The following is a 144,179-nucleotide window of genomic DNA, read 5'->3' on the forward strand; positions in this document are numbered from 1 at the left end:
AAGTCCAATTACACTTGGTGTTTTCTCTAGGAATGGTTTTATCTATTGGTGTCAAGCCTAGTTCAAAACCCAATTAAACTAGAAAAATGTTTGTGAATTATTTATTGCATCACAATTTTTTTCTGTAGCTGTCGAGTATATAAGTGAAATCAATAGACCCCCTCTAACATACTGCTTGGAAAGGGCAGTGAGACTTGGAAAAACAAAACATGCTACAAAACTGAAAAAGTTTATGCATCAAGGAACATTTTGAATGAATCTGTTAAACACATTTCAGAGGTATTCATGTATACTTGGGTGCAGTCTCCCACTTCTTCCATTTTTTCACAAAATGTGTATTTTGCCTCATCTATAACTCACTTTGGATCAGATAAAACAAACTAATGTGTGAGGTACTTATCAGAAATATTGACAAATCTGGCAATTCACCTAAATGAATGGATTAAGAAAGACTAAAGGATAGGTTCAAAATGACTTTCAGCTCCATCTACTGCATTTTCACCACGATCTGACACAAGACCCTTTTAGATGTTGATATCTGTTCAAAGGACCTCCTTAAAATGAAAGACATCATCATATAATCTCAAATAATATCTTAATAGTTTAACAGAGTTAACACCATGGTTGAGACATAAAAGATATGCACAGTTCAGAGACAAAAGTTGCTATTCTGCTCACTACAATTATACCGAGGAGTTATCTGAGTTACCGTAGCCTTTCTGTCAACTCAAGCCAGTCTAGCCATTCTCCGTTGACCTCTCTCTTCAACAAGGTTTTCCCATCTACAGAACTGCCGCTCACTAGGTGTTTTTTGTTTTTGGTACCATCCTGATTAAACTCTAGAGACTGTTGTGTGTAGGGTTTCAACAGGGTTTCTGGCAGACTGAGGGCCATTTTTTTTTTTTTTTTTGTGAAAAAAGCTTTAGTAATAGAGAATTATAAGTGAATCTCAAGAAACATATTAAAATAATAAAAAGTAATATCATGACCCCTTTCAAAATAAACTTACCATGAGAAATATTCAGTCTCCCCTCAACTTTTCACACTTTTGAAATGGCAATTGTTTTAAAGATACAAAAACAACATAATTGCTGCTGATGCACTGAATCAAAACGGCTAAACAGATTATTATTATTTAAAATCTCACCTTGTTTTCTCTTCTGTGCTATAATACCATTTGGTCCTCTGCGAAGCAGCTGCTAATGGAAATGCTCAGTTTGGCCTTCCCGAGAAAGGGCCTCTCCCATGGGGAGTCTGCCAGCTCTAGTCCCAGCGGTCCAGCGTTAGTGAACTGTGCCGGGTTGCCATGTTTGACGCTCAGTGGTTAACCACAACCTGTCTCCTCGCCAATGACAGACTTCACACCCAGCAGTCAGTGGTTTGTGAAGGAGGCACGAATAATGCCGTTGGTGACGAGCCCTCTGCGAGTGCCTGCACCATGTGTCAAGATGGCACGTAAAGACTAGAAATCACTGAAGATTTTCACTGCCACAAAAACCGCTCCAACAACACGAGAACTATATCTTCATTCAAAGAGGGAAGCAACCAAAAATATTCAACAGCACTTCATTGTAAGCCTAAAAGAGTAATGAAAAAAAAAAGCGCACGTCAAAAATCCGTAATACTACAAATTCTACAATTATCCTACATTAACACCTTAGGCACAGGGATTTCACGGCAACAATACAAGGAATCATTTTGACAATTCCTTGCGCAAGCTCCTCCTGTCCAAATCTCAAACTTCGATTATTGTCAAGAACTGCATGCCGGGAGCACACGGGACCTATGGATTTCACGAGCCTCTTCAATGGAAAGATGTCTGTCGAGAGAGGGGGGAAAAGCCTTGTTCGAGGCGTTAGGCTCATAATGGCTGGCTACTGGAGCGGACAGAGAGCCCCTGCCATGTCCTCTCGTCCTGTCGGAGCGCGTTAAGTCAACCGCTCCACAGGACTGATGGTGTTTATGATGGCTAAACAGGCCTGTCGGAGCCTCTCTTTCTTTCCCTAGCAACTATACCAGGCCATGCAGCGCTACTGTAATATGCTACCTGTCAGGATGATATATTTGGATATATTCCAACGCTATATTCGCATAGTTTTAGGGTACAGCCTCACTCCATATCACTATCTGACAGTTATGCTGGCATCACATGCTGATACAGTGCATCCGGAAAGTGTTCACATTTTGTTATGTTACAGCCTTATTCCAAAATGGATTATATTCATTATTTTCCTCAAAATTCTACAAACAATACCCCATAATAACAATTTACCATCCCTACAGTGAAGCATGGTGGTGGCAGCATCATGCTTTGGGATGTTTTTCAGCGGCAGGAACTGGGAGACTAGTCAGGATTGAGGGAAAGATGAATGCAGCAATGTACAGAGACATCCTTGATAAAAAACCTTCTCCAGAGCACTCTGGACTTCAGACTGGTGCGAAGGTTCATCTTCCAACAGGACAACGACCCTAAGCACACAGCCAAGATAACAAAGGAGTGGCTACGGGACAACTCTGTGAATGTTCTTGAGTGGCCCAGCCAGAGCCCAGACTTGAACCCGATTGAACATCTCAGGAGAGATCTGAAAATGGCTGTGCACCGACACTCCCCATCCAACCTGATGGAGCTTGAGAGGTCCTGCTAAGAAGAATGTGAGAAACTGCCCAAAAATAGGTGTGCCAAGCTTGTAGCATCATACACTAAAATAATTGAGGCTGTATTAGTGCCAAAGGTGCTTCAACAAAGTATTGAGCAAAGGCTGTGAATACATGTTATTATTTTTCTTTTTTTTTTTATATACATTTGCAAAGATTTCAAACAAACTTCTTTCATGTTGTCATTATGAGGTATTGTTTGTAGAATTTTGAGGAAAATAATGAATTTAATCCATTTTGGAAAAAGGCTGTAACATAACAAAATGTGGAAAAAGTGAAGCGCTGTGAATACTTTCCGGATGCATTGTATCTGCCTGACAAGATGTGCTACCTAGGTTTTTCACATTTCATGATGTTGTAATGCATACTGACATTTTCTACCCATGTTTTAACTGTATTACATGTCACTGTATTTACTGCTGGTAGCACAGATTGTCAGAATAAAATAAAATTTTAAGCAAGCTTTTAATAAAATTAGTTCTTTAAAGTATGTTAAACTTGTACGGAATATTTAAGCACTTGTGGCATGATGTTGAAAGTGAATGGGGCCAATGTTTGGAGAATTTAAAGTGATAGTTCAAAAATGAAAATTCTCATTTACTCACATTTCTGATGTCTATGACTTTCTTCTGCAGAACACAAATTAAATTTTTTAGAAGAAAATCTCATCTCTATAGCACCATTCAATGCAAGTGTGGGTAATAGATCAATATTGAAGTCCTTTTTTTACTACGAATCTCCACTTTAACTTCTACATTATTATTTTGGTAATTCTCATTCTTGCGCATATCATCACCTACTGGTAAAAGGTGGAGATTTATATTAAAAAAGGATTTGAATATTGATCCACTTCTCACCCACACTTATATCGCTTTTGAAGACATGGATTTAACCACTACAGTCATCTTTACTTCTGTGCTGCTTTAATATGCTTTTTTAGCACTTCAAAGTTCTGGCCATCATTCACTTGCATTGTATGGACCAACAGAGCTGAGATTCTTCTAAACATCTTGGATGGCATAAGGGTGAGAAAATGAGAGAATATCCATTTGAGTGAACTTCCTCAAAAGGCAGAAAGCAAAGCTTATAATTTATAGAAGTACTTATATTAATTGTTCTGTTATAACTTGTGTATTATTTTAGATGTCAAGTTTGAATCGTTTTTATGGTTGTTTTAGTGTTCGTAGCCAGTGTTACACCACAGTGACAATGAAGTTTTAAAACTGGATATGTTACACAAAAAGGTTATCAAGTCATTGTATCACAATAAACACATATCAACATGCCTAGTGGCTATACTTTAAAACAGTATTTTAATGTTTATCGATTCACCCCATTCACTTTTATTGCAAGTGCTTTACTCGAACCCAGAATTATTTTTTATTTTTTTTAAAGAAAAGGACCAGTCGAAATTATTTTAGTAATCAACATTAAGCCAAAAATGATGTAGACTGAGCTTTAACTTGTATTGAATGCAGAATATTACTTTAAATACCTCTAATTCCATACAGATAAAACTGACAATGTGAAGGGAGTTAACAATATCTTATGTTATTGTCTTCTGAATATGTTCAGTTAGGCAACATATAAAATGTTCATTGTTATAAGGATATGGCACCAAATGTTGCTTCACATCCCCACAGAGCTACACAAACACAGTTTTGGTTTCCTAGGCGAATATTGTGAGTCACTTTTATTAAAAGCATCATTACTACAGTTGGCAGCAATTTACAGTTCATCATACATGATGGATCAGAAAAAAAAAAAAAAAAAAAAAAGACGCACAAAAACAACCCAAAAACATTTACAACATTTATGTCTGTAAACTTCAAGGCTAGTTAGAATTGAGGTAATGCTGTTCAGCTTTGTGGCTAAAGTAACAAAAGCCTATTCAAATAGATAAGGTACCTGATTTTATTCTTATACCAGTGCATTAACATGGATACAATGAGACAATTTTGACTGCAGAAATTTATTTCATGTAATTTTTTTCCACACTTTCCGATGTTTAGTCGAGTAAAATTTAACATTCAAAAGCTGCCTTCGTTATTGCTCTCCACAGGTCAAGAGGTCCCCTCACCCATTTGGATTGTCAGTGTGAGAGACTGGGAACAGTCTGAGTGTAGGCTATGATATGTGAGAACTTCACCTGCTCCTCTCAGCAGAACAGTACAACAAAAACCATGATCCTTTCTCACCAGCGGAGAGTGTCTTAATGCCGTTAAATTGTACATCACTGAATATTACGAGATGCTACTCATCGTTACATTATCAACAGTAGAGAGAAAGAAAAAAACAATAATATTATAATAAAAGAGAGAGCAGCATAGCACTATTGGAACGATTAATTCCTTTTATATTTCAGGACATTTCCATCTCATCTAGAAGGCACCACACAGTGCCAAAGACTTAAAGAAAAGGGAAAAACAAAACAAAAAACCTGACATCCGCACAACTCTACTTCTCTTTGCTTCATCCCTGGCTATGCTAATGGTTACAGAGACAGCTTATTTGCTTTTCTCTTACATTACCAGTCAACGAAAACCAAACAACCAAATTCAAAAGTGTTTTGGATATTGAGTTGGCATGTAAACAACTGGACTAACCATTCTGCAAGAGTTTCAGACTGGGTTTCCTCAGCCCTGGGTAAATGTTAGAAGGCCTTAAGTTTTTAGTCACTTTTGTCCTCCTCATCAGCAGGATCATCCATATCATCATCATCATCATCATTGTCATCATCTTCATCCATTCCACCCTCAATGGAGTCCATTTCATCAGCTGGTCCTGCCAGGTCATCATCTAGTACTGATGAATCAGCTGTCTTGTTCTGGCTCTCCTCTGAGTCACTGTCTTCAAGTGTGTTGTCAGCAGTTTCAACATCAGCTGTGAAGGCATTCTGGTCCTGATCTGTGTTGGGCCCTTTACTGGACTCCTTGTCCTCGCCGGTGGCCCCTAAGGCCCCTGACACGGTGCTCTGGAGGTCAGCCAAAGAAGCTTGAGGGAAGCCTGGGAGGCCCAAGCCACCAAGGCTGGGCGGTAAGAACATGGATGGGTAGAAGAGACCTGGGGCCATGGTGGACAGCAGGAAAGGGTTGAAGGCCAGTGCGTTGGTAGACATACCAGCGGTGGCGGCAGCCACAGCAGCAGCGAGCGCAGCAGTATCTCCTGTAGCCTCAGTAGACTTAGTTTCAGCTGGTTTCTCTGATTCCTTGTCCTTCTCCTCTCCCTCCTCCTTGGTCTCAACATCTTTCTTGGGCTTAGTTTTCTCCTCAGGATCAGCCTGTTCTGTCCCCGAGGCACCATTGGTGGCTGTGGCATCTGCGGCTAGGTTTCCTCCAAACAGCCCACCCAGGCTAAACATGTTGGGTAGGCCACCCATGCCTGGAAGCATGAGAGGCAGCATAGCTGCAGCATGCTTTGCATCTGCTCCTCCTCCTAGAGCAGGGGGAAAGCCCATGAGACCTGCGGCCAGCTGGAGGCTCTGAAGATTCTGCAGGCCCTGAAGACTGGTCAGATCCATACCTCCAAACAACCCATTCATCAATAAAGGATTAACACCGGAGGTGGAGGCCACGGCTGCAGCTGCCTGTGCTGCTGCTGTTGCCTTGGCGATCTCAGATTTCGGTCGCCGGCCTCTGCGGCGCACGCCCTCCTCTCTGACAACTGGCCCAGTTAAGAGACGGTCAAACATGGACTCGGGAAGAAAGCCCTGAAAACATAAAAAGGGTAAGAATATGCATTTTTTTACACAACAAAACTAACAATTTTGCACTTAAATTATACAATCAACATCACTGTAGGCCTTACTGATTGTTTCACAATATCTGTCCAATCTGGAGCAATGGCAAATTCGGGATTTTCAACCAGCCAGCGTGGTAAATCCTTCATTGGAGGGGCCATGGCTCCTCCCATCTGTTGTCAAATAAGTGACAAATATTAGAGGAAAGTGTAAAGAATATTTTGGGAGAAATAACCTAGATTATTTCATTAACTATTCTAATACTTGCCTTTCTTCCGTTCCTAATGTTTACAACAGGGACCCTCTCCTCCCCGGTCAGAGTGTTTATGTCGATTTTGTTGGGATTGCGACAGCGGTGTCTTTTCTGTTTGGGCTTTCCAAACTGTGAAAGTAGGAGGTCCTCATTCTTCTGAAAAATAAGAATAGAGAAGTGGTAAGAGAAACTGCACATTTACATCCAAATTAAAAAAAATCCATTGGAAACAGGGTTGCACATAGACACTCACTGGTACATATCCAGGCATATCCATAGTGTAGGTGGGGTGCTGTCTGAGCCATTCCCGAAGGTCCTTTGTGCTGGATCCATCTTCCCCTTTAAGATGGGTTCCCTCTTCTAGGCCATCACCAGGGGCCTTCTGTGTCGGAGATGAAATGTGTCTGTGTGCTTGTCCTGGCATATGTGCCCCATCCATAAAAGCTTTGGTCCCATCGGAATCTTCCTGTAGTTGCAAAGAAAGCAAAAATTAGAAAAAAAGAATGGTACGATGCATTCAACAGATGTGTAGTAAATAGATATGCCACGTGGACACAGTTTCACACACATCCTCTAAAGTAGAAAAAAAAAAGGTATGATACGTACAGCATTGAGCTGTGCTCTCTTTTTTCCCATGAAGAGCAGCTCCAAGCCCTCTACATTTTTCCTGCGGCCTCTCTTTCTCCGGTTGGGAAGTTCAGCATCAAGTAGAGAGCCATTGGCCCTTGGTCTGGAGGAAGAACCTGCTTGCAGCAGCTCCATTTGTGCCTTCAGGGCTGTGGACGAGACCATGGATCCAGGGAAGGCAGAGGAGGAGGACATACCATGCAGGGCCTTGGTCAAGTCCATGGCCTGAGCCTGACCTTCAGCAGCATGGGATTCTCGTAACTGGGCTACCATCTCCATCAGGTTCCTGCGCTTGGCAGCACGCTCCGCCTCAATCTCAACCTTCCTCCTCCTGCGTCTGCGCTGCCGAGGTACTGAAAGACTCAAGTCATCCTGCTGATCAAGAAGAAAAATCAGAGGGTACTTCTCAGACAGCTCTTGAAGTAAATGGAACTAATTACCATATTTTCCAGAAATCAAGTCAAACCTGAATATAAGTTGCACCGGTTCCAAATTGTGTTGCAAGAAAAAAAAATAACAAAAGTCACACTGTTAGCCTGACATAGGTTGCGTAAGACAGGCATTAGGACCCGGGAGCAGCAAACTTCCCTACAGCCACTCACAAGCATGAAACATATGGTATAAAGAAGACAATGTTATGGGCAGGACTTGCCTTGTTGACCTGTGGTGACATGGTGAGGTCCTCACTGCCACTATAGCTTGTCTGACCCACCATTGAGATATCACCAAGACTCTGCCTCTGCAGGGGGCTGTCCGTTGTCATGGAGCCGTAGCCAGGCAACAAGCCTGGGAAGTCAAAGAACTGCCTCCTGTTAGAAGGCCACTTGCCCTTCGTGACCGCTTCACAGATGTTGTCCATTCGATTGATCATTACCCTGTCCTGAAGTACAAACACAGAAAGAGGAGCACAAGAGTGTGAGTGTGTGTGCACACGTGTATACATACATAATGAACTAGAGGGTATTCAAAGGGCATCTCATTTTCTACATATTTCTCAGCTCAGGTTTCCACTGCTTGCTTTTAATGCAATTCTGCTGTTGATTGAGAAATAAACTCTAAATGTGAAACCGCACATAACTATGAATCAGATTATATTTCCCATTCAAAGCTTTGAGTTTGCCTTCATCAAGTTATCTTTAGTCAATTTTGTGGCAAACTACATACTGTAACTACATGCAAATTCAACAGTGATGTTAGATGAGTGTAAGAGGTAGATATGTTTATATATGATTACATTTGATATATTTTAGAATGGAAAAATAAATGTATTTGTTGAATACAAATAATATAGACTAAAATTAAAGACAGAATTAAGCTTGATTCTTTAACCTTAGGCCAGAAAGAGAAGAGAGAGTGTTCACTGAACATCTGAGGTGCTGAAGGCTCCACATCATCGATGCTGAAGCAGTCTCTAGTCTCATCACGAGCAGTGCTCAAAGAAGCATTACTCTCCTCATCGAAATTCTTCCTCTCAGATGCTGCTCCAGCTGCAAATAACAACAACAATAATAAAAACACTTTTAATAAAAGTTTATTTCCTTTTCTCCCCATTTTGGAATGCCCAATTCCTACTACTTACTAGGTCCTCGTGGTGACACGGTTACTCACCTCAATCCGGGTGGCGGGGGACAAGTCTCAGTTGCCTCCGCTTCAGAGACAGTCAATATGTGCATCTTATCACACGTCTTGCTATGCATGACACAGCAGAGTCTCACAACATGTGGAGGCTCATGCTACTCTCCGCAATCCATGCTGAATTTACCAAGCACCCCACTGAGAGTGAGAACCACTTAATCGTGACCACGAGGAGGTTACCCCATGTGACTCTACCCTCCCTAGCAACCGGGCTAATTTGGTTTCTTAGGAGCCCTTGCTGGAGTCACTCAGCCCACCCTGGATTCGAACTCGCAACTCCAGGGGTGGTAGTCAGCATCAATACTCGCTGAGCTACCCAAGCCCCCCTTTTTAGTGGTTTCTGAAACTCCTGGTAAAATCAATTTAAGCATATGTGATGGCTTCAGAATCGTACAAAATTAAGTAATCTTTTCCTTAGAGAAAAGAAAAACAGCACCATGGTCTACAACTGGTTTGATCTATAGATAGAAAACATGCTGAAAGCATTTATCAAAAAACAGACATAATATATGCAGTACAGACTATTATTTACCTTCAGCTTGTGAAGACTTTTCTGATTTGTCATCCTCATCCATATTATCTTCCTCATCTTCAGAGGATTTGCCAGTAAATAGATTAGTCTCCTCCTCTTGAGTATTTTTAGCCTCAAGAGTAGGAAGTGTGTCTGTGGGCTCCTGATCCATGGGCTTTACCTCCTCGGCCAAGCCAGCCTCAGGACTACCCTGCTCTTCCTTGGTGGTCTTTACCTCCATTTTACCTTCTTTCTCCTCCACATCCATCTTCTCTTTGGGCTCTTGCTTAAGACCTAGATGTTTAGCCAACGCCTCTTTTTTCTTCACTTCCTCTTTAGGAGACATTACTTCAGCTTTCTCCTCTTTGACCTCTACAGTGTTGTTACTGTTCTCCGCCTTGGGCACCACATTATCGGTCTGCTCTTCCTTCACCTCATCATCTTTGACCAAGGCCAGATGGGTGAGGGAATCAAAGGTGATGGGCAGTTCTGCACCCTTGCCTTGTGTGAACTTCCGATGGGCTTCCAAGAAGCTTAGCTCGGGGTCGTTGAGGATGTGGTAGTCTGTGCGGCTGACGCCGTGCTTTGCGGCACCTTGCAGGAGGTCTCGGTCATGACGTCCAGGCTCCCACCAGGCCGGGAGGTCAGGGCTGGGTTGGCACAGACTCAACCTCTCCTCCAAAAGAGGGTGTGGCAACACCTGCTCCCTGATCCGCCGCAGTAGCTCAATGCGATAGAGTGTCCGTGAGGCCCGCTCCTCTGTAATGGGGTCAATGATAAGGGTGGGGTCTGGCAGCTCTATAAGTAGAAAGGAAGAGTTATTTAGACAGATATATATATATAAAATAAAATCAACAGCAACATTTTTTAGATATTACAAAACATGAACATGAAGACATAAAAGGAGAAGCAAATGCAGCTATTAAAGGGTAGGGGTTGTGGGCACACTGAAAAAAAAAGAAACTTTGGGACCAAGGCAAATAAAATCTGAACCACATGAGGGAAAATTGTTGAGAAGCAGGGGATGAAGTCTAATTTGACTAATTCTCATTATTAGTTCTATTGTGCCTTTAAAAATCTACTCATAGGACACATTACATCGCTATTTTCAAAGGGAGGTGTTTACCGTTCTCTGTTTTGAGCTGCATCCGGCACACCCGCTTGCACATGGCCACGAAAGAGAAGTAGTATTTTTCCAGGCTCTCATCAGTCTTCTTATCTAGACGGGCAATAGCACGGAACTGTGACCAGTCAAAGCACTGTTTGTGGATGTCACAAACCACACCGAATGTGGACACCACACGGTAGAAATCGGCCTCTTCACGTCTTGTCCATCTGGAAAACAGATGGTGGAAAACATAGATGAGGTGTTGCATGACCAAATAATTATGGAATAACTTTCCCTGCTATATGAAAAGATCTTAAGATCTAATGTATAACATTCTCAATTGCACAGCAATGTTTAAAAGGTTGTCAGTAAAATTGTCCTCATATGGACGAATAGAGGCACTTTTAGACCGTCACAAACTTGACATAAAAAAGACTTCCTCTTGAGTAGGCTCACCTCTGGCGACGTTCTTTGAAGTAGGCAGCTCCATCAGCCAGCAGGGCAGCGCCGTCAGGGATGAAAGGTGAACCCTTAGACATGAAAGGTCCTCCTTCAGCCAGAAAAGCCATCGCCCCATCTGGAGCATAAGGCCCTCCCTCTGTTACCATGGAGAGGATGTCATCACGTGGGCGTCGACGACGACGGTCAGGTTTGGTCACAGCTTCTTGCCTTAACTGCTCACGTTTATGAGTACGCTGATAGGCTGTGATGAGGCGCCGCAATCGGGCAGTCAGAGCTGAAGCTGGTGGCCAGCAAAGATTGCCTGCCTTCCCATTTTCACCAGCCTTAGGAGCTGAACGAACAGAAGTAAATGATGAGCACAGACGAGTAAATATTAAAAGTATGATATGACGACAACTTTGAGCAATGGAAATGGAGTAATACCTTCTCCACTCTCACCATCAATGCCATCATCTTTATCATCCAGAGGAGAGTTTGTAAAATCCTTAAGATGTGGCAAAACAATGTTAGACAATACATCTATGCACAATATTGATTCTAGATTTTTAAGCCTAACATATTTCTGAACTCACATCCAAATCATCTTTGAAAGGCATTCGAAGAGGCTTGTACTCTGGGTCTTCATCCTCTCTATTGTGGGAGGGGGGAAAAAAGTAGGCCTTTAGAGTGGGACATGAAACAAAGAAAGAACTGGAAAGATGGGTGAGGGACAAAGAAAGAGGGAGAGAGCCAGAGAGAAAAAGCAGGAGTCCCTCTTGCTGGGGCTGTGATTTTGGGCCAAACGTACCCCTCGCCACCATCTGCCATCATGTCCGCTCCCCTCTGCTCAGCAGCGATGGCCTTGGCATCAGGCATGCCTACCCTCTCCAGGAAACACAGGGTGGGGTCAGCTCGCATAGAGTTATACTTCTCATAGCCTAGCAGAAGAAAAGAGCAGCAGTGAACATAAAATATGCACAATTATAGACTGGGCTGTGGGGCTATTATTTCCCTGGTGATGTCAAAAGTACAAACAAGTTGAGCTTATTATGGGTGTCAAATATAGTTTAAAATGAAGAGTATAGGGTCCATGGAAAACATTGTGTGAGGTCCTATAAACTTATATCAGGCTTAAAACAACAGCTAACATATACTGCAGTAACCTCTTATATTTCTAAGTCAAATCCTTTCAAAAACATTCAAAAGATGGAGAAACAAAAAGACAGAGCCAGAGAAAAATGCCCGTTGAAACTGCCCAAGCAGAACAGATTTGAGCCTGCGGATCCCGACAGTGCACAACAGGGGAGGCGATTGGCAGGCTGGACCCACTTCAGCTGAGCTGCTGATCAGACGGTGCTCGAGCACCCCCCTCCCCTGCTAGAACATCACATTTCAATTAGGATTTATGCGGTGACACATTGTTCCTAACTGCCGCCGCGCCCCGAGCCAAACTGTAATCATGATGGGGTTTATAGACCATCATTCTTTCCTCTGCAATCCAGGCCTGCCACCTTTCCTCTCCCTGCTTCCTCCCCAGACCTCCCTACTGAATTGGGATTATGATTAAGAACAGGCGTGCGTGTGTGTGGGAGTGTGTGGAGGCCAGCTGAGTTAACGAGGTAGCACAGCGCACCAGGAGTGACTGGAGAGAGAAGGTCTGTATACACATTCAGGAAAAAAAAAATCACTCAGTGAGATCCAAAAGCCTCGTGCAAAGATTAATATTGGTTGTGAAAGTCAGCAGTCATTATTAAATAAAAAGGGGCTATTTAGTACTTGATACAATTAAAAGTTAGCAGCTGAAAAATCACTCTCTCTTTATACTGCTTTTGTCCCATTTTCCCCCTAAAGATAAATTGGGACAGCTGCACAGCTTTACGAAAGAAAACACAATCACGTCCCAAACCAGGAATTTAGCAGGTTCTCCCAGAATGCTTCTTAACACTACGGGCCAAAGTTAGTAAAATGTGCAGAGAGGTGCCTGTTGCCTATGATGGATTACATAGCTGTAAGGCTCATCTCTGCTCTTTCCCCATTCATTTTACCCACCATCCTCGATCTAGTGCAGGATCAGCCATTTTGAAAATATAACCAGTCAATCTCTAGGAAATTTTACAATAGGTCACCATTAACAATTATAGTCACCTGTCAACACGACAGCACCAATCAGAGCAGCAGCAGCAGTTCTGGAAGAATGTGAATATAGAACAGAGGCGGAGCTTACCATGCTTAAAGACCCCAATGAGGAGGGACTTGTCTGCTTCAAGGTCCCACCAATCAGTAGGGACCTCAGCGTGAAAAGGTTGTGGGAGCCAGATATCCAACCTACTGTAAACGCAATACAAACAAACACCGGGAAACTGATTAAAACCAGGAGATGGACACAACAGCACATAATCTAATGAGTGCGGCATTAATGTCTATCTGCAGACATCTGGTAGGAAATGCAACCATAGCAATTTTTTTCACATTTAGGGCCATTTCTCACCTTGTTTATTCAAGGGCAACATGATTATGGCCAGAGATATGTGCTACTTGCTTATCTCAACCCAGTGCACTTGCATGCACACACAAGACCCCTCACAGTAATTAAAACTTTAGTCAAAAACTTGAGCATCAATATGATGATCACGTTTGCACATTATAAATGCATGCACATCTGGGTGGTTGGGGAGAAGAAAGATAACAGCAGGCAGGATTCTGTGGAAGGGATGGAGAGAGATTCCAACCTTGAATCGGTTCCCTCCAGGATTCTGTCTGCCTGGTCTCCAATGACTTCTTGTCGCAGATAGTATAGCATCCGGACCCGCAGCAGCACTCTGTCAGAGATAGAGTGAGAGCAAAAGAGGATAAAAAGGGCAAGAGAGAGAAGATGAGTTGGGTGTTAATAGAGTCACACACAGATTGAAAGGAATAGGGACAAAGGGAAGGAGAAAAGGCACAAAACAAAAGAGTAAGTTTGGCCAGCTCTAAGCTTTGCCAGGAGCAGTAGCAGCAGCAGCAGCAGCTCTTTGGCATGTGCCACGACTCATCCATCATGCTGCCAGGGCTGATTAGCCACACTGTGCGGCAGCCTCCACGCCTGACAGATGGCTGCACATAATCACCTCTGCGTGTGCCGCCTTTCACCCGCTTCCAACAGGTCTGCCAGGCACCTGGCCTGGCACTGCGCCGCTGCGCTTGGTGAGCCGCCCGTACCCACCCTTGCAGCCCCCCTCCCCTCCACACATAAAAACTCCACTATCTTCATCCTTCCGTTTTAATTTCCTTCCTAACTCTGTTAGGGAAGTTGGGGAGGTGCTACTGGGACGCCTCCAAATGTACAGAGACAGAGGTTTGCAGTGCAGCGAGCAGATGGTTGGCGGTCTAAGCACTTCGCATTTATCGTCTCTTAACATTTCCTCAGCTATTGCTCTTTTCCCTTTCTTTAGATACACAGCAAAGCCAGCAGTGTAAAGCTTGTTTTCATTCACCCCTCCCATCACTGTCTGGACACAACAATGCTGGCCTTGCAACAGAAATTATTTATCAAATGAAACCAGAGGCGCCTCGAAAAACAAAAGATGCAAGCCGACAGCACAAGGGGGCATAATGGACATGTGGGGGGGAGAGACAAAATCATCATGCATGGCCTGATTAGTAAAATTATGAATTATTGAGAGATCTCGAAATCTTTAATTTCAGCGATGTAAACATTCTTCATTGCCTGTCATTCATTATCTCATTCATGTGGCAGAAGACTTTGCCAGAGAGATGGGACTCTTTCTTTTGCCAGAATCTCTACAGCTGGCCATATTTTAACTGACATTCATTAGTCAAAGCTAAACTACTGAGGAGCCAAGCAACTTAATGAAACATCTGCACCAGAAAGTAACAGCGGTTGCTCACAGTTGCACATGTTCATCTAAATTCAAAAGTTTGCTTCAGTTACTTTCAAGTTGAACAGCTCTTCAAATATCTTCAAAATCACCTGCTTCTGAGAATAGCAAACTTGGAATAGGAGTCAAAAAGAACACCAAAACAATTTAGCGAATGGCCAACTGAACTGTCAGTGTTGGGTTTTAAACTAGGGTTCCCACACTGTTTGACCAACATATTTCCATGCATGGTCTTTTCGATCAGGAAGCAATTGTTTAACTTAATGCATTTAACAAGTTCATCATTTAAATTGATAAAGAACCTAAACAGAAAGACTAATCTTGTCATGTTGGCTTAAGCAAGTTTTACTCTACACAAACACACACAAAAAGCAATATATAGCCTACACAAACACACACAAAAGCAATATATAGCCAAATAAATCTCTTACAGTAAACTACAAAACGTCACAATAGAAATGTACTTTTTCTGGCCTGGAAAATGCTATTTTTAAGTCTCCTGATATTTCCATGACCATGAGACCCCTGTAATCAGATCCACATTATGTTGATGGAACTTTTCAGAAAGGAGGGAAGGGCAGTCTAAAATTGTATGTACTTGTTGCAGTGGTGTTTCAGGTGCCTCTTGTAACTGTCCTCTTGAAGGAGAATGTCAGGATTACAGTCAGCAAGCCAATCAGCCTGTGGCACGTGAGGCTGAGGAGCCTGTGGCTTCCCCTTTTTCCCTTTCCGGCCTCTGGGCACTGGTGTAGATAGTCCTAAAACCATAGAAAAGCCATTTGTTAAGCCCATGAAGAGGTTGCTCCAAAATATAAAAGGCACATAACAAATATACAGCCACTGAGGAAAGATGAATGATGCAAACTCAACACGGCCGAGTGTAATTTCAAGGTTATAGTGTCCTACCAGTGTGGTTGGTCAGTGTGCGACTTTGTCCGTCCTCAGTAGGTGTGATGAGGTCCCAGATAAAGCTCTTGATGTTCTCATCTCCACGGTAGTGGAGCAGGCAGTACGCCAGGAGTGCGCGGCAGATGGTCTCTACGTCTCGCTCCCTCAGCGGGCGTTTAAAGCGTCCGTGGGACAGGATGTCACCCCAGCGGCCCCAGCTATGCACAGCAGAGTAGAAATGTTAGCCAAGGCTCCAAGCAAAACATGCAACAACCTTAGTCCTCAAGTACCCTTCAGTTATTTCAAGAAATTAAGCTCTTTTGAACCCAGATTCAATATTCAGTTCTGTTAGATTTTGTAGGGAAGCAGAGGAAATGTCAATTGCATGACATTGAGATAAACTAATAAAAAAACGTGTATGTGTTGTCAGAAAAAACAAAATAATCATAATAAATGTAAGGATCCTTTAAACACAGCACTACTCTATCACTGCTATTTTTCTCAAACTGAAGGAGATACTACTGACTTGCTGGCATGGAGCATGACCAAAGGTTTGATTTATTTGTTACTTGATGGGAGTATTCAAGCTCTCTATCAGTACAGTCCTGCAGGGCTTTTTGGAAAGAGAGGGGGAGGTCTGCTCTGATTTCAGAGCCCTACACTGCTTTTCCAAAAATAAAAAATAAAACATCAGAAGAGACAAAGCCCTCAGACTTGATGGATCTAATTTGCCATTTAGCCCAGGGGTCTAGACGTGTCTGAATGAAAAGTCACTGGTCAGACATGGTGTGTGCAGCCAGCCATGATTAGTGCCGAGTGCACAAGCCTGGCGCTTAATTAACTGTGTGCGAGTTAGATAGTGCCGCGTCTGCCACTGCCCTGGGACAAGCAAGCATGACAAACTCGACCACTGCACTGGTGGGCTATGAGCTACCAGATATTCTCTTCCAAATAGAAAACAAGACAAGGGGTATTTGGATGACAATGAAACAAAGCAGGAAGCTGAAAATTCTGTCTCATGGCACTGGGGTGGACTTTCTGCCAAGGCTGGTTTCCATGGTGAGCTACAATTGAGGGAAATGGAGAAGCTCTCTCTATGGTTTTGAAGGACATGACATGAAGTCTGATGGATAGAGGTGGGAAAACGTGTGGAAGTGGGACAGAATACATTATCAGCAATAGTTTGAGCTTGTAAATGTTATGGAGATTTTTCTCAGCCGTGGCAACACGTTGCCATATATGGTCATGTATAATTAGTTGCCGTTTAGCAGATGATTTTTCCTCAAAAACGACTTGGACCACAAATTATAGCCCTAAAGGTATGCTTAAGTGTGCAATGGCGATATACAATTGTGATATATGCATTTTTGATAACCTTAAAATGTACTAGGCTATGTAAATAAAATTTATATATTCCTACTGTGATATTTCCAAACTGCACTCACCCATACACCAGCAGGTTCTTCTCCACTCTGAAGCACTCACTGCGGGGGTACCCTTGAGTTCGGTCCTGAGGCCTTCTTGGTTTCTGAATGGGCTTGTCCTCCGAGTCACTCTCAAGCTCAGAGTACTCCATCAATTCGTCCTCCTTCATAGAGCTGTAGTGACGTGTCTGCTTCCTAACCCGTGGAGTGTCAATCACCAGATTATTCTGATAAGAGATATGATCTGGGGTTAGAAAGCTCTCTCCAAAGCTCTAAAGACAGCAGAGAGGGGTTCTGCATTTTCAAAACTTATTTCTATGCTATGGTAACACAATGATATATGTTTCCACTACACAGCAAGATAAGACCTCTGCTTAAGGGCACATGCAAAAAACAATATTGTGATAGAACACTTCTGTTATGTAAACCTAACATGATGTTTCACTTCAAGAGAGAACAGAACAGTGGTGATTATGGAAAATGCTTCCCCATAGCCAAGTTTAACCAATTTAGCCTTTGCTCGATTACAGCAGCATTCCATGCGCTATTAGCCTTGTGAAATAAGCGTCATTAATTATGCTCAGATAGCATATTTATGAGTGACACCACTAAGTGTAGTGGAAACAACCCAGACCTGGATTCTAACCATCTTTAGTTATCAATTCTCAGACATATGAATATGATGCCTGTCGAGAGCTGCTAATGCATGACAGTCATTAAATGGAACAATAAATAATCGTCAGTAATTAATCCCTCACACATCTCTACACATAAGAGACGTGCTACGTATTATAGTGCCTTCCATTAAAACTACCCCCCAGCTCCTTTCCTCCATTAAGTTGCAGCTTACCCTGCTACTGATCACATCCATGTCCAGCTCTGCTTTCTTTGCCCATTTTTGCCAGAAATCTGGGTCCTCCAGAGAAATGTCTGTTCTGTTCCCAGAGGACACAAAACTTGCCTGGTAGGGGAATAATAAAAATGGTGAAATCAGAGACATTTTACTCTTTAGTTAGCCCTATTTTAAGAGCAAGATAAGGTTGTAAGCTTATACACTCACCTAAAGGATTATTAGGAACACCATACTAATACTGTGTCTGACCCCCTTTCGCCTTCAGAACTGCCTTAATTCTACGTGGCATTGATTCAACAAGGTGCTGAAAGCATTATTTAGAAATGTTGGCCCATATTGATAGGATAGCATCTTGCAGTTGATGGAGATTTGTGGGATGCACATCCAGGGCACAAAGCTCCCGTTCCACCACATCCCAAAGATGCTCTATTGGGTTGAGATCTGGTGACTGTGGGGGCCATTTTAGTACAGTGAACTCATTGTCATGTTCAAGAAACCAATTTGAAATGATTCGAGCTTTGTGACATGGTGCATTATCCTGCTGGAAGTAGGATGGGTACATGGTGGCCATAAAGGGATGGATATGGTCAGAAACAATGCTCAGGTAGGCTGTGGCATTTAAACGATGCCCAATTGGCACTAAGGGGCCTAAAGTGTGCCAAGAAAACATCCCCCACACCATTACACCACCACCACCAGCCTGCACAGTGGTAACAAGGCATGATGGATCCATGTTCTCATTCTGTTTACGCCTAATTCTGACTCTACCATCTGAATGTCTCAACAGAAATCGAGACTCATCAGACCAGGCAACATTTTTCCAGTCTTCAACTGTCCAATTTTGGTGAGCTCTTGCAAATTGTAGCCTCTTTTTCCTATTTGTAGTGGAGATGAGTGGTACCCGGTGGGGTCTTCTGCTGTTGTAGCCCATCCGCCTCAAGGTTGTGCGTGTTGTGACTTCACAAATGCTTTGCTGCATACCTCGGTTGTAACGAGTGGTTATTTCAGGCAAAGTTGCTCTTCTATCAGCTTGAATCAGTCGGCCCAGTCTCCTCTGACCTCTAGCATCAACAAGGCATTTTTGCCCACAGGACTGCCGCATACTGGATGTTTTTCCCTTTTCACACCATTCTTTGTAAACCCTAGAAATGGTTGTGCGTGAAAATCCCAGTAACTGAGCAGATTGTGAAATACTCAGACCGGCCCGTCTGGCACCAACAACCATGCCACGCTCAAAATTGCTTAAATCACCTTTCTTTCCCATTCTGACATTCAGTTTGGAGTTCAGGAGATTGTCTTGACCAGCACCACACCCCTAAATGCATTGAAGCAACTGCCATGTGATTGGTTGATTAGATAATTGCATTAATGAGAAATTGAACAGGTGTTCCTAATAATCCTTTAGGTGAGTGTATACAGATAATGACTAGTCTAGTTTCAAACCTCTTTTCGCACTATTTTGTCATCAACAAAGTGAAAATGCGTAAATTTTTTTTTTTGCTGAAATATGCGTCTTCTGGCGGTTTCAATTCAAATGGCCTTTTATCGATAAAAATGGTGTGCATGATGACGTCATGCCTAGAAAACACTTTGTCGCATAAGTTAAAGGCAATTAAATTTTGCAATTAAAAGGGAGAAGTTGCCCTTCTGATAGGACTGTAATATTGGTCCTGATGATTAGCCTATCGGAGGTTGCCACCGGTTCCGACCCGAAAGCGAATCATCATGGCCCTGTTCAAGCTGGCAGCCTGCACCTAGTAGTGGGGAAACTTTCGGTCTTAGTATGAAGATCATCCATCGAGGTGCATATGCTGAGTGCACAGCTACTAAAGAAAAACTGATGCAGTGTAATATCAGGGTTTACATATGATACATTCCTGATATTCAATAGGCTGTTTTGAACAATCATCTAAAGTATTGCCATCACAACTGCATTATGTACCGCATATTTGTCCAGCAAATTTTTAACTGAATGAATGCAATTTACATTTATAGTCTTGAAAGTGTAGAACATTCTGAGAACAACATTCAGCCGACTTTTCTAAATCTACAGAACAATGCTAATTGGGTAATGCTAATTTAAGTTTGTGTAAAGAAAAGGCATATATAGGTCTAAAAATATTATTTTTGTAATATGGTAATAATTTAATTTAATGCTTTATTCATTTGGTAGGCTAATTTAATTTAATACAGGAAATTTTGCCAGCATTTTTTAAAAAGCTAAACAATTTATGATATGAGATATTTGTGTTGGCACTTCTGGAAGTGTCATGTTTGCAGCATCGGAACTGTGCTATGCTGTTAAGATCAATCCATAATCAATCATGATCAAGCCAACATGACAAGATTAGACTTTCTGTTTAGGGTCTTAATGCATTTAACAAGTACACCAAATCAAATTGTCTTTAAATGATGTCGTCATGATAAACACAGGCTAACGATTGGGGTACATTCGGTCATGAGACACTCTCAATTTTTGTGTTAATGGCAATTTTCTCGACAAAGTGTTTCCAAACCAGTTTTTCATGACATTTGAAGTATCAACATAGTTTATGCGCTAGAGTTAATCTGAAAAATATTATGATGACACTTGTGAAATTTTAGCAATAATTAGCTTTCTTTCGATGCGCCAAAACATTTTCCACAAAAAAATCTTGGATTGAAATGTAGTTACTGATGTAGTGATTTCAGGAAATATAATGCACCCACAGCCAAAAAATTATCTTAAATGTAATCACCTTTGCAAATGTTGACCCTTTACCCTCTGATTCAATAGTAATGGTTTGTGTGCGTCTTTGCAAAATCTGGTCAATGTCTTCTTCACAGAACTTGGATCCCTCATCCTCCTCATCCATTAGAGCTCCATAGGCTCCTTTCCGCAAGAGGTCCTCAATCTCCTTTTTAGAGAGCTGCTGAACCTGAAAAATAGTAATGAATTAGCTATCCTAAAAGAGATTTCATTAAATGTACTCTTATATTCTTGGGTATTTCATGGAGTGAACAAATTAAGGCAGACTCTAAAAAGGAAAATAAGTCTCTCAGTGCACAGGAATTAGAGGTCCATACACTGACTGCCAAAATGTGGAAAATATGTTTGGTTAATGAACCATCTGGAATATAGTTTTACTGAAACTCCACAAAATGATGATGCAGTTCATACCCCGTTGGCAGCGTTCTCCCTCCCGCTCATGGACTGAAGCACGGCCTTGTCCAATCCCAGCTTCAGACTGGCCTTGTCAAACATCTCCCTTTCGTAGGAGTTTCTGGTGATCAGGCGGTAAATCTTCACAGCCTTGCTCTGTCCGATCCTGTGGCATCGAGCTTGTGCCTGAAGGCAACACCGCAAAATGGTCACACACACACACAGACTTTCAGGACTTGCATACACACACATCATAGAAAAAGGCTGTGGTTGCATAATGTGATAGCTGCATTCCAACCAGTAACTCAGCTGGAAGTGCTCTATTATAATAAGCTTTATAAAATAAAATGGCTTGCGACAAAGGTCTGGTACATTTCATGTGTATTACAATGTCCACCATGGTGAGGAATCCATGCTTACCTGCAAGTCATTCTGAGGGTTCCAGTCAGAGTCAAATATGATGCAGGTATCAGCTGCAGTCAAGTTAATACCCAGTCCTCCAGCCCTGGTGCACAGCAGGAACACAAAGCGGTCTGAGTCTGGTCGTGAGAAGCGGTCAATAGCTGCCTGGCGGAGGTTTCCTCTAACTCTGCCATCTATACGCTCATATGGATACCTAGAGAGCAGAAAATTAGGACAGGTTAAAATTATTAAAATTGATAGTTCAACCAAAAGTTAAAATTCCATGATTATTTACAAATTTCAAACCAGTATGAAATTAATTCTTCCAAAAAACAGAAAAGTAGATGTTAGTTAATGGAGGCTTGCATTGTGCCTTTCCCCGCAACATTTTTCCCATACAATAACAGTCAATGGTGACTGAAGCTAATAAACAACATGAGTGTGAGTACATGATATAAATTTCAGTTTTGGTTAACTATCCCTTCAAGTACTTGCCAAATTACTCCGTTAATTTCCCATTTCTACACCAACATTTTAGATAGCATTTAAATCTTCAAATTGTGTTGCTCTCCAATTTGTTGGCAGTGCTGTAGGATTAGACATCCTACCGTCTCTGAATGAGGTAGTCCTCCAGGATGTCCAGACAGCGCACCATCTGGGAAAAGATGAGCACACGGTGACCCCCAGCCTTCAGTTTGGGGAGCAGCTTGTCGATCAGCACCAGTTTTCCTGCAGCCTGAATCATGGACTGGAGGTGGAATTCTGGGTGGTCTGTGGGATGGCTCTCCCTAAACTCATCCATAATCTTCTCCTCAGCACCTACAGGAACAGAACAGTAAAATGTCTGTTTGGCTGTGGCTAAAGAAACTGTTGAATACATTGTTGCAAGCTTTTACCTTTCAAATGAAATAGTCAAAACACAGGTTATCAAAACAAACCCTTTCACCCTGCTACCAAATTAAAAAAAAATCTATTTTTACATTTTGAACCACACCTTATCTTGTGTTCCTTATGGGTTAATCAGTTTTACTTTTACTCACCATTAATAAGGTAAGGGTGATTGCAACACTTTCTCAGCTCCATCATGGTGTTCAGCAGGTTGGGAGCATTGGCTCCTCCACCACTTCCTCCACTCTTGGATAGGAAGGCAAAGTTTTTCTCCAAGATAGCACGGTAGTATTTCTTCTGCACATTGGTCAGCTCCACCTCGATGATGGTCTCCTCTTTCGGTGCAAGATTCTTTTCCACATCCTCCTTTAGTCGCCGCAGCATCATGGGTTTGAGAATGCCTTGCAGCTTTTGCACCTGAAACCAGCATTTGAGATACATCAGAGACCATCTATCCAGCCATCTCTGAAGGGCTTTAAACAGAGTGTGGTGACTTAACAACTGTTAATATTCTATACCTGTTCCTCTGTCTTCAGATCTCCAAACTCCAGCATGAAGGTGACCTCTGAAGGAAACCTATCTGGCTCCAGGAAGTTGAGGAGACTGAAAAGCTCCTCCACTGTGTTCTGTAGTGGGGTCCCAGTGAGCAGGACTTTATGTTCCTATGGGATATAAAGAATTAAGTGTCATTTTAGAGTAAGAGCCAATCTACAGGGTTCCCACATACTTGCTAATGAATTTCCATGCCCTTTCCAGTCATCTGTGATTACTGGATGAGAGTTTTTAAAACATTCAAATTTAGACTGATTTGCGAATTAATTATTCAGGCCAAATGTATTAATTGGTTCAACAGATTTAGAGCCAAAGGGTGAATTTACACCAGGCTCGTTTGAAGCATTTGTTTTAGAATCTGGTGTGTTTTCTCCCTTAGTTCGGTTTGTTTAGGCAATTGTGAACAAAACAATCGGTCTGAGACCTCCCGACATGCCATATATTTCACAACTCATATCCATCCGACTGATGGGTATTTGCAGCGTAATCTCTGACTGGAAAGCACATTCTGTGCAATGCGGCAACCCTTTGCATAGCCAAAACAATACAATTTGCTATATCAATGAATGATTTAAATCTCAGAACAGCACAAAAATTAACCAATGCAGGGACCGCTCGATCCGATCCGTGTGAAAGAAAACCGAACCAAGAAGAAAATGAACATTGTACAGCACGGTACAGAACAAATCAAACGAGCTACAGATCTGTAAATGCCCATAGACTCAAACTGAACAATTCACTATGATTTGTGTTCAAGTTTTATTCTACACAGGATCAATATCTAGCAGGTTAATTAAAAGAAATATTAAGTGAAAATATATATATATATATATATATATATATATATATATATATATATACACATATACACTATACAAATTAACAACTTTTACTTTGTTTTCCTGGCCTACAAATGTCACAATTGGCTAAATACAATTAAAACAACCTCCATATTTCCAGGTTTTCGATGAATGTGGGAACCCAGCATTTAGTAAAGCTCCTTATAGTACTTCTAGTATTTCATGTACTTATGTCAGCACAATAGTAAGAGACAAAAAGATCAAAGACAGGCAAACAAGTGATTTGGAGCAAAATTATGGGTTTCTTAGTGGATGTGGAGGCACCAACCATGTCCATCATTTTTAGCCCCTCAAGAAGCTTGCAGTTCCTATTCTTGAGCCTATGAGCCTCATCAATGATTACACAGCGCCATGGCACAGTCCGCAGCTCGGGGCAATCTGTCAAGATCATCTCAAACGTGGTGATGATTGCATGGAATTTGTAGGCTCCCTTTATTACCCGGTTCTGCAGAAAGAGAGATTTAGTTTATGATGAAGCACCCTTGAGAACACAGCTTTATGCACAGTCCTGTAGAAACTGGACATCTTGTAAAAAATGACCTCTAATAACTCCCTGAAGAATCGAGGTAATATGATCCATATCCATGCAGTGATAAAAAAAAATGTGTACCTGTGAGTCTCTGTAGTACATCTCGTAAGCCTGAATGGTCTTTCGGCTGGCCTGGCTACCATGATAGACCACTATGTTGAGTTCGGTCCATGTCCTGAACTCCCTCTCCCAGTTGGGAATGGTGGAAAGAGGCGCAATCACCAGGAAAGGACCTTGAATTCCCTTCAGATATATCTCATAGAGCAATGTAATGGACTGGATTGTTTTGCCAAGACCCATTTCATCGGCTAAAATACAGTTTCGTCTAAGAGCAGAAAAAAAGAGTGCAAGTTAATTGTAAGTGTTCGTGCACTGCTAAACATGCATTTTCAAGTAGAAACTGCAATCATTTTACAAACTCCCTGCATTCAAATGGCATTAAAAATGCGGCACCATAATTTTGACTTCAGCCTGTGTATGAGTGAGCAGTGAAGCTGGATGATTGAGTAATCGTATACATACATGTTGTACCAGTTGAAAAGCATCCAGTTGACTCCCTCCAGCTGGTATTCCCTGAGTGAATTGCTGTTTTTATATTCTCTGGAACTCTCCGATTTCTGCCAGTCAGTAGCGGGAGGCCGTTCCTGTTTCAAATAAAACAATTCCTGTTAGTGGTTCCCATGCAACCACAAGAACATGGCCCTCTCCCCTCACTCTCACAGCACTCAAAATAGAAAATAAAGAGCTAGAGGAGTGCCAGCTCATACCACACGCTTCAGCTCTGGATCACGCAACATCACTCTCTTAAACTCCTCAATCTTCCCTTCATCGATGTCTGCTTTTAGCTCCCACGTACTGTCCTCATAGGGCAAGGAGCACCACTTCACCAGGTACAAAGATACAGGCTGCAAGAACAAGCATCAACAGAAGAGTCATCCAAAAGAGGGTTCTAACATTGGGGGGGTTCTATCTGATAACTTAAGTAGCAACCCATCTTCAGAGAGCTATAAATCAATCCATGTATTGAGAGACAGATGGTTGAGAATGAGTGAACCGGATGGATGAGAGAAAAGGCATACCTCTCCATTTTCATCAGTGCTTTCAGACACATCCAGAACCCTGTCCACCTCCACATAATCTGGGTTGAAGGGCTCATCATCCATCTGACAATGAGAGTGCGATTGATTGGTTAGACGGAACACTGCAGAATGGTGGTTTCTCTACCAAATGAGACAACTCCATCAAACCTCTAAATCAGAATCTACCTGGTGGAACATTTTCTCAGCTTTTCTGATGCGGTTGGCATAAATCTCTCTGGGAAAAACCCCACCTGGATTTAGTTTGATTGAAAAGCCCTTTTGAATGTAGCGTGGAGTAGTGTGGCTCACCAGAAATGAAAGTCTTCAACAGCACACATTTCAACCCAACAGCTTGAATTACTTTAATTTGTAAACTGAGCTAGGCAGCATGTGCAGTGTCTCGCTGGGAGATTGCGTGCAACAGAGATAAGGGTTTGAAGTGAGGCATTTTATTGCCTTAGCGTGGATGAGACTGTTCAAAAAGCCATCATAATACCAGCACAACAACCCCCCACCCCCACCATTATCAGTGAGGGCCATAAAATGTGTGTGTGTGGGGGAAATAAAACAAAATGGTGGATGACAAGTAAAATGGAGGATTGATGCTAACCTCACTTAGGAAGTTACTGAGGGCATGCTTGGCTTTAAACCTCTTGACCTTCTGCTGTATTCTCTTGTCTTTCTCCAGCTCTTCAATATCTGCCCAGCGACAGTGCAGGTACGAACTGAGGAAAGAGAAAAATCCCTGGGTGATCTCAAAGAGAAACTATTGTGCATAAATGAGCACTTAAACCCAAAGATAAACAGGACTGAGCCTGTTAATATAGGAGCATGGTAAGGATTTTTGTTTTGGTCATATGCAAAAGGAACCTGACTGTAATGATGCCCTAATTTTGCAGCGTAAATCCAGCAAATGTTTCAATTTCTATTCAATGTATATTTATAACAGTACCCTGTGTATTGTATTATCCTTGCATTAAAAAAATAACTAGTCAAAACTACTGTGATAGAGTTTAAAAATACAGCTGATGAGGGAAAGACAGTAAATTTGGCATCTAGTGACTGCATTAATCCATCTCTATTTTTTTCCTCTTTTGGAAAATTGTGGAAACATAAGTGTACATTCTCTTTTGTTGAAATGCAAAAATAATATTTCTCTACAGAAGGAAATGTGAAAAGGTGTCCATAAATTATTTTCAAAGGTGTATTGACAGGCCATGATTCAAGTGTATTAAACTTTCCTGAATCTTTGAGAAGCAGCTTATGGCATAATAATTTAATAGGAGCACTGTACACTAACAGTTGCTTGTTTGCACTTTTTGGCTATTAGGTCCTATTAATGTTTAACTTCTAAGATTACATGATTGTGCACACAGTACCAACAGTGCTGCTCCAACATAGTGTGTTTGTCTGAAAGGACTGAAAGGAATATCGATCATTCTGTAATTTTCAACATTATGCAAGAGCCAAATTAGACAGGCTTTGTAGATCGTTTTGAACACTCACAAGCCTTTGAATTTGACATAAAACTCCTCAACCTCCACCTCTTCACCCGACTCCAGCTGTAAAACAAAAGCAAATCAGGAACATTATTTGGTGTTTGAAATTAGAATTTTCATAACATGTTTGAAGCATACAAATCACTATTATGCGAAAATTCCACCCAGCCATCACACGTATAACCCATTTCCTGTGACAAACAAGTTGTGAAGCTTTGCATTCTGGCATTGATTTCTGTTCTCTAACTCTAATGCCCCAGGACAAAAGAGCAATCCTCCTCCTATTCTCTTTCTCCAGCAAGTAGTGCGTTGCACGGCTGAGTCATGAATCACTTCATCTCCTCTACCACACACAGCCTCATTCACAGGGATCTGACCCGGGGCCTGGCTTCCTGCCAAACCACAGCGCTACGGCAGACGCCAAACCTACCATTTCCTCGGGCGGGAGCCCATTTGCAGCTGTGCTACTAAGAGCAGTGCACGGTGTATTATTTTTGGCCAGCAAGCTTGGGGAGCTTTGTTTTGTGGAGCTGTTTCAAAGGAGTAACATTGCACGCTACTGCTGCCACTGCCTGCGTGTAAGGTGCTAGGATTAATCACGCTGAGAGACAGTTTATTCTTACATGGCTTCATCTCAAGACCTCGCACAGGCTTTGCTCTGAACCGGCCATGGCTCAGCAGCGCTGTCAGCCTTTGCCAGATTAATACCACTACTGTCAGCCGAAGACAACTGTTAGGTGTAATCTGCCCTTATCCAGTAGAGAGCAGCTGTTAAAGCTCATGTGAGAGGCTTTGCGCAGCTCACCTCTTTCTTTCCCATGCGCATCCCCATGATCTTCTCCACCACAGGGCCCTCCGCATCTGGCAACTCCTACAATACACGGAAATGAAAGACACACTCAATGTGAGAACATCCATCATGCATATTAAAAAACAGCATGTTACATCAACAAGTTTCCAACTCTGTCACGTTGACTCCTAATTACCCAAGCAACAAACATAATCATAAATGCTAATTCAACACAAAAACACACATCTGTAAGTTTAGATGGCACCGACCTGCTGCTCAGAAGTGGTTGGAGATTTTGGACCTGGGGAGTCATCTCCATCTTCATCAGAAATTCTGAACTCCAGATCCTCAGTGTAGCGTTTCCTTTTTACCTGCCGGCTAGAGCGTCTCTTCTGTAGTCAGCACAGACATACAAAATTATACATTTTCAGAATACTAAAATCACAACACAAAATGTTTTTCAAAAGTTGCAAGTTTCCAAAATGTAAGAGTTCTGAGACATTAACAAACCAGCCAGAACATAATGGTTCTAAAGACTGCAAAGATTTCAACAGGATCAACAATTTCAACAGGACTAACAAAAAAATAATAATAATTACACCTCACCTAATCCCTAGGGAGAATGATTAGCAACAGAGATTTTTTTTTTACCTGAACGCTATCATCCTCTTCCTCCTCTGGTGAATGTGGCGGTGTTTTCTCAACATCGGAGTTGACCGAGGGCTCTCTCTTGCGCTTTGCCTCTTTCTTGATGCTGTTACCGGACTCTGAGTCAGATTTCTTAGCACTGTGGGTGAGCAGGGATGTTTGGTTAGTAACAGTTTCAACCAACAAACCACAGATTATACTGATTAGTGTTTTTTTTTTTTTTTGTAATAAAGAACTAACTGAATAGCAGGTGCCAACTGCCATACATGTAGTTGGACATAAGTCCATTAATCTATGCTATTATAGGTATCTGGCTACCATTTCTTTCAAGTTTTTCACTATAAATCACCTTCACACTTTTTAAAATTTTCTGCAGTGAGACAAATAATTTAAAAAAGACTATTAATTTGAGGTCATAAATGATTGTTTAATAAATTACAAAAATGTTGTCTACATTAGTTTTAGATGGAGTTACTTGTCATATCAACTAATAATGCAAGTCCTGTACAAAAGAATAACGGACCAAGTACAGAAACAATGATATGGTGCGTTAACTCCACAGGCATAAGACAGTGCACAGTTTCCTGTAGCCCTCACATGGACAAAGGGAATGGAAACAAAAAAGGGCTTTTGGGGCTGTCCCACTTGTGTTCAGTTTCAGACACAACAGCAGAGGGAATGAGAGTAAGTGAAGAGAGGAAATGAGTTAACTCCACTTCCAGTTCAGTGTCGTCCTCTCTCCCTGCCACATATTACACAATGCAGGGAGGCTTTTGCGCGCTCTCGCTCTGGGGGCCCTCTCTCATTTTCATTTGCACGCCAAGAGTAATCAAATCGCCCTGGTAACCGGCGGTCACATGACCCGCACCTGTTCCTCTGGCTGGACGCCACTGGCTAAAGCCATCTGCTTGCCTCAGTCAGAGTCTCTCTCTACAACACTCCACAAGCACCTGCAGCCACAACGCTCTGTGGCTTTGGGTTTCATACAGTCACTACTCAGCAAACACAGCCAGAAATAAGGAAAAAAAGAAAGGCATAAAGGAACGAGGAAGCCATGAGGAAAGGAAAAACACTCAGTTGCATGGTGGGTTTGGGGGCTGCAGGCTTCCTTTCCATGGCTGATCTTATGAATCATAGAAGGCAAAGAGCTGTTACAGAACCCAGGCAACACACAGAAGCTCCAGAATTATAGTCTAATCGGAAGGGCTGGAAATAGAGGGGCTAATTGGCATTAGTAGGGGGAGGACACAGGCCCTGCTGCAGGTTTTGTGAGACACACAGCTCCAGTGCTGACACTCAGGAGGAGAAAGGGCCAGAGGGTTAATGGGACACCTGCCGTTGCCAGTGAGATGACTCATCTTCAGCTGGACCCCCCTCCAATGGTGCTCGTTCTAATAGCATCTGCACTCACACAAACATACACACAAAATGTTAACCCTCAACAGCTTATTTGCAGTAATGCACAGGTGCAAACGTAAACACGCATACATAAACAATGACATAGAACCACAGAGAACAAACATGCTATAACAAGTTTGCAAAGGTAAACACAAAATGGATGTCTGTATTCTTCAAAAGCAACCAGGCCAATTAAAAGGCACCAAACAATATAAGGTGTCATATATAGGCCTGTCGTGATTTTATGGTTATTTGATCTAATTGGGATTTGAAATTATTTTGCGCATCAAATTACAATTTTACTATGCAAATAAGGAATGTCATTTAACATTAGCATAATGGCAAATGTTCTTGGTCATTAAAAATTGTGGAAGATAATAGAATGAAACGTGTTTTGTTACACAGAATCTTATAGATCTTAATGCAAAATAAGGGTTAGTGCCTCGAAATATTGTGTGAAAGTGATGGATTTTGCACAGAAATATTTTACTATTGCATACTTTATATTATAATAGATATTCAGGTTGGCTGCATTCCAAAAATTACTGTGTGAAAAGTACTATGACTTAAGTTGACTAAAAAGGGAGACAAAGTACTAGAAAATATTTTGATAATCAATTATTTTTCATGTCATTCTACCCATGCAATAAAGTTTTTAAAGCCATAAAAGGACATCATTACCATTTTATTATATGATTCAAAGTTCAATATAAATGACTTCTTAATGGGTATAATATATATATATATATATATATATATATATATATATATATATATATATATATATATATATATATATATATATATATAAATAAAAGGACAGGACATTAAAACAAAGACATGAACACACAATTATACAAACAGAGTGCTACTGAGGGCAATCAAAGTGGGTGTGTGTTCAAAATTGCACTAAACTCTGCATGAAATTTTTGAGAGAGGAAATGCCTGTCTTACCGAGAGTGCTGGACTGTGAGGGAGAATGTGTGGAAAGAGGATGTGTGTGGCTGAGTTGATAAATGTGAGAGAATGAACAGAAACTGTACGTGGAATGAGAGGAAGGGCTAAAAGGAGAGATTCTACGCAAGTATGGAGAGTGATAATGGGTGGAAAAGGACAGTGTAAACATGCAAGAGTTTGTGAAAGTGTTAGGGGCCAATCAATGTGAAACCTTGGCATGCGTGTAGAGAGCAGAAATCACAACCTTTGCATGTGCCTGAAGGAAGAAGCTGAAGGTTAGCAATGGAATCACACATTGGGCTCCTACAGCAAGGTCATCCAAGCTGTAGAGCCATTTAATTACTCGCCATCACTGACAAGGCAGTTTCATTTTCTTATACTGCTACCCAGAGCTGTAGATGCATACATGCAACAACCAGATACAAAATCAAAAATTTTGAATTTCAGACCCCCATATTTTTCGGGTTGATCCTCTTGAAAAACAACAGATCTCAAGGTGGCTAATTTGTCCAGGTACTATTCAACCAACTTGCCCCCCCCCCCAAAGTAAAGGGTTTTTCACGTGTATACTGTGTGGGTTGGCTATTCGTTTTAAATGTGCGAGGCTTTGATGGAAGTGGGCAGCACCAGCGATGTGTGTCTGCACTTTTGCTTGTCCCCCAGCGTTCTGCACACTTCATCTTCAATCTATTAACCGTACAATCTCATTCTCACTCTCTCTCTCTCTCTCTCTCTCTGATCACCAAAGCAGCAAACACAAGGCTTCACAGGAACTGAACCCTCCTAACCCCTGGTGGGACAGTCCTGCCAGTCTTGGAAGGACAAAATAAACGGAGGATATTTAGCCATTTCTTTCTTTGAATTGGATGTTTAGCCCTTTCTTTCTGTTGTGCAAACCACCTCTCTGCACTTTGTCTTTTAACTTTATTTTTCTTTGCTGAAGCCTGGAGGGGTGACTAGACGGAGTTGTTGTTTGAGGACAAATAAGCAAGCAGTCTGGTGTAAAGGTGCTGAAGTGAGACTTGCGAGCAAGGCATGCTGGTCCCACGAGCGAAGAGCATTAAGTACACAAAATGCAACACTTCCTATGCAACCACACAACTGTTGTGGTTTTCGTATCTGAGTGCACAGGATGTAGTGAAGATAATCTACTAGTGAGAGAGAATGTGACTTCTTCGACATTAGACACAAATTAAAATTGAAGGGCCGGGAGATCTACCAACCAGGTTAGGTGGTTTTGCCGTTAGAAAACACCACCACTGACTAAAATGGGGGATTTGCTAGAGTTGCTTGAGAACCTGCCAATAAAATGAAGATGAGAGGTGTATATTTGCAATGCAAAACAGTACTCTTGTGGGGGAAAGAGCCACATGCGATGCACCACTGAGAAGGGATCTTTCTGAAGCGTTTGATGGTGGTGTGTATATGGAAAACAAACCTGAGCACACAGATACTTACATTTTACCCTGGGTGTGTCCTAAGAATTACTATTTATAGTTGTACTTTGTCATAAGGACACGGACAACAGGCAGGGGCCAAGACTTGAAGTCCAATTTTGCTTATTCCATTCTGTTTTCTTGATTGAAATGAGTAACTAACTAAACAAGGAAAGTGTTAAAAGAGAGATGATAGGAAAAAGTAGTTGGAAAATACAGATGGGGAAGGGAAATTACAGTAAGTATTTTGCAGACACTTATCCAAAGCGACTTTGAGTGCACTCAATGTATACATTTGATCAGTTTGTGTGTGGGATTCGAACCCAAGAACTGGCGTTGCTAGTGCCATGCTCAACCAGTTTAGCTTTAAATAAATAAAACTGTAAAATATGTAATGTTCTATGTGGATTAAAAGCTGTAGCTCACTTTTTGAGAAATGGGGCCACACTTTTAAAAACTATCCACAGGGCTCACCAACCCTACACATCCAACATTGTAGCAGATTTGGTCAAATTCAGGTTGGAATGATTAATGAGACCGCATTGTGGACTAACTAACATTAGGTGCCATTTTGAATAGAGTCATCCTCCTCCGCTTTTCCTCTCATACACATACTTCATCCCTCCCCCTTCCGATGACCTACTGCTCTGGCACAGTGCTGCAGATGCACTGCTGAGTGCTTGATTTGGCCCAGCCCTTTTCCTCTGGATAAAAGGGAACCGGCGGTGGAGTGGCGGGGCTTTGGATGGGCGGGGGGAGGAGGTTAAGGGGGAGGCTGACAAATTCCTTAGTCGGCTCATGTTACTACCTCAGCAAGAGGAAAAATGGTCATGCAACATTGCTGCTTTGCATATTTAAGTTGAATGCAATTTTTCATTTTCAGGGGGATGGCAGAGGGAAAAAAGGAATAGGGGGCATCATTCAAACATGATAATTCAGCAAAATAATTATGATATACATCCAGGAGAGATAAAAATACTGAGGAAAAATTATATTATACTGTTTTAGGCAGTGACTGGTAGACACATGAACTACCTCTCCGTCCTGACTGACTCCTTTCATAGTACAAAAGTCCAGCAAAGTTGAGAATGCATGCTATAGCTTCAATGTTCGGAATGATGTGAAACTATTAACTAGTCTCCAGAATTAACCTGTTAATACGCAATTTCCCCACACTCGGGAGTGACATCACTCTGCTTATATTTACAATATAATTTACCATTTATATCAAATTATAAATCTTTTCAAAAGGTCTAAGGGTTCAACATTGATATCCGATCTCTGTTTCACGATAGCAATGCTTTAGAAACAGCAATTTAGTTATTTGTGCCAGGAGTACAAATGAAAAAATGCAATATGAAAATGGGACTTCATACCTTTATGAAAATGAAAGATGAATCCAGTTCGCCACACTTGGGTCAATTGTCCATGTCAAGTGTTCATTGAAAAACATCCAATTGCACTTTGTCCATAAAAGTGATCAATCTGGGAAATATTGATATATTCTCCATTGTTTACATGAGATTGCACCTGAAAGAATTACCCTTCATCAACGTTCTTCAACAAACTATGCAATCTGAGCAGCATTCATGTTGTAAAACTGTATATTATCGTATATATTAGAGTTTTGTAAACAAAATGAGTGTGTCTCCAAAGTCTTATTTTTAAAAAAGCGGCATAGTTTTATTCATAAATGCCAAGCAGTGCAGTCAGATTGTGTGTTGTCTTGAAAGGCAGAGCCTTAATTTTACTCTGTACACCGACAGCTATTTTACACAGATAAAAGCTTGCAGGAACCTCAGTTTTTGTTAGATCATCTTTCAAATTTGAAACGTAACTTCTTTAGACTTGTGGCTTTGAGATCATTGTATTTCTGGGTTGTCTTGGCACTTATATTATTGTTTTTTTAGATTATAAAAACATGTTCAGCACAAAATATTTCCATTACTATAAACTTCAGCTTCTCTAACTACAACAAATTACAACATATATTAATTCTGAAACTTGGGAAATAAAGCCCAAAGTGTCTTCTTTCAAAAGATACTACAACTGTGTCCATTCTCCAAAGGGTCCAGTAAATACATCCGTATAAGTTCAGGTATGCCATTTTCATGGTTTGTGCTCAAAAAGGGGGTGCGTATCAACAGGTTAAGTAACTGGGTGAGGCTTGATCAGGTCCACTGAAGTCTGTGGTTTAGTGCCTGTAGCTCGATGCAAAAAGCTGAAGCAAGTACACATAGCCTTTGTAAAATATCAAAGCCCTTAAGTGTGAAGGTTATAAAGCAGAACACAACCTCAAACACTTCTAAATTGACTGAACTCAGATATGGTAACATCAAAATTAGATGGGACAAGTTCTAGAAAACAACTGCTACAAAATGTTTCTACAGTTAAATGAACCGGATGATACCATGAGGGGTCTGTGACTCCTTCCACGTGTATGCTGGTCAAAACATACAGGATAGATATCATTCATAACCCTTTATGCATTAGAAAGGTCATGCGAATAAAGGGATTTATTTGCACAATTCAGATCAAACAACACCCAGAATGCAGTTAGGAAATGTCCATATGATTTAATGGGAGGATAAATGCTAAAAATGCTCAAGCTACTGTACTGCGATTTAGGTCAACCCAAATTAGCGGTACAGTCACGTACCTGGACTTTTTGGAAGTCTTAGACTTCAGGGTGGTGGCCTTCACTTTTTTCTCCTTAGGTTCCTTGGGTTCTTTGGGTGTCTTGGGAGCCTTAGGTGTTTTGGGAATCTTGGGCTCTTTCGGTTCCTTGGGCTCCTTATCCTTTGGCTTCTTCTTGCTCTTCTTTTCAACGGCAGACTGATCCATGGGAGTCACAAGAGAGTCTCTCTCATTCACCAGAGCTGCTGTTCCACCAGCCTCACTACTGATGTCATTAGCCTCCTGGCCTTCACTCACCTTTACTTTTTTCTTTTTCTTTTTTTTTGGCTTGATCTCACTCTCTGTCTGCTGTATGTCACAGTTGGCTGGTTGCAGGTTTGGGCCTGAGGCAGGTGTATTAATAGATGACATCATCTCCAGAGAAGGGTCTGATGGGGAATGCTGACAACAGAGGAGGAGTATGTCAGTACCAAGAATTAACATCAATAAAAAATGACTACACAATATAAAAAGTAATTTAAAAAAAAATAAAAAAAAATCACATGAGGATTCAAGAGAAATCTCTACCATTCACAGCCACAACTAACTGATGCTTGTGGCATCACTGCTTCATTAAACTGGATGTTTGGAGTGGATCATTCTTAATAGCAAAAATGTTCTTTCCCCAGACAAGCTAGACTAAGTGGGGGGAAAGAGTGAATAAAAGCATCTACACACTTTAATGTACTGCTGCCCCTGCTGCTGTTGGCCACTGAGGCATGCTATGTTACTTAGTCAGATTCCCTTGCTCCCATTAGTGCCAGTGCTAGTTGTAGCTCAGCAGAATTAATGTTACAATGGTTCTGCATCTCTGCTTGCAGTTGCAGTGGTATCTCAACTCTCCTCTCCATTCATGGCAAAGACAGACTGACAGGAAACATGCTGGCAGCTGTGCCAAGTGTCCAGCTTCCCAAAGTCCCAGCAGCAGATGGGACTGAGGAATTATGACACTAATAAATTATATCTATACTTTGTAAATGCGGATGCCTCAGTTTTATACATCAGAAGAAAAAAAGAAAAGATTTGGCACAGTAAAAGACTTTTCCATCTCCTCAAAATAGAAAGGACATTGTGTATTCTCTGTGAACCATGTGTTAATTTTACTACAGCGTTTCATTTCATATAACATGCACTTTGGTTTAAAACAAGACTTTGTAACCACATCATTGTGGTGATGAAATGCAAATTTCCTGTAAACAGACTATGAGAAAAATGAGTGCACCATGCATGCCAAACAGTGGCAAGGTCACAGAAAATAAGCAACATCCAGTCCAATGGTGGTCATTAGAGCAGCTAGAACAGCGAGGGTTCTACTGCCGCTTTAACGGATAAATGTCTCTCCTCTTGCCAAGTCTTTCCAATAATCAATTGCATGAATGACAATAGGCCTACCACACGTGCTCTCTGCATTTCTAATTTGACAGCAGCAGTCCAGAATACAATATGTCCAATATAGGATTTCATCTCTCGGAGGAGGAGACTGACGTGTCAGTTAATCTAGCAGGCAAAGTGCTCACTCTGTGAGCTAAATACTCCCTGAAGGAGCACTGTGCCTCTGCTCGGCAAAGCAGACTTTCGCAGGGCAGTTAACACCCAATTCATCTGATGAAAAGCTGGCTCGCAGACACAGAGCCTAACCCTAGCTAAACTTTATCTTCAAAATTCATTGCTTTTGAACTTCAAACTGCTTCTAGCTGAGGGCAAATCTAAATTAGCTTCAAATGTATGGTGCTGAAACACCTATATTCTATAAGCTACTAACTAGTAGCTAACTACTCAAAAAAATAAAATAAAAAACTCCCACAGAATAAAAATTAGGGCTGCACAATTTGGATAAATTTAGTTGCGATTATTCTGAAAAATATTTTGATTTGAACTGCTATAAGAAACAAAAGCAAAAACCTTTTGACCCAAATTTGGTAATGTTTTGCCAAGGTCTACTGTCAATAAGACATAGGCTAATCTTTCAGGTTTCACACTTGAGTTCCTTTAATAAGAACATAATGGGGGGCACCATCTTCTTAGGATTCTCATTGTACCTGTTTTTGTCCACTTTATCAACTATATTCATTACTATTTCATAATTACTTTTTGGAACCCGATGAACTTATATTGCAATATTAGAATGGTGTACTGATTATTTTTATTACAATAATTTTACAATATTAAAGGGCCTTTTCAGACCTTTGTAGAGCTCTATATATATATATATATATATATATATATATATATATATATATATATACATACACACACACACACACACACACACACTCACCTAAAGGATTATTAGGAACACCATACTAATACTGTGTTTGACCCCCTTTCGCCTTCAGAACTGCCTTAATTCTACGTGGCATTGATTCAACAAGGTGCTGAAAGCATTCTTTAGAAATGTTGGCCCATATTGATAGGATAGCATCTTGCAGTTGATGGAGATTTGTGGGATGCACATCCAGGGCACGAAGCTCCCGTTCCACCACATCCCAAAGATGCTCTATTGGGTTGAGATCTGGTGACTGTAGAGGCCATTTTATTACAGTGAACTCATTGTCATGTTCAAGAAACCAATTTGAAATGATTCGAGCTTTGTGACATGGTGCATTATCCTGCTGGAAGTAGCCATCAGAGGATGGGTACATGGTGGCCATAAAGGGATGGACATGGTCAGAAACAATGCTCAGGTAGGCCGTGGCATTTAAACGATGCCCAATTGGCACTAAGGGGCCTAAAGTGTGCCAAGAAAACATCCCCCACACCATTACACCACCACCACCAGCCTGCACAGTGGTAACAAGGCATGATGGATCCATGTTCTCATTCTGTTTACGCCAAATTCTGACTCTACCATCTGAATGTCTCAACAGAAATCGAGACTCATCAGACCAGGCAACATTTTTCCAGTCTTCAACTGTCCAATTTTGGTGAGCTCTTGCAAATTGTAGCCTCTTTTTCCTATTTGTAGTGGAGATGAGTGGTACCCGGTGGGGTCTTCTGCTGTTGTAGCCCATCCGCCTCAAGGTTGTGCGTGTTGTGGCTTCACAAATGCTTTGCTGCATACCTCGGTTGTAACGAGTGGTTATTTCAGGCAAAGTTGCTCTTTTATCAGCTTGAATCAGTCGGCCCATTCTTCTCTGACCTCTGGCATCAACAAGGCATTTTTGCCCACAGGACTGCCGCATACTGGATGTTTTTCCCTTTTCACACCATTCTTTGTAAACCCTAGAAATGGTTGTGCGTGAAAATCCCAGTAACTGAGCAGATTGTGAAATACTCAGACCGGCCCGTCTGGCACCAACAACCATGCCACGCTCAAAATTGCTTAAATCACCTTTCTTTCCCATTCTGACATTCAGTTTGGAGTTCAGGAGATTGTCTTGACCAGGACCACACCCCTAAATGCATTGAAGCAACTGCCATGTGATTGGTTGATTAGATAATTGCATTAATGAGAAATTGAACAGGTGTTCCTAATAATCCTTTAGGTGAGTGTGAGTATATATATATAGCAAACAAAAGTACATATTACTTCTTAAGACATGGATTTAACTACTGGAGTCATATGGCTCACTTCTATGTTTCCTTCATGTGATTTTTGGAGTTACAAATGTCTGATCACAATTTACTTGCATTGTATTAAACAAGAGAGTTGAGATATTCTTAAAAACAAATCTTACACATCTGGGATGGCATGGGGGTGAGTAAATTAACTATCCCTTTTATATATTTCTATAATAATACCTGGATGTTGCACTGGACATTGCTATGTGGTTCAGTTAAACCAACAAGTTCTAAACAGTCAAGAATAAATCTGCAGAAAAAAAATGCAGGAAGTGTTTTTATGTGGAGCTGATACACAACAGGATGTATAATGGTGTTCCTCAATTTAACATCATCTCCTCTGTCCAAATACCTCTAGTGCCAATAGGTGTATTATTAATTTTTTTTGTACATTAACTTGTAGCAGACAAACATGTTTGGAATTATATAAATATGAAGATTGTGAATCTGCAGTGCTTTATGATGTGCTCAGCACATGCAAGGAAATGGAACTGAACTTAGCACATCTGTTATTTACTATGAGATCTAGATGAAGTTGTGGAGCACCTAACCATTCTGAAAACACTTTAATAGTGCACTTTCACAATACTGACAGGACAGAGTCAGTGCAAACACAATTTAAATCACAGCACTTTACGGTTTAATATTCGCACATGGACATATTATGATTTCAATTTTATTTGGATTGTGCAGTCCTAATAGAAATACTTCAACAGAGAACACCATAATTTAACAAAGACTTCCCTACCTAGGATTTAAAGAAGTTTGATATGTTAAGTCTGAAATAACCTATAACAACTTAGTGCTCAGCACAATGACAAAACTGTAGACCAAATGGCCAAAAAGAGAGACAAGAACATTTAAGTTTGGCATTTTAAACATTGTGTGTTGCAACTTCCTTTTACAACATTTTGTTTCCTGGCCATAGTCTGAATATTTAAGCAGTTTTGCACTGCTTGTGTGTCTATCAGACTCAGACTGAGAGAGCGAGAGAGAGAAAGCTGCTGATGATGGCAAGAAGCCGCTGTCAGCAGAGTGTCTCAAGAGGCTAGCAGCTTGCACCAACTGCTAAATGGGATATAAAGGAATCATAAACATGGCTGTCCACTCTTCACACACAGCGTGACTGGATTTAAGCCATGACGAAACATCTCTCATTCTATTTTAGTTCTCAAAGGCTAGTATGAAGCTGTGAACACTTGTGCTTGGTACCAGTTTGACTACAGCTGCTGGAGCCACAATTAAGTCTGTTCCCTCAAACGATGCACTGCTTTACTTTAAGGTCGCACACAGATTTATTCCTCATCCAACCTCTGAATATTCCATGACTGATACCATTCTCTCATTTCAATGTTAGAGGAAAATATCTCCTTTGCCTTGTCAGAGAAAGGAGCACTTTCATGAATGCCATATATGCCCCTGTCTAAATATTTAACAACAGCTCCAGCAGGATTCAGCAATGAGATAATATAACTCCATTTCAATAATTACATGCTGATGCAGCTGGTCTGAAAGTGATGGTTAAATCACAGCATAACACATGTATTAGGATCAAATGTCTTTAGGCAACTTATGAACCATAACTAAGACGTGATATGTCTTATTAGCCCACAGTGACAAGATAGACATGCACTGAAGCAGAGCACACAACTAAAGCACGTTTCTTCTAGGTCACAGGTGAGGTGAATCAATTAATACTTACTTCTTAAAGGTCAACCACAAAACTTTTTTATCAGGAGACAATCAAATAGGCACAATAGCGGACATGTGCCATAGTTGTGGATGGTGGTATAAGAGTGATAAAGAAACAAATGCCACCAAAAAAGCTATGAGCTGGATGTGCATGCTGGAATAACAGCAGTCATTGTGTGGGAATGGGTTACCAGAGAAAGAGGCTTTCAGAGCAAAACAAGCTAATGACATCAGCAGCACGTGACACATGCAGCTATTGAGATCTGCTAACCTCCCTTCCCCACTGGCTCTCTTCTCCACCCTCCCAACAGGACACATCCTGCTGTACGCCATTAACTCACGCATGAGTCCTTCGAGACAGGCAAAGCAAACAGATTCGAGAGACAGAAAAGATGCAGACAGAGAGAGAGAGAGAGAGAGAGAGAGAGAAGGAAGGAGTGCAGACGGGGGAGGAGAGTGATGCTTAGTGCAAGCAGGAAGGGAGCATTTCCCCTTGAGAGAGGGAAGGGGGAGGGTTGGGGGTTAGGAGATTAGCACTGTGGCGCCTGTGTCTTGGGGAGGGCCAGGATATGCAGCAAGCAGGAAACAAACAGCTGTAAAAATCAATTTCCCATACACTTGTGTACCCACAGGGACAGAGGCAGTTGGCAAGAGAAATCCACAAACATGGCTTTGCCACCCACTAGCATGAAGCAGACTTTCAAAACCAAGGTGAAAACACAGGATAATAACGATGGAAGGTTTGCTCCTTTTCCACAACTCACCTGCATGTGAGGCACTTTCTGCATGGAAGGAAGTGACTGATGAGGAGGTGCCCACGCCTGCTGAGATGGAGGAGAGCTCTGGTGGAGTGCAGTCAGGTGTGTCTGTGATGGGGGAATTGTGGGAGGGGTGTGCACCTGCTGCAGCTGTTGCTGCTGGTAAGGCAATGGGGGTGTCTGCAGCTGCTTTCGCGGAGCTTGTTGGGAAAGCAGCCTCTGGTCCTGTGGGCCTTCTCCGTGGCTTGAACCTGGTCCTACAGGAGGTCTTCCTTGGACACCAGTGGCCCTGTGATTGGGTGACAAAGCAGCATAAATCTGGGTGGGTGGCGGATGTGGGTGTGAGGGATGTGATTGCAGCTGCTGCTGATGGGGATGCTGCTGTGCTGTATTCATTGTTCCAGAGCCTCTCTGGGGGTGAACCATCGGGCCTTGAGATTGATGTGGCACACCAGGGTAGCTACCCACATCAGTTCCCAAACCAGTGCTTGGTGGGCGGCCCTGCTGGGGTGGGGGGGTGCCTGCAGGGGTAGCCAGGTTCCTCATGGGTGACATAGAAGGAGGGGAGCTGTATGATCCCTGAGGTGGTAGATGCTGTTGCTGCAGCTTCTGCTGGGCTGTATGCATAGGCTGTGTGTTGATTTGGTTCACATGAATGGGCTGCTGGTGCATTGGTCCCTGTTGAGCCCCTGGTGCTTGATAGCACAGGGGCCCCGTTGGAGCAGGGTAGCGCTGCACCTGGGTCACAGGCGTATTAGGGTTACTGTTGCTGCTGGTGGTCAGGCTCAAGTTGGGACCCATCCCTGATGTGTTGGCTAATCCCTGATTAAGATTGCCGAATGGAGGATAGGGAGGGTACTGCCCTGAGCTGTTTACAGTGTTGGAAGGGACTGGCTGGTTGTGCATGTTAAATCCCAAGTTTTGGTGGGGTCTCCCACTCATGACTTGTTGCTGCTGCTGTTGTCGTGAAGGACTTCGTGGGAACTGAGAGTTGTGGCTGGCCACAGACTCTGAATGGACTGGGCCCTGGCCAGGCCTGTGGAGAAACTGCTGATTAGGTTGCTGATGCTGCTGAGGTGGTTGTGTTGGGTGGCGCATGGGGGGTCCAGACAGGCTGGGATTCTGTGTCATCCCCACGTGACCCATGAAATGATTCGCTTCCTGAGGGAGGCCTTGTGGAAAATGGTTCATTCTTGGAGGTGTTTGGGTCTGGTTGTGGCCTTGCATGGCATAATCACCATGACCAATATAAGGGCCCATTTGGTGGGCAGCAGGGCCATGCTGATGAGAAGAGGGTTGTGGAGGTTGCTGTTGGAAAGGTGGTCTAGCTTGTTCAGGCACCTGCATCGCTTGAGGGCCCCACGCATTTCCACTATCTGGGAATGATTGACTACGTCCATCTCCTTGTGCACCCTGGTAGACGTGATGCCCTCCTGCCCCACCTGCACCCGGTGGAGCACCATATCGTGAGTGAGGGGAAGACATGCCATTAACTGGTCCGTTTCCCATCACCCGGCCCCCCTGTTGGTCCATTGGATGCATCTTGGGCTGCTCATACTGACTAAAGTGGTCAAAATGGTGTCCGAGCTTGGCCTGTCCAGGGACAGCAGGCGAGGAGAGGTGAAGAGAAGAGGAGAGCTGCCCATAGCCTTGGTGCTCATGGGGCATCTGTTGACTCATTGGATTTGCCTGTCCTTGGGGGTAGCCACAGTCCCCAAGACCTTCCAGCTCATCAGAGAACAGATTCCCATCATCACCAAAGATGCTCATCATGCCTGGGTCAGCCATGGCCGCAGTGCTCCTCTTTTGCAGCCAAGCTTCAGAAGCAGGGCAGGGAATGTGTGCTCACACAGAGGTGGATGTCCTCAAAGCTGCTTATCTGCTAACTAATCTGCAGCATGTCACTCCATATTTCCTTAATTCTCTGAGAAAGCAGCGTCAGGCAAAGTCAGGTTACAGCACCTGGTGAGGAAGAGAAAGAGAGGGGGAGCATTAACACAAATAGCTCTAGGTGAGAGCAAGCTTCCACCATTTTGTTCACTTAAACCATGCTTTATTAAATTTTCAGCCAGTGAATCAAAGCAGTTGAAAGATACAAGAGCTGTTCAGGGTGGTGAGACAGAGGTTTTTTTTGCAGTTAAATCAGTTGTAACTGACTCTTTGCCAACCTTTGATCCCAGCCCCCACCCCGTCCTTCTGCTTCCAAACAAAAGCGGCAACACACACAGGCACAAAGCCTAAATTCATTAATTCTTTACAATTCGTTGATGGTGGGGAAAGAACAAAAGGTTTTGGAGTGAGACAGCAGAAGCAGTGGTAGTTAAACAACAGCAGCTGCCAGACCAGGCAGGCAGATGTAGGAACACAAGCAGGCAGCCCAACTGCTGAAGCTGTCTTAAAAACCTGCCTGGTGGCTATCTGCCTTCAATTTTTAGGATGTTTGTGCTGCCTGAGTATTTGGAGGAGTGAGTGCGTATTCATGTGAGTGTTTGCGTCCTTAACCTACTCTTCCCCTGTTCAGAGTATCAGATGAGCAGGGGGTATTATTTAGATGAGAGATAAACTAGGCAGGGGTGGGGGGGGGGGGGGGAAGACAGCCTATTATAGGACTGGATGTCCTAGTCAACCACAACAACCTGTGTGTGTGTGTGTGTGTGGTGGGCATGTATGAGCGGTGGGTGGGAGAGGAATGAGTCACATCAACTTCAACAAATCTACAAGAAAATTCTCTCTCCCATGGCCATTGCTCCTCCCCTACTGTTCCACGTTCAGTCTCACTCACCCAACCCCCAATTTTCCTCTCTCTTTAGGCCTCTCCACATGGCTGCTAAAATTATCAAAGAGGATCAAAGAGCCACAATGAAAAACAAGCTTCAGCATGCTGTCTTTTAACTAGCTTTATAAAGTTGTTTGGCACAAAGGAAACAAAATACAAAAGAACACGAGCAAAACTAGTTAACTTCACATTCGTAATAAGCCAGGTCGTGCAATGTGGCAGGTGTCGTCAAGACTTCCTGTAAGGCAATATCACATTATACAGTCACCCTGCTACAAACCACACACAGCAAATAAACGTTTCACACTTGCACAACTTCACTAAAACCAGCAGACCAAAACAAACCAGTGACTTGCCCATCAACCTATGATATGGTCTGGTTCCAAGCATTTAAACAATGACTTATGGCGAGTTTACAATACAAGATTTTAAGCCGATTTTTTGCTTGCGACAGTTTTGTGGAGATCGCCGACAAAAGCTTGAAATCATAGGCAAATCGGAGCTCACTCCCGTGAGTGACGATCGATATGTATGAACTTTCAAAGACGCGATTTGAGAGAAGCGCCGATGTGTCACCGAGCTCACATAAGGCCTGCGTTTAATTGTTTGTTTATTAACTTTTAACACCATGTCAGCAACAAGGCTATTCACATGGCAAGCAATACATATATACAACTTACAAAGCTATAAGACATTTGACATTATTAAAAGAAAAAATTTCTAAAATACATTCAGGTGATACTTTTCTAAATATTTCCATTAAGTCTCTGAATTAAATCGTTGTCTGACAGTTTCAAAGGTATTACAGTTCAGTAGGACGTGTTTGATAGGAGGACCTTCACCAATCAACAAAAACCCATGTGAGTCTTGAATGACCCAGACGGCACCTAGTTAACATGACTTAATCACGCCTGGACTCGAAGAGAATCTTTTTATACTGGTGTTTCTTTCATATAGCATATTACTGTTGCATCTGTGTTTAATCAATACATGCTTCTGTTGAAGCCAGTCAGTCAGTCTACGGGGGCTGTGGAAAAACAATTCTGTTACAAATCGCGATTCTTAAGCAAAACAATTTTAATATAGTCTCTGTCTAAATAAATATATTTTTTAAATAAAAAAAAAAATACATTGTATCCATTTATCATTGCAGCATTAAGATAAACAAGAAGCTATATTTGTGCAGTTTCACACCAACAAGTTCTCTCTGAGAAGTTTTGTCCCTTTAATTCTTTACATTTAGTCCTTTAATGCATCGCTGCTACAGCCATCAAATTGCCGTTTGTTCACTGTCGGACATCAAAATCCTCTGCTGTCGTCAATTTTCCTATTATTCATAATACAAAAGTTTATTTCAGAAGTGTTGTGGAGATTATCAGAAGTCACTCTGCAGATTATACTGTTGGATGGTGCAAACTACATGTCGCACCCCTGCAATATTTATAATCTAATAGCTAGGGTATTCATGTGCAATGCAGGTTATTTTGCACACTTACCTGCCACTGTCGACAAGAAATGCCACTAGACATAAAGACCCATGCTAGAGGAAACAACACGTTTTTATTTTGTAGAACAGATGAAAGAATTACCAGCAATACACGTGTTTGATTTGCTCAGAATCTTAGTTTAATTCGGGCACAAATGGTCATGTGTTTGATACAGCTGGTCTGCACACAGTCGTGTTTGTGCTCTTGACTTTAGTGTATGCACTTAACTCATTGTTTCCACATCTGTCTTTGGGGAGCACAACTGCTCTGCCTTGATTTAAACTGCACTCAGAATCGATTCAGAATCGTTTGAGGATGAATCGCTGAAATAATTTTTTCCAACAGCTCTAGTGTATATTATATTCTAAAATAACAAAATTAGATTGATCAGATAAAATTATTAGGGCTGTCAATCGATTATTTTTTTAATCGAATTACATGGTGTCTCGCGTTTACAAATATTTGCTGAGAAAGCCCCTCATAACAATAATTCAATATATAATGATGAAATAATGATAGTTATCTTGAAAAATTATATATATAAAATTAAAACATATTCAGTGCTTTTATAAGAATTTACAAGAATGTAATGCATATTAAAATGCATTACATTCTTGTGGCAGAATAGTTAATCATTAATAAGACAATACAAAAAGCGGCTTTAGAATACAATGTATTGTTTACTACCATATTATTGATCATAATCCAATCATTGGCATACAGTTCACAAATATTCATTTCACAAGTGAATTTGTCAATCAGTTTGAGATTTATCATGAGGGCTTGTGTAGCATCTAAGGTGCGTCGCATCATAAAATCTTTAGGTCACTGTGTCATGTTAAATATAGTTTAATACTCAATCTTTAAACACATCTTGAGATCCCTTAGTTTGGATTTGCGCTCCATCCATTGTTTTGAATGCAAGAATGTTTGTGTTGTTCTGTCTGCTGATGGGTTGATTTCTTCACTGTATAAACTGTGTGTTGCTCACAAAGCCAAAGTTTTCACTTACTGCCCTCTGGAGTAAACAGGTGGTACTACAAGCTTGCATTTCTCAGGAAGGAATCTTCCTTATTACGGTCCAGGGGCGATTCATTGCGTAAATTTAACGCGTTATTTTTTATCACATTAATCGCACTGAATTAACGTGTTAAATTGTCAACCCTGAAAATTATATATGTATACATTTATTTGCTGAATTTAAATGGACAATGCAGCATTATACATGGGTTCCTTTGCACTAACTATTCCAGACAACGCACGGACTGGTCGCTTGGTAGTTTTAAATTGGAAGATTTGCATATCCCTACTTTTAACTGCAAGTTATATATTACAGAGTGAAACAATTATTATTTTCAACACAATTGTTCTTCAATAGATATTTCTTTCTGAGAAAAAGGATTTAGTTTATTTGTATCTTTTAAGACGTTTTTATATCAACACATCAAATCACAATACTTACAAAATCGGCTAGGAAATATCGTTGTAATATCGAATCGGGAGGTCTGTGGCAATACCCAGCCCTACTGTCTACCCATGAATCCTGAATGAAACCATGCTCAATAGTTCGGTTCACTTATATGCAATTAGAACAGCACCAGAATTTCAATCAGCCAATTAAACTACTGTGAAGTCGCCTACATAATATCAAAATAAAAGCCTGAAGGTTTTATAGTTAAGTTAAAGGTGCACGATTGAATACATTACTGTCGTATTTAAAAATCTAAAAAGGCAACGACAAATTATTACTATCATTATTTATTTACAAATTCACAATATTTAAGTTGAATGGGTTACAAAAAATAACAATTAACAAAAAAAAAAAGAGATCTGAAACCTTTAGTCCAGATTCAAGTTTAAAATGTTTAGCAAAGAAACCAAATTATTTTCTACTTAAGACTAATTTTGCTGTTACATTATCCAGTATAAGATTTAAAGTTTTTCTTAATAGACTGTACATTAATATTGAAATAATGTGTAGTTAGAGGTTTGTGTTTCTTTAAATATTAAGAGTAACCCCCAATTAGTATTACAAAATGAGGTAAAGATATTTATATAAATACTTCTACAAGCACATACAAATTAATACTTATACAAGCAGGAGAACTTCACAGAACCTCTTCGCTGTGTCATCTCAACATGCAGAGACACCCTGACAAGACAAGAGCACAAATCTGAAGCTCAGGTAAAAAGTAAAAAACAAAAAATGGAGAATTCTATATGAAATGTTGCATTTATGCTTAGGTAAAATTTCAGTAGCATCTTGGTGAAAGTGCGCTGTTTATTTTCATACTGTCATATGACTTTTTTGCAGTTTCTCATCATGAAGTAACACTGACATAGTGATTGATGTGTATCGTCAAGGAATCAGAGACCATTCACTCAAAATCTGAACACAAGTATTCACAGGAGACGTATGGTAATAACAGGTGGAAAGAGGAATATGTCTCGGCGGACCATGTGATCAGATCTCCGAAAACGCATCTTAATACAAAACAGGGCCAATTAAGTACAGTCTTGTAGTTTTGTAAAAAAAAAAATTATACTCAAAGTAATGTAATGTGATTCTCCAATACTGATCGCAAAAGGCTATTTAATAGTTATGTTAAATTAAAAATTTTAATATTCGTTGAATTTTTGGATGTGTGCCAAGCACTGACGATGACTTCAGATCGATTGCATTCTTGCCCTACAAAAGGCTAGACATAGCACAACAAATACAATTTAACAGAAAGCAGACACTATTTAAAAAGTTCTTTTTAACTAGACACATCTAAAAAAAAAAAAAAAAAAAAAAACAGCGCTCCTGCATGAGACGCTGAATAAACAAAAACAAAGCATTTACATAGAAAAAAATATGAATGGTTGCAAAAGCATTCGGTGTGAACAGCCCCTTACAGTAGGTGGAGGTCTTTGGTCGTTGTGTCTTGCTCTCTTATCAGCATTTCTCAGATTAAGCAAGGAGGCTTTTTTTATTTATTTATTTTACTTTTTTATTTTGTTAGCAGAAGAGTTCAACTTGGAAATGTATTACACGAGATCCTCGCGTTCTGTTCCATTCTGTTGCGTTCCATCTGTTTGAACGGCCGCTGGCCTGAGCTCATAGTCTGAGCCGTTTCACCACCAAGTTCAGCCGAATACCACTGCTATTTGGGAATATTGCTACCCTACATAAAACTGCAATAAAAAAAACAATGTGGTATATCTGTTATGAACCTTGTGTCTGAGGCAGTGTACTGTGGCACCAGTCCAAGTGCAACACCATGTAACTAAACTGAGAATATGGGCAGTTTAGTTACATGGTGTAACTAAACCATGTAACTAAACTTTTTTAAACAGCCAGGAATGTTCTTTGCAATAATATAACAAAGTGCTGTCTGGTTTATGTATTCAATGTGCCATCTTGTGGACTAAGGAAACAACATCAATTAAAAAATAAAATAATCTTTAATATTCAAATTTAACAAATATTTAAGGTCAAAATATAATTTGGTTTCTCAGCCCAATGGACAGCACTAGTGTTTAATAAGTAAATATATAGTATCCATGCGTAGCGGCTCTGTTGACACTTACATAGTACGCACATGCTGGTGTTGTGTTCCCACAGAGCAGAGAGTAATATGCAAGCGCACCACACAAACAATATCTCAGATGTAGATTCTCAATTGTTCGGTTTGCTTGTAACATGAATTGAGAATGGCAATGGAGGAGCATTTCACTAGATTTTGAATAAGCAAATTAAACTACGGTCAACCAGCCCACATACAAACATTCACAGTGCTTCATAGAGTGCTCTGTCAAAATAAAAGCCAGAATGTTTTAAAGTTAAATGTGCACAACTGAAATATTACTATTAGTTAGCTGCGTTCCAAAAAATTAGTGTGATTGAAAAGTGGACTTATATCTCACAAGTGAAGAAAAAAAAAAAAAAAGAAAAATCCTGAATGTTGAGTTCAGATACAATAAAACAAAAATGGCTTATTTTCTAATGCAGACTTGCACTGGAATCACTGTTCATTTAGCTGCTATTTTATCCATTAAATTATTATTATTATTTTTTTAAATAAGCAATACATTTATAGAGAATTAGTGTAGTTAAAGGTTTGTATGGCTTTACATTTAAAACAGTACCACCAATTAATATATTGAGTGAGTGAGGCATACATACTCTAAACTGATTACAAAAAACAAAAACATTGGTATCGCTTCGGGATGAACAAACACTGAGATTTCAGGTATCAGAAGAGGAAAAATTGGTATCGGTGGATCCCTAATTTACATTGAATCTGGCTGGTTTGTTTCATGGCTTGCAACTCTTATGAAGGATTTTATGAAATAAAGAAAACAAAAGGGGAAAAAATACTTAAGTGTGTGCAGACACTGTTGCGCTCTATAGAAAAAACACAAACAAGATCCTGTAGTGGTGGGCTTGCACTGAAGAAAAATCTTCCAAACTTTTAACATCAGCCCAGGTCCTGAAAGTACAGAACCACAGCAAATTTCATAGGAGGAAGGAAAGATGCCTGCTGTGGGTGACAGGACCAGCTTTAATCTCCTCACAGCTCTTGTTAAGAGCAGGAAGTGGATTCTCTAAACCATACCAATAAATCAATCCCTATTCACCAGAAGCAGCACTAGTACTTTGCTGCTCTAGCTGCACCAACATCAGCGTTGGGGGAGGGAAATCCTACTGAGCCATGCCAAAAGCTGCAAACCCTTTGATCAGATTTGGCATCTAAGCAGGCAGACTGACCGTTCACCCAATTCCCTTTGGAGAGTGACAGGTGTGGCAGAGTGCCAAAGTGGCTCCTTCTGGAGAGCTACACCCCTGAGGAGGTGCACAAGCCTAAGTCTATGAGCAAGAGCGCCGTGACCTACACACTTACTCACAGAGAGTGGGTGGCCAGGCTTGCCCCTGACCAGAGGGCAGAACATGAAGTCAAGAATACTGGGGCCAATGAGACCCAGGGACATGTATCATGTCACTTACAATGTCTTTTTTCCTGTACTGAGAATTTTTAACCGGCTTAAAATAAGTTACGTTTCAAATTTGAAGGTGATCTAACAAAAAATACGATTCCTGCAAGCTTTTTTTATCTGTAAAATCGCTGGAAGCGTACAAAGTAAAATTAAGGCTCCACCTTTCAAGACAACACAATCTGACTGCACTGCTTGGCTATCATAAATAAACCTACGCCGCATTTTTAAAAATAGACTTGAGACAGGCTCATTTTGTTTACGAGACTCTAATATATACGATAATATACAGTTTTACAACATGAAAGCTGCGCAGATTGCATAGTTTGTTGAAGAACGATGACGAAGAGTAATTCTTTCAGTCGAGATCTCATGTAAACAATGGAGAATATATCAATATTTCTCAGATTGATCACTTTTATGGACAAAAAATGCTATTGAATGTTTTTTCAATGAACACTTGACATGGACAATTGACACAGTGTGGTGAACTGGATTCATCTGGTGATCGCATTCATAAAGGTATGAAGTCCTGTTTTGATATTGCATGTTTTTATTTGTACTCCTGGCACAAATAACTAAATTGCTGTTTCTGGAGCATTGCTATCGTGAAACAGAGATCGGATATCAATGTTGAACCCTAGACCTTTGAAAAACGTATAATTTGTTAACATTAATTAAATTTCTAGACGGTACATTATATATGAATTGTAAGTAGAGTGACGTCACCACCGCATGCGGGGGAATTGCGTATCAACAGGTTAAATTAGTTCATATGACTCGTGCATTTTATTCAAAGCCACTTGATGTGCAATAGCTCTGTGAATCACAAAAGGCTGTGTATTAGAAATACATGTATATAGCCAGCGCGTTAGTGAATGGCACTGCTCTGTTTACACACTCGCGTCTATATTTACCTGCACACGTCTGGCAACATTTGAGCGCTACTCACCGACAACATCTCAGATGTGGATGCTCAATAGTTCGGTTCGCTTATATGCATTTATAATAATGGCACCGGAGGTGCATTTTACCAGAACTTGAATAAGAAGCGAATTAAACTACTGCGAACTTGCCTACAAACAGACACATACAGAATATACTGGAGAGTTTAGAATGTCAAAATAAAAGCATGAGGGTTTAAAAACAATGCACAACTTAAATATATTACTGATGTATTTAAAATTCAATAATAATAATATTAATAACAATTTATTAAGAAAAGTCAATATTAACAATTTATTATCATCATTAGTATTTGTTTACAATTAATAACAATATTTAAGTAAGAAAGGGTTCCAAAAAATAACTGAATGAAGTGGATGTCTTACAACTACACTGAAAAAACAAACAAAAAAAAATATTTGTTTCTTTTCTACTAAAGACTTGAAGACTGGAATTACTGTTAATTATCCAGTATACTAGTTAACAATAAAGTTTTTCTTATTAAGATATACATTTATGTTGAAATAATGTGTAGTTTGAGGTTTGAGTTTCTTTACATATAAAGAGCACACCCAATTAGTTCCACACAATAATGTAAAAACATTCTAAACTAATTATGCAAAAAAACAACTGGTATCAGATCTTATCGGCAGATACTGAAATTTCCGGTATCGGATGAGAAAAAGTGGTAACTATGCATTCCTAATGTAAATGGGGCCTAAGAGTCTGATAAAAGGAAAACAAATTTCCTCTACAGAAGTACAGTCCCAAATCAGTAAAGTGGTTCTCTCATGAATATTAAATTGAGGTCAAAAGAAATAAGGTATTAAGTTAGTTTGATTTCCCACAGCACCCTGAAGTACAAAAATCATTGAATTCAGAAGTTTCTAGAATATTAATTACAAACATGAAATGCAATATTAATTGCAATAATGTAATAAACAAAATTTATTTCTGATTCTGTAAAGAACGATTCTGAATCCTGCACATTACGTATTCTGAATGCTTAGACACAACCAACAGTGTAGATGTCTTTGATTTGTTTGCTTCACACCAATCAATTCTGTTAGAAAAGAAAATATTTAAAACAAGCTTGCAACATTTAGACTGAAAAATTAAGAACTGTTAAACTGTCATGAAATGTTTTTAAATTATACACCATAACTCAGGAGGAAACAATAAGGTGGGTGAGTAAATATATTGGCAACATTACAACATCCACATTTTAGGTGACCAATGATTCATAGCCAGTGATATACAGGGTAAAAGGCCCAGAGCATGTGAAAAGTGTGTTTTAATATGAGACCACAGTGCTGCTTAATAAAAGTTATCACCACAATTCTAAATCCCCTCATTAGCTATGTTTACATGCAACCTAATAATCCATTAATAATCCAACTAATAGCTCAATAGGACAGGGAAAACATGTAAACACCTCAGTCCATCCAAACTAAATTTCCATCCGATTGAAAGGGGTGGTGTGGACCTAAAAATAATCTGTTAAATACAAGAATATTAGCCTTGTAAACCTTTAAATTTGACTACTTTCTTAATCAGATTAAAAAATACCTTGCACACATGTGCGGTGCACAAATTACAAACTGATTGAAAATTACATAATATTTGCCACAGGAACCCATTTTATACAAAGCAATGGCAACGTGTATCATTAAAGGGATTTTTCAGTGTGTATTGTATTGCTTTTTTGCTAAATACAAAAGAAGATTTTTAGAAGAATATCTCAGCTCTGCTGGTCCATTCAAGTGAATGATGGCCAGAACTTTAAAGCTACAAGGCAGCATAAAAGTAATCCAAAAAAACACCTGTGATTTAATCAATGTCTTCTGAAGCGATATGATAGGTGTGGGTGAAAAACAGATCAATATTTAAGTCCTATTTTACTATAAAATCACTGCTCTCTGATTTAACATCAGGTGCTCTGATTCTGGAGCAAACCCCTAAATCAGGTTTTAGCTTTCTATTGGTTACTGGAAACATTTTAGGCAACTATACAGCTTGCCTACAAGCACTGTTCACAAAGGTGTCATTTATGTCATAATTCATGGGGGTACTTGTTTAAAATACAATTTCAAACATAAGCAAATAGCAACAGGAGTTTACTTGCTCCTGTTATTACACTGATTTACCCAGAACAGGAAAAAAGTTGAAACAAATGAGACAGCAGTTCGGGAGACGCAAGTGTTGTTTTTATTTGCTAATTATTTTTTGTCTCCCTCTTCCCAATGCCTTTTTCTCCTCTGAAGCCAGGGGTGTCCCAACTTTTTCTACTGGGGGCCAGATGCAAAAATAAATAAGGTGTGGTGTGCTGCATCATTAAAAAAAAAAAAAAAAGGCAACATACAACTTGATTGCCACTATTGCATCATATTTATATTATATGCTTAATAGTATGCCAGTTTTAATCACATTATATATTTTTTTTTATATTTAATACAATCTGAGATAGTCCTTAAAATTCTTCTTTAAGAGTAACATTATTATTTATATTTATATAAGAGTATATTTTTATATGTTTAGAAAAGAAATGCCAGTTGGCAATTATTGGCTCCTTTATGGAAAAGTTCATTTCTGACAGTGCTGTATTGTAACATTATTCTACAATTATACTGGGTAAGAGCTTGTTACTTTCAATACCCTTTGATTTTGTGTTTTAACTTTATAAAGTCCATTCAGTGTCACTCCAAAGCACATTTTCATAATAATCAGAATATTTTCCTGCTATGTCATATTTTCTGTTCTGTTGCTACTTGTTACAAATACAGTTTTTTTTATTTTATTTTGATAAAAATAAGTGTGCTCTTGGATGATGCGCAAGTGCAAGCCAAGCGCATGCAATACTCTCTTATGTCCTCACTCTCAAATGGTGCTGGGAAGTGGGGTTGTGCCTATAGATGATGATAGACAATGGTCAGAGTGATCGCCAATAGCTGATGCTTTTGACAACATCAAGACAGTATTTGGCTCATGATCCCCATTAATGTATTAAATTATTATTAGGCTATTATTATTATTAAATTAATTTTACAAATAATTTGCCCTGTGGCACGCAGACATGTGAAACACACTTTATTATATTATTAAGAACAGATGACAGAAAAGCAGTCTATGCACATGTACGACACACTGTTTGTACGGAGGTGTGCCGTCTCATGGAACACATGCATGTAAAAGGTTCTGTTTTCTTAATTTTTTTTTCCCCAAGAACACTATCGTCAATATGAGTGCTGCAAATGATCTCAGACATCTCAGCTCAGGAGGTGCTTTCAGTTCAGTTCACTTTATTTCCACAGAGAAGTTCATTGTGACCACAACTCTGCAGCCTATACATCTGTGAATAAAACATAACATAATACAAAAAAGGTGGTTACTTATATATAAAAAAAATTTGATCACCTAGTTATTTTAATTTCTTTTTCGTTTGGCATGCAATTTGAATAAAGTTATATTGTTTTTTAAATAAACATTTAATTTTCAATGCAAAACCACTAAAGCAAGGATAGTCACCGATATTTTCCCAGACATGAAATACCAGACCGGTAGAGAATGCACAAATGAATTAGGTTCTTTGCCAAAGAGAGGTTGCCCTTCACAACTGTTGTAAAGCCATAATTAAAAAAGTTGAACACACATTTAATTGCACTTAAATTTTCTTTTCAAGTTTCATTTGAATTTTTAGTTAAAAATAAATAAAAAATAAAGTTCAAAGTTTGAAATCAAGGTGTCTTGCATTGTGTAGGCTTAACTTAATGAAAATTAAAAATTACCACCTAGCGGTAATACCAGTGTTAGTCGGTTTAAATGTGATCATATCGGCAATCTCAAAGGCTGACGTTAGGACAATCTGAATATGGAGATCACCCAACCCCCCTGGGAAGTTTGTAAATAATTTTTCATGTTTCAATGAAACATCAGAACAAACCAAATCACTACAATTAAATAAACTTCCCAGCGCTAGTGTCTCTGTACGTGCTCAAATTCTATTCATCCGTTCGAGCTGCACAACGACAGCTCTTCTAATTTGCATAATGCATGGTGATGATACATTTTATCAAGAACGAGTACATGAGCAAAGTACATAACCTGATAGCAATTCTTTCGCAAATGCATCATTCTTTTTGTGTGGCGCTTCTGTTCATTCCAAACTCCTGATCTCTTCCAATGGATGAAGCTGGAGGTAACTAAAGAGAACACACTAGTGGAGACAATGCGTTGTGAAATGTGGCTGCAGGTGACACACTCAGTGTTCAGAATATTAATTTAATAAAATTTCTCAATATCGGGCCAAAATCAGAGCAGTCAGTGGAGCGTAGTTTGTACACCCCTTTATTAAGCGCTCTCTAAATTATATTAGCTGTTGCACATCGCTGGTTTCTTGCTCTTTGGGATAGTCCGCATACGAGATAGATTAAGCAGCAACCTGGCTATTTGTATCGCTTTATAATTAGCTGTGGTGTGGAGATAAGCTGACATCGGCACTCCCACAGAAGCAGATATATCATGTAGCCATCATGGACCAGCAACCTCTAGTTGCGGTTATACTTAAAATAAAAATTAATAGGCTTGAGATATATATATATATATATATAAATACATAAATAAATAAATAAAAAGCAGCAATTGTACTCATGATTTGTGTGACAATTATTAAACCACACACTTTTTGTAGCGCCTCGTGTACATTTCACCAGGAAACTGCAGCGAATCGTAGTAAGCGGCATGTATAAGTCAGTTTGTGAAAATTTATATAAAGTAACGGTCATTCTATTTGACCAGGTTGATTTAAAATAATTATTGTATGTTTAAAACTTTTTTTAAATTATATATATATATATATTTTAATATCTCCTACCCCCAACCACTCAATTACTCTCCTCCAGCTATGTTATGATATCAAAACACTTTTACTTTAAGGTATGATTTAAAAAAAAAAAAAAACATTTACACGCCTATTCCCATGTCTTTAGCTTGCTTGGTATCTCACCTGATAGTGCGTTGGACTTTGGGCTTAACGGCTACGGTTCAGGGCCAGCCTAAGACGCATGAAAGTGAAAGTGGCATATAAGCTACACAAAATAATGTGGTTGCTTCAGTTAATGCGTTTTCTTTGTTTTTCTAAATTGCATTTTAAAACACTCAGTTAGGGTTAGGTGTTGGTTAAGAGTAAGGATGTCTGGTTTTGCTAAACTCGCATTTATCTTTTCGGACAGTATTGGTTAGGTTTAGGTTAAAGTTTTAGCTTAGGGAGGTTTTTTTTATTTTATTTTAAAAACCACCATCTAAAATTCAGCTTAAAACCTTGTCTGATTACAACCTAATTTTGCTCCGTTATGGCACCCCGCTGGTCATTTCACTTGAAAACTGCAGCCAAATGTGTAATGAAGTATGTCATTTCAGTTTTGCAAAACGTTGCAATAATTACATAAATTTCATGAGACTGGGCTGATTTTAATATAATCAGTTGAAGTTTTTAATTTAATAGTATTGAGTATTACTAGGAAACCGATGGAGTGTGTACTCCAGGTAGGAAAGGAGGTATTGCCCCAAGTGAAGGAGTTCAAGTACCTCGGGGTCTTGTTCACGAGTGAGGGGACAATGGAGCGGGAGGTTGGCCGGAGAATGGGGGCAGCGGGGGCGGTATTGCACTCGCTCTATAGCACCGTTGTCACGAAAAGAGAGCTGAGCCGAAAGGCAAAGCTCTCGATCTACCGGTCAATTTTTGTTCCTACCCTCACCTATGGTCATGAAGGCTGGGTCATGACCGAAAGAACTAAGTCACGAGCACAAGCGGCCGAAATGGGCTTCCTCAGAAGGGTAGCGGGCTTCTCCCTTAGAGATAGGGTGAGGAGCTCAGTCATCCGTGAGGAGCTCGGAGTAGAGCCGCTGCTCCTTTGCGTCGAAAGGAGTCAGTTGAGGTGGTTTGGGCATCTGGTAAGGATGCCCCCTGGCCGCCTCCCTTGGGAGGTGTTTCAGGCACGTCCAGCTAGGAGGAGGCCTTGGGGAAGACCCAGGATTAGGTGGAGAGATTACATCTCCACACTGGCCTGGGAACGCCTCGGGGTCCCCCAGTCAGAGCTGGTTAATGTGTCTCGGGATAGGGAAGTTTGGGGACCCCTGCTGGAGCAGCTGACCCCGCGACCCGACTTCAGATAAGCGGTTGAAGATGGATGGATGGAGTATTGAGTGTTCTGATAGAGAACCAATATTTATTTTCTGTTATTTATTTATTGTGCTTTAAAGAGATTTCTTTGATAAAAAGTTCTAAAGAAAGTAACTGAAAAATGTTGATACTCTACTAAACTGAGTGTTTGAATAGAGAACTGTTCATTTAATTTTATGGATATTTGTTTTGTAAAGGGCCACTTGGAAAATAAATGTCAGTATTTATCATGACAATACCACCATACAAATGATGTACCTTTGAGAACTTTGCAAATTTAGTCAAAATAAAAACTGAAATATCACATTAATGCAAGTATTCAGACCCTTAACTCAGTAATTATTATAGCCTCAAGTCTTTTTGGGTGTGATTCGACAAGTCTATACAGTCTATAAATGTAATTAATGTTAACAAATTATACATCTTTTCAAAGGTCTAAGGGTAAATTTACAATAGCAATGCTCCAGAAACAGCAATTTAGCTTTTTGTGCAAGGAGTACAAATGAAAACATGCCATATCAAAACAGGACTTCATATCTTTATGAAAATGCGATCGCCAGATGAATCCAGTTCACCACACTTGAGTCAATTGTCAATGGCAACAGTTCATTGAAAAACATCCAATAGCACTTTGTCCATAAGTGATAAATCAAAGAAATAGATATATTCTCTCCATTGTTTAAATGAGATCTCGACTGAAAGAATTACCCTTCGTTGTCGTTCTTCAACAAACTATGCAATCTGAGCAGCATTCATGTTGTAAAACTGTATATTATCGTATATATTAGAGTCTCGTAAACAAAACTAGCCTGTCTCCAAAGTCTTATTTTAAAAAATGCGGCATATTTTTATTCATAATAGCCAAGCAGTGCAGTCAGATTTTGAGAAACAAAACGCGTTTTGAAAGGCAGAGCCTAAATTTTACTATGTACACTTCCAGCGATTTTACAGAGAAAAGAACAAAAAGGCTTGCAGGAACCTCAGTTTTTGTTAGATCATCTTAAACACAACATCTTTAGACTTGTGACTTTGAGAACATTGTATTTCTGGGTTGTCTTGGCACTTATATTATTGTTTTTTTAGATTATAAATACATGTTCAGCACAAAATATTTCCATTACTATAAACTTCATCTTCTCTAACTTTAGAAAAATAACATATTAATTCTGAAACTTAAGAAATAAAGCCCAAAGTATCTTTCAAAAGATACTACAACTGTGTCCATTCTCCAAAGGGTCCAGTAAACACAACCATTTAAGTTCAGGTATGTCATTTTCATGGTTTGTGCTAAAAAAAGGGGGTGCGTATCAACAGGCTCTATGAGGGCCTGGCTAGCTCAGCAAGTAAAGAGGCTGTCTATCACATCTGTAGTCACAAGTTTGAATCCAGTCAGGCTTCCTTAGCCTGTTTGCAAGGGTGGGTAGAGTCAGGTTGGGTTAACCTCCTAGTGGTCGCTATAATGTGGCACGTGGCGAGTTGTGCGTGGATGCCGTAGAGAATAGCGTGAAGCCTCCACAAATGCTAGGTCTCTGCGGTAATGCGCTCAACAAGCCACGTGACAAGATGCGCAGATTGGCGGCCTCAGAAGTGGAGGAAACTGAGATTCGTTCTCCACCACCCGGATCGGTCACTATGCCACCACAAAGACTTGGAGCACATTGGGAAAGGGCATTCCAAATTGGGGAGAAAATGGGAGAGAGAAAAAAAAAACAGCATCTCTGTATTTTGCTGCATTCAGATTTCCTTCAACCCTGACCAGTCCCCCAGTCCTTGATGCTGAAAAAAAAAAACTCACAGCATGATGCTGCCACCACGCTTCACCATTGGGACGGTATTGCACATGACGCATGGTATTGAGGTCAAACAGTTCAATCTTCACTTCATCACACCAGAAAATCTAGTTTCTCACAGTCTGAGTCCTTTAGGTGATTTTTTGCAAATTCCAAGTGGCTTTCATGTGTCTTGTACTGAGAAGAGGCTTCCATCCGGCACCTCTGACATAAAGCCCAGATCGATGAATTGTTACAGTGATGGTTGTCCTTCTGCAAGTTCCTCCCATCTCCACATATGATCTCTGGAGCTCAACCAGAGTGACCATCAGGTTCTTTTTCACCTCTCTTACAAAAGGCCCTTCTGCCCAATTGCTCAGTTTGGCCACTATGGAGGCCACTGTACTCTTGGGAAATTCGTATGCAGCTGACATTTTTTTGTAGCCTTTCCCAGATCTGTGCTCTGAGCTCTTCAGGTAGTTCCTTTGACCTCATGGCATGGTTTTTGCTCCGATATGAATTTTCAGCTATGAGGCTTTACATAGACAGGTGAGCCAAATGGCTGTTTTTAGTCACCAAATCACAGAATTGCTCTATTTAGATTGCCGTTCAGAAACAAGATAGAAAGCCGAAGACAGCTGAAAACCCATGAATCTGAGGTTTAATAAACCGTATATATAGCTAAGACAAGTTTGCATTCCATTTGTCTCAAATGTTCACACCCCTTTCATAATTTATAAAAAGATAATTGCATATAGTATGCATATAATAGTGTTATCTTCTTGAGCATCAATGAATGTTTGGATTTTGTTTAAGAGTCGTGTACAAGTCCCTCAATTGTCCTAAGTGTCAAAAGCTTGATATATAAATAATTGTAATAGTTTTAAAATATTGCCTTAGTCTTTCTTTACGGTTACAGCATGGGTCAGAAACAGACACTACAAGAGTGCAAACTGAATTAAATCCCAGATGCAGTTTATTGTGCTACTCCAATCCCAATCAGTAACTACCAGAAGAAAATAAAACTGGTACACAATGTGTGACTTAAATATAAAGATGCTGGAAATTCACATGGGACTCTCATTTTGAAATGTCTGCACTGCCAGTTGTGAATCTTATTCAAACTGCTAACCTGAGCTCCTGAGTTAAAACACTCAGTTCTTTCAGGTGATTCATGAAAAAGACCAGATTCAAACGAATAATTTGTTCACGACTCTCTCGCGCTGAGTTTGTTGTTGTGTGTGATGCAGCGAACTCATCACAACAGAATGGTGAAAAGAGGCACGAGACACATTGGTGGTGCGCTATAATGACGTATTCAATAACTCACTAGATGATATGTCACTAATCCACATAACCAGACTGACACTAATGGCGACTAGACTTTAAATAATTGTCGCAATTAATTCATTTTGGTCGCATTTGCGGACATTTTAGCCGCAGTCTGGAGCCCTGCACTATGTCATGGCAATTAATGACATTCAGCCCTTTAACACAATAGGAGCATGAGATGGATTTCATGTGTGGGAATATCAATGACTATTATATAGAAATCAACAACTGAAAACCTATCTCCTTCTGTGTTCCATGGAAGAAAGTCATATGGCTTTAGAATGACATATGGATGAGTAAATGAATTTTTTTTGGGCAATATATTAATTTAAATTGAACGTTGATGAACTATGTGAGAGAGGAAATGGAAGGATTTTTCTAACCCCAGGACCCAGTTGTTTTGCTATCCAGGATCAGGTAATCCATTTTGTGTGTCGGTTTTTCAAAGCAACATTGGATTGGATCACTCTGATCCAGATAAAAACAGGAATAAATCTGGATTATTAGTGCTCTTAAATGGGACAACATATCACAATGTAGGCTACTAAAGAACAACAGGTAGAATAGTCAGCATGGAGTCACTTTAAAGTGTTTTTATTTGAAGAGACCAAAAACATTACAAATATCCCCTTCCATTTTCAATTTCTTTTAAACAGTCAGTAATCTGAATCTGATCAGCTTAGTGACACTCTACAATTGGTCTGGGGGCATTTCAGACTCTATTTTATAACTTTCCTCCAAACAGTTCTTTGGGCTGCCATGAACTCGCAGCAAGAGAAATAATAGTAACACTAACAAAAATGTAAAAAAAAATAAAAAATCACTCAGAACACTATGACTGATGCAAAATACATGCAATGCAAATGTAAACAAATATTTGTATCGATTTGCTAAGTTTAAAAAAGGTAAATATACACTGCGTGCACAATTATTAGGCAAACTGTATTCCTCAGGATTCATTTTATTGCTGAACAAACACAATGCTGTCAATCCAAAATGTTACCCGAATGTTTAACTAAGGAAAAGTTAGTTTTGGGAATATATACAGTATCTCACAAAAGTGAGTACAACCCTCACATTTTTTTTCAATATTTGATTATATCTTTTCATGTGACAACACTGAAGAAATGACACTTCGCTACAATGTAGTGAGTGTACAGCTTGTATAACAGTGTAAATTTGCTGTCCCCTCAAAATAACAACACACAGCCATTAATGTCTAAACCGCTGGCAACAAAAGTGACAACACCCCCAAGTAAAAATGTCCAAATTGCTTGAAGTATTTTCTAGAAACTGGCAGTAGGTTTGAGAGTAGAGTTTGTCCATCCTTAACTCGAAAAGGTCCAAATACATTATCTATAATGACAGTAGCCCATACCAGTAGCCCTCCTCCACCTTGCTGGCACCTGACTCAAAGTGTCAGTGTCAATTAGTGATCCAGCCAGGGGCCCAACCATCTGGTCCATCAAGAGTCACTCATTTCATCGGTCCATAAAACCGCTTTAAAAAGTCTTTAGGTATTTCTTTGCCTAATCTTGACACTTCAAATTGTGAATCTTATTCAGTGGTGGTCACGTTTCAGCCTTCTTGACCTTGACCATGTCTCTGAGCACTTGGCACCTTGTACTTCTGGACACTCCAGGTAGGTTGCAGTTCTGGAATATGGTAGCACTGGAGGATAATGGGTTCCTGGTAGATTCTCGTTTAATTCTTCAAGTCTTTTGCAGTTAAGTTGCGCCTTTTCTTCTGCATGGGTTTTATGCGCTCCAGTTGATTCGACTCAAAATGTTTGATTGTCCCGTGGTCACACCTTAATAGTTTAGCTATTTCAAGTGTTGCATCCGTCTGAAAGGCATTTTACAAATTTTTACTTTTCAGTGTCAGTTAAATCTCTTTTTTGGCCCACATAATGAAGCAGCCTAATAATTATGCACACCTTGATTTAAGGTCACTCTCCCTCATTACACAAATACATATCACCTGAAAATTATTGAACACAATAAGCATTCAAGTTTATATGTTTTGGAGTTGGAAAATGTGCATGGATATAATGAAAAGTTCAGAATACTTGCTTGCCTAATTATTGTGCACACAATTCAAACTGTACTGAAATCAGACTGAATATATTTCGGATTGAAGAACACGAGTGAAGCATCTCTTCGAATGGACCGAGAAACGTAGCTTACAGTTCACACTTATTAGATTACCTGCTTCTTTATTGAAATGCTGGACATGATATTAAAGCACAAATAGTACAATACACTGTAAATAATACATGGATACAACATCGTGAGAAAAAGTAAAGTGATAACTATATTTAATAGTTTGGTATCGGATCGGTGCATCCCTAGTGTGAACGGAAGGGACAGTCGCAACATTCTTGCACCTCAATGTCGTCTTCAAAATCAGTTTCATAACAGGTAAATTACACATGTAAAAGAAAAAAAGCCAATCAATTGACATTCTAACTGATTAAATGCTGTCACATGGGCTATTTGAATATTTCGACACCATGGTTGTACCTGATCCTTACACAGAAAATAGAGGTGCATGTGCACACAAAGCCAGTTATTTTTTATAACATCTTATATTTGATAAACATTGTCATACAGACAATTTACATCTTGTGAAATATCACACTGAAGATCATTGGAGTGTTAATATGCAATCTTAATGGAAATGTGCTTAACCGAAATTAACAGATTTTTTTTTATTTGAGCTCCCAATCTATAAAGGTGACCTATAAAGTTGATTTCATCCTTCATTCGAGCAGTCATCTTTTACAATATACATTTTAAAAGCAGACAGAGCCGGTTTTCAGCCATCTGTGTCAGAGGACCAACCCGCATTGTTTTCTCCTGAAACCAAACCAACCAGCGTGGCCTTGCCAAAAGAGCAATGTGCGGTGATAGTAGAAAAAAAAAGTGAGAGGAAAAAAGTGGGGAGGACAGGCCCACCAAGAGCGTGTGATTGCAGTCATTAACACCGACAGTCTCTTTAATGCACTCTACAAGCAAGTCACTGATTAACCAATCCTACCTCCCCAATTTTCCCATTTCACAGACAGCTTTTAAAACCCTGTAAAGAGAGGGCAGGCCTATTGCCACCTGTGGTTTGTCTCATAGGTTTCAGCTCAATATACATGAGGTGGGCATCATGGCAAAAAGCAGGAATACTACTAAAACATGCTCAGTGAACAAATGCTCACCAGCAGCAGTCCTTTTTATTTCATTCCCCTCTTCAACAACCCCCACTAGAAACTCTGACTGCAGCTGGGCATGATTTACATCAGTGCTCCTCAGTGAGCGCACATTATATTCATGGATGGGGGTTTGGGGGGGTGTATCTGTGGCGAGTAACACAAAGCACAAAGACAGTGTGAGGGTGACACAGGATGCGAGGGGTGGGTAGTTGGAGTGAGCGGGGGGGTTAGGGCTGTAGAGCTGCTCCATTTATTCATACTGGTTCTTTTAAAGAATGCTGCTGTAATTAAATGGATGAGACCCTTGTCTTTTCATTTTATCTTGTGAGCTTGCCTATATGGGGTAGAGTTCTGTTGACTGAGCTGTGAGCTCTTAATGTGTGATCTGAAGAAATTCAACACAGATTCCACTCCAAATATACAGTGGTTACACCATGCCCATTTCTATTATAACACATAGAAGGGCAGCATTTCAGTCACACAGTGAAAACAAAAGGTTGCGTGTTAGAAAATACAGTGGGAGAGGGAAGATATAAAAAAACAAAAAAAAAAACAAACAAAAAAAAAAAACTTTGACCTTCACTTCCAGACCTGCTGCCACAGGCACTGTTTCTACTTACCAGCTGAGGGCCTGCAACAGGGTCAACTGGAACAAGAAGCCATGAAGCAGCCTATAGAAGTTGAGGGCTTTAAAATCATAACCATCACAGGCCAAGGGGGCATGACACCGGCAAACTATGGAAGTTTTACCATATCCATTTCCTTGTAGCAATATCTGACAGAGGATCTGGGGAGATGTATTGAAAAGGGAGGTGGTTGACATTTTGAGGACACACATATACTGAAATATACCAATGTTGTATTGGGGATTGTTGACCATTTGTATTCAGGAATTTTAAGTGCCACGTCAGATTAATGTTACTCTTCATAGGCTCTTTCACACAGCTACTAACCAGAATCAAACATGACCAATACCATAAGATGCTTCTTTGCCAGCCAGCTATTTCATCATAAAAAAAAATGTATCTATCATATCAAAATTATTCAATGTGTAAAGTGCAACAGTTTAACCACTGATTTGGAATTACTATAAACTCTAGGCATTGTTTGTATAGGACTTAAATTTAAGAATAGTCAAACCAAAATTCACCCAAAATTGAAAATTCAGTCATTTTAAACCTGTATGGCTTTTTCTTGTACAGATCACAAAAGGAGATGTTTTAATGAATATCTAGGTGTCATTTAAAAACATTGGCAGTAGGGGTACCGCACTACAAATCTTGAAAAACCAAACGCACTCCATATGATTCGTTTGTCATTTTACAAGTCTTCTGAAGCTAAATGGGATGTGGTGAGAAAGTGAAAATTTAAGCCAATTTTTTGTGAAATTCCTGACGCGTGTTGCACGTGCAAGAGAGAAGCTGGTTCACAGTAACATGCATGGTCACAAATCATCTTTATGTGTGCATATGACGCATAAAACATAGTAGTATATGGTTATGGAACCACATGAGTAAATAATACCAATTATCATTTTTGGGTGAACTATTCCTTTGAGGATCTAGAGTAATTGTAACATCTTTAATTATGACAAAAATATGCAGCAAGTTGCTATGCGAGTGGAATGCCAGCTCTGTTTAACAAAATGGGGAAATGGCACATGACAACAAAGAACGAACCACAAGAACGACAAACAGAGGAGATGGATATGATTATGCAAGCAAAAGGTTGACACAAAGAGGGCTTATCACTGGCACGGAGTAGAAGACAATTTTTTGGGTTTTGCACAAATTTTGGCACAGCCATTGACCAGGAAAATAAATAAAACAAACGGCACCCCATTTCAAAAAGTTTGCCGACCCCTATATAGACTAATACACAGACACACACATAGAACTACAAGAAATCTTCAAGAGCAAATAGGCTGTACTCAGTATAGCCTAATTAATGTATAGTCATAAAAAATACATAGGTTGAGGATTCTGTAGTGAAACAAATGCCACGACTTGGATTTAGATCCATATTTTGACACTGCATTGCTTGCAGTGATTTTATAGAAACTTTGAAACTGCAAAGTCCTTACTTGCAGAAAAGCAGTAAGAGGAAATTCGCTTCAGAATTTTCCCCAAAGTTTTCCAAACTTAAACCTTGTAAACTGATTTAACAGCTCCAGCCATTAAAGGCCAGCAGTTCTCATTTGAATACTAGATTCATCCATTCTGAGATACTCATCTGAAACTGTTCCTCCATCTTCTGTGTGGCAGAAGAGAGGGGGATGGTCAGCGAGAGGGGAAAAAAAACCCTGCTTGTTTTGCAGCACAACAGGCTACTGCAGCCCTCCTGCTAACCCACAGATAAAGTGGAGGGGTTGGAAGGAAAAGACCTGCATACAGTCCTGTTCCTGGCATAGATTGAATGCATGTTGTCAGATAACTGCTTTGAAATTACCATCCAACACCAGTGTTTGTGTGCACATGCCAATGAGTGTGTGAGGGGGATTGCCCCACATCCACTGCAGTCCTCCAGATTCATCACAACCAGTTCCTGGCTAGTTAATTACTGAATCTTTTGAATGCAATGAACATATTAAAAAAAAAAAAAAAAAAACAAGTCTGACATATAAATTCAGAAATTGAAGTGAACAACACCATTTTTAGTGGTTGCTGTGGATTTATAACACCTCACCATAATAGATATACGCACAATAGGTGGACACTATTTTTACTGAATTATTTGTGGATTTATATAGTGTACAACATTTCAATAGCAAAGAAGCAGGTCGTTAAAATAAGCAAAACTAGACGAATTCGTGACAGACTGAAACTGAACCTGTATGATTCACTCTTCTCTTGCGGACCAGCTGGGTCTCTCTCACACATATGGCACAGTTTGAATTGCAATATAATGATACTGTGAAGCGATATATTGTAACATGACATATGTAAAGCAATAAATATCATATCGAGAGGTGGTTGGTGATACAAGACCAACTTTCTTGAAGACTGAGTTTTCTGCATATTACAGTTTTAATAAGGAACATACTAAAGATATGGACTCAGCCATTTAAAAAGGCTTAAAACAGTAGCATGTGGGAGTGTGAAAGCCAAGGTAAAGCATTACAAAACTTTACAAATACTGATTACTCCACATTGGTGAACATAGCTGACAATATATTATAGTTATTGCATGTAAATGTTTTTAATCTAACATAATTTAGCACATTTAACAAAGGATGCATCAAAGACACCATGCATTGTTTTGCTTAACTTTAAAGTTTGCATGACAAGTCAAAATGGTTGACAAACGAACTACACTAACCATTTCTCAAGAGTCCTTTCGTCACAAACTGTCTGAAAATTAGTTAGGTTATTTATTTTATATTTTGGTAAATTAAGCATACCAACTAATCAGAATGAGTTAAGTTTAGAAATGAGACTTCCGCAAACAATATACAAGTGCCCACTCGTAAAAAAAACTAAATTATTAGTTTACAATGTCTTTTGGCTACAAAAGATTCAATAAAATGCTGAGGGAATTGAGAAATTAAGAGAAAATTCCAAATATGAACTTCAACTCTGAAGCTTATGTAAAACAAAAAACAATGATTTCACAAACCACTACAACCTGGCCTTTGGCTTGTTCACTATTCTAAATAGTGATTATTATTAACTTTTATACATAATCATATTTTATCAAATAACACAATGATGACTTTATAGATATTACGGTTTCATGTTCTGTTAAAGCATGAACTTTTGTAAAGCTGCTTTGAAACTGTGTGTTGTGAAAAGCGCTATACAAATAAAAATGACAACGTTTTGATAAGGGCAAAGTTTAATATCTCGATGCATTTCACTGAAGAGCAACGACTGCACTAAATACTAATGTGTACTGGAACAACAACAAGTCGCATTTAAGTTTTGCTCTGAGGAGAAAAGAGGAACAAGCACTTGACTTTTCAATTTGATGCAACTAGTGAAGAAGCCCCGGCAACCACAAGAAAGGGCAAGTTTAAAAGCCTAAAGCGACTACAAAGCAGTCTCATATCCATTCCGCCATCCCGGCTTCATATCTACTCATTGAGTGGACCGACACACATTAAAAGCTGCCATCTTAGGTTAAAGGCTCGAGAAGCAGCTAGTGGCACGGACAGCGACGATACAGAGGTAGATTTAACGTGTGTGTAGCATATATATATATATATATATATATATATATATATATATATATATATATATATAAATATAAACGACAAAATGAAGGCAACGTGCTAATACAGTATCAAGTAATAGAAGACCAATTATAAATGTGATTTTTTTTTTACTATTCGTTCCTCTTAACACCCTGTAAAGAAGCAGGTGTTTATCAAGTTCCCTCTATGGATCTAACACGGAGTTTGGATAATAAAACATCTCCGGCTTCATATTTATAGTACGCGACAATCAACCAAAAACTTTTCAAAAGGCGCAAACTCGTCCAATGAGAGCCAGATACATATTTCGCAGTTCCCCGCAATAAAGTGTCGTAGGATCCCACCCCCATCCTCCTTTAAAACCGGTCTACCTGTTGAGGAATAAAGGAACAAAAGAAATGCGAGATGAGTTGTGTCCAGCTAGCTAGTTAGCTTGTGAGACAATGAAGTCGACCCTGTCCGTCTAGATCGGCCACTTCCATCCAGCTAATTACCAAAGCGTACGCCAGCCTCTTGAACGCACTTCTCAGTCGAGCACACGATGCAATTGTAACATTTTCCAAAACCAGAACACTCAAAATATTAATGTTAAATACAATAAGTACATTTTTTAACTTTTAGAAACAAATAAGAAAATTTGCTATTGACCAAATGCCCTCAAGCAAGCAACCTTCCCGGTATCTATATTGTACTTCGGACGCGCACACTTTCCGACTTGTTTTACTGTTTCAACGTAGTTTTTCGATCCTCCACGTATGTTATAAACGCAAAGCACAAATCTAATACATTGTCCTCGAAATATCTTCCATGCAGTTGTGGCGTGCTTGGAAACTATTTTTGTGTAATTGTTTATACGAGGGGTCGGGGATCTCCCTCACTCAGCTCGGCCAATGACTCACTTCTACGCTCACACCACCTCGTGTCTCAACACACAATTAGCTTGATACCTAATGCTTACTTTTTAAGTGGTTGAAAACATATAGTTCACATGCTCGCGAAAAACACTGGGTGTGCTGGCTTTAAGTGTTGCCGTTTGTACCCAGACGAGGATAAATGGCGTTTGTGTCGTAACGAATACATTTCTCGCTTGTGCTCCTATCGGGACCCGTGCGGCTCTATACAATGCAGTGCGCGTGAGCTAAACGAGCTAATATGTTAGCATGTGCGCGAGCTAGTTTGAGAATATTCGGAGTTCAAATGCAAAACAAAAAGACAAAGAACGTACGGCTTCTGTTTCACTAGTGAAAGTTTGGGTTAAAACAACTTTTCATACTTTTAAACCACCATTTGATACAGCTGATACCGCCAGAGTTGGAAACGAGTTAATTGTACACTTAAAACTGTTTACTTACAATGAAAGTACAGATAAAATGTACAAAAAAATTTAAAACACTAGGAACTCACAAATAAGTTCGAGTGCAACTCATAAGCGAGTTGGATTCATATTGTACCATATGAAAGAAAGGCGATTCTTACCCTACTCAACGCGGGTCAGTTTAGGGTTTTCAGCTATTAACTCCAGTTCGTATATCCCTAAAATCCCTTAAAATGTTAGAATATATGTCGAGATTCAGATTGTGTCGCTAAAGTCGGCGTCTCAGCGTCCCGTCCTCGCCAACTCTGCCTCTCTCCTTTGTGTTAATTTCACACAATTCGAGTTTAATCCGATCGATTCAGGCAGTCGCGTTCTCGTGTCCTCTCCTCTAGACACTCACGCTCACCTTCCACAGGCGCGTGCATGACTTACTGGGTAAACATGCGTGCGCGTGACTGACCTCGCTGGGCTGTGACGCACGTGCATTTTTTCGTTTTCCTCCCAACTCTTTACAAAAATTTTTGTGAAACGTATTGGGTTAATAATGCTGTTTTTCTAGTATATAACTGTATTTCTTGCAGTATTTTTCGCGTTTATAATTGCTGTACTTGACTGTTATTTCAACTACAACCAGGGCCGTCTCGGTTTGTGGGGCCCTAGGCGAAATTATATAAATTTAAAACATCCATAGAACCACAGCAAACGTGAAGAGCTTTTTTTTTTAAATAAACAGCAATAAAAATAAGCACTGTACTGTATTGCTCAGTTGATGACGGATAACATGTCCAATAGCTTTTCCCCCCACAACATCAGGTGAACATGCATGCATAAAGGAATGTATTTTAGCTGCTGTGGCAAGTCACCATTTTATTTCCATATTTTTGATCACCTTTAAACTTTTTTCTAGAAGTAAACTAGTGTCTCAATTAAGAGGTCATGGAAACTGCAAGTATGATAATTACTGGGTAAATGTTTGCATTAGGTATCATTAACAAAGTATAATACAATTTCCAGCATGTATTAAACTTGGCTATTGTCAATTTATAAAAATACAACTGTTTATTGTTTGTTCATATTGTATTAACTAATGTTAACTTTTACAACCGTTAGTACATTAAATAAGACAATGCTGTTTAAAATTGTTTTAGATAGTTTTAATTGTACAGGACACTGCTGGCAATGCCTGAAATTACATTTCAACCCACATTACTATGCCTAGCGTAAAAGTTTATTTAGAGCAACAAAATAAATGAAAACAAAAAGTTGTCCAGAATGTGTGCAAAAGTGAATAAAAGTTAAAAGAATTACTTATTTTAAATAGGGCCTATAAACACAACACCTTGAAATATGTATTTGTATCAATGAAATAAAAGATTGGATGGCCAGACATTTCCTACTACTCAATTCTGACAAAACAGAGGTACTAATTATTGGACCAAAAAACTCTAAAAATAAGCCACTACAATATAATTTGACTCTCGATGGATGTACTGTTACATCATCTTCAATAGCGAAGAACTTAGGTGTTATATTTGACACAAATCTGTCCTTTAAAAATCTAATTACCAATGTTTGTAGAACAGCATTCCACCTAAGAAATATATGCTCTCTGTTGCTGATGCCGAAAAACTAATTCATGCATTCATGACCTCAAGACTAGATTATTGTAATGCATTACTTGGAAGATGTCCAGCAAGATCCATAAATAAACTTCAATTGGTTCAAAATGCAGTAGCCAGAGTGCTAACGAGAACCAAGGAATATGATCGTATTAGCCCCATTTTATCATTGTTACATTGGCTACCTGTTAAATTCCGTATTAATTTTAAAATTAAGCTCCGCAGTACTTAAGTGACCTTCTACCACGCTATATTCCATCACGTTCATTATGATCGCAATATTCTGGACTGTTAATAGTTCCTAGAATATCAAAATCCACAAAAGGAGGAAGATCCTTTTCATTTTTAGCTCCTAAACTATGGAATAGTCTCCCTAACACTGTTCGAGATGCAGACACACTCTCTCAGTTTAAGTCTAGACTAAAGACTCATCAATTTAGCCAGGCATACCCTAATTTATCCTCCAACCCACAATTAGGCTGCTTTAGTTGTGTCTGCCAGAATAAGAAACCAGAAACATTCATCATGATTTATAACTCTGCAATAAATTTAATGGCATTTATGCTTATATTATTTTATTTGTTTCCCTGTCTCATCCTCGGGACTCCTATCCTGAGGTCACCAGAACCGGCTGGATCCAGCACCATTCCTGCTTCGTGTTGGACTCCACTGCTACGTGTCGCTGAATGATGATGACTAAATGCAGCCGGTGCCAGCCAAACATCACTTCAGTCTGTTATGATGGACTTCAGAGGATGAACTGAAGCCAACTCCAACCATAAGACATGGGATACTTCTAATTACCGGCCAGGTTGAACTTTGTTTCACATCACTGATCTCTGCCTGCATCACCTCGGTCTATTGATGGACTACGATCTTGAAATGAATGCATAGACTAACAATTGCCAACAAAAGCCTTCATCAGCCAATTAACAAGGACAATTGCACCTATGTGAACCTCTGCAGTTAATCCAGGATGGACTTCAAAGACATTGGTCATTAATCTTACAGTTCAAACAAAATCGACATTTACACACAGACCCTTAACACTTACTTAGTTTAATAATTTTAAACCATGACTTTAACTATACATAAGTAATATTTACATTATATTCATGATGTTAGTCAGAGGGGAACTGGCCCCCACAGTGAGTCTGGTTTCTCCCAAGGTTATGTTTCTCCATTAATCTACATCTTATGGAGTTTTGTGTTCCTTGCCACAGTAGCTTTCAGCTTGCTCACTGGGGTTATTAATACAATTATTATTTAATTACTTATATTTAAACATGATTAACAATCGTATTTTATCTAATTACACAATGATGATTCATCAACATTATAGACATTACAGTTTTATCGTCTGTTATTGCCTGATCTTCTGTAAAGCTGCTTTGAAACGATGTGTGTAGTGAAAAGCGCTATACAAATAAAATTGACTTGACTTGCCTAAACAAATGTAAAGAATAAACACAGACCTCTTAGAGAGCTGAGCTCTTTGTAGATTAATTGCTAAAATTTTCACTCTATGTGAGTTTTTTGCATCTTTTTATCAACAGTGTCTGAATTCCTTACCCAGCAGATTGTTCTTGATAAAATCAGAAAAGCCCTAATAATTTGACAAGCACTATTTCTGCTATCCTTTACACAAAATAAGCATCAAAGCAAATTTTTTCTTCAACTTCACAAGTCCTGTGTTTCTGTCAGATGTGAGCATTATTCAGCAAGGTGCAATCTGTCTAAAAGTACTGTTTAAAAAGCCACGCTCCAATTCCCAACAATTCATATGAATACATGATGCAGATTATTGTGTACTGCTTAGCTTTGCTTCTTTTCGATTTTAGACACACTGCTGTTATTTTATTTGTTTTAACTTTCAGCCATTTGTCTTTTCGTGATTTTTCAGAGCTTATTATATACTTAATAGGATGTTTTTAGTTTTCACCATCATTGTAAATTGTATGTTAAATGATCAGGTCCACACCTGTTGTTAATTGCTCTGTGAAGTTTGAGCCTGTTAGAAATAATTGAATTGTGAAAATTATCAAAATGAAAAATTCTTTATTTAATGACAATTTCTTTGCCTGTGTTAGTGGGGGCCCCCAGGCACGTTGGGGCCCTAGGCAGCTGCCCATATCATCCATAAAATGGGCCGGCACTGATAACAACAGCATGTGTTTGATCATATAGTGTGTGTGTATATTTATACAGTAGCGGTTCTAGCTTGTATGGTGCCCTGGGTAAATCCATTCAGTGAATATATAATTTTCTCAAGTGTTTTTTTTTATTTTATGAAGTTTTAAAGGATATCTGTATGCTGACTGAAGAACTCGCGCTGAAATCTCAATAAACTGATGTTCTAAATGTGAACATCACACAGCACAAGATATTTATATTTGTAAATCATGTCTAAAGTAATTTTTAAGAGTTTTTTCCCTATGGAATTGTATATATCTTTTATTTTCTTTTTCAATTTATATGGAAATCACTTTGAATTACCACTGTGTATGACATGTGCTAGATAAACAAACTTGCCTTTCTCTTTTATCTGAATGTTGTGGGTCATTTTGGTTTCAACATGCAACACAATCCCTTAAATGTAAATAAAAAATGAATCGTGAGGACATGCTATTGCTATCATTACTTTGTTGAATCTGAGCAAAACAGCCACAATTATGAGAGACCAAAAAATAGCTATCATTTTAAATATCCAAACTTAAATTTACAAGAATGGTAAACCAACCAGTATGTCTGTCTATGTGTGGCCCTGTGATGGACTGGCGACCTGTCCAGGGTGTCCCCCGCCTTCGCCCAATGTTAGCTGGGATAGGCTCCAGCCCCCCGCGACCCTGTACACAGGATAAGCGGTTGACGATGGATGGATGGATGGATGGTAAACCAACCAATTCCTGCAGGTCTTGGTACTCAGGATGTTCAGGCCTGCTTATGATCTTCACATCAGTTCTTTATGCCTGCCCTTACTTGCACACAGATTGTTTTGTCATTAGTTGTTACATATTGAATTTTTCAGTAAATGTTTGATTTCACTTTTGCTAATTTTCTAAACTAAATGATGGACAATGAAGGGTGAATTTAGTCTAGCCCTTAAGAAGTGTTAGGGGAAATTATTTATTTTACAGAAAAACAGGCATGCAAAGCTACACAAACTACACATAAGCAAACAGAGTTTAGAAGGTTTTATTATATATATTTTTTTCATGACAGCATTTCATTTTGAGAACACAGCTAATATAAAGTCGAGGGTCACAAATTTACTCCAGGTTTGGCTTTATCACACCCCTTTCACAACAGACAAGATGTTCACCATATATTTTTTAACAACATAGTGCCAAGAGAAAGCAAATCTTTACACAATCACTCAGACACCTATATTAAATTGGATCTGCACTGACATTACAAAGCAGACCACATTGAGAAAAATAACTTTAAAGAGGGGGGGAAATATATAAATATATGCATACATATGCATGCATATGTGAAAACTTCTAGGAATATTAAAGGTATAGGCATGTATGTGTGTCTGTCTAATTTATAAGTGAGACTAAGTTTATCATATGCAATATATGATTGCATGTAATTGCTGAAATTATCCTGTACAACATGATTGTGTTATTGTTGTGATGTCCAAAAATCTTTAAGGCAAACAGCAGATGTAGTTCTGGAGAGGTGATCCACATCTGGAGCCGTGATTTTAGAACACAGGTAAACACAAATTTGGCATTAAAACAGGTATATAGAGCCAGAGTTTCTATACAGAGAGAAGGAACAAGGGCACGGATACGAGGGTCAAGGCAGATGGCAGGAACAAACTAAAAAAATGGCGTAAAAGATTACCTTAAAATGGTGTCAAAGCAGGTTTGAAATATCACAATACTGTTGCAGTTTCAAGCTCTATTCATACAGTATAGAATTTAAGCAAATCCATTACAGAATCAAGCTTGGTCAACGTACACCAAAGCAAGAAATTATAACTATATATACAGAATGTGAATGATAAATACGGATTTAAAACAGTCCAGCTTTTTTCTTCTGTTGACTTCTTCACTTTGATGATAGCTGTTCTTTTCGGAACAGCTCTACATTTCTTTTATGACTTAAGGGTTCACCACAGTTTTCATAGAATTCACCCACATAAACTGATTAAAATACTATAGATGACTTTGTAGTGTTTAATACAGTTCAGCTTGAAGTCAAATGAAAAAAAAAAAAAGCTTGCTGAGAAACAAACATGAATATATTTACCATAATAATTCCAAAGCTCCTGCCTTTTTCCTTACTAGTAACCATTATAATGTCTGCTGTAGCCCAAACAGGCTTCAGGAGTTTGACAGGAGGTTTTGTAGAGGACCTGGACTTTATAAATAATTTTTGGACAGCCATCTATTATATGATTTGAATCCGGGGCCTGGGCTGTGGGAGATTAAGAAAATGTTAGTGAGCCCGACCAGTCCAGTAGAAACGTAAGGGGTGGGGGGGTGTAGAGGAGACTGGAGGGTAAAAGGTAGTGCTCAGCAACAGCCCCCTCCAGCTTGCTGTCCTCCCTGGCTGCCACCCATTGAAGAGTTAGTGGCAGCATGCTGTGGTCCAATCTTAATGCCATTAGCCTGCACAAAAATAAAATGAAGACATTTTAATTCAGCTCCCAAAAATTTAAAGAAACCCATGTAAAATTGCAGTGATTTTGTACTGTCACATAATGATGCATTAATCAAAACAGCCCCGGTAGGCCTGAATTAGCAGCTCGCTAAGTCAGCACTGAGGCGAGAGAACCTCTAGTGTGTTTTTCCAGTGGTAACAGAGCCAGGGAAACCTGCCAGGGCTTTAAAAAAAAAAAACACATACACACACCTAAGCTGGTGGCACTTTCATTCATCACACAAAGGGCATACACCTTGCCAACTTTTCCCTCAAGTAGGCTCCTGTTCAAAACCGTAACTCCAAAAGAGAAGCTTCTGTAACATTCTTAGGAAACTCCACATTGCGCCAAATCTGATTTATAGTGATCTGGGGTGAGAGGGGGAGCTCACATGTGAGCCTTGAGGTTCCTGGCCAGGATCTGTATCAGCTGATGTGGTTTGGACTCTGTGCTTTGACTTTTTTTTTTTACTTTTCCGACTACTACAATAAAAATAGCTGCAGTGGGCTCACCTCTATTAAACCGGCTGTTACTTACAAGATGTGAGGAATTTACATGTTGGCTACCAGCCAGTTGAGAGAAACAGAGGGGCCTTTGCAGTGTGGAGCTTTCCCTGCAGTAGCTCCCTTCTTTCACTCCGGTAATACACGCATGTATATCATTGTACAGGCAAGCACCATTACATTCCTAAACATTTTATTGGTTATTACAATGTCTGGATCACATGCAAACCAGTTCAATAACATCCACTATGCTCCATTGACTATTACACTTGAATTTGCATAGATTTATGGACTACAATGTAGCTGCTCTGGGTAACATCACCAGAGTACAAAGGTTATCAACCATCCAAAATTTGAGTAAACTGAAAATCTAGTATATGCTGAGATATAGATACACACACACACACACACACACACACACAAACTTTTTGGTGGCACAAAATGCAAGTTTTCATCCTATTTGTGGCAGCACTTTATTAAAAAGTTCTGAAAGTTGATCTACAACCCAATCAACACTTGTGCTGAAAGTTTCTTAATCCAAACACAAGAACATCCATAATGGATTCAGTATAGTGACACAGGAAGTCCTCTTGACCCAATTATTTTTCAACTTGTAATACAAACAAAGAATGTGCTTCCTCTTCATATGGGTTACCTCGTTGTTTATATCAAAGACTCCCTCTTGGATCTTTTCATAAATCTCCTTGGCCGTGTTGATAAATGCCTGAAACAAAAAAAGAATAAAGACCAAATTAAACAAATCTAGGCAAAAATGCAATCCTCTTAACTGCTTGACCTATCATATAAAGGATTCAAGTTTTAAGTGTAGCACTACATCATTGACCAATGAGTAATACTAATCAAAATTATCAAAGAATAATTTTGTCAGATAAAACAGTAAGGATCATCTTGACATGTTCAAATGCAAAAATAAGCAAAGTTTTTACAGTTGAAGGCTGGTGCCCCCATCTGGCTGTAAGTGGTCATGTCTATTATTACTGTACTCAAGACGAGCACATTGGTCACCCAGAGAAAATAAACATGGCAGAGGCTCCGGCTCACCCTTAAAGTGTCAAGACCTGCCATAGGCACTTTGTAGTCTAATTAACAGAGATGCTTTGCTTTTCGGTGGAACTACCCCTCAACTCTCCAGAGCAACATTCCTCTGCGGCTCAATTACCATTGAGAGAGAGAAAGAGATTGCTGAACAAGTGCCGCAGATGTTTGTGCTTGTATCAGTGTGTGTGGCAGGGAATCCATGAATATGCATGAACCTTAAATAGAAGATTGAATCGTCATAAAGGGGTGGGGGAAGGGTCAGGAGAATTCACACGACACTAATGAGACAAATTAATCATTGAGGTGGCTTAGAGTGGGAGAATGGGGGAGGGACTTGCACAATTTAACACCCCACTCTTTTAAAGCCAGCTCTGAGCCCTGCTTTAGCTTCTTGGCTCCAACCGCACAGAACCAAATGTTTTCTCCCCAGTTTGTGTATCCCTAGGGCGTTATCTGTATTCATGTATGTGCAAATGTTTTCACACAAGGACCCAAACATAAATCATCACACAAGCACTCAAGACCTCCTTGCCATACAAGTGCTACTTTACCTCTTCTACATTTGATGCAGTCTTTGCAGAAGTCTCCATAAAGATCAGACCGTGTTCTCTGGCAAAGGCCTCTCCTTCCTCTTTCTTCACCTCTCTCCGTGACTCCAAATCACTGCCATGAGAAATCAAGTCTTTTTTTGATCAAAATAATTTTGATTGCATGCCACAGTGCATGTCTGCATTTCCTAAATACTAGACTGTATTAAACTGCAATTCCTGTATATTAAGGGTTTCCTCCCCCTTGAGTCAATTCCAAACTGTACCTAAAGCATTGTCAATGGATCATTAATTTCAGTTTTTCAAATTTCTTTTGTGAAGAGTAAATATTTTGTACATTTCATAAAATTTTTTCACATCTCATTTAAATTATATTGGCCAACGGACACCATGCTCTCTTGATATTGGTATGGGTTCATAAATCGTGTTTGACTTCTACTGTCTAAACTTGTGCAATTTGTACTAAAGTATTGGACTAACCTTTTATTTCCAATGAGCATGATGACCATGTTAGAGTTGGAATGTTGACGAGCATCTTCTAACCAAGTTGTCAAGTGATTAAAGGTGTCCCTTCTGCATATACATTGAACATTAAACAACACACACAAAAAAATACTCGAGCAAAACTGAGTGACTTCAACTTTAGTTATCATTGCAGTGCAGCACTGAACCTAAAGTATAAAAGACAATTAAGGCAGAAGAGCTACAGAAATATGACAGCCAAATGATGGTCTGGTCTCACCTTGTGATATCATAAACTAGGAGAGCTCCAGCCGCACCTCTGTAGTAAGACCTGGTGATTGAGCGGAAGGACTCCTGTCCGGCCTGGAACACACAAAAATGCAATCATTACAACATAAGTAATAGCCAGTTAATAAGGAACAATCAGATGCCAACAAATGTCCACTAGGTATGTTGCTTCTCAAGTTTATGCACTACAATCCCTACAGCCCAGTGGTGTATTGGTTCATCCAGCTCTAAAATACCACAGTATAAGACAGATTTCCATTGTTGAGCCTTCCTTCCGCAAATGCTGAGTGCCTATGGATTCTGATGAACAGCGACTTCACATGTACGGACAGTCGACTCTCCATCCCCCCCCCAGTTCTTCTCTAGAGCATGGCTTCTGTCCAATAAGAGGGCTCCAAGCACACAGCCACCGTTCAGGAGTGTGTTATGGTATAAGATGGCCTTTGGTCAACCCACCCCCTCTGACAGCAGGCAAATAAGCCAGGAGCCCATATTTGAATTCAATAACCCATTCTCCGGGGCAGCTGTTAACATTAGTGTTAATGGAGCCCATTGTGGATAAATGATAGATGACACCATTATGCCTGCCATCTGCTGGAGTGAAAGGTTACAGGAAGGCCAGACATGCAGATTTCTCCTGTTACTTAATTTAACACCCCCCCCATCTTCTCTAGTTTTATCACAGAAAGCTAGATGAAATAACCTTTAAATGTGCCATAAATAATTTATTTCAAGACATGGTACGATCAAGGTGGCATCAACGTAGCATGGCTACAAGACAGCACACCAAACATATACCACATGAACTCCTAATTATCCTGACATTAGATGTTTCATAAGATAGTCTCACCCATGCAAATTGCCAATAAAAATTAGAGATGTGCAGAACAACTAATTTCACTGACGTTTAAACAAAACTTTGAGTTGACTAATCTAAAATGAAAGCAAAAAAAAATAAAAATTTCAAATACTTAATCTATTCAAAATCTGACTCTAAATTCTGATGAAAAGGGGCATTTATCTGCGACATGCTGTCCTGTATTATCATCATTGTACATTAAATATAGAACATGCCATGTATTCACCTTTAGCGAATATAGGTTTATTTATTGACCAATAGCGCAACCCAAATAGCCTATTCTAAATGGAATTTAGAAAAAAGGATTAGTTAAATAAAAATTTGCTGATAATTTACTCACCCTCAAGCCATCCAAGATGTAGGACTTTCTTTCTACATCAGAACAGGATTTAAGATTTTTAGCAAGTGTCCCAGGTTTTTAGCTTCATTCAATGCTAGTGAATGGACACCAATATTTGACGATCCAATAAGCACACTTAGTCAGCATCAAAGTAATTCACACTACTGTGTATTAATTATATTTAAAATGTGTAACATTAATATGAAAGTATTTAAGTGCAGCCTCTACAAAAATATAAAGTCAAATGTAAATGCGTAAAAAGGTTGGACAGTTTAAAGGGGAAAAAAAATTACCGACTAGTAATTCCAGTGTCGACAAGCAGCATCAGAACTGTTTTGTCTACTAGTTTTGCACATCCCTAATAAAAATAAATAAATTGTATTTAACGTGAGTCAAGGCATTTTTTTGTATAGCGCATTTCAAAACACACACAGTTTTAAAGCAGCTTTACAGAAGATTAAGGAATAATTGAAAGATCATGAATTGTGTTTAAAAAGTAATTCACACTACTCCAGCCGAGTAGTGGTGGTGGCGTAGTGGGCTAAAGCACTAAACTATTAAGCAGAAGGTTGTCGGTTCGATACTGTGGGTGGTGGCTGTGGGTACCTTGTCCTTGAGCAAGGCACTTAACTCCAGGTTGCTCCGGGGGGGTTGTCCCTGTAATAAGGGCTCTGTAAGTCGCTTTTGGATAAAAGCGTCTGCATAATTGTTTTTATAACCCCAGTGGGCAAGCCAAAGGCGACTGTGGCAAGGAACACAAAACTTCATAAGATGTTGGTTAATGGAGAAAAATAACCTTGGGAGAAACCAGACTCACTGTGGGGGCCATTTCCCCTCTGGCTAACATCATGAATATAATGCCAAAATTATTTATGTGACTTTATTTAACTTACAAAATTGACACCAGCAGTACACATACATATCTGGTTTGAGTCTCTTAATCTAACTATAAACTGAAATAAGACAGTATAACATTAAAATACACAAGTTCTGACAGTGTGCGCAGAGTGCACAGCATCATGGACATGGCTTATACTTTGTCTCTCTCTGGTGGTCAAAATGTCTAGGCACAGCTGTATAATCTTTATTTTTTCATAACAGCATTCATTATAAAAGGATGATTAAAGGATATGTTCCAGGTGTAATACAAGTTGAGCTCAACTGACAGTCTTTGTGGCTAATGTTCATTAACAAGAAAAATAATTTAGACCTTTGTTTATTTCAAAGTCAAAATAGCACTTACAGTAAGAACAATGGACGTGAATGAGGTCAGTCCAATAAATAAACAAACATTGAAACATTAACAGAGTTTCAAAGTTTAACTTTGCGAAGATTCCTGTGGTCAGGTCTGCTCATAATGATCACAAAATATTTACTGCAATATTGCAACAACATACAGTTGAATCAGAAGTTTACATACACCTTGGCCAAATACATTTAAACTCAGTTTTTCACAATTCCTGATATTTAGTCTTAGAAAACATTGCCTGTCTTAGGTCAGTTAAGATCACTACTTTATTTTAAGAATGTGAAATGTCAGAATAATAGAAGAGAAAATTATTTATTTCAGCTTTTATTTCTTTAATCACATTCCTTTTAGACGGATCGGGTATTGGTCCGACAAGCTCAATCCAAATACGATACTGTGTGTTAGTCATGTCCGTTGCTGTAAAGCTAAAAAAAAATGACATAATAGAACCATAAAAACTAGGGATGCACCGATCCGATACCTGGATTGTTATCAGCTCCGATACTGACATTTTTAAACAGATCGGGTATTGGTCCGACGAGCCAAATCAAAATCAGATACAGTATGTTAGTCAAGTCCGTTGCTGTAACGCTAAAAAAAATGACATAATAGAACCATAAAAAAAAAAGTTAATATGACTTGTGCATTTTATATAAAGCCACATGAAGACGTTGCAATAGCTATGTGAATCACAAAAGCCTGTGTTTAATAAGTAAATATATAAATGAACGGCGCTAATATGTTCACACACACACACACACACACATGGCTATTTTTAGCCTCACGCGGTGTGCAATATTTGAGCGCTACTCACTAACATCTCAGATATGGATGCTCAATAGTTCGGTGCACTTATAATATGCATTTAGAACTGCACTGGAGGTGCATTTTTACCAGAATTTGAATAAGAAGTGAATTAAACTACTGTGAACTTGCCTACAAACAGACACACTCTTGGAGAGTTCAGAATGTCAAAATAAAAGTGTGAGGATTTAAAAGATAAAGGTGTGATTGAGACATATTATTATGATATATATATATATATATATATATATATATATATATATATATATATATATATATATATATATATATATATATATATATATATATATATATAACAAATGCATTACATTGTTGTGGCAGAAGAGTTAATTATTGATGAGACCATTCAAAAAGCGGCTTTAAAATACAATGTATTGTTTACTACCATATTACTGATCATGAGTCAATCATTGGCACACAGTTCACAGCAATCCATTTCACATGTGAATTTGTGAATCAGTTCGAGATTTATTATGAGGGCTTGTTTAAGGACCCGTCAATGTACACCTGCGTCAGACATTATTATAATCTTTTTTTTTTTTTAAACAAGCCAGGGGTATACATAGTACACAATACTAACAAATATATTTTACAATAATGCCAAGACATTATATTCATTACATATTGCAATGGTTTAATAATAAAACGTCTTTATAAAGCAAAGAAAAACTAGATAAAACAAATCTTTCTCCAAAATACTAGTGTAGACACATTCCCAAAAAATGTGAGGGGCAGATTAATCTACAGCATTACTGAAGGAGCAAAGTGGATCTATTTCAGGGAGCATGTTTCGTAAATAAACATTGACTGGGTAAAAACGGTGTAACAGTTTAAAGGACACCTCCTTAACCTTGTTGGTAATTAAATATTTGTGAGGTAAAGACACTGCGTCAGACATGCTTGTGTCACGCCTTGGGTGTGTTGCGTCAGAAAAATAAAATGTTTAGGTCACTGTGTCATGTTAAATATAGTTTAATACTCAATCTTTAAACACATCTTGAGATCCCCTAGTTTGCATTTGCGCTCCTTCAAGTGTTTTGAACACAAGAACGTAATGCATGTTTGTGTTGTGTGTCCGCTGAAGGGTTGTTAATGTTTTGTTCACTGTAATAAACTGTGTTGCTCACACAGCTGAAATGTCACTTACTGCCCTCTGGAGTAAACAGGTGGTACTACAAGCATGCATTTCTCAGGAAAGCATTGCGATTAATTGCGTTCATTTTTAATTAATAATGTGTAGTTAGAGGTTTGTGTTTCTTTACATATTAAAGAGCACACCCAAATAGTTCCACACCATTATGCAAAAAAAACAACATTGGTATCAGATCGAGATACGAGATATGAGATATCCGATATCGGAATCGAAAGAGAAAAAGTGGTATTGGTGCATAAATTAGTTCATATGACTCGTGTATTTGATTCAAAGCCACTTGAAGACATGTGTTAGCTCTGTGAATCACAAAAGGCTGTGTTTAATAAGTAAAAATATAGTATGCACAGCGCAAGCACGTTAGTGAATGGCGCTGCTCTGTTGACACAAACTTATGCACAGGCTGGTGATGCATTAGCGGCTATTATTAGCCTTCACAGCGGTGCGCAATATTTGAGGGCTACTCAAGAACAGCATCTCAGATGTAGATGCTCAATAGTTTATAATATGCATTTAGAACTGCACTGGAGGTGCATTTGACCAGAATTTGAATAAGAAGCGAATAAACTACTGTGAACCTGCCTACAAACAGACATATGCAGGACTTTCTGGAGAGTTTAGAATGTCAAAATAAAAGCGTGAGGGTTTAAAAAATGCATGATTTAAATATATTACGGTTTAAAATTTAAAGTCAATAATAATAATAATAAAAATGTTTACTGTCATCATGAGTTTTTGTTTACAATTTATAACAATATTTAAGTTGAATGGGTTCCAAAAAATAACTGTGTGAAAAGTGGACTGATGATTTACAACTAAATGAAAAAAAAAAATAATATCTGAATAGTTTAAAGTCCAGATGCAAGTTGAAGCATTTTTGGGGAAAACATAATAAATAATAAAAATAAAGTGTTTCTTAATAAGCTATACATTTATAATGTGTAGTTAGAGGTTTGTGTTTCTTTACATATTAAAGAGTACTCCAAATTAGTTCCACACAATAATGTAAAGATATTCTAAACTGATTTGGAAAAAAACAACACTGGGATCGGCAGATACTGAGATTTCTGATATCGGAAGAGAAAAAGTGGTCTCGGTGCATCCCTAATTCCCAGTGGGTCAGACGTTTACATACACTTTGTTAGTATTTGGTAGCATTGCCTTTAAATAGTTTAACTTCGGTCAAACATTTTGGGTAGACTTCTACCTGGAATTTTTCAGTTGCTGGAATTTTGGCCCATTCCTCCATACAGAACTGGTGTAACCGAGTCAGCTTTGTAGGTGTCCTTGTTCACACATGCTTTTTCAGTTCTGCCCACACATTTTCTATCGGATCGATGTAATGGCTTTGTGATGGCCACTCCAATACCTTGACTTTGTTGTCCTTAATCCATTTTGCCACAAGTTTGGAGGTATGTTTGGGATCATTGTCCATTTGGAAGACCCATCTGCGACCGAGCTTTAACCTCCTGGATGTCGTCTTGAAGTGTTGCCTCAATATGTCCACATAATTTTCCTTCCTCATGATGCCATCTATTTGGTGAAGTGCACCAGTTCCTCCTGCAGCAAAGTACCCCCACAACATAATGCTGCCACCCCCATGCTTCACGATTGGGATGGTGTTCTTCATCTTTCAACCTCACCCTTTTTCCTCCAAACACAAAGATGGTCATTATGACCAAACAGTTACATTTTTGATTCATCAGACCAGAGGACATTTCTCCAAAAAGTAAGATCTTTGTCCCCATGTGCACTTGCAAACTGTAGTCTGGCTTTTGTTATGGCAGTTTTGGAGTAGCCTTTCAGGTTATATTGATATAAGACTCCTTTTACTGTGGATATAGATACTTTTCTACCAGTTTCATCCAGCATCTTCACAAGGTCCTTTGCTTTTGTTCTGGGATTGATTTGCACTTTTCGCACCAAACTACTTTCATCTCAGTAGACAGAATGCGTCTTCTTCCTGAGCAGTATGATGGCGGTGTGGTCTTATGGTGTTTATACTTGTACCCCGTGCATCTGTACGAACAATAGTACACCTTCAGGCATATGGAAATTGCTCCCAAGGACGAACCAGACTTGGAGGTCCACAATTGTTTTTCTGAGGTCTTGGGATTTCCCCATGATTTAAAGCAAGTAGCGAGTTTGAAGGTAGGCCTTAAAATACATCCAAAGGTATACCTCTCCAATTGACTCCAATTAGCTTATAAGACGCTAATTGCTTAAAGGCTTGACATCATTTTCTGGAAATTCAAGCTGCTTAAAAGGCACAGATAACTTAGTGCAAGTAAACTTCTGACCCACTGGAATTGTGATAGTCAGTTAAAAGTGAAACAATCTGTCAGTAAACAATTGTTGGAAAACGTATTCATGTCGTGCAAAAAGTAGATGTCCTAAATGACTTCCCAAAACTATAATATTCTTCTATGAAATCTCTGGAGTGGTTAAATAAACGAGTTTTAATGAATTCAATTCAAGTCTATGTAAACTTCTGACTTCAAATGTATACAGTATACATTGCTGGCATAGCATTTAAGTCAATTACGACAAGGGTTTGTTGTAAGCTCAGTTACACAGAATGTTTATGGAAAATTAAGCATTATTCAAGGTTGCAGATTTTGAAAAATACATACTGAAGTCTATATGAAACAGCAAACGATGTTTCCTTACTCATTTCCTGAGTAATCAGCCAATTAACAAAAGAAAGAAAATATTGCTATATAAATGCAACACATTTAAGGAAGTGTTTAAGTATTGTTTAAGCTGTGCAATTAGATTCCTGAGAAGGAAGTTATTCCATAGGTTTTATGGTGCATGTCTCATACTGGATTGGCTGAAGTTCAAAGTGGTGCAAGCGATTTTTGGGTATGCAATACATAAATGTATCTACTACTGGATATCACTAAAATAGTGTCGCAAAAAAACACCCATATTTGTCAGCTCTAGGCTCTGTAAATGGCAAAAAATAAAAGTGTCAGTGGAACGGCCCATGATTTTGACCTAATCAGAAAACAAGCCAATAAGAAACATTCTCTGCCTGTCAATAATTTTTCATGTTCAGATTCGCTGAAATGTTTTTGAAAGGCTGGGTTTCAGAGGGCATGTTGTTAAATTCAGCAACATGGCAAAGGTTCGCAAAATAGTTAAAAATGCAAGCACTTTTAAAGTCATTGGCTTTAATGCCAATGGAAAATGGTCATTGTTCCTCATAGGCATAATGCTGCATTGGCTGCATTTATGTCTGCCCAAGAGTGTCTAATCAGTAAACAGATTTTCTCATTATCGTCTCGACTTTATCAGTCATATATCACCACCACATTAAACCTAACTACAATTCAAATAAAAGAAAAACAGGTATTATTTAGACGCATCTATTGAGGAAAACACGAGAAAAAATAAATCTGCAGCGTGCATCAGACGAAACGGTGAATGTAATCTTACCGTATCCCAGATCTGAAGTTTTATCTGTTTGCCATCTATAGTGATCATTCGTGCTCCAAATTCAACACCTGTCAAGACAAATGAAGGCAGAGATTGATTCATAACTCATACATCAGCACAGGGCAGTGAAAACATCGACTTTGATTTACATCAACACTTCTGACTATAAAACATAACTTACGGAATTCTGGACAATATGGTTATGAAATGTCAATTTTACTTATTTACCCAGGCATTGTGAAATGTGCTCGTGTGGAGTCAATTGATGAAGCCTGCACATCCTAACAACAATCTCCACTTTCTGTCCATTCAGCAAGTTCCTTAAAGGGATAGTTCATCCAAAAATAAAAATTGCCTCATTTACTCACCCTCACGATATCCCAGGTGTGTATGACATTCTTTATCACCAGAACACAGTTGAAGAAAAATATCTTCGCTCAGTAAGTCCTTAAAATGCAAATGGATGGTAATCTGACTTTTGAAGCTCCAAAAATCACAGGCAGTCAGCATAAAGAGGTTAAATGAATGTCCTTTAAAGCGATACGATCATTTTTGGTGCAAAACAAGATCACATTGTCTCTCGTGTGACGTATTTGTGTTGCCATGTTACGGACATAGTCTCACGTTCTCCACCCGGTTGAGACATCCAGGATAAGCACACAAATGCACTATTGTAACTAAACAAATAGATACAAATACAGATCACAATCAACAAAGCTACTGTACAGCGTTCCTCCTACACAGCTGTAAACAGCGCTGCTCTTCCGGGTGTGTAGCACATGCCTCAGTTCTCGAGTGTTTAACGTCGTGCCAACATGATTACGTCACGCACATATTGCTGTGGACTGGAAGTGATGATTTAAGAGTTTAAAGCATATCGATCTTTTTCACATAAAAGGCGACCTTTTTCACATAAAAGGCGACCTGAAATTTAACAGCTGGATGACGTTGACTATCTGTGATTTTTGGAGCTTCAAAAGTCAAATCACCATCCACTTGCATTTTGAGGACCTTCTGAGCGAAGATATTTTTCGTTAAAGGTGTTCTGGTGAAGAATGAAACTCATACACACCTGGGATATCATTAGGGTGAGTAAATGATGAGAGAATAAAAATGTTTGGGTGAACTAACCCTTTAAAAACCTTTTGAAAGCAGACTGGCACCAACCTGTTTCTTGTGCTGATTAGACCCATTTCCTACTGTTCTAATTAATGAAGGAATATAATGAGCTTGGGTTAAAGAGTCTTACCAATGGTGAGATCATGCACTGGCTGAAAGCGCTTATCTGTAAACTGTAATAATAGGCACGACTTCCCCACACCTGCAAAGCAAACACAGAGGGTCACACATGAATGGCCACAATTAACCTTAAGGCTATACATCTGCCGTATCCCATTGCATTGAAATCATTTGTTGAGTCTTTATTTGAGAAACTTTAAAAAGGTGATGAGGTTTTATCAGTAGTGATGCTAAATTGCCACACCCCTTTCACATCACACATAATTGTCCAATAACATGCACACAAACATCCACATTCAACCTTTAATTAAACCATCTCATTATTCTACTCATGAGAAAGGATGAGGATAAAAAGGAATGCACACACTGAGACTAATAGGCCAGGCATAGTCTAAGACAACAGCATGTAACACCAATTACAAGAAGGATTGATAGCAGAGACAGATTTGTAAAATACAATCAGTTTTCTTATTTCTCAATTTCAATATTCACTCTGTAATGGCAATAAAAAAAATAATGAGGTTCAAACACAATATAAAAAGGCAATTCTATTTATCAACAAAACAAAAATGCATAAAATACAATGCAAAATCTCTTGCACACAAATGATGCTCCTATGACCCACTAGTTTAATTACTTGGATTTTATTTCATATGTAATAATCTAGGTTAATCAAGGAAAATCATTAAATCAAGACAGTTTAGATTTCTTACAAAACCACATAAACCTATCAACCGAAATAAGATTAGAGGATCTGCCATGACACACAAACAGGTTAAATGCTTAAGAGGAGTAGGCGTTACCATGAGCAACAGCAGTTGCCAAGTGAGCTACATTCAAAGAGAGCTCACAAGACAAATGCACGAAGACAACATTACAATGCTGAAATTAGGCAATGTTTAATGTGCAGACTCACCTGCAGCATTAACCTATACAATTGCAGAACAATATGGTTTCTAACTAGGAAAATTAAAAACAACCAGAAACAGGCTTCACAGCTTTGTTATGGCCTGCATCTTGTCTCCTGAGAATGCTGGTTAACAAAATAAATAATCTGATTCAAAACAGCCGATTACCATTTAACCCTGCTATAATATCCAGTTGAGTTTGGCAAACATTTAAAAATCAAACAAAAAACAAAAACAAAATTTGAACCAAAGGGGTTAGTTTATCTTTTAGGGGTGAGCATTTACTATCATAATAAGCCACAACTCCCAAACATTTACCAAATGTGGATTAAAAAAAATAAAAAATACAGTGATTGTAATGTTAAAAGAAAATTACCTGCTGCTGTGCATTTAAGCAGAAAAAATTGCTTGTACTTTTCTAATAACTCAAATTGCAATTTGGTACAGTAGTGTTACTTGTTGGGCTGCACAATTAATCAGATAAATAATTGAGATTATTAATCAACTTCCACAATTAACTAATCATGAGGGGTCAAAGTGTCAATCATAGCAGTGCACATAGGTCTACTCAAAAAATTATATTTAACTAGTGTTTGTGCAGCGGTTGAGCATTGTTTGTAACAGAGAAATCAGTTGCCAACTTCTGCAAATAATTTATTCATAATTTGAAGAACAGCTTTGTTTTTTATGCTGCTAAGAGGGCCAATGTGCAGTTGAACAACTAGTCTTGATTTAATGATGAATACTTCTGCTCATTTTATTCTCATTTGTAAAGGGGCAGTCACACTAGGTTCTGAGCTTTGATTTTTAAGCATCATTCGTCTCCAATATTTCAACTCAGTAGGTCCTCACAATTCAGATGAATGGTGCCAACATTTTCAAGCTCCAAAATTCACATAAAGGGAGCATAAAAGTAATTCATTGGTTGAAATAATTCATCCAATGGTTAAATCCATGTGTTCGTTTCAGCAATGCATTGCAATAATTTCTCAAGTGATTCCGAATAAATTCTCAAAAGAAGCAAAATCAATTCCAATTTCAGTTTAAACTGCAGCAGCGCAGTGGCACGCGCCAGAGACAACAAAGACGCGAGTTAAGTGCATACACTAAAATCAAGCGAACAAACATGACTGTTTGCTGACTAGGTGTATCAAACACATGACCATTTGGGCCCAAATTAAACAATGATCATGAAATTCTTTCACAAACCCATGCACATAGCAATGGTAGAGTTTATTCGTTATAGCATGCCAACAAACAACATGAAAGACGAGCTCCCTGTAATAAGTGCACTGTAAGTTGCTTGGGATAAAAGCATCTGCCAAATGCATAAATGTAAAATACTCCTAGGTACTCTTGAACACAGTTTTTCTTGGTTGTTGGCAAATAGGATGGTCCAAGCTTCTAGGAGAATTCACCACAGTTAAATCTATTTAGGCTGTTTCAATTGCTTCCGTCTCTTCATGTAATCCCAGACTGACGTTTAGTGGAGGGCTCTGTGGGGGCCATGACATCTGTTGCAGGGCTCCCTGTTCTTCTATTCTAATCTTTTATATTTGCAAAAGTAATGTTTGGAAATTTAACATTTATATTTCCTATTGACACACTGAAGCCGAACATAAAAATAACCATCTTAAGACAAATGTTTTTGTGAAAACACACACACACACACACACACAAGTTTTGAAACACTTGACTGAAATGTTTCTCGTGATCTTAAATATATTTTGATCTGAAGGCGAATGCTTAAATGTTTGAAATTAGTTTTGTAGACAAAAATAAACATTTTTGCACCACCGTATTAATTTATTTCATTCTAAAACAAATTTTATTTTAAAAAGTTTTTGAAATAATAAAAAAAAGAAGCTAATAAGTGCCCAACATAGATGGGAACTCCTTCAATACTGTTTAAAAATCCCAGGGTGATACCTCAAAAGGTGACTATTTTGAAGATGCTAAAATATAACACAGTATTGATTTATTTTGGATTTTGTTTAGTCACAACATAAATCCCATAGTTCCATTTATCTTTTTCCATAGTTTTGATGACTTAACTATATTTCTAAAATGTGGAGAGAAAAAAATAATTATAATAAAAAAAATTATTAAGTGTTTCAAACCATTTGACCAGTAGTGTGTGTGTGTGTGTGTGTGTATATACATACATTCAACTGTGCAAATGCCTTAGGCACATAAACTGTCTCACAAAAACCTTTATCTTAAGATAGTTACGTATATCTTCAGCTTCAGTGTGTCAATAAGAAATATACATTTTAGACACCCAAACATTACTTCTGCAAATATAATTTTATGTTTATGACACAACGCACCAGAGACGACAAGCATGTCTGACGCAGACCATTGACGGGTCCTTCAACAAGCCCTCATAATAAATCTCGAAATGATTGACAAATTCAATTGTGAAATGGATTGCTGTGAACTGTGTGCCAATGATTGGATTATGATCATTAATATGGTAGTAAACAATACATTGTATTCTAAAGCCGCTTTTTTTATTGTCTTATCAATGATTAACTCTTCTGCCACAACAATGTAATGCATTGTAATTATCTGAGATATATATATATATATATATATATATATATATAAATAAATAAATGTAAAGATAACTATGTATAATTATATATTGATATAAATATGTATAATCATTATATATTTAATTATTGTTATATGAGGGCTTTCTCAGCAAATATTTGTATATGCAATTAATTAATCGGGACACCATGTAATTAAGTCGATTAAAAATTTGAATCGATTGACAGCCCAAGTGGGTGTATGTGTGTGTGTGATTGATATATAGATTATATATATATATATATATATATATACACACACACACACACACACACCTTCATTATGATTCAAAGTTAACAGATAATCTTAAAACATTCATATCTAACTGCACTAAATTGATAAACTCTATAAAATATTGTAATATTTTTATATAAGATCCCTCAGACACCACTGCATTGGCTGTGTCTGGGCCACCAACGCAGTTTTGTACAGACCATTTAGGATTTTGTTTTCTCTTCTTTTTTTGGAAATTCAAAAAAATGTGCAATGTGATTGAATATAGTGATAAATAACGATATCGAATTATATATTGCCATATCGCCCAGCCCTATATAGAGAATAAAAAATAAATTGATGAAACTCATCAATTTATTGATTGGGGGGGTTATTGTATTAAACCTTACAGCCACCAGCTCTGAACGCCACGTTTTGATATTATTGACGTATTATTTTGAGTTAAATTTAGCTTTGAAAAAAAGACACAGTCATAAATAAATGACAGATAAACTATTTCTATAGGCAAAAATACATTGTCTCCCTTTGACGTATCCGTTTTAGGGAAAGGCCGACAGACAAGTCCAGCCGGCCACAAATATAAGGGGTTACCATTAGCGAAAAAAATATTACATGACTCTGACTGATCAATGTGAGGCTTAAGGATAAAAACATAAGGCATATAATTTATGCTTAGTGAGGGTTTTCAGTCGAGTGAAAAAAAAAAACAATTCAGTGAACGCCATTTTCAAATAGAGTAAATAGCTGCTAGCGATTTTGGCTAACTAGCCAAGATGTTGTGGCCTTTTGCTGGGGTTAGACCAAAAGTCAGTAAATCAAATGTTGCCAGATGCACTGACATGCACACAGCATAGAGCTGGATCACTCCCCACGTCCTGATTATTAAAAGTACAGATGCTACTGTTGTTATTGAGGGAGGCAACTCATATGAAGCAGAATTTAGCTTGCCTGCTAGCTCCCCCCCAATCCAGCATGAGTGAAGCAGAGGAAAACAAAAGACAGTGACAGCCTCATAACGCCACACTGCTGCCATGACACGAAACACATGCTTAGAATATGATTTTATAGACAGGATAAATGTTAACCAAAGAGCTAATATGGTAGATGGGGAGAAAAATCAGCCTGTCAGTTCTCCCAACCCCTCGCGTCTCTGCTTGAACCACGTCATTGACTCCAACACTGCGGAAATAACAGACTCACTCGCGCTGCTTACCCGTGTCTCCGATTATGATGTATTTGAAGAGGTACGCGTACGCCATGGCCAACTGGTCCTGTATCAACCTGTTGTGGCCTTTTTAAAATGGCTCCTTAAACCTAAAAGCGCAGGGAATGTGAGTATGATATATGCCTCCGCTAAGCCAGCCCTTTTCTTTCTTCGTCGGGAAGGAACAATAAACACCTCGAGCTCCAGCCAGCCTACGTCACATGTCCCGCCTTCGCCACGCACGCAGAACAGAAGGAGCTCTGGACCTCACCGGAAATTCACTCACCACAGGCCAGTTAGGGCAGAGGGACATTCCTGGACCTGAGGGTTTTTATTTCTACATGTGGACACTTTCACACAGGAATAATTAACATTCTAAAGCCTTAAGTGTAAGTGATGGTAAATTAATCCATACTGAGTGTCCATTCAACACATACAAGAATTAAAATTTCTAACAGTGAAGGTCCTGAAGGTAGATAAATAGAAAAGATGATTTTTGTGCCTTTGTCTTAGTTTTTTTAGGCAATTAGAAGATTATAATTATTATTATATTTAATCAAATGCTGTTTTGTTTATATTATAATCAGGCACTTTCCCCATGGAGCCTATCCTGTGGTTAAAGTTAGTCACTACATTTCCCCATTAACATTTTTTTACTCCTAAAAAAATACATTGTAATTTTGAAATTTATGTATAACATCACATGAGATGAGGACTCTAGTCATATCAGTAACCTTATAAAAGCTGTTTTATATTTCATGGGGCAGGGAGGCTCATGGAGGCTGCCATTTTAAAATCACATGACCAGCTGAATACAACTTGCTTAATCTTAGTAACCATCTTGTCATTGGACAATTTCACTCTTGGATTAAATTAATCATGGCTGACTGTGAATAGTGAATTTCTACAATGGCATCTATATCTGAAAACTATTGATTTTAAATTATGCTGCATCCACACCACTAGATGTCACTGTAAGATCCCAAAATGTTGAACCATATTTTCAAAGGATTTCAACACTCCACTCTCTTATAGGACACGAGCATATTAACCTCCTTCACAATCCACTCTGTCCAGCAGAAAGGGGATTTATTAATACATAATTTTGGGTTCAGCCATATGCTCGAAGCAACATTTTAATAAATGTCAAGAATAAAACACTCTGGACACTTTTGTCCATACTGCGTGCAAATGCAAGATAACTTAACCTCTCCGGTTAATTTGATAGGAAAGCTTTGCAATGGCAAAATAGGGGCAATAAATTCCTTTTCAATACAAAACCAGGGAGGGGCTCTCTCATGTGGAAGCGACCGATGAGCCAAATGTCTGAGACCTGGGCCTAGCCCAACTTTGTCAATCGGCCTATTGAAATGTAATCTGGGACGCTTACCATTCCAAATGAAGGACTTTGCTATGCAATCAAAATGCTTGAAATAAGAGAGGGAGGCACATACAGGGAGAGATTGTAGCAGGTAGTTGAATTTTGGAATACTGATTAATTTTAATAATATTAACCTTCTCAATCATACAGTCCCTGACAAAAGTCTTGTCGCTTAGCTATTTTGTAGAAACACCTGCTATTAACCTGACTTTTAATTAATCAATTGGTGTTAGAAATAGCTCTTATGAAAAGCTAAAACCCTCCCAAATGATGATTAATGCACTGAAATAAATTAGTTTCACTGAAAAAAGATTTATCATTTAAACAAGACAGAAAGGTCAAATTTTGGCAAGACAAAAGTTTTACCAACTTTATTTGTTAAGCACTTTACAACAACCAAAGTTGACCAAATTGCTGTACATAAAAATATAGAAAAATATACATAAACACATGTACAATTAATAACCATACAATAAAAACAAAGTAACAAATACAATCAAGTAAATAAAATCGAGTAAATAAAATCGACCTCTTACAAGGTGTTAAAAACCACAGAGAAAAGATGGGTTTTAAGAAGGGTTTTAAAAACAGATAAAGAAGAGGCCTGCTTTACATGCAAAGGCAGATCATTCCATAGTCTAGGGGCAGACACAGCAAAGGCACGGTCCCCTCTGAGCTTACGCTTAGTTTTAGGCACAGTCAGGAGCAGCTGATCATCTGACCTGAGAGCTGGACGGGTTTATAAGAGTGTAGAAGCTCAGAGAGGTATGGCGGGCAAGACCATTTAAAGATTTAAAAGCAAATAACAGAATTTTAAAATGGATCCTAAATTGAATAGGCAGCCAATGTAATGAAGCTAAAATAGGGAAATGTGCTCATGTTTACGTGTGCCTGTTAAAAGACGTGCTGCTGCATTTTGTACCATCTGGAGACGGGTGATGGAGGACCCACTAACCCCCACATATAGGGAATTACAATAGTCCAGCCGTGTAGTTACAAAGGCGTGGATTGCAGTTTCAAAATGTTGTCTTGACAGAATTGGCTTTATTTTGGCCAGCTGCCTCAAATGAAAGAAGCTTGATTTGACAACAGCTTTGATGTGACTGTCAAATTTAAGCTCAGGGTCCACTTTAACTCCTAGATTTGTAATGTTAGATTTAATATAGGGTGCCAAGGAGCCCAGATCTACAGGCAGGGTCCCAGTGGTGCCTCCAAAACCATCACTTCTGTTTTTTATCATTAAAATTTAAAAAGTTCAGAGCCATCCAGGCCTTTATGTCGTCGAGACAAATGAGTAGTTGTCCAACAGAGTTATCATTTTTCTTTTTAAGGGGTACATAAATCTGACTGTCATCTGCATAACAGTGGAATGAAATGCCGTACTTTCTAAGTATGGAACCAAGTGGAAGCAAATACAAAGAGAAAAGTAGAGGGCCGAGGACTGAGCCCTGTGGGACCCCACACAAGAGAGGAGCAGTGGAGGATACAAATTCACCTATGCTGACACAAAAAGTTCGATCCGCTAAATATGACCTAAACCACTCCAGTGCCATGCCACTGATGCCCACCCACTGCCTTAAACGTGAAATCAATATCTCATGATCCACTGTGTCAAATGCAGCAGTTAGATCCAAAAGCACAAGGATAACACAGTCGCCAGAGTCAGTCGTTAAAAAGATATCATTAAAAACTCTTAAAAGAGCGGTTTCGGTGCTGTGCAAGGTTTTAAAGCCGGACTGGAAAACCTCTAGTATATTATGTTCTTCCAAAAAGAAGTTTTGTCGCCTATACAGAAATTGAACAAATTTACTGCAAATACAAAAATATGTCAGCAAATTAAGTAGTGGTGCTGTGAGATCCAAATTTAATATCTTGTATGACTTCCATGAGCTTCAAGGACTGCATCCATGCGGTTTGGCAAGGATTCATACAATTTATTGATGAAGTCATCAGGAATAGCAAAGAAAGCAGTCTTGCATGCCTCCCAGAGTTCATCAATATTCTTTGGTTTCGTCTTCCATGCTTCCTCTTTCATCCTACCCCACATATGCTCAATGATGTTCATGTCTGGTGACTGGGCTGGCCAATCCGGGAGCATCTTGATCTTCTTCGCCTTGAGGAACTTTGATGTGGAGATGGAAGTATGCGATGGAGCACCATCCTGCTGCAGAATTTGGCCTCTTTTATGGTTGGGAATATAAGAGGTAGCTAAGATTTCTTGGTATTTTAGACTATTGATGTTTCCTTCCACCCTGCAGATCTCTCGCACACCCCCATACTGGATGTAACCCCAGACCATGATTTTTCCGCCACCAAACTTCACTGTTTTCTGGGTGAATCTCGGATCCATGCGGGCTCCAGTAGGTCTCCTGCAATATTTGCGGCGACTGTGGTGTAATTCAACAGAAGATTCATCTGAAAAATCCACCTTCTTCCACTTTTCCAGCATCCATCCTTTTAGCAGGCTGTGGGCCTTGGCAAATGCCACACAGTTTTTCAATTGTCTTTTGTTTAGTGCTGGCTTCTGGGCACTGATTCGACCATGGAGGCCATTTCGAGACAGAATCCGACAAACTGTTGTGGTTGACACAGGGACTTCAGGTGACCAGGTCTCGTGGAGCTCTGCTGCAGTGGAAAATGGGCTGGCCTTGGATTTTCGAGCCAACAAACAGTCCTCTCGAGCAGTTGTCTTGCGGGGTCTGCCTGACCTGGGCTTGTCAAAAATGTCTGCAGTGTCTTCAGATGTTTTTTTTATCCTCTGTACTTGACGCTGAGACACATTGAAGGTGTCTGCCACATCAGCAGTGGATCTGGTCTTCAGCCTCTTGATAATCAAAACTTTAGTCTCAGGGTGAATCCTAGGCATGTTTGCAGAGGTCTAGTTGCAGTTGATGTGAAGGTCTAGTGTACTGGGGTTGTTTTTATACACACCTGAGACCTAATTGATCCATTATTAGTCACAGGTGAAGCTCATATGACAAGGCGACAACACTTATGTCTTTGCAAAAATGGACTCAATGGGCTTTACCAAGCTGTGAATTTTAGAATACTTTTTAACAGTTTCGTTTTGCACTGAAACATTATTACAAAAGCTGTTGGGATTAAAATGAGCCATTTCTTGTAAAACAATCTTGATTAGAAATATATTTCAGCGGCAATTCAGGTCAATTTGTACACAAGCGACAAGACTTTTGTCAGGGACATAGATGTAATGAAGCCCACCTGCCCACATCATTCTAAAACCTTTTTATACATTTGTTTTATTAAAAATGAACTCAATTACACAAATTTGCTGTTTGGGCAACTGGAAAGCACCCAGCTAAAAAGCTGTAACTGGGCAGTAAGCTGTCAGAGCCAAAGCTTCAGATTTAGACTAAACTGATGCTGTATCCTGAGAACTTAGAAAAGGAATGAATAATTCTGTGGAGGCAAGGCATAGATCTAGTGGAGTTGGAGACAAATAATAAAATATCATCTGTATAAGCAAAAGCAAAATATCTATCGCCTCCACCCCTGGAAAATCATCTTTTAGGGTGTTCTAATGGTTCCACAAAGTTTCTAATACCTTCATCAGTAGACAAAGATGTGGAACTATAAAGATCAAGATAGAATTCTTTAAAAGCATTATTATTATCAGTGGCTGAGGTAAATATTTAATCACCAGCAGATTCCACGGAGGGAATGGTAAAGACTCTCTCTTCTTTATATATCTAGCCAAAAGCTTCCCTGCTTTGTCCCCTGACTCAAAATATGACTGTCTTGCCCTGAATAGCCAAAACTCCACCTTCTGTGACAAAATAGTATTGTATCTGTATTTAAATCGGGTCAATTCTCTGTGCCCATCATATGACATTCTGCGCTTCATCTCTGCCTCGGCACTTTTAATATTCCCTTCCAACTACACTAGTTTGCGTGCTTTGGATTTTTGGTGAATGAGGCATACTGTATGGTCCAACCGCTAAGAACTGCCTTAGGTTCCTCACAAGCCACATGCACAGAGGATACTGACAACCAGTTGGTCTCCATATAGACATTGATTTCAGCCTTTAGCATTTGTTGGAATTCAGGATTTTGCAATAGGGATACATTAAAGAGCCAACTATGATTTTCTTTTCTCTGTATGTGGCAACTCCTCAAAACTAACCAGGGCATGATCAGAGACTAAAATGTTTCCAATTGAACAACCAACAACAGATTAAATGAGGGTTTTAGATGTAAAAAAAAAAAAAAAAATTAAAAAAATCTATTCTAGAATACTTACAATGGATTGAAAAAAATGTATTGTCCCTACAGGTGGGTTCAAAAGTCTTCAAATATCTGGTTAATTTCTGCTAAAACAATAATGACTCTTCCTAATTGATCTTTAATCAGTTTGAGACATTTGAATTGTAGATGTTTACTTATCAGTGTAATGACTCCCCTGCACTTACTTGAGCCAGTACTAAAGAAAACATGTCCACCCCATATCTTCCCAAATTTTTCAGCTTCCTGTGGGGTAAGATGTGTTTCTTGAAGAAACAATAAATCATATTTTTTACATTTAAGAAAATAACTAACCTTCCTTCTTTTTATGGGGTGCCCCAACCCATTCACATTCCACATGGAGAGAGACAATCCACTCATATTAACATTTGACGTTTTGACATATTAGAAAAACATTGATTGTGTGTTAAAAATTACATTTTAATGACCACATTCCAACATTAGTGCAACAATTAAACCCCGAACTTCCCCACGAACAAAAAACACAGAAAAAAGACAAATGTGCACATTAACCCTGTGCACGACAGCGCCAACCGGCGTCCATACCTCTAAACTCAAACAATCCATGTTTGCCTATGAAAGCTAACGTGACAAATTTGCCATCGGATTGCTTAAGTCTGGTGTTTCTGTAAAAATTTTGTGAGACAGAATTACACAACAGAAAATAATTTATAAAACAAACTCTAGGAAATAGGAGGCACAAGCACAAAGAATGTGTAGATTCATCCACATAACTGCTCTGAAGGTGTGTTCCTCCACAAAATAAACTCCAGTCGCTAGGCGGAACCAGCACAAAAATAAGCAAAAAAAGTGAATGTTCAGTGAGTCAGGCTGTTTAATGAGTGCAACATAGGCCCTTATCACTCCAATGTTTTGCAAGAAATATTCCACAGAACAAACTCCAACCAACAGGAGATGTAAGCACAAAGAATGTGCAGATCCACAAACTGTCCTTAATGTTTGCTATACCACAAAACAATCTCCAGGCACTAGTGGAACAAGCACAAAAAGAAACACACATCCATCCCTCGCATGGCACCATGCAACTCCACCTTTATTTTTAAATACATTTTAGATCACGGTAATACCCACATATTTAAAAAACTGTACCGTGGTTTTCAAATCCAATGTTTTCATCCAAATATCTAACACAGAGCATTGCTGTTTAAACAACCTTACATGTTCCACATATCTGATAAATCCATATCATTACATTAGGACTTATAATACTAATACTAATAATAGCTGTTATTTTCCTGTGGCAGCAAACCGCTGGCAGTGCTTAAAGAAAAAATTATTAAATTTGATATTTATAATTTTCTTTCTTGCTAACCTCACCTTGATCCTAGTCAAATATATTATTCACAATTACACAACAGTTAGTTCTGGTCCTCTAATCTGATTGGACAAGCGCCATTCCAAGAGTGCTGATATTTAGTATAACATCACCAAGACGTTTCACTGTTTGCATGTCTGCATTCACTGCACTTCAGACAGGCTGCCAGTCTGAGGCTCAGCAATGCGTAATGATTGGTCCTGTGGCTGAAAGGTTGGCATTTTCATTAACATAGCAAAAATAGACAACTAACCAAATAATTGTAAGTCATATTGTGTCTAAAATCTAAGTTACTCCAAATAAAACTCTTGTTAATAGACCATTTCAAGGATGTAAACAATAACAAAGGAATAAGAACGCTACTGACCTAAAGCATTTCCAATATCATTACTGGATCCTTTAAGGCTGTGAGTTAACAAATTTACTTAAAGAACATCAAACATTTACATAAAGTGAATTATCCAGACGTGTTGTTGATACTGAGCGTCTATGCGAGAAAGGCGATGAAATTGTATCGTAGTTTAGATGCTCACAATAATTTCATCAGCAGAGAGATCGGTAAAATTGGATTGCTCCTATTATAATCAATGAAGCCATTCAATGAAGCTGTCTTTGTGACCTGCAGACAAGATAAGGATTTACTTTTTTAATTATAGAAATACTTTTCTTATCTCTTTTTTCTATTAGCTTTATTACTCCAGCTACTCTGAGATCTTGGCAGTGCAGATTTTGTTGACTTTTGTGTGACAAACTACTTGTTATGTTCCTTAAGTAATTTTGGATAAAAGCATCTTCTAAATTAAGAAATGTAATAGTAAATGACTTGCACAGCATCATTCATTACAATGGGAGGGATCTAGTCACTTATGGAGCTCTATCTCTCAAACTATTAGTTGGTATAAATGTTGTTCACCTACCAGAGATAAAATGTGAACTATCAGGAAATGTCAGAGAGACAATGATGTCACTTCCTTAAGCCCACAAACAGTCCTTGAAATGGTCTATACTGAACTACTTTTAGCCAATAGTCTTCGAGGTGTTTGTAATGTCTTGTAATGCCCACTAGAGGACAATGCAGTAAACTTTGACTGAGAACCTGAGCTTATTCAAAGCTATTTTATTCAATTAAATAATTATCTTAAGAATTAAAGATTCCAAATCTCACCCACACCACCTTGAGAAAATGCTTATGTTTTGATACAGTTTCAATAAAAATGTTCTGATATATATATATATATATATATATATATATATATATATATATATATATATGATCATCAAATGTAGATTTAATATATAAAGTTAAGGTAACGTGGCAACCACGTTGTTTTAGTCCCTAATCTTTAGGGATTGAAACGACCTACTTCTAATTAATTAGTTAGTGACACTTTTGTGTAATGTGCTGCCTTTCATTTTAGAAAATTAGGTTCAAAGCAATTTAGTATTCTTAGTATAGAATTCAAGTCAATGAGCCTTACTGTTCACCTCTTCCAGTTCACTTATCTGGGGCAAACAGTACATTCAGGACACCTTAATATATCCAAGCAATCCAAGTACAGATAGTTCTTAGTAACATAAGATACTGTTGCTGTTAGTTTCAACTACGTACAACTTAAAAAAATTATCGTTATCATTGTTGAACAGATTGTAATGATAAGATTTCACTGTGCTAACAAACAACAGGTCTCTTGCTATCATTTGATGTGATTGCATTTGTTACAGAAGTATTTGGTTTGCTGGAAATCCACACACTCCACAACTCCTGAAAATAACATGTTGGAATACCATCAGAGAGAGGGAAACACTGTTGGGCCCCTCTCATCCTCCTCACCTTGAAAACACCATCAGTAATGTGCAAAGCAAACAGTAATGCTGACAGACCTTCCCACTTTATCTCTTCAGTCTCTCCTTCTTTACTCCTGCCCTTGTGGGCATTTTATAACCACACCTATTTCCTCCACTGTGGGAGGAACTCTTCAATAGCAACATCACTCCAGGATTCCTGCCAGTGACTGCTAACCAGGCCAGACTGCTAAGCTGTTTCTATGGTGCTACATCAGAGGCTCAGGAGTCATTCCACTCAGCCAATCAGATGGCTTGTGGCATGCAGGGGCTCAGTGTGGGCTGCAGCAGCTAAGAGAGAGAGTTTTTGAAGTTACTTTTGCTTTGCTTTGGAGTTAGTTCAAGGAGGACAACGTTCCTAGAAGAGAATAGGAGACAAAGTAAGGGACTGGGAACACTCTTCATTTTCAATGGAATGAGGACTGGTTCTGTTAGTTGCAGTCTCCTCTAAGAGTTTTTGTTTCTGACATTGTGCCTTTGAAGCCACAGCATTGTTTTAAACCACTTTCTTCATGTTTTATGGGTAAGTGGCTAACAAACGAAGAGGCTGAATTCATCCTGAAAACAAGTTCAGAAAGTACTCTTAGTTTTTGGCATCTGCTCAGAGCAGGACTTTCAGCAGTTTTCAATAGTTCTGAAAGGCTTGGAGAGAAAATTCTGCTACCATGGCAGATCATGTTATTGAAGGGTCCGAAAACTACACTGGCAAAGATGAGTTGGACTGGGGCTATGAAGAAGGTAAGGCTTCATTGAGATAATCATTGGCTAATTCCCCTCTTTGTGAAACATGAAACTGTATTGTCACACCCATGATCAAGGATAACTCAGTAAACACCCCTGCCTCCGTTTGCTAAAATAAAAAGTGACGTCATTCATTTAAAAAATAATAATTTGTAATTAAAGTACATACAAGCAACTTATAGTAATATAGTTACTATAGTTTAATTGGTGTTATAATTGGTGTTAATTGGTAAGTTATAAATTAGTTCTATTAAGTAAGTTAATACCAGTAAGTTATGTGTCAAAAATACTTGGTAGTGATGTGCATTGTACAGTACTGTGCTTTTATTCTCTTTATTTAGTTATTTTATATGTATTATCTAAATGTGCTAATTTTGTAACTTTGAACAGCAAACATTATGTGTGGTTATTTAATATGAATTACCCTATTTAATATTTTTATATATTATTTTATAAAATAAAATATAAAGTGTTTTAAAACTGGCTTTTGTTTTAAAACAGAGCAACAGTTTCATTATCTTAATCAAGATAGAGTTAGGGGTCATGTTGCATAATTTCATTTTTTTGATCTGAAGGCAGAGAATAGAGATTGTGCCAAGATGATCTGTAATCATTTATCATGTAGTATTACATTATGAGTCTCAGGAACATATGCATATTTAATACTTAATTGCATATAGTAAATACTTATTATGTGTTAGTAGCTGTTGAATCAGACATGTCAATAGCATTAAGACTACAATTTTTACTTTCTTTTCTACAAGAAAACATCTGTCTTATTATTCTTAAATAGTGCTAGTAAGGGAAAGCATTCTTTACATAGTGGGGTTTTAGACTATGAAGCCACTAGATACTCAGCAATATAAGGCATTTAGACAGGGAATGAAGAAAAGAACCAGTGTGAGAAATATTAGCACATACTATATCCTCCATGTGTCTACTAATCCTATTGGACCCCTCGGTAATGACTTTGAGACACTCAAGTTCTGGGAGACCAAATTTAGTTTCTACATTATAAGACAATTTTTTTTTAACACTGTCTGTATTATCTGCAGAAACACCAAATATTTAATTTCTACATTTACTGACTAAAGTTGCATTGACACAAAGTATCATGGTGTGAATAGTTTTTTTTTCAAGGTGAAAATACACCAAGGATAAACAGTAGGCTGTGTCTCATGGGTCATGAACAAGGACAGAGTTAGTATACATTCTAAATCAAGATAAGCATTGATAAGTGAATCAAAATAAAAAATGCTATCACCAACAATTTTTTTGTCTTTTGTGAATGAATCTAGGCGTCGAGTGGGGTCTTCTGTTTCCTGAGGCAAATGGAGAGTACCAGTCCCCCATAAACCTGAATTCTAGAGAGGCACAATATGACCCTCGGCTCTTGGAAGTGGGGCTTAACCCTAACTATGTAGTTTGCAGGGAATGTGAGGTCATTAATGAGGGTCACACTGTGAGGATCATTCTCAAGTCCAAATCAGGTATAACATCAAAGTCTCTTTTAGGCAAGTCAGTTTACTCAGAGGCCGTTTTGGTAATGACCACAGGCAGCTATTTTCTATGTGGGCAGCAAGTACAAATCCTAACTTCTTTAAATCTTCTAAACTGTTTGTTAAGATTACGATTCCATAGGGTAATACATTTTTAACAATAACATATAAATGTGTAAATACTAACTACTGAATATTTTGCAATACACTTAAAATGCATTGTTTGTATCTTTATAATCAACTTGAAATACGTAATTTTAAATTTTTCAATATTTTTTTTTTATTCAGTTACGTAATTCTCAGTGCTTAATTGGATTATATTTGATCCTTTCATGAAAAACTTTTAAGTGCACAGTCTTGTACGTTTGTTTTTTGTCTGGATTTCTTTCTGGTCTTCTTGTCTTTTTGCTTCAAATCAAATTTTGTAATGTTATGATTCACCTCGGAACTAGATGGTGTGGTTCATGGCTTAGAACTCTTTTATAAAGGATTTTATGAAATCCCTACGGGAAAAAAAACGAAAGGGAAAAATACTTCTGTTGCGAAAGCTGAGATAGCTGAAAAAGTGTACTGGCACTGTTGTGCTCTATAACAAAGGGGTCATGACATGAGAAATTAAATTTTTCTTGATCTTTTCACATGTAAGAGGTCATTGTACTATAAAAGCATACCGTAAGTTTCAGAACTCTAAACTTCCTTCACACTGTGAAAAGTGCATTTGTTGAAGCCAAGCTGGCAAAATGACTCGTTCTCTACTTTTTTCTCACTGTGGTAGACATTTGCATCTGACCGCCTCTACAACACCACATCAATGGCTACTTAACCTTATCAACTCTGTAGCTCTACCCAGTATCAGTGATTAGTGAGATGGTAAGGTGAGAGCAGGCCATTGTAGAGCAGAGAGCCAATCATAACATTTGGACATTTACTTTCAAGTCTACTTAAAGAAAATTCAGCACCCAAACCAAGTATTTCTGACAAAGGGTCAGAATGAGGGTGGAAAATTACCATGATTATAAATACATGACTGTTTGTTTGTTTTTATTTTGTGCAAAAAAACTTGACATAATATTATAAGTGAGCATCAAGGAACATATAAAAATAATCAAAAGGCATGTGATGAACTCTTTAAAAACAGAACCAATTAAGTCTTTGATACACTGGTATCATAAGTTCTCATAAGAAAAAAAAAAAAAAATGCACATTCAAGAGTAAATAAACAGCCGATGCTAATTTAACAAAGGTGATTGGCTGTTTAAACTGAAAGGCAGGACTTACATTCCAACAGCCACCATACTGAGCTGTTACAATTTCTCCCATTAATTTTCTATTGTCAGTTTTCACATCCTTTTACTCTCTCTGATAACATGTTGCTGTAAAAATACAATGTTTTAATCTTGAACGCTTTAAACCCATAACAAAGTCCACAAAAATTACATCTCAAGATAATCTTTACTCTGTGCTGCACTGCCAGGTCAAGGGGAGGTGAAAAGACATACATCTACTTTTCAAGAGAAATCTGCATGTACTGCCTGTTATTATTGTTTTCAGTCTTGTAATCCTGTTCTCCTTCCTTTTCCTGTCCCCTTTGGAATGCTGTCTCAGTTGTTACTGGTGGCCCTCTGCCCAGCGACCATGAGTATGAACTGAGCGAGGTGCGCTTCCACTGGGGAAAAGAGAACCAGAGGGGTTCTGAACACACTGTAAACTTCAAGGCCTTTCCGATGGAGGTCAGTGTCACTTCTCCAATTCTATCCATCTTGCGTATTTGACCCTGTGGGTCTTTCCTGATGTCAAATATAACAGTCAGAGTTCCCACATGTTTTGACCAATTAATCTCCATGACTTTTCCAGATGTTTGTAATATAAAATAAATAATTAATACAATAATTAAAATAGTTTTATAGAAATTGCACTCACAAGGAGAGATTTCTAGCTGGTAAGAGAGTAGAGCATAATTATCCGCCCCTACCTTCCACGGCTCCGCCCCCCGGAGTCCTCCTTGGCTCCGCCTTCCACGGCTCCACCCCCAGAGACTATTCCTCATGCGACTCCGCCCGCTCCCCTAGAGACTCCTCCTTCAACAGTTACGTCCACGTTACTAGTAACTCCTCCTATAGCGGCTCCACCTCCCAAGCCTCCAGACCCGGCCCCCACCTTGAGGTCATCCCCTTGGTCTCCAGGCCGTCCCCCAGATCTGCTGGGGTCCCTTGGTCTACTGGCCGCTCGCCTGATCTGTTCTGGTCCCCTTGGTCTAATGGCCGTCTGCCAGATCGGCTCTGGTCCCCTTGGTCTCCTGGCCGCCCGCCTGATCTGCTCTGGCCTCCTGGCCGCCTGCCTGATCTGTTCTGGTCCCTTGGTCTCCAGGCCGCCCGCCTGATCTATTCCCTGACCTTGCCTTGTTCCTCTGTTTCCATTGTGCCCCCCTGAACCACATGTTTTCCCCTACACTCCATGGACAAATTTATTTTTTTTAAACTTTTTTTGGAGCGTCTGGAATCCGTTCCTTAAAGGGGGGGCTCTGTCACATGTTCCATGTTGTCTTTTGTTTTGGTGCTTTTATGTTGAAGTTCTTGTTTAGTTCCTGTTTTTGTAGTCCTTTTTAGTTTCATTTTATGATTGGTTTCCCCTGATAGTTTCCCCAGGTGTTCCTTGTTTTCCCTTGTGTATTTAAGCCCTTATTTCCCCCAGTCTATTTGTCAGTTCTTGCATGTTTTGTTATACTCTGTGCTAGGTTCCCTGTGTTTTTCTTTGTTCTGAGTTTTCGTTTATTTTAATAAAGCTGCACTTAGATCCTCATTCTTTGCCTGCCTCGTTACAGTTCTGCATAACGCAGCGGCTCATTTTTGCTTATCGCAGCTAATATGGAACGTTTCGCGACCGACCCACCGACCGACTCGGTTTCTCCCGCTGGCCAGTCCGCCCCGATCGGCCCCAAAGTGCGTCGGCACACCGGGAAAATGCCCGGTATGCCAGATTGCCAGTCCAGCCCTGCATGTCAGCTGCCATACCTATTTGACATATAAGGAGGGAAGCCTTTTTAGCTACTAATTCATAAATAGGGACCTCCTTCCATGTCAATTGCAACAATACCATATGCTCCAATGAGGCACTTGCTATTGGATTTATCATGAAGTGATCTATTCAAATCACCTGTCTATGGAACCTGCTCTCATACTCAGTCCTGTCAATGTCTTCTGTACACAAGGAGAAAGATAAGGGCCTGTCATCCATGTTTGTCATCCTGTTCCCATGACACAGTGTTGCCTCATGTCATCATTTACTCAACCTCATGACTTCCGTAGAACACAAAGAGAGATTTCATTTAAGAATATTCGGACTACTCTTCCATATCATTTAACAATGTCAAAAAAGTGCCACAAATGTATCACAAAAGAGGTCCATCAAATGACTCCAGTTGGTCCATCAAATGACCAGTTTGGTGAATTGTCATTTAAAAGACCCAACTTAAAAGATCAACTTCTTCATGAACCAGACATTGCTAATTCTTTCATGAGGTCTCATTAACTTGCCAAGGAGAGTTTCAGAAGTCACTAGTCATATAAACCTCATTAATATGGGCTACAGTATATCTTTTTGGTACAATGGCATTTTGGAGCTTGAAAGAAACAGTTCTCATTCACTTCCATTTTATGGAAAATGGTGGCCAGGAAATTATTCCTTTTGTGTTCCTTGGAAGAAAGAAAGTCATCCAGGTTTGTAATGACATGTTGACAGAATTGTAATTTTTTATCAAACTATTCCTTAAAGAGTAAAATCTGTCCCTTGACAGGAGATAAATATAGTAAAGACGGTGACATAAATATAATCACAATCATAATTTTGCATTTAGATTCTTGCAATCAACTTTGTACTTTGAATTTAGAGGTCTTTTCACAGATTCCTCAGTTAGTAATAAATATCTCTCACAGCTTCATCTAATCCACTGGAACTCTACATTATTCAGCAGCATGGAGGAGGCCATGGGCAAGAAAAATGGCATTCTCATCATTGCCTTATTTGTGCAGGTATCACTTTCCCACAGTATAAAAATACTAAATAAATAAACATGGCATTTGTATAGCATACAGTAAATATAGAATGTCATTGGTCTCTTCAGGTTTTGTCTAAGGTTACATATAGCTAAATATACATGCAGTAAATATTTAGGGCTAATTTAGTCCCTGGTGGTTTTCCTGTACCTGCAGCATGTCATGCTCATTAACATTAGCGCTGTGATGTGATCTGTGCAGATAGGGAAGGAACATCTTGGGCTGAAGGCCATCACAGACGTCCTGCAGGATCTGCAGTACAAGGTGAGCAAATGAGGTGACTCTTCTCTGAGACATAAGACATACGTTTGTTGAGTTATCTAAACTAAAAACTTTCAGTTTCAACTTGTTGTGTTGTCTGTACAGGGGAAGACAAAAATAATTCCATGTTTCAACCCAAACACATTATTACCTGGTAAGTTCAAATTTATAGGTGAATTGTGTACATTTTTTTAGGTTAAATATGCATGGACATCTATAAATAAGCCATTGGTAGGCTGATTTCCACAAAAAGTGAAAACAGTGTGGTTCGGTGGTGCTTTAAAAACATTGCTCTGTTTGTTTGAGTAGTCCAGCCATCCAGACATAACAACATTGACTTGACCATTTGCAAGCGAGACTCAACATTGACTTGACCAATTTGGGGCGAGACTCTCTTGTTTGCTAGTCTCAGCCTCAGACAGCATGCTCACAGTCTGTGTACTAGCATCTGATGCTTCTGATAGCACACAAAATTGGAAGCGCTTTCTCAGTCCAGTCAGACCAAATCTGATTGGCTGACTTCTACTGGATTTCAGAGAGCTTAGTTTGCGCTGGTCTGGGTGGAAGCACAAGTCAAGTTCACAAGGTTCCGTGGTGATACAATGAGCGCTTTTTAAGAATGAATAATCACAGAATTTGCCCAATTTGCCAGGTTAGTCACATCAACTCTTGTAAAGATATTCAGCATTTGGTTTGAGTCGCGTAGTAGAAAGTAAAGTGGATATCCATGAGCAGAGCCAGGCCAGCTGACAGTCTTGCCTGGGCCCGGGACAAGATAATCTTAGATGGGCCCCCCCATGCCCAGATCTCTCCTTTTCCCTTGCTCTTCCTCTCCTGTTCCCCTCCTCTGCTCTTCCTCTCCTGTTCCCCTCCTCCGCTCTTCCTCTCCTGTTCCTCTCCTCTGCTCTTCCTCTCCTGTTCCCCTCCTCTGCTCTTTCCTCTCCTGTTCCTCTCCTCTGCTCTTCCTCTCCTGTTCCCTCCTCTGCTCTTCCTCTCCTGTTCCTCTCCTCTGCTCTGTGCATTTTGGGCACTTTTGTGTGAAAGCATATTCATTTTTTGTCCATCAAAAGTGTGCTTTCACTTTTAATTAAGCATGAGCAGCGCAGCAAAAATAGACTCGGATCTGGCCCATTATCTGTTCACCGATGCCAACAGTGACGCATTTCAGCCGGCTTTTTATTTCTCATCTCCATAAATATATCTAGTAGTAAAGCTAATGCAAGGGCTAGAAATCAATGAATTCTTTGCTAATACTTCCTCGTCATCATGGAGAGCGCAGTTCGCACCGCTTTCTCCTTTCCACAAGCGCGTGCTCTCCCGTGGCGTCTGTCGTTGCTATGCAACAATGAACTTGCGCGCCTGTAAAAACGAGGCGCCGCGTCGCTATTATGAGCTAATATCCAAAATATTTCCATATGTGTCTCTTTCCTCCTTTCTTATCAACAAGTGGATTTACAGCCACCACATCAGCAGCACCGCCGGTCGCAATGTCTCAGCACTTTTATGAAGAGGACGCAACTGCACGCGCTTCGGGCATGCACTCGCATCAAGTACCGGGTTTGAGAAAACCTGGTACCGTGGCGTGACGTTTAAAACAAAATTAGTACCGACTTGGTACCGAAGTACCGGGTCTTTGACAACACTCATAAACGTTGGCTGCGCTGTTTCTTACCTTGCTCTACGTTGACTTTACTAACGTTAGTTCCAGCTTCTCCGTCACCACCTTTTTTTAAAATATTTGTTTAGGACATCTCGAAGGCCTCTATTTTCTTCCCTTCTTCTCTTTTCTTTTCTGAGCACCAGACTTGTGCTGACCGGACATTTTGATCGTAACGTTAGCCTACTGAACTTCAAATCAAATGACAACATAAAATTTTGATCAGTGGCCAAACCATTTTTGTTTTGGGGGTGGGCGGGGGTTCTTGACCACTATTTCAAGGACAATTAGGAAGAAAACAAATAAAAAGCTTTTATGTAACTCAAATATTAGATATTTTTTCCACAAATATGCCTATTTTATTTATTTTTTAACAATTATTCCATAATTTAATGAGGGCCCAGTTCTGGGCCCCCCTAACCTGGGCCCGGGACAACAGACCCGTTTGTCCCCCCCTGTCGGCGGGCCTGAGCAGAGCTGTTGTAAGCCCGTTTATCGGTCCAATGGTGGTCTACAATAATACGGGTGAAGGTCTCTGCGCGTTACTGTCTTTCCTTTTAAGCAACACAACAAGATTAAATGAAATACATTTTCATTTCATCTGACTCCATAAATTAAAAAGGCTTTATTGATATCTGAGCATCATTAAAAGTGAGCGAATGTTTGATCATTCTTTTTAACTCTTTAATTATATTATACCCGTTCAGATTAGGAAACTATGTCGCTTTGAGGTCCTCGCATGTTTTTCTCTTTTATGTTGGTCTCACGCTCACAAGCTCATCAGCTTTGGATCATCAAACAGAGGTAATTGCTATATTCCTAAAATCGGTCACATTCACGTTTACACAAACAAAGATTCTTCAGTATAGCCCCCATGGAGTTGCATACACTTGAATTTAATTTAACGTTTACTTCAGTAGAGGTCACGGCCACTATTACAGATGTAAGCTGCCCAACATAACTTCTCTTGTAATAGCTTTGGATTGGCCATGCGTGGTTTCCCCGCGTACATTTATATGGAGAAACATCAAATTAAAACAGAGGTAAGACACATCTGAATTTATATTGGTCAAGCAGCATTTGCTGTTCTAAACGGAAATTCCCTTTTTGTCTTTGCTAACCAAGTACACTTGAATGGATGCCAAATATTAGTCGTCACTAATCTGACGAAGACTTGTGGTAACATACGAATCGTTTGGGAAAACAATTTCCCAAAGAGTTAGTCAGAATAAAATCAAATGTATACAATTTATTGACCAGGTAAATGGAACAAGAATTCAAAATCCAATTCATAGACTAAAATCATCGATCAATCAAATATAATAACAACAATTCGGAAATCGAGGAATTTATAGAAATATTTACCTGGCAACGAGAACTACACACAGCGATCGTGTGGGAAGTCTACCTACAGACTCCCCGAACCTTTTGCCCATTTTCCTTATAAACCCAGATAATTCAATATGCTTACCAAATGGTGGTGTCTGTCATTATAATTAGATTTTGGTCCCCTATTGAGGAGTTCACAACTGTGGGATCAGAATTTGTAATTGAATGGGTTCTTGATTGTGCAAGTGAGGTGCGAGCTGCACTATTTGCTGCGTCTCGGATGTTGCTGTTACATATGCAAGAGAGAGTTCAAGTGTTAATTAGAGCCTTTTGTTTTCTCGAGGAGTAGCCTAGACTCGCTGGCACCTGCCTTACACTGTATGTTCTGCTTTGTTTATTTAGGTATTTCTGTGAAATACTCTGTAATGAGGCTCTGTAATGTACTTAAACTCGCTACACATTTTCCACCATTTTACCATGTATTTTCTGTGCAATCACTCGTGGAGACTTGCGCGTCTTTATATAAATTATTTATTTTCCCATGCCGGTCTTTTATTAAAAGAAAAGCCGTCTCCGATAACCCCTAAACATTGTGTAATGAGACAAACCCAACTGTGACTGGTCGCATTACATGTCAGTTAGATGGTTTTCCATCCTAAGTGGGTGGTTATTTGCCAATGTTATTTGATATAGATAAGGATGTTCGAGTCCAGAAATTTGGGAATCAACTCCGATTCTGATTCCTGGTTTTGTAATCGATTCCAAGAGAAATCTTTTTGATTCTGAAAAAATAAAAAAGGGGAGGTATTGTTAGATTTTGTATACAATATATAATATACTGTATATATACAATATATATTTATATGCATATTTTCCAAGAGCACTTAACTAGTCACTAACAAAAAAATATATAATAATTGCACTTGTATGTTTTGAATACTATTCTGATGCTAGTGAAACTTTGTAATATGGCACTTTTGTACCACTGTCTCCTTAAGATGATTTGCTCATGTTTTCCTCTTTTGTGAGTCGCTTTGGATAAAAGCGTCTGCCAAATGAATAAATGTAAACGTAAATGACTGCATCTTGAGTCATCCAAAGTTTCAAGTAAATTTTTGATTCCCAACACCCCGGAATCGAGGAGTCGATTATTTTTGGAATCGATTCCCAGCCCTAGCTCTAGACGCCAGGTCTGGCTACGCAAGACTATTGTTTGCTGACCAATGCCAGACAGGGAGACTTTTCAGGAAACCTTTTTGATAGCAATCATTTGGTGATGGTAATGGCACAGAAATTGCATGCAGCACTTCTTAATTATTATAATTTGTAATTCATCATACTGGTGTTTGTGTCTTATTTGCATACTCTGGTATACATCACCATGAGTTATCCTAGCAAAAGTTATCAGTGCCTCTGATTTGGTTAATTGATTTGTTTACCTCCTCAGATCCTCTGCTAAGAGATTATTGGGTGTATGAGGGCTCTTTAACCACACCGCCTTGTAGTGAGAATGTCATCTGGATTCTCTACCGTTACCCACTAACCATCTCTCAAATGCAGGTAAAGCCCGTACAAACACTACAAATTATATATGTATATTAAACCATAGCCTTCAGCTTTAACTTAATAAGAAACACAGAAGCTCCAGCACATAAATTGTGATAGAAATACACTGACATGCACTTCTTTCAGCACTTATATATTTATTTCATAAGAGAAAGCATTTCATGTCACAAGACTGAGTCATGAAGTCTTGTTTTAGAAAAGGAATTCATATGAAAACACAAGAGGGAAGTCTGAAATTATTTATTACAATAGATTGGGGTTTACCACAGTGAAATGCACCAATAAACAGTAAGGAACTGAACATTCATCTGCAACTTAATGTACAGTATATTTGATCTTAATAACTGGCAGGTCAGAAGACTTTTAAGTAAAGGTCAGAGTCATATATTGAGTATGACATGAAAGGCAAAGGTAAGACATGAAAGAAGGTCAGGGTCTTTCCTCTGTTTGATTATTATAACAACATTTTTAAATATAAATTGTCTCCTCCTTGAATGAAGTAAAAATGCAACAGTGCCCAGTGCTGCTGTGCAGGGACAAATTGCAATTTCATTAATTCAGTCAATTGTGCAGCCTTGATGGAAACCATACCGATGTCTCAAAGTTCCAAATCTGCAGGTTCCAGAGGGTTTTGATTGGTTTTCCCCTTATTATACAGTAAGTGCAACTGTCACTGCCACGTTTGTTACGTTGGTTTTTCCACATTAATGTGAAAATGATGAATACAAATCACATAATACATTTTCCCTGGAGTGCCAACCCCTCTACATTCTGTGGATATTATTATTTCTGGATTGTGCATTTAAATAGTTTTGACCAAGTGTGTGGTCGCACTACTTTTTATCTTTTTCCTTTAGAACAGGTGAAGCTGCAGATCTAATGGCCCTTAGATAAAATTATCAGTTATTTTTTATTCTTCCAGTCAAAATTTGTGCCGCAAGATATATATTAGCCTACAACTGTAACTAGTAAATTCTGGAAGTGACCATGGTATAAGCGGGATAATCCATGGCTAGGTGTGCGTTAAACGATTTCAAATGCACTTCAGGGAGGCAACTACCACCTGCTTCACTTCGGGTGGTTCTTTGCCTACACGTATTGCATTTAAAATCGTTTATATACACACACACACACACACACACACACACACACACACACACACACACACACACACACACACACACACACACACACACACACACACACAGTATATATTTCTTTATGTTATTTTAAATACTACTTTTGTTAGCTTGAGAATTGTATGACAAGAGAGACTAGGACTGGGTTCTGAAAAATTATATATTGATAATAAATTGTCAACAAAACTTTATATTACATTGTCCCCACTGACTGCAAGCAAAAAAACTTCAGAATGAATCACTTTATTGGTTTGTGGTTCTTTTTTTTAAGGAATGGTTTAAAATGATTGGCGAATCAGTCTAAATCGCACATTGGAGTCATGGACTGAATAGTCATAGTCTAACTCACATCTCCACTGAATCACTCACTGAACCGCAGGTTATGTCCATCTTGAAATTAGCTGAGGATTGTTACAGTGTTCTTTTTTATATCAGTGATAAAAATCTATTAAATCAGTTTAATTACTGACTGTGTATTTAAATATACATTTCCACAACATAATTTCAGAATTTTGTTCAATGAATGTAAAATTAATTAAAGAAAAAAACCTGTATTGTGTTAAATACTGTATATTCAAAATATCTTAAAAACTAATAATTTTTTTATTGGTTATTGTTTAGCACATTGTTTGGTCCAATTTCTTAAAGGGGACCTTGGTACCCCCACTGCAAAAACAAATTAGTAGAAAGACAGATACAGTATGAGGTCTGATGTATGAGTGTAAAGCAAGTAAATGCTGGCCCTCTTTCATTTTACCTGAACTCTTTTTCTGCCCCAGATTGAGGAGTTCCGTCGGCTCCGGTCTCACATTAAAGGAGCCGAGCTTCTGGAAGGGAATGATGGGATGCTGGGAGACAACTTTAGACCCACCCAGCCCCTGAGTGACAGGGTGGTCAGGGCAGCTTTCCAGTAGAACCTCCACAGCAGGATCCTTTTTAATCTGGCAGGAGTAAATTTACCGGAGATTGTATTATTTTCACTGTTTGTTCAAGTGGAGCGCCCTCATTTGAAGATAATGCAGTGGCTTATGTATGGCTTTGACTGCTCTGTGTAAAGGAGGAGTTAGATTAGGCTCAACACATTAGCTGATTAAATGTCTCATTGTCTGGGTTTTGGAGGGAGCCCATCTGGGTCTTCAGGGAGCAAACTTAGATAGTATGTATGTTAATTTTGAGATACCGCATAAGAATGGTGCATGGAAACACCATAATGCAAAAAATAATCAAAAATGTGCATAAACAAATGATAATCTACGGTCGCTTATATTGGATACATTTTTTGTTTTGTAAGAAAACATGCACAAAAACTACTATGGAAACACATTACTGTATAAAGTCATGTGACTTACTAATTAGTTAGTAACTAGACTAACCAGCGGACAAACATCTCAAATGTTGCTTTAAAAAGCTGGAAGCAAATTTGTTTTACAAATTGATAAATTTTTTCCATTACCTCCCAGAACTGTATGATATGCTGTGGCTCCAAAATGTAAGGCATCTGCTGTCGATAGTTTGCAAACATGAACTACGTCAGAGCATTTGTCTGTGTGCTCTAAACTGCAAGTAATGTATTACATTTAATAAAACCCAGTGGCTACAACTTCCATTTCCATTTGGATTTTGGAGCAATTTCCCCACAAGTGACAACACGTGATGGAAATGCTACTTTTTTCCCCCCGCAAATTCATTCTGACTACTGTTAATAATACAGACTTAAACATAACTGGAATTTGATTTCCAATTGACCATAATTCTGTAAAACTGTTCAAAGGGTCTTGCTAAACGTACTTAGTGGAAACAGGCAATATTCTGTTAACAGTATTAGCATCACTACACAATGGAGTGCTGCAAGGGTTAGAGTAACCCAGTTCCTTCTGATCTAGGACTAACTGCAGCATTGTGTAAAGATCTATTTATTTCCGGGCTCTCAAGGGGGAACCTGGGTCTGCCTGGGTATTACTAATTTTGAAAGGAGACTTTGAGCAGGCTCAATTTAAGCTGTAATGATGCAGTACTTCTAAAAGAGTCCAATGCTATAACCAGAATAATCCAAACAAATTTCTTCTTTTCCACTACTGTATTTCTATACTACACTTTAGAGTGTGTTATTAAAACATAAGGTTCACTCAGTAACTTTTGTGTTTATGTGATCTTGGACTTACATTGATACCTATGGCGGTGTATGCAGCATCATTTAAAATCAATAGTTTTTAGTTTCAGATGCCATTGTAGTATTTAGTATTCACAGTCAGCCATGATTAATTTAATCCACAAGTGAAAGTGTCCAATAACAGGGCAGCTACAGAGATTAAGATGGATATTCGGTGGGTCATGTGATTTTAAAATGGCAGCCCCCATGAGGAGACCCTCTCCATGAAGAGTAAAATGGCTTTAATAAGGTTACAGTAATGGCTGGAGTTTTTATTTTATGTGACCGGTTTTGATTGTATACATAAGTTACAAAATTACAATTCATTTTAATAGGAGTAAAATGTTTTTACTGAGGAAAAAATTTCTGAGTGCACCAATATATGCTTTAATGTGTAAAGTGTGTAATGTTTTACAATACTAAAATACTTAAATACCAAAAAATGCTTGTTTAATATGCAGTGAATGCTATAAGTAAACCATTAGTAGGTTGATATTACACAAAAAGCCTCAACACTGTGACTCATGGTGCTATCAAATCATTGCTCTGTTTGTTTGAAGATTTCGACCAACCTGACAAAGCAACAACAGATTTCAGTCTGCAACACTTCGTACACTGTCTGTGTGATTTAGCATGGGGAAAAGTGAAGCCCTGTTACCATAGTTACTCATTCATTCCTATCCACAGTTTTCCTGAGCAACCACTGGGCGGCAACTTGAAGATTCTTGTTGCCTTTTTTCTGTTTCTGGTCTTGAGACGTTGACTAAAAACTGCCAAATTGAGCGATCCAGAGAAGAACAACAACCATTTAAGTGTTACTTGGTGTAAAAATTAACTGCAGGCTCAACTTGTGCTATTGTTGTCTGTCATATCAACTCAGAATAATTAATAATATTAACGTAACTTATCTCGGATCATCGCTTCATGTCATCTACACAATCAGGGGAGGCACTGTCTATAAAAATGAAGTATCGGCATGTTTTTGAAGCCTCCACACGCGATATGTCTCTGTGGTAACGCGCTCAACAAGCCACTTGATAAGATGAACAGATTGACGGTCTCAGACGCAGAGGCAACTGAGATTCGGCCTCCTGGATTGAGTCACTACGCCACAACGAGGACTTATAATGCATTGGGAACTGGGCATTCCAAAATTAGAGAAAAGGAAACCATATTGTATGGCTCAACAGATTGTAGCCCACAGTGATCTTCTTTTGGCTTCTATTTATTCAGTCGGGTGTTAAAAAATCACTTCCAGATTTTTTGGCTTTGTTTTAAATCTAAAATTAAATTCACAACAGCTTTTCGTCATGATTTTCATTATTAAAACAGCCCAATTTATCAGATATTTGTAGTTTTCCTCATAGGAATGACTGAGTGACTATGGTAATAGAGCTTTGAGTTCCCCCACGAGTGGGCGGGGCATCCTTGCAGACTGAATGAATGGCATAACCAATAGACCTTATTGACTAATGTCAGGAGGTAAATTCAGCCAATACTAACCATTGAAAATCGATGTCAGCTGATATAGATTAGCCAAAAGGTCAAATCTCTAATTACATTATGAGATCACTAAAGCCCACCACTGTATTACTTGGCAAATGGCAAAAACTGAGATAATAAATTATTCAGTGATGTTTTCAATTCAACTTAATACATTTTTTGGCTCACACACAAATTTCCATTCTCATAATTTTCTCTCAAATTTTGTCACAAATGTATATTCTCAACACACCAGTGGCTAACTTGGATCTTGTGGGCCCCAGTGCAAGAAATGGACCCCTGCCACCCCAACCCACTTGTAGCCTACAAGAATTAACTTAAAATATATGACATTATAATGTAATTTTTTGTTTGCACAAAATTTGATCCTCTCAAGGCATCTTTTCAGAAATTATGAGAAATATCTTATTTATCTTAAAATGTCTTTCTTAAATGAAATTCCACAAATGAATTGTGCGATTTATTCTGAATGGCTGAATTTTACATAAAGAATGCTACATTTAAAATAAAAACAATTATACCAGTAATTCAGCTGATCATAGCCATGTTTTTGGGACTAGATTATTTTACTGTCAGTTTCTTTATGAAACTATTACTAGCTTTCTCTTGAACAAAACAAAAGGACACTTCAAATTTACTTGACATCACAGACATAGTTTGCTTGATCAGCTGAACTTTCCTGCTGGAGATGCCCAATAATAGTAGTTTATATATAGTTGCATAAGTAGTGTATAATAGTTGCTTCATGCTCTTTCTCAGCACAACTCTCTCTGCCTTGAACTGTCATTAAATATATTATGTCTTTGACTATGACACTGCATCATCGATACTTGGCAGCTATTTACTCACATAATGCAGGGTAGAGATGACGGTTTCTCGGGGAGGGAGAAACGAGTTGGGGACTGCAGAGAAGAAAAACGGAGTCTCTGTCCAGCCTGATCTCACAGTGAAATCAGGAAGAGTAGACCGACTTTTCTTTCATCAAAATCAGTATACGTTGACAGAAATTAAAAACACTGCACCCAGTGGCCAAAGCGGTAAGTGTTGTAGGGCATATGGGCACGTGTGATCTCATTTATGTCCAGGAGTGGTCACCAAAAGCCAGTAGTGAAGCAAGTAGTTTTCAGCTTTACAGGACATTCTACAATGAAGAGAAAATAATATATTTATAGATTCTATCCCCAAACCCAAACCTTGCCTTAACCATTAGTGGAGTAAAAAATGTATGTTAGAGGGAAAATTTAAACCTCCGAATCATGCTCGTCATTGATTATTCAAACATGGTTACTAACTTGCATTGAACCCTAATCTCCCACGCAGCTGACGCAACATGCTGCCAAATGTAAACACATTAAAACCACTGCAAACATGTTTGATAAGAATGCTGCATATCAGCGTGTCGGCATACAGTCGCCAATCCTAGGGTACCAAAACTATCGGAAACATCATGCCGACTTCACGTGTGATCATGTTGCTCTGTCCAAAATCGCCCCCTATCCACTATATAGTGCACTATTTTGGGTGTTGTTCATTTTGTAGTAGTGTCTGAATTCGTTCACATCATCTTCTTTCATACATTTGTTTACTCATTCTTACCCACAATACAATCTGATGTAGAGTGTACACTCGCCAATGCTATCTTGCCCATAATCCAATGTGGGGAGTACTGATGTGCAAGGAGAGAGAGCGCGAGTGGGTGAGTGAGAGAGAGCGTGAGAGACACCAGTTCACAGCTTCATTTAATTCGTGCAATGTTTTATTTCACGCTGACTGTTGTGTTTTACTTTGTGACATATTAAAACTTGATTAAATATAACATGATATAATATAGCGATTTTCAGAATTTAGCCCTCTGAATAAAAATGTGGCTACTTTTCAATGCTTTAATGGCTTATAACGCACTAAAACTCAAAATAAGGATACTTCTTTCAACATGAATGGTGCCATTTAAAATCACCAAATGTCAAAGGTGTTAATTATGTGTTTAAAGGGATAGTTCACCCAAAAATGCAAATTCTGTCATGATTTTCTTACCTCCTGGTATCCCAGATGTGTATGATTTTCTTCTGCTGAACACAAATGAATATTTCAGCTCTGTATGTCCATACAATATAAGTGAATGGGTGCCAAAATGTTTAAGCTCCATAATCCACATAAAGGGAGTATAAAAGTAATCTATATGACTCCAGTGGTTAAATCCATGTGTTCAGACACAATATGATAGATGTGGGTGAGAAACAGATCAATATTTAAGTCATTTTTTTTTTTCATAAATTCTCCTCCCTGCCCAATATGGGGCTAAATGCATGAAGAATGTGAATCCCAAAAACAGGAGAAAGTGAAAGTGAAGGAAAAATAACATATCACTTTAGAATATGAATATGAATTTAACCACCAGAGTCATCTGGAGTATTGTTATGCTGCCTTTATGTGCTTTTTGGATTTTCAAAAGTTTGTCACCCATTCTCTTGCATTGTATGGATTTACAGAGCTGAAATATTTTTCTAAAAACCATAATTTGTGTTCTGCAGAATAGAGAAAGTCATACACATCTGGTGTGGCATAAGGGTGAATAAATGATGAGAGAATTTTCGACTTTGGGGGAACGGTCCCATTAATTATCACAATTGGACCCATTATGGATGATTCAGAAGTTGAAAAGAGGTATAAAGGTATAAGAATAATATTATTTGATTTCTGATTTGGATTTAAGATGTTGCATTTATTGTATCAAATGTAATATATCACTGTTATTCTTACACAGAACTCTACCTTTGGCTAAGCTCACTCATTTCTGATTTGGATTTAAAGTATACTATTCTATATTCATTATATAAATAAACTATTTTCATACATTTCATTTATTTCTTAATTGTATTTTCATTATTTTATCTTTCAGAGACAAGAAATTAAGACATTGAAAGGAAAGCCCAAGAACATATTGGCTTAAAGCTGAAGTATCCAAATTCTGCGACACTAGCACCACTGAACGGAATTGCAAAAATAAACTTTGTTTTTAAAACAGATATCTGAATACTCCCCTTGCCTGCAGTTGTCAGATAGTCCCGCCCCCAACTCACACCATTGAGTGCTTGTTGCATTTCTGTGCTCCTATAAATGTGGCTTTATAGGAATATCTCCTTACAAAATTTGTTTGCTTAGGAGACCTGGCTGGAGTCACTCAGAACACCCTAGATTCAAACTCACGACTCCAGGGTTGGTAATCAGTGTATTTACTCGCTGAGCTACCCAGGCCCCCAAAAGCTATTGTTTTTACATATCTTGTCATTTGAATGATTGTCATGTAAGGAGTAATACTGGTATTTACATTATATATCAGTGCCATTTCAAATAGACTTGTCACAGGTTTCTGTCTGAATTGACTATGGATGATTTATGTCATTACTTTCTAATTAGTTCTTATGTCTTATATCAAATAAAGTTCATTTTTAATACATATTACATATGATCTTGCTTATAAAAGGTCATGTGTAAAGTACTGCTATATCATAAAAGTTATAGTGCACTTGTATGGCATACCAATACCATAATATTTAAAGGGATAGTTCACGCAAACATTTTAATACCCTCATCATTTACTCACCATCGTTCCATCCCAGATGTGTGACTTACTTTCTACTACAGAACACATGAAGATTTTTAGAAGAATATTTCAGCTCCGTAGTTCTATATAATGCAAGTGAACAGTGACCAACTCAGAAATTTAAAAAAATACTTAAAAGGCAGCATAAAATGAATTCATACGACTCCAGTGATTAAATCCATGTCTTCTGAAGCAATATAGGTGTGGTGACCAACATAACTGAGATATTATACATAATGAGACATTCTTCTAAAAATCTTTGTGTTTGCAGAAGAAAGTCATACATATCTGGGATGCATGAGAATGAGTAAATGATAAGAGAATTTTCTTTTTTGGGTGAACTATCCCTTTAATTCCAGTGGGGATATATTGACGAATACCATACCCCAGTATACACACAAAACACTTCACCAAGAACAGGAATGTGTATCTTCCATCAGGGTGTTTAAAGCAAGTAAACTGACTTTATGTTCTCTATATAATAATCGTATTACCTATTCTACTGGTTGAAAAAGGAAACGCTAACATCCCCTATAGTAACTGGCCAATTAAATTCAACCCATGTCTACCAATAGCTTTGCAGGCTCAACCTAAATAGCGTTTAAAGTGTTTTATCTGTTTGTTTTTGTTTTCTGTATGGATCCATACCTGTGCAGAATTACTGGTATAACTGGTCTATTCTATAGTCATAATCTTGCTTGTGAAAATATATAAAATTTGGCTGAGAAGGCCTGCAAATTGCAATTGTGGAGATGCGAAAGGTTTTACCACATAAAAAGGGCATATGTATTAATATAATATTTAGACTTTATGCTAAAAAAATAAAATACCAAAAAAGAATTATGGTTAGGCCTATACCTTTTTTCTTTCTCTCTGTTTGTGTGGGATCTATATACCATGCTTTTCAGACATGTACAGAACCATGGCAATCATAGCCTACTCTTGGAGTATTGTGTAAATTATATCAGTACTTTAGTTTACACAGCTGATACCATCACTGTACGGTGGTAACATCATTCTACTTTTTGTAAGGGGCATCTGGTCTATTTTTGGCAGCTTTTGCGTGGGGCGAAATACTACATGTAGCTGTGAAGGCTTCAATTGTCTGTGGATTCAGTTTTTACCACGTAAGGTTATATTAAAGACTTTGGACCCACATTAAATATATATTGTCTGTAGAAACGACTGAAGAAAGAGATGACTGTAGATATCAAATCACTACATGAACAGTAGATGAAAAATGACGTGTCAATAGTAACGGCTGAAGAGTTCTGTAGTTAGTTAAATTGAAAAGCGCTACAGCGCCCTCAGCTGTCTATGAAATAAATACCATCATTCAGTAACACTGATTTCTTATTGGAATCATTTACACTTCAGAAATGAGTGCATCTTCAAGGCTCATTCAAGCATGAACCTAATAATAATAATAATAATAATAATAATAATAATAATAATAATAATAATATATATATATATATATATATATATATATATATATATATATATATATATATATATATATATATATATATATATATAATCACTCTATCGCTTATGTAACGCAGATGGTATCTCACATCATAGAGCTGAATCATCAAGTCTTTAATGAGGATGAGAACATTTATTGTCCACATAATAATTTAGGGAGGGGAGACTTTCATCTTCAAAGACACAAATCGTCATGCTCTGACATCATGGTGAATGGTTAATTGAGGTAGTCAACATAGTGTGTCACGCTAAATTAAGTGTTTCACTCCGGTAATCAGCAAGAAGATGCGCAAAATGCTCATCAGACAGCTAATTTCTCAATCCTCTTGTCGGTATTAAGTCTTAATTAGAGGGAAATGATGGCATGGCAAATAAACAAGATACAGATGTTAATATGTTAATAGCTTTCCCTTGGGCATGAAAAGGCAGATTATAGCAATCATTCATACATCCTATAACAATAAAATGGAACAACAAACATGTGCAACAAGCGTGCACTCATGCGCGCGCACACCAGTGTTGAGTGTAATGCATTAGTAATTAATTACTGTCATTAAATTACTTTTTCATTAAAAAAAGTAAAGTAAGGTATTACTCTTAATTTTTCAGTAATTTAATTACAGCAACTTTTGATGTAATTGTGTTAAATACTATAGGCCTACAGACAATAAATCAATTCTATATAAAACAATAGTGAATTTAAAATCGAAACTTAAACGTTTAATGTTGAAATGTATGTTTGTAATTTAATGCAGCCCCCTTAAATTATTTTGCCAGTTCATGAATAATTTATTTTATTTTATATATTGATTTATTTCAAAGAATTAAAAGAACAGTTTCATGTTTATCCTTGTCATTTTCATCTGGTCGATGTTGATAATCATCTTAGAATGTATTATTATGTTAGTAATAAGTGATGCAATTACTTTTCAGACAGAGTTACTAGTACGGAAATCTAATTACACTGTAGAACATGTAATTAATAGTCAGTAATTCCTTACTTTTTTAGAGTAACTTACCCAACACTGGCACACACACACACACACACTTCACCCACAGTGGGCGATTTCCAATCGAAAGTGATCATCCCTATGCCTTACTCACTCCAGATGACAAAGCTCTTGATGTGGGTTCTCTGAAGAGAGTGTGGCACTACAGTTTGAATATACCCTCCACTAAAAGTCTTGTAAAAGGGCCCTTTGTGAAAAAAATAACAAAAATAAAAATACTTTCTTACTTTTGTTTGGAACAACCTTTGTGTGGCGTCCCCTTCCTGAAGTGCCCTTCAAGAGTGCAAAAATGCCATTTGGAAAACGTCCACTATCTTAATGGGAGACATAGGCTTCTATTATAAATCTAATTACAATATTAGATATTATTATATTAACCTTAGCCCTAAAACTACATTTTAAACTAATTTTGACAACATTATGAATCCATTTTCCAATTGAGAATTTCTCAAAATATATACAGTTATGTTATGTTTTGTCAGATTAGCTACATTTTTGGTACATTAAATCTTAAAAACATTCTGAAATATTTATTTTGAGTGTACACGTGCATGCGCTAATGCCAACAAACATGTCTCATTGTTCTCTTTGGCCAACCTTATTCTCATACAATATTCACTTCGCTGACTTTACAAAGGCGTGCCTTAAATAAATATATGGATTCTCAATACCCTGCTGTACAGTTGCCATGCCATTGTTGTGCATGAATCCAAAGCTCTTTAATGTAACAATGTTTACCTGTAAGTAAACAGACTGATCGTGAACACAAATGAGGATGCATGACTGAGGATCCGAAAGTGGAATACATCCCTTTTGCCCTGAATGTCACTGTCCCAAATCTGCCCAATCCTGTTTTGATCAAACATTGTGCTGCCACGCGGGAACAGAAAGACTGAAGTGAGTAACCTGGATTAATTCTATCAGCATGGAGCAAAGCAGACAGGGATCCAACGTCTGAGCTGTAAAAAATAAAGTCAGTTGATTGTGCTTCTTGCTTTACTGTTTTTCTTTGAATGTGAGGGAAAACGTTCAAAAGTAGCCCTCCAAGTATGGTGTAACATGGCACATAAACTTGCAAGATGATCAGATTTCCTCTGCCTAATGGGATTTTTCTCTGATAAGTGCAGTTGTTGGACTGAATGCACGCTTGTAGCTGCTTTAATAAACAGCAGGGGGAGCTCTGAGCACGCAATTATTTATGTGTGATTGGTGGAAAGAAGCGTTTCAGACCACGGGCCATCTAATTGAGTGATCTTTCATGACCTTTCACGGTCAAGGGGGATATATCAACGACAAAGGATTATTCCATTTGACATTTCTATAATTTCCTACAAATATTCACATGGATGGTTTTGTGTGTGGGCTAGGGCTTTCATTTCAGACATTGCCGATGAAGTTTTTATTTTGGGGATTTTGAACTGAAAAAGTGTTAGACATATTTTAATGACTTGTTTTTCAGTTTATTATAGTACAAAATACTATAAGGACACACTGTATGGACGTTCAAAGCTGTTTTCATTGTAAGCGACAGGACAACATTCATTAAAACATGGCTACATTAAATTCAGCTCTTCATTGTTCAGATCAGATGTAATTGTGGTAGCTCTAATTGATTTGTTTCCACTGCAGAAAATTAGGTGGACCTAGATGTACCCTGGAGTGCAGAGGTATCGCTTCACCCCTTTTGTTTTGCATTAATTCACAAGTTTATTGATGTCATTGCCAGAATGACCTTTTGCTATTACAGCTTTAATACAAAAGAGCTTAAAGCCCAAACAGATGGTTGCTTCATGGGTTGAGGGACAACTCAACACCCTTGTAAAGCTGGTGCATTTCCAGTCCACATTGCTACTCATTTTAGCAACAAGAATATACTGGATCTGCCACGATGGAGTCAGAGGGATCCATTTACATTCCCTCTGCACAGATATCAAATCACTAGTGTCTTTCTTTTTCTTTCTTTCCCTTTTTTTGCATGTGAATAGTGAAGGACCATAGTTTAAGAGAGAGAGAGAGAGAGAGAGAGAGAGAGAGAGAGAGAGAGAGAGAGAGAGAGAGAAATTCCTGGGATGGAGTAAATCCCAAGGGTCCCCAATGCCCCAGGCTACTACACCTCTGTAGATGGAGCAGTATAATGGAAAAAAAAGGCATTAATGATAAGGTGGTCTAATGAGAAAGAGATAGAAAGAACGAAAGGAGATTGAAAGAAACTGAGAGAAATCAGTAAACCGCTATAGTATCTGGAGTTTATCCCTGTTTGTAGACTGTTTTCTGCATATAAGAGACAATTCTTATGTGGTGAAGACCAGCATTTCACTGCAATGGGATTCTGAAAGGGACATAATAACAACAGATATAAATCAAAGAACAAAATCTAATCCATTTCACCATGACCTTTGTGCCTAAAAGAGAGAATGTGTGCAGGGAAAGAGCGAGAGAGAGAGAGAGAGAGAGAGAGAGCAACAGAGAGAGAGAGAATGACTATTGTTCCATTAAGCTGCTCTAAAAATAACTACCATCTCTAACCAATGAGCTATGGATTGCTATAACGTCCATATCTTTATGCCAATGAGGGAGATATAAATGTGAAGTATGGAAGAAGAGGGGGAAGGGAGAGAGAGAGAGATATTGATCACTCAATGCCAAATGGAATTGAGTGTGCTTGACAACACAGTGCTGGAGGTACACACATGAACATGGCCTTGTAATTCTGCTTATAGGCAGACAAATCTTTTTCTACAAAAATAATTTTGACTCATTTATTTAAAAAAAGGAAAAATCGCATTGACAGTACAGACTGATCTCACAGTGAAATCAAAAAATAAGTTGACTTTTCTTTAGTCAAAATCGGTCTGTGCTTACCAAAATTAGAAACACTGCCCCAGTGGCTAAAGTGGTAAGTGTAGTGGGGCACACAGTGAAGAGGAATGCATATCGCTGTCGCTCCGCTTTGCCCTTTTTTGTTTTTCCCTCCCCTTGTCCCCCAGCCCTAGAGAGGTGAGGACAACCCTGCTGGCAGACGGGGCCAAAAGGGAAGCTCTCTACGTCATGTTGTGGGTTCCCCGGCCTGAGGCAAAGGAGGGAGGAGTGTGACGAGGAGGATGGCAGGGCCGGGCCGTGACTAAACACGCCTGGCCTCCAATCGAGCTAATCAGACAAGGAGAGGGATAAATGCAGCGGAACATGGCAGTTTGGGAGAGAGAGAGAGCCACATGCAGTTGCAGCATGTGTGTTTGTGATTTTTGTCTTTTTGTTTTCATTAAACATTATTTTGATGGTTCACCCAGTTCCGGTCTCCTCCTTTCCCATCCTTAACTTTGTTACAATGCCTAAAGTAAAGACTCTTAGACAGCAGCCCTTGGAGTTGCATTTGAGTGACGTCACCTCCCCTCTTCAAATGATTGGCTAGAGGAGGAGCTGTTTATCAAGAACTAGTGGACCAATAGGGACGCAAAACGCCCCTGATTTACATGAAACTCTACACACAAGTTTTGGAAAATCAAGCGCAGAACTTGGAAACCAAAGCAAAGAAAAGTACAGCGTAAGTGTACAAAAAATGTCAGCAAAATTGTCAGAGAGCACAAAAAACAGTAATATAACCAAGGAAAACATGATTTCCCCCCCTCTTCGACGTTGTGTCAAGTGAAGCGACACTAGGGGACTTTCTTGAAGGCCTCGGTTACCTCTGAATTTGATAAAAGGCCAATGAGAATTTGGCAGACAGAATTTACATGTCCCTCCCCCGGACATATGGGTATAAAGGGAGGGAATCGTGCATCTGTTTATTCAGATTTCTTCTTCGGAGCCGAGCGGTTGTGCGATCAGTGAGCTGAGATCACTAATGTTCCACTCACCTCTGTAGAGCATCTGCTGATGGATCTACGGCGCATATCAGCGACTTTCTCCTTCTCTGCACGGCAGTGCAGCTTTGCCCCTAGGCGGTTCGACAGTGGTTCGTCTAAAAGAGAATATTTTCTAAAAGAGTTTATTTTCTCTAAAAGAGCAATACACAGCTTGCGTTGAACGTCCTTTTCAGGACGGGTCTTTGTAAAGATGCCCTTCTGCCTCTGTGTAGTTCCTGGATGCGGTCGATTTCTTTCTGCTCCTAACGGTCACATCCACCTGAGCTGGATGATGAATTCGCCACTGCATCGGAGAGCATTCCGGTGTCTGACGCGGAAGACTCAACTGGACTGCCACCTGCAGGTCAGCACGCCCAGACTGAGGCTGATGCCCAGATGGCCGACATGCTTGCCCGGGCCGCCGTCAGCGTGGGGTTGGACTGGAATCCTCCTTACAGACCGCATGGCTAGAAGATTGATTCCTCGTGTCCGGGCGCCGTTCACAGCCACGCCCCCCAAACCCCCGGTCCCTTTCTTCCCAGAGGTGCATGGTGAGCTGACGAGGTGGTGGAGGGCACCTTTCATTGCCCGCAACCGACCTCCTTGCTCATCCGCTCTCACTACCCTCAACGGCGGGGCGGCCCACAGGTACTCGGAGGTACCCCCAGGTGGACAGAGCGGTTGCGATCCACCTGTGCTCCGAAAACACCACCACCTGGCGAGATCGCCCGGTGCTCCCCTCCAAGGCCTGTAGGATGACGTCATCACTGACTGCCAAAGCCTACAGCGCTGCCTCCGCCCTGCATGCTATGGCCCTCCTGCAGATTCACCAGGCCAAGGCACTCAAAGATCTGCACTTGGGTAGTCCTGACCCCGACGTGTTGCAGGAACTGCACTTGGTGACCGACCTCGCCCTCCGGGCCACAAAGGTCACACCGCGGACACTCTGCAGGCGATGGCCACCTTCGTGGACCAGGAATGCCACTTATAGCTGAACCTGTTCAAGATGCAGGAAGTAAACAAAGCTCGTTTTCTCAACGCCCCCATCTCCCAGCTTGGCCTATTCAGCGACACCGTTGACGACTTCGCCCAGCAGTTCTCGGCGGTGAAGAAACAGACGGAGGCCATTTCCCACATCATGCCCTGCCACAGTTCCAGTGCAGGCCATGCTCCTTCTCCTCGCTGAGGCAGGCAGCTCTGCCTCAACCTGGGCCCAGCTCTCAGCCCCAGCGTCGAACGCCCCACAGGAAGCGCACACCCCCTTCTCCCGAACATCCTCGAGGACCCGGAAGGCTCCCAAGCATTCCCCAGACAGACGACCCAGGGAACGAGACATTTGCTCCGGAGCTGGTAAGCAGACCACTCCATCCCCTGGTGGAAGCATGTCTTGATTCGCTCAGACAGCATCATCATGATAGCATACATAAATCGCCAAGGCGGCGTGCGCTCTTGTCACATGTTGCAACTCCCCACCATCTCCTCCTTTTGAGCCAGCAGTGACTCAGGTCTTTGTGTGCCACTCATATCCCGGGCATCCTCAACACAGCAGAGGACGCACTGTCGCAACAGGGCACGCTCAGCGGAGAGTGGAGGCTCCACCCCCAGGCGGTCCAGCTGATTTGGGAGCAGTTCGGCAAAGCACAGGTAGACCTGTTCGCTTCCTAAGAGACCTCACTGGTACTCCCTAGCGGAGGCTCCCCCAGTGAGCCTACTTGCACGGGTGCTGTGCAAGGTCAGGGAGGACGAGGAACAAGTCACTCTGGTAGCACCCTATTGGCCCACACAGACTTGGTTCTCGGATCTCACGCTCCTCACGACAGCCCCTCCCTGGTGAATTCCCCTGAGGAAGGACCTTCTTTCTCAGGGACGGTGCACCCTCTGGCTGAACCCTCCCAGGCCATGCCTGTTCCCCTCATGGGATCTATCTGTGGTCCTTTTAGGCCTTCAGAGACCCCCCTAAATGCCGCTATAATCAGTCGAGCTAAAAGCCCTCTGCTTGAAGACGGCCTTCCTGATCGCGCTCGCTTCCATCAAGAGGGTTGGGGACCTGCAAATGTTCTCCATCAGCAACACTTGCCTGGAGTTTGGTCAGGCAGACACCCATTTCGTCCTAAGACTGCGACCGGGCTATGTGCCCAAGGTTCCTATGACCCCCTTCAGGGACCAGGTAGTGAACCTGCAAGCGCTGCCCCGGGAGGAGGCAGACCCATCCTTTTCGTCACTGTGTCCGGTGCGTGCTTTGCGTACCTATGTGGACCGTACGCAGAGCTTTAGATGTTCTAAGCAGCTCCTTGACACAGGGAATGCTGTTTCCAAACAGAGGCTTTCCCACTGGGTTGTTGACGCCATCGCTTTGGCCTATCACACCCAGGCCGTGCCCGCCCCCTTGCCGGTTCGAGCACACTCGACGAGAAGTGTGGCATCCTTGTGGGCACTGGCCACCTGCATCTCCTTAGCAGACAATTGCATCTCTATTCTCTCAGGTCCGAGCACATAGAACTCGGAATGTGGAACGTCTGACGTGATCACGTGCACTCTTTTTCCCCAGGAGAGTCCACTAGATTCACGCTCAAAGGATGTTCTTCCTCCCTAGTCCTCTGGTCCGCAAATTCAGTGGAGGAATTCCCTGACCAGACCCATTACAGGTACTAAAATTACTCTGTACTGGAATAGGTGCTCCACAGGATGGGCCTTTGTGAATTAATCCCCCTGTGTGTATTTTGCACGGTACGGTCCCCCTACTGGCGGACCCGCGTCTCCCTTGGGCAGTCCCCGCTGCCCCCGGTCGCCGTGTTTGTAGCAACTCCTCCCTCGCAACAGGTAGGATCTATGATCATGTGATGTATTTAGCCACTCTTTACCTCCCCCCAGCCTGGGCTTTACCTCCCTCTGGGATGCCGCGAACCTAAAAAGTTTATGACGATTTTTTATGGGCCGTTGGGGAAGGATACGTGTAGTCTGACACAGCCTATTGCTTTGGCACACAACTGCCTGCTCGTACCTGCGTCAGCAGCGCACTTGAACTGTTCAGTGCCTGCCGTGATTGAATAGGGACCCCTAGTGTCACTTCACTCGACACAATAACGAAGTGAGTGACAGACAGGGAACATCTAGATTTCATCAAAATGTTGGGGGGGGACAATAAACATAACAATTCTCAAGAGCAATTTTTGAAGGGGACACCAATAATACAGGCAAAATTGTACTTGCAAGGATACGTGTACACCGAGGAAAGCCTTACTACTATTATTAGTGTAGCATGGAGCTAAAACAGGCAATATGGTGTCTAAAATGTACATCACTTAATATCAACTTCTTGTTTATTAAACTTGTATAAAATCAAAATCACATTTGTTATCATGCTGATATCTGGAGAAAAACTGCACTCTTCATGTGATATTATATTAGATTAACTATATTAAATTATATAAACCGACTAAATCACAGTGAAAGCATTAAAATCTAAATGCACACCTGGACTAGTCTAATCTACAAGACTAACGTTACATCACGTATTGTATGCGTACACTCTATAGGTGTGTGTGTGAGTGGGGATATACTACTGTATTAAACAAGCTAGGTAAACGCATAGACTGTATTAAACAAGGGTAACGTTAAACGTTATAATCGCTAACATAGCAGACTGCGTCAGTGACAAAAGTACATTGGTACACAAGTACACAATCATATATATTTTTTTTTACATGATTTATTAATGACTCAGCATCATCTATATTAAAGAGAAAATAATCAATTCATCCGATGTTTAAAGTGAAATAACATTGACTTACTGGAGTTCCACAACTACTCAAAAACGTTGTTCTTCTCTCCCGCCACCGGAATTTGTGTGTGTCGGTGGTGAGGTAAAAGGGGCGGAGGCAGTGGATCAAAGCACTGTGAGGCAAGGGAGGGGGGACTCAAAATGTTTAAAAAGTTTTTTTGTTGTTGCCCCGTTTGCATTATTTTATTTCTTAAACAATTATTTTAAGAATATATCATTATATTATTTACAATACACATATTTTAATGATATTTTAGGGGGGACAACCCTCAGATAGGGGGGGTCCTGACCCCCCTGCGATTTCCGCTTATGCCCCCGGCCACAATGCTGAACCGAGCCACTGTAACGGCCAAACCTTATTCTCGGCTTCTCAGTGCAAAACCTGAATGAACAGAAGCACAATTCCCTCCCTTTATACCATATGTCCGGGGGAGGGACATGCAAATTCTGTCTGCCAAATTCTCATTGGCCTTTTCTCAAGTTCAGAGGTAACAGAGGCCTTCAAGAAAGTCCCCTAGTGTCGCTTCACTCGACACAACGTCTCCTTCCAACCATCAGGGAACGGAGCTTTTTTTTGCAGCTTGTTTTAAATGTGTTTATATATTTTTTATTCATGTTTGTTATTTTATATCAGTGCTTATTATTTTGATCTGCGCTCTTTATTTATTTTTGCGCTTATTATATTTTGATTCACGCTTATTATTGTTGGATCCGTGACCGCAATATATTTGGCAGGATTTTGATCCCATACACTGCAATGGTCCTGATATGACGTACACCTCTACACACCCCTGTTTAAGATGAATTATAATGTTTTGCTGAGTTGCAAATAGGGTGGCTGACTTTTCAAAAACTCATGAGGAAAATCACGTTTGAGTAGAAAAAGATCATTATTGTCATAACATTATTTAGGAATAATGTTTACATAGATATTCTTCAGTGCTTGTCCCAGTGCACTGCTTTGAACAATGTAATTTATGAAAATGAATCTTTGGAAGCCAAATGTCTGCTTTTAAAATCCATGCTTTAATCTTTCAGTATTCAAAAAAAGTCTCATACATGACATAATATAAATACAATCACAGTATGTATTCAATGTACATATACTTTGAAATGCTGCATATACAAGTTTCTCCAGGTGACAAAATCTATCAAAACCACACCTTCATAACAAAGGGTATTTATTATCACATGGATTCACACTCTGGCCAAAAGCAGTGGATGCAAATGGATTGGCACAAGGTTTTAGCAGCCATTCCATGCAGGCAGCAGAGCATTATGTGGACAGATTGGAGTTGATACGTGATTGTGTGAGGGCAGGGACCCAGAAAATGGGCAGTTATTGAGACTGGGCTCTGAGAGGAGGACAATGTCCCATTCAATTGGTGAATGTGACACAAGTGTTGGTGATGAAATGTGAAAGGGAGAGATTCGAAACGATGGAATTTGCTCCATGGTGCAAAGTTTAGAATTTCATCACATTCTAAACTTGCATATAGGCTCAGGTTTGTTATAATGTTCTATGCATACGAGTTAACATTACTCCTGATGTTCCCATACAGATTAGCTACTTTGCAGATTAATGCCACAAAATGGCATTCCAAACGGAGACTTCATTATGTTCATTCTTCATTATACGGTATTAGAACATACCTCATTAAAAACAAGCATTTGAAAGAGAGTCAAGCATAATTACAGCCAATGAGTGGATTTGCAAGTGCATCGATTAAACATCACTGAAGAATAACTGATGTTTCTACACATACAGTTTTACATAAAAAATTTAAATGAAGTTCAAACCTAAACGTCTGTACATACAGCGCTGGAAAGTGATGGGGTCCTGACAGGTCCCTGCAAAACGGGGTCATTGTGAGCCATAATCTAACAGAGGCAATGACCCAGCAGAAATAGATCATCAGAGCGAACTAGGTCTGTTGCCCCTCAAGTGGGCTGTGACAGTGGAATCAAAGGACCATTAGGATGGTATAAGATCCTCCACTGTCCCTGAACTCTGTGTCATTCCTCCTAAACTGAGCTTCCGGAACAGACCGAGCATCACTGAACCCACTGATTAGCTCATAACAACCTCTGATCAGAGGACCACCAAGATTCAAGACTCACAAAATAGAGTAATAAACCCAAATGCTGCACCTTAAGACATTGATGGTCTGTGCCCAAATCCAGCCATTTATCCTCAGAAACCACACTATAAATGTTATTATAAAATTGATAACTAATGCTAGCTGTGCTAAAATATTTTCATTATTAATGATTTTATTTTATTTTTTTGCAATTAAAATTTGTGTATAAGTTCAAGTTCTTTTATTTATATAGCACATTTTAAATCAGCATCAAGGCTGACCAAAGTGCTGTACAATACAAAATTCTAAAAACATGATTCAAGATCAGGACATTACAGAGTATTAAAAACAAGTGAAAAGAGATTAGTTTTAAGAGAAGATTTAAAAACAGATATTGAAGGTGACAATCTGATACTAATTCCATAAAATAGGAACCACAGCCAAAAAGGCTCTCCCTCCTCTGCACTTTAGCCTCGAGCGTGGGACGTCGAGGAGATATTGATCACCAGATCTCAGACTTCTAGGTGGATTGTAAGGATGTAGTAAGTCTGACATGTAACTGGGAGCTTTGTTGCGTAACGATTTATAAACAAGCAAGAGGATTTTAAAATCAATTCTAGCTTGAACCGGCAGCCAGTGAAGTGATTTAAAATGGGGTTAACATGATCATACTTTCGACCTCCTTTGAGAAATTGTGCTCAATTTGTGTTATTGGGAAATATAATATAATATAATATAATATAATATAATATAATATAATATTCCAGCTTCCATCTCAAGTAAAGGTTTACCTCAAAAACAATGAAATTCGAGTTTAAAATAACTGGTTGTTTAAAAATGTCTTCTGATTTATTGAGATCACGATCTTGAAATAATGCCAGTATAATGTAGGACATCAAAATATTTGATGGTTTTTAAAATATTGATGTTCCAGATTCTTTCCAATTCAACAAATCCTATTGTGATTTGCATTACAGTTGGTGGACATATGAACGGAGGTTATATCAGGTCCTTCACTGAGTTCTCTGCCTCTTGAAAATGTCAATGTTGTGAAATGTTCATGTTTATTTACCTGGCTTTGCAGTAACAGACTCTCTTTTCATTTTTCGAGAAGTCAGCACAAGCCTTTTGGACACGAGAGAGCAAGACTATGAAACTCCACCAGCATTATGTATATTTTCATTGGTGAGGTTTGTACCTTCGTGGAGTTTCACACCTCCTGTAAGTGCTGTAAATTATGCTTGGCCTGTATTCTGTTTCACATTCATAATGAGAAGGAATGGGAAAGAGGAATGTAATCACAGCTGCCCCTTATAAAACCCTCCTTGTGTTCTGCAAACCACATGCCACACCAGACTAGCTGTGCCAAGTCAAATAACATGCATTGTATAGTAACATTTACTGCAAGACAACAGCTTGATTGAAGATATTCACTTTAGACACAATCTTCCATTAGGGTTCGAGGATCCGGTGGCTTGCATCAATGTATTTGATCAGCAACTTGTCATACTTTGGATTTGGTCTAGGCTCTCTGTTCGCTAGTAAACAACGATCATTAAAAATGATTACATATGTCGTTCCTCATTTATAAAAAAATATATTGTTTGCTTGTTCTCCACTCTCTCAGTCTCTAAATGTCAATGGTATTTCAGTAACAATAACATAAAGCTGTTGAAAATTGACTGATATGCGAGAATGTCGTTTTTTATTGAATCTTCTGAGCTGGTTTCACAGAGAGAGGATAAATATTTGAGCTATAAATAAGATTGGGCCAAATCTGGGGCATAAAGTTCATAAAACAAGAAATGCTTATATTGTTTGATCAAACTACTGTGCACACAATGATGCTTCTTCTTAGTCTATATGTGGTTTATGAAAGACCACATGAAACATGATTTTTCGAAACATAGACACAGTAAGAAAATACATATTTCTCTTAAAAAGTATGCATAGTATTAATGGTTTTTTTTTTCAGGTTGAGTTACACCAACACAAAACTGCTTTGAAAAAGATTAAATACATTTTATGTAAAAAAGTAAAATGCTTTTTCTCAACAAATGGTCTGAACACGCTTGACATATCCCTGCAAATTATTTCTTTAACAAAATTCAGGTGGCTAGATCTGTGCTCATTTTCTCTTATACAACTGCTCCACATACCAACTCTGCCCTACCCCCTCCATCACAACACATAAAAAGAAGTAGGAGGGTGAGGGGAACAAAGTAAAGTCAAAATTGAAATCCAAAAAAACTCATCTTACATTGTTTGCTATATAACATTCTGAACAGAGGATATCAGATGCATGGCCAGAGTGTGCCCAGGTGGAGTGCAGTGCAATCACTCCAGAAGCAATAAAGAGCTGAAGAGATTGAGGTCTACACTGATCAAATCACACTGTTTCTTCTCATCAAAACAAGTAAACTAATATTAATCTCCAACATAGAAAAGTATGTGCACCTGAACTCTTTTTCTGATGTCATCACAGGCTATTACCACATTCATTTTTCTCCACTATCTATTTTCCTTTAATTAATATAAAATTGAATTTCTAGTCGTGCCCTAACAACTTGACAAAACAAATCAAAGATTTTCTGGCTTGATAATACAATACATCCACATCACGGAGCCAGCAATATTTCTTGCTTCTGTTGTGTGGATGTAATCATTACGCTGCTGCTGTAAACAGCATAATCAGATCAAATTATACATGTGACTGTGTTTTGCCCGTTGCATTTAATTTACATAGTTGTTTATAGATTTACAGTGCCATCAGCTCAACACCCTCCCAACTTAATTTTTAAAGCAGATTCCAGTGCAGGTGCTGTGAACACAGCAGCTCTAATAAGGTGAGCTACACTGGCTAAGGTTTTCCCCATCTCTAGGGCATAAAGAGGATGGATGTGAGCTAAATTAATATGCTATAAACTATGGCAGCAACACAAAATAGGTAATTTAGCACAAAGATCTCATCTCTCCATGGCTGCCATCCTCATTGACATGGATTTACAAAAACTATATAGATTGGGGTCCAAAAGTATGGAATGTGAAGTGTGCGATTTTTTTCCTTTTAAACCTGGGATTAAAAAAGAAAATATTAGGATTTTGACCAATTTAAAACAAAGAAATTACAAGAAGAAATATTTAGGATTATGCACTATTTAGGTTGCTAATCAAATGTAAGCAAATTAGTGACATTGACCATGTTAACTTTGTACAAATGTTCAGATTTATTGAAGCACCAAGACGTTCTTAATTCTCCATTCAGTTTCAACTTTTTAGTGAAGTTGTTATGATGATTCATTAGCACAATGTAAAACATGGTAAACAGCAATTATTACCTTAAAGGAATAGTTCACTAATCATTTACTCACCCTTATGCCATCCCAGACATGTATGACTATCTTTCATCTGCAGAACTCAAATTAAGATTTGTAGAAATATATTTCAGCTCTGTATGTCCATACAATGCAAATGAATTGTGACCAGCAGTTTGAAGCTAAAAGAAATCACAGTAGTCAGCATAAAAGTAATCCATAAGACTCCAATGATTAACACATTTATTTTTTATTTTTTAGATTAGATTCAACTTTATTGTCATTGTGCAAAATACAATAAAGTACAGAACCAATGAAATGCAGTTAGCATCTAACCAGAAGTGCAAATAGCAATATGTATATATAGTATGTATATATATATATATATATATATATATATATATATATATATATATATATATATATATGTAAGTATATACAATATACAATATGGGTTTTTGAGTGCAAAGTTATGATGCAGAGAAGCAGAGACCAGCTCAATGCAAATGTCTATAATACAGTACAAGGTGCAAATGAAGAAGCATAAACTGAAGGTGCATTGTACAGAATGAGGTATAAGTATGTAAATGTGTAAATATATGTATATAAACAGTGCAAGCAGCATCAGGAGATAGACGTTATGTGCAAGAAATGTGCAAGGGAATGTGTGAAAAATAAATATAAATTACTAAAGAAAAATACAAATATGAAGTTCGGGTGGGATGTAATGTTCAGCGCCTGAGTTTAGAGTTCAGTAAGCTGACAGCTGAGTGACAGCGAAGACTCATAAAGCGTCTCCCAGATGGGAGAGGAGTAAACAGACTATGGTTTGGGTAAGAGGTGACTTTGATGATGCTTCTCACCCTCCTTAGGCAGCTTTTATTGCGAATGTCATTGATGGAGTGTAGCTGGACACCAGTGATGTATTGAGCAGTTTTCACCACCTGCTGGAGTGCCTTCTGATCTGAGACAGTGCAGTTCCATACCACACTGTGATGCAGTTTGTTAAGACACTTTCAATAGTGCAGCGGTAAAAATTCAGCAGGATATGGGGGGACAGGTGAGCTTTCCTTAGCTTCCTAAGGAAGTAAAGGCGCTGTTGCGCCTTTTTAATCAGAGTGGAGGTGTTGTAGGTCCAGGAAAGATCCTCAGAGATATGGACACCCAGGAACTTGAAGCTTGTCACACGCTCCACTTCGTCCCCATCAATGTAGATGGGAGTGTGTGTGTGTCATTTCCTAGTCCGCCGGTAGTCCACAATCAGTTCCTTGGTCTTCTGGGTGTTGAGTATGAGATTGTTGTTGGCACACCACACTACCAGGTGCTGTACCTCTTCCCTGTAGGCCGTGTCATCGTCGCCGCTGATCAGACCTACCACCGTGGTGTCATCTGCAAACTTGATTATGGAGTTGGAGCCATACTTAGGTATGCAGTTGAGGATGAAGAGGCAGTAGAGGATTGGACTCAGCACACAGCCCTGTGGTGCACCAGTGTTCAAAGTGAGGGTGGAGGATTTGAGGTTGCTTATCCTAAAAGACTGTGGTTTGTTAGTGAGGAAGTCCAGGGTCCAGTTGCAGAGGGAGGGGCTAATGCCAAGATCGGTGAGCTTGGAGATCAGCTTGGATGGGATCACAGTATTGAAGGCATTACTGAAATCAATGAATAGTATCCTGACATACGTGTTATTTTTGTCCAAGTGAGTCAGGGCGGGGTGAAGAGCTGAGGTGATAGCATCCTCAGTTGACCTGTTGTGTTTGTAGGTGAACTGATATGGGTCCAATGTTGGGGGCAGACATGTTTTCGCTATTATGGGAGTAAGAGCAATGGGCGGAAGTTGTTGAGGGCCACTGCAGCAGCATGCTGTGGTACTGGTACAATGGTGGCTGTTTTGAAGCAGGTGGGTACAATGGCTTGGGCCAAGGAGAGGTTGAAAATGTTTGTGAAGACGTCAGCCAGCTGTTCTGCACAGGCCCTGAGCACTCGGCCCGGGATGCCATCAGGGCCAGCAGCTTTATGTGCCTTCACTCTGCTCAGGGTGGAGCACACGTCACTGGAGGAAAATGTGAGTGGCAGATCATCAGGTGGGAGCTCAGCTTTTATGGGTTGATCTGTGTTTCCACAATCAAAGCGAGCATAAAAGGTGTTCAGTTTGTCTGGGAGGGTGGCATTACTGGTTGGTGGGGTGCTGTTCGCTGGTTTGTAGTTTGTGAGGTCATGGATGCCTGTCCACATACGTCAGGGGTCATTGTTTGTAAAATTGTCCTCAATCTGCAGTTTGTAGTTGTATTTTGCTGCTTTAAGTCCCCTCTTCAGACTGACCCTGGATAAAGTGTAGGCTTCCCGGTTACAAGATTTGAAAGCAGCATCACAGGCTTTTCAGCAATGTCTTCAGAAGTGATATGATAGGGGTGAGTGAGAAACAGATAACTTTCAAATTCTTCTTCTAGAGTTTTTTGGTGATTCACATTCTTCATACATATCACCCCCTACTATTCAAGTCAAGTCAAGTGTTTTTTATTGTCGTTCAACCATATACAGTTAGTACAGTACACAGTGAAAGGAGACAAAGTTCCTCCAGGTCCATGGTGCTACATAAAACAACATAGGACAATCACAGAACCACATGAGACTACACAGACTAAATAACATACCTATATAAAGTGCACGTGCAAACGTGTGCAAAAATTACGAGACAGTACAATAAATTACTAAAAATGAACAGGACAATAGGCACATTGAGAGACAGTGAGAGACAGTGCAGTGCTGACCAGTACACATTAGTGCAAAAAGATGACAGTTTGTAAACATAACATACTATGAGATAGTGTTCTATGCACATAGCAGTTATTAAGGTAGCAGCCAGGTATAAAGTGACAATAATTAAAGTGTAACTCAGGACACGTGTGTGTGTGTGTGTCAGTCCAGTCTCTGAGTATTGAGGAGTCTGATGGCTTGGGGGAAGAAGCTGTTACACAGTCTGGCTGTGAGGTCCCGAATGCTTCGGTACCTCTTGCCAGATGGCAGGAGGGTGAAGAGTTTGTGTGAGGTGTGTGTGGGGTCATCCACAATGCTGGTTTCTTTGCGGATGCAACGTTTTATGTAAATGTCTTTGATGGATGGAAGAGAGACCCGATATCTTCTGCAGGGCTTTGCGGTCCAAAACAGTGCAAGTCCCAAACCAGGCAGTGATGCAGCTGCTCAGGATGCTCTCAATAGTCCCTCTATAGAATGTAGTGAGGATGGGGGGTGGGCGATGTGATGTCCTGAGCCTTCAAAGAAAGTAGAGACGCTGCTGGGCTTTCTTATTAATAGAGCTGGTGTTGAGGGACCAGGTGAGGTTCTCCTCCAGGTGAACACCAAGGAACTTGACGATCTCCACAGAGGAGCCGTCGATGTTTAGCGGAGAATGGTCACTCTGTGCTCTCCTAAAGTCAACAACCATCTCTTTTGTTTTGTCCACATTCAGAGACAGGTTGTTAGCGCTACACCAGTCCGTTAGCCGCTGCACCTCCTCTCTGTATGCTGACTCATCGTTCTTGCTGATGAGATCCACCATGGCCGTGTCATCGGCGAACTTAATGATTCTGTTCGAGCTGTGCATTGCTAAACATTTTTAAATTAATCAGTGACATATGCATATGACCATTCTGTCTCTCTGCCTTATTCAAAAACTGCTTAACTCTAAATTGTCCATTCCAAGCTATGCAGACGTTATGAAATGAGCCCATAGAGACAGCCTTTTATTCTTGTCCTATATGAAACTAATTTTACCCCCACAGGATTTTGTTCAATGGCATAAAGTCCCAGTTTACCTCCACTGATGTTTTAACAGAATAAGTCGCTCAGATTTTTAGCAGATGTTAAAAATATGTAGCTCCAAAACCATATCACTTTCTTTCTTCCACTGAACAAAGTAGATGTTAGGACTGATTTTCATGTATCTTTTTCGTGAATCAGCAGAGTGAACAGCAGTGGACTGAGCACACAGCCCTGGGGGGCCCCCGTGCTCAGTGTGGTGGTGGAGATGCTGTTCCTGATCCGGACTGACAGGTCTCCCAGTCAGGAAGTCCAGGATCCAGTTGTAGAGGGAAGTGTCCAGGCCCAGAAGTTTCAGCTTTCCAATCAGGTGCTGAGGAATGATTGTGTTGAATGCTGAGCTGAAGTCTATGAACAGCATTTGAACATATGAGTCCTTTTTATCTAGGTGGGTGAGGGCCAGATGGAGGGTGGTGGCGATGGCATCGTCTGTTGAACGGTTGGGACGATATGCAAACTGCAGTGGGTCTAGTGAGGGGGGCAGCTGGGTCTTAAATGTGCCTCATGACGAGCCTCTCAAAGCACTTCATGATGATGGGTGTGAGTGCGATGGGATGGTAGTCGTTGAGGCAGGACACTGAAGACTTCTTTGGCATGGGGACGATGGTGGTGGCCTTGAAGCACGTTGGAATGACGGCGCTGCTCAGAGAGATGTTGAAGATGTCGGTAAGAACATCTGCCAGCTGGTCTGCACATCCTCTGAGCACCCTGCCAGTAATATTGTCTGGTCCAGCAGCCTTCTGTGGGTTGACTCTACGTAGAGTTTTCCTCACATCAGCCATGGTAAGACAGAGCACCTGGTCGTTGGGAGGAGGGGTGGTCTTCCTCGCCACCACATCGTTCTGCACCTCAAACCGAGCGTAGATGCCGTTCAGTGCATTTGGAAGGGAGGCATCTTTGTCACAGGCAACTGATGTTGTCCTGAAGTTGGTGATGGCCTGGATGCACTGCCACATGCGCCGTATGTCACTGCTGTCCCGGATGTGACTGTGGATTCTCTGGGCGTGTGTGCGCTTTGCCTCTCTGATGGCCCGGGACAGTTTGGCAATGAGAAGAATGTATTCTGCACTTCAGATGTCCAGCAACACCTGCATTTCACAATAGCACAGCAAGAGCTAAGTACCTTAGTGACAGACAGAAGTTTGAAGTTTTGAACTCATCACACTGTTTACTTTATCTGTTTGTGCATAGTTGTTATAAAGAGAGTGATAAAGAGAGGCAGAGTTGGAGAAAATTTAAGAGAGGGTAGAGCGAAAGGAAGACCTTTGACAGCACAGAATAACAGCTGTCGGATGCTGAGTTTTATGCTGTTCTGAATTTTTTATTGTAATAGTAAAAAATATTTTTTGTAAATGCAATCAGCAAATATTGGCTTATCATAACAAAGCAATGCACCGGTTATCTTACTTTTGTATTTTATTTGCCGTTCTCATCACTTTAGATAATTCCATCTATGATCACATAAAGGACTACTCTGCCATATAAGCGCTGCCAAATAAAACTAAACATTTTTAAATTAATCAGTGACATATGCATATGACCATTCTGTCTCTCTGCCTTATTCAAAAACTGCTTAACTCTAAATTGTACATTCCAAGCTATGCAGACGTTATGAAATGAGCCCATAGAGACAGCCTTTTATTCTTGTCCTATATGAAACTAATTTTACCCCCACAGGATTTTGTTCAATGGCATAAAGTCCCAGTTTACCTCCACTGATGTTTTAACAGAATAAGTCGCTCAGATTTTTAGCAGATGTTAAAAATATGTAGCTCCAAAACCATATCACTTTCTTTCTTCCACTGAACAAAGTGGATGTTAGGACTGATTTTCATGTATCTTTTTCCATACAATGGAAGTGAATGGTGGCTATTGCTGTCATTCTAGCATTGCCGAAAGTCATATGGGTTTGGAACAACATAAGGGTGAGTAAATTATAACAGAATTCCTATTTTGCCAATAAGCCCTACCATGGTAACGATAGTTCCCCGTCTGTCGCTCACTTCGACGTTGTGTCGAAGAAGCGACACTAGGGGTCTCTCTTGAGTGCCGAATCTACCTCTGATCTATGAAAAAAGGCCAATGAGAAGTTGGCGGACAGAATTTGCATGTCCCGCCCCCGGACATATGGGTATAAAGGCGGGGAAATGTGTCTGTTTCATTCAGAAATTTTCTTTGGAGCCGATGAGCCGATGGTCAGCGAGCTGCGAGTCACACAACTGTTCCTCTACCTCTGAGCGATACTGCTGTTGGATCTACGGCGCACTTCAGCGGATTTCTCCTTCTCTGCACGGCAGTGCAGTTTGCCCCTGGGCACTTCGACAGCGCAAAACTTAAAATAGTTTATAAAAGAGTTATTTTCTCTAAAAGAGTAGTTCTCACTGCAAGAACATGACCATGACAAAGTTGCGGTCTCCAGGCGTTCCTTCGGTTGGGATTGAGGACGACGCGGCTGGCAATGGAGGTGATCTGGGGATTGCAGCAGGCTCAGTTTCGCCGGGTAAGTCCCTGCGAACCTCCCACCCCCCGGCATGCTCGTTGACTTCCGTCCGGGCTCGAGGCAACAGCGGCCCGCCTCACAGCCAGCCTGCCTATCCTCTGGAGCCCCCCGAGCTGGATGAGCTTGCCGCTGCATCCGAGAGCGCCAGCGTGGGGCTGGACTGGAACCCTCCTTCCTCCCCACAGCCTTCGCGTCTGGATGATTGGTTCCTGGGGTCTGCACGCCGCTCACAGCCACACCCCCCCTGGTCCCTTCTTCCCGGAGGTGCATGATGAGCTGACGACTGCATGGAGAACAACCCTCTCCACTCGTCACAAAACCCCTCGCTCATCCACTCTCACTACCCTGGATGGTGGAGCGGCCCACGGGTACACAGCGATTCCCCAGGTGGATAGGGCGGTTGCGATCCACCTATGCCCCGAGAATGCCGCAACCTGGTGGGGTCGCCCTGTGCTCCCCTTCAAGGCCTGTAGGACGATGTCATCATTGACCGGCAAAGCCTACAGCACCACCGGACAGGCCGCTTCCACCGTGCATGCCATGGCCCTCCTGCAAGTCCACCAGGCCAAGGCACTTAAAGATCTGCACGAGAGTAGTCCTGATCCCGGCGTGCTTCAGGAACTGCGCTCAGCGACCGACCTCGCCCTCAGAGCCACGAAGGCCACAGCGCAGTCACTCGGGCAGGCGATGGCCACACTTGTGGTCCAGGAACGTCATCTGTGGCTGAACTTGGTCGAGATGCGCGAGACGGACAAGACACGCTTCCTTGACGCCCCTGTCTCTCAGTTCGGCCTCTTCGGCGACACCGTCGAGGACATCGCCCAGCAGTTCTCCGCGGTGGAAGAGCAGACGGAGGCCATTTCACACATCCTGCCCTGCCGCAATCCTGTCGCTAAGGGCCAAGCCCTGTCTGCTCACCAAAAGCGTCCTCCTGCGGCTAGAAAATGTGCAGCTCCGCCTCAACCCGGGCCCAGCTCTCAGCCCCAGCGTCGAGCGCCCCGCAGGAAGCTCAACATCCCTTGAGACCCTCGTGTCTCACGGACCCCCTCGAGGACCCGGAAGGCTCCCAGGCGCTCCTGAGACGTTCGACCCAGAGACCGAGACGTTCGCTCCGGAGCTGGTAAGCAGACCACTCTGTCCCCTGGTTTGAGGGCCGGGAGGAGAATCCTTATTTTAATTTATTACATTTGCCGCACCGCCTATGGGCTGCGGTACTCACATTCTCAATAAAAGAGCGATTTCCTTTGTCTCTGGGTCACCTGGCCCGCAAATGCCATTCTCATAGCACTCTGCCGCCACACCCCCGCCTTCAGCCCCACGACTGTTCCCCGGCCGGCCCGTTCTGACGAGTGCACTGGGCAGCGGCAGGCAGTTGGAAAGTGGCCCCGCTGCACTGGCACATCAACTGCCTAGAGTTGTTGAATGTATTCTTTGCCCTGCGCAGGTTTCTCCTACTGGTTCAGGGCACACACGTCTTTATCAGGTCAGACAGCACCACCGTGGTAGCGTACATAAATCGCCAAGGTGGCATATGCTCCCGCACATGTCACAACTCGCTGTCGCTGCATGCCACTCACATCCCGGCATCCTCAATGTGGTGGCGGACGCGCTATCCCAACAACGCTTGCCCAGTGGAGAGTGGAGGCTTCACCACTAGTCGGTCCAGCTGATTTGGAAACAGTTCGCCAAGGCTTAGGTAGACCTGTTCGCCTCCCAAGAGACCTCCCACGGCCCTTTCTGGTATGCCCGAACAGAGGTTCCCCTCGGGGCAGATGCACTGGCACACAGCTGGCCCA

At 39.6% G+C, this 144,179-nt stretch overlaps 3 protein-coding genes across 5 annotated transcripts; 1 reads left to right on the plus strand and 2 right to left on the minus strand.

Moving 5' to 3' along the window:
- Positions 1–4,325: 4,325 nt before the first annotated feature.
- Positions 4,326–69,445, minus strand: LOC127644945 (chromodomain-helicase-DNA-binding protein 7-like). 3 transcript variants are annotated; one of them, XM_052128399.1, is made up of 38 exons: positions 69,214–69,445; positions 40,886–42,841; positions 34,852–35,270; positions 28,405–28,540; positions 28,023–28,145; positions 27,769–27,834; positions 26,971–27,026; positions 26,075–26,189; positions 25,465–25,548; positions 25,153–25,290; positions 24,908–25,029; positions 24,467–24,710; positions 24,125–24,301; positions 22,963–23,106; positions 22,597–22,861; positions 22,165–22,375; positions 21,575–21,770; positions 21,173–21,340; positions 20,751–20,930; positions 18,010–18,120; positions 17,181–17,386; positions 15,754–15,953; positions 15,446–15,605; positions 13,699–13,788; positions 13,194–13,297; positions 11,778–11,907; positions 11,563–11,620; positions 11,414–11,474; positions 10,985–11,321; positions 10,547–10,755; positions 9,442–10,218; positions 8,604–8,761; positions 7,927–8,154; positions 7,254–7,646; positions 6,901–7,113; positions 6,663–6,803; positions 6,463–6,567; positions 4,326–6,364 (listed from the first exon to the last, which is right to left on the minus strand). In XM_052128399.1, the coding sequence occupies exons 2-38, from the start codon at positions 42,665–42,667 to the stop codon at positions 5,327–5,329; spliced, it is 9,345 nt and encodes a 3,114-aa protein (XP_051984359.1). In that variant the 5' UTR covers positions 42,668–42,841; positions 69,214–69,445; the 3' UTR covers positions 4,326–5,326. The 3 variants fall into 3 exon arrangements, with proteins under 3 accessions (XP_051984359.1, XP_051984360.1, XP_051984358.1); XM_052128400.1 differs by having other exon boundaries at positions 6,663–6,800; positions 7,254–7,649; XM_052128398.1 differs by having other exon boundaries at positions 7,254–7,649.
- A 4,407-nt stretch (positions 69,446–73,852) lies between these two features.
- On the minus strand, positions 73,853–92,458 carry LOC127644963 (ras-related protein Rab-2A). Its single transcript, XM_052128426.1, has 8 exons — positions 92,239–92,458; positions 87,299–87,370; positions 86,050–86,117; positions 78,178–78,260; positions 77,916–78,008; positions 77,439–77,550; positions 76,484–76,552; positions 73,853–75,293 (listed from the first exon to the last, which is right to left on the minus strand). Exons 1-8 carry the CDS (start codon positions 92,282–92,284, stop codon positions 75,198–75,200), a joined length of 639 nt encoding a protein of 212 aa, XP_051984386.1. The 5' UTR covers positions 92,285–92,458; the 3' UTR covers positions 73,853–75,197.
- An 8,838-nt stretch (positions 92,459–101,296) lies between these two features.
- LOC127644960 (carbonic anhydrase-related protein-like) lies at positions 101,297–115,809 on the plus strand. Its single transcript, XM_052128423.1, has 8 exons — positions 101,297–101,789; positions 103,091–103,282; positions 104,897–105,021; positions 107,224–107,319; positions 107,545–107,607; positions 107,710–107,758; positions 112,038–112,150; positions 114,075–115,809. Exons 1-8 carry the CDS (start codon positions 101,717–101,719, stop codon positions 114,207–114,209), a joined length of 846 nt encoding a protein of 281 aa, XP_051984383.1. The 5' UTR covers positions 101,297–101,716; the 3' UTR covers positions 114,210–115,809.
- The last annotated feature ends 28,370 nt before the right edge of the window (positions 115,810–144,179 follow it).

This window comes from Xyrauchen texanus, chromosome 6 (genome assembly GCF_025860055.1).
Source record: "Xyrauchen texanus isolate HMW12.3.18 chromosome 6, RBS_HiC_50CHRs, whole genome shotgun sequence".
Classification (NCBI taxonomy): Eukaryota; Metazoa; Chordata; class Actinopteri; order Cypriniformes; family Catostomidae; genus Xyrauchen; species Xyrauchen texanus.

Coding starts and splice junctions, on each gene's coding strand:
- LOC127644945 (XM_052128398.1), bottom strand. CDS start 42,667: ATGGCTGACCCAGGCATGATGAGCATCTTTGGTGATGATGGGAATCTG. Junction 22,862..22,962: donor ATCTGAAGACAGAGGAACAG/GTATAGAATATT, acceptor TGCTGGTTTCAG/GTGCAAAAGCTGCAAGGCAT. Junction 15,606..15,753: donor CACACTGACCAACCACACTG/GTAGGACACTAT, acceptor CTATGGTTTTAG/GACTATCTACACCAGTGCCC.
- LOC127644963 (XM_052128426.1), bottom strand. CDS start 92,284: ATGGCGTACGCGTACCTCTTCAAATACATCATAATCGGAGACACGG. Junction 86,118..87,298: donor AGTGCATGATCTCACCATTG/GTAAGACTCTTT, acceptor TTGTCTTGACAG/GTGTTGAATTTGGAGCACGA. Junction 76,553..77,438: donor CTGCATCAAATGTAGAAGAG/GTAAAGTAGCAC, acceptor TTTTTGTTTCAG/GCATTTATCAACACGGCCAA.
- LOC127644960 (XM_052128423.1), top strand. CDS start 101,717: ATGGCAGATCATGTTATTGAAGGGTCCGAAAACTACACTGGCAAAGAT. Junction 107,759..112,037: donor CCCAAACACATTATTACCTG/GTAAGTTCAAAT, acceptor TTACCTCCTCAG/ATCCTCTGCTAAGAGATTAT. Junction 112,151..114,074: donor TAACCATCTCTCAAATGCAG/GTAAAGCCCGTA, acceptor TTTCTGCCCCAG/ATTGAGGAGTTCCGTCGGCT.